This window comes from Chiloscyllium punctatum, chromosome 3, assembly GCF_047496795.1.
Source record: "Chiloscyllium punctatum isolate Juve2018m chromosome 3, sChiPun1.3, whole genome shotgun sequence".
NCBI classification, from domain to species: Eukaryota; Metazoa; Chordata; class Chondrichthyes; order Orectolobiformes; family Hemiscylliidae; genus Chiloscyllium; species Chiloscyllium punctatum.
In genome coordinates this window covers 60,848,484-60,992,662 of record NC_092741.1, presented here as the reverse complement: position 1 = coordinate 60,992,662, position 144,179 = coordinate 60,848,484, and the positions used below count along the sequence as shown (strand labels likewise).

At 41.1% G+C, this 144,179-nt stretch overlaps 1 protein-coding gene across 8 annotated transcripts; it reads left to right on the top strand.

Annotated features, from left to right (window-relative positions):
• Nucleotides 1–31,596: 31,596 nt before the first annotated feature.
• sgk1 (serum/glucocorticoid regulated kinase 1) lies at nt 31,597–128,368 on the top strand. 8 transcript variants are annotated; one of them, XM_072553928.1, is made up of 16 exons: nt 31,597–32,043; nt 39,975–40,178; nt 71,490–71,690; nt 99,222–99,294; nt 123,397–123,475; nt 123,832–123,904; nt 123,997–124,046; nt 124,166–124,223; nt 124,331–124,414; nt 124,608–124,739; nt 125,030–125,142; nt 125,312–125,435; nt 126,190–126,285; nt 126,406–126,561; nt 126,927–127,016; nt 127,182–128,368. In XM_072553928.1, the coding sequence occupies exons 1-16, from the start codon at nt 31,975–31,977 to the stop codon at nt 127,347–127,349; spliced, it is 1,770 nt and encodes a 589-aa protein (XP_072410029.1). In that variant the 5' UTR covers nt 31,597–31,974; the 3' UTR covers nt 127,350–128,368. The 8 variants fall into 8 exon arrangements, with proteins under 8 accessions (XP_072410029.1, XP_072410046.1, XP_072410038.1 ...); XM_072553945.1 differs by lacking the exon at nt 39,975–40,178 and having other exon boundaries at nt 31,604–32,043; XM_072553937.1 differs by lacking the exon at nt 71,490–71,690 and having other exon boundaries at nt 31,604–32,043.
• Nucleotides 128,369–144,179: the final 15,811 nt, after the last annotated feature.

Here is a 144,179-nt window from a genome sequence, read left to right as displayed (position 1 = left end):
CTCAAGTCCCCTTGTGTTGCAGCTTTCTGCAGTTTTTCACTATTTAAATAATAAACTGTGTTTTTGTTCTCCCCTCCAAAATGAACAATTTCACATTTTCCCAAATCATATTCCAGTTGCCAACTTGTTGCGCATTTACTTAACCTATCAATGTCTCTCTGTAAACTGTTTGTATCCCTCTCACAACCTGCTTTACTTCTTATTTTGGTGTCACCTACTAAATTAACCATTCAGAGGCCAGCATCCTGTCACCAATTACATTTTATTTACAATTGCAAAGCCTTGGACAATATCACTGCCTCTCACTGAGTCAGGCATTCAGGGGAGCCAATCTCCCTGACATTCACCCTTCTTCTTTTTTTTGGTGGAAGTCCTGGGGAGGGCCCCCAAGGCAAGCCCCAGGCAGCAGCAGGGAGGCAGGCCCCAAGCAGCAACAGGAACAGTCCTCGCACAGTCACAGAAATGATCCAGTCTCCAAAGGGAAGGAAACACTCAAGTGGCCAGTCACAACTCCAGGGTGTCGGTGGACACCCACGTGCTCCTTCTCCAAGGACACCCGGGCCGACATTCACCCTTATATGTCAGTCAGATCTCCCTGATTGGACCAGATTAACAGCCCAATAAGGAAATGCATATTCTCCAAGGTCCAACTGGCTGACCTTGTTACAATCGCTCCATCTGCAAATTTGGCTCCAGTACATTCAGTTGCCTCCTCCAAGTCATTCATACATATTGTAAATAGTTGCAGTCCCAGTACTGATCCATGTGGAACCCCCACTGGTCACAGGTCACCATCTGAAATAGAACCCTTTAACCCCACTTGCTGTTTCCTGTTCATGAGTTAATTCGCTATCCATCACAATGTACAATCTCTAATACATTGGGCTACTATCTTACGAATTAATGTTTTGTGAGGTACCTACTGGTTCTTCTCTACTCACTCTAGTTAAGACTTCCTCAAAAACTCTAATAAATTAGTCAGACATAATTTCCATTTCATGAAGCCATGCTGACTCTGCTTGATTAGATATAGATTACTTACAATGTGGAAGCAGACCCTTCGGCCCAACAAGTCCACACCGACACGCAACCCACCCAGACCCATTCCCCTACATTTACCCCTGCTCCTAACACTACGGGCAATTTAGCATGGCCAATTCACCTGACCTGCACATTTTTGGACTGTGGGAGGAAACCGGAGCACCCGGAGGAAACCCACGCAGACACGGGGAGAATGTGCAGACTCCACACAGTCAGTCGCCTGAGGTGGGAATTGAACCCGGGTCTCTGGCGCTGTGAGGCAGCCGTGCTAACCACTGGGTTATTAATTTCCAAATATTCTGTTATTACTTCTTTAATGATTGATTCAAATGCTTAACCAAGAGCAAATGTTAGGCTATTTGGCCTACAACTATCCACTTCCTGTGTGTCTCACTTTTTGAATAGGAATGACACATTAGTAGTTTTCAAATCCTCTGATACTTTTCCAGAACCAAGGAGTTTTGGAAAATTACAACCAATGCATCCACTGTCTCTGTAGGTACTTCTTTTAGGGTCCTGGGATGTAAGTCATGAGGGCCAGGGGACTTTGCTGCCTTTAGCCCCATCAGTTTGTCTAATGTTACTTGTTTAGTGATGGTGATGGTATTTAATTCCTGCACCATTCCCCCATCATATTCTTTACTATTAATGGAATGTTCAAAGTATCTTCCACTGTAAAGACTGATGCAAAATATCATTTTAACTCCTCTGCCCTTTCCTTGTTCCCCAAAACTGCCAGCCAGATTCATTTTCAATGGGGCCTATATTCATCCTGACCTCTGTCTTCCTTTATATAAATTTAAAGCAGCTCTTATTGTCAGTATTTATATCCCTCACTAGTTAACCCTTGTAGTTTATTTTCTCTGTCTTAATTGTCTCTTTCATCCTTCTTTGCTGGATTCTGAAGTTATCCCAGTCTTTGGGACTATCACTGACCTTGGCCTCCTTATATGCCTTTTCTTTCAACTTAATACTTTCCTTATCTTACGAACCATGGATGTCTTATCCCTCTCTCAGAACCTGAGCTTCTCACTCGGAGGTATTTTTACTGAGAGACATAAATTACCTCCTTAAATCTCTACCACTGCTTGCTTGCTGTCATTTCTGTTAATCTATCCACCCAGTTCATTTTAGCTAACTCAATCCTCATTTCATTGTAATTCCCTTCATTTAAATTAAAAACTGCTGTTTCAACCCAAACTTTACACTCACAAACCGAATATTCAATTCTTTGTTATGATCACGACTTCCTATTGGATCTTTTACTCTGAGGTCATTTATTACCCGCCTCAGTGCCTATTACCAGATCCATGATAACCCACTCCCTGGATGGCTCCAAGACACATTCCCTTTGGAAGCAATCCCTAATACATTCTGAGAATTTGCTGCCGAGCTATTCTTTCTAATTTGATTAAATCAATCAACATGAAGATTAAATTCTTCCATAATTATTGACCTACACTTTTTACATACTTATTTGTTGAATTATTACATTTTAAACAGAGTGGCTACTGTTCAGGGACCCATACAATATTGCTACCAATATTTTCTTTCCCTTGCTGTGTTTTTTCTCTGTTAAATGGACTCTGCATCATCACAGCCCAGATCATCTTTCACAACTGTCTTAATTCTATCACTTATTAAGAATGCAATCCCACCACCTTTTCCAACACACCTCTGTCTCCAAAAGACCAATACCCCTGAATGTTATGTTCCCAATTTTGATCTCTTGTAACCATTTGTCCAAATTTTCTGTCCGATCGTATTCATTTATCTCAATTTGAACTGTAGTTCATCCACCTTATTTCAAATGCTCCATGCATTAAGATACAAAGCCTTTAAGTTTGTTCTATTATCAAATTTCCCCACACTTTCTTTGTTCCATTATGACATTCACACATTCTGTCCCTTCCTTTTATTTTCTGGTGTCAGTCAGCTTGTCTACATCTGCAATGTTATTTCCTCCTTTACATTGATTTTATAATTTTCCATGAAACGGAATCACCCCACTATTGATTTCAAATCCCTATCTACAGCCCTCGTTATCTGATTCACCAGGACACTGGTCCCAGCATGATGGACCCTGTCCTACGTGTTCTGTGGATACAACATCAGAAGATGCATGTTGAATTCCACAAATTAAGTGCCCAATATTCATGGCATGGTGAACAGAATACATTCACTGGACCCATCTGGTCCTGTGAATCCTCTTGTGACACTGTGTAGCTGCACTATTGATCCTGGCTATGAAGGACCGAAAGGATTCTTTTTTAAACAATTTATCCTCAACCTACATCTTACTGGGCATGTGACATTCTTGTCTTGAGTTTGTGTGATCACTATTAATATTTTTTCCCTTGTTTGCAAACAAATGCTTTTAATAAAGTTAAAAATCACAAACAATGCCAGGTTATAGTCTAACAAGTTTAATTGGAAGCACACTAGCTTTCAGAGCGACGCTCCTTCATCAGATGGTTGAATAAAACACTTGCCATTTTTATTAAAAGCCATGATTTGGAGATGCCGGTGTTGGACTGGGGTGTACAAAGTTAAAAATCACACAACACCAGGTTATAGTCCAACAGGTTTAATTGGAGGCACCCTAGTGCTTCTGAAAGCTAGTGTGCCTCCAATTAAACCTGTTGGACTATAACCTGGTGTTGTGTGATTTTTAATTTTGCACATCCCATTCCACACCGGCATCTCCAAATCATGGCTTTTAATAAAAATGCCAAGTGTTTTATTTTGCAAGAAGGGTTTGCCTCTTGTTCATTTGAAAGATATGCAAAGAAAGTCATTAGGAAGAAGTCAATTGAATAATTTTGCTCTTGAACTCTTTCATGTCCTTGTTCCAAACTTATTATTTGGACTTTCTTCAGCAGCTCTCTTTTATTGCCAGTTGCTGTGAATGACTTTATCTATGACTCAACTTATTTAAGTCTACTTCAAAAAAATTAGTGTCTGACACAGCTGAAATCAATCATCCCCCAAAACAATGGAACAAAGTTAAAATTTTAAGAAGAAATTGAAAGGAAATACAGGCAGTTCCCAAGTTGCAAATAGGTTCCTTTCTAGAGTCTGTTCACAAATTGATTTAAATGCACCTCAGAACACAATGCAGGACAATTTAAAGCAGCTTTCCATAAATAGAGGAAATGTTTGTATGTCTGGTCTTGAAATTTACATTGCTTTCGGGGATCGCATTCATATATATGAGCGTTCACACATTAGACATTGGTAAGTCTGAGACCCTCTGTAAATGGGTAAATGGGTGGTGGCATGGTGGCACAGTGGTTAGCACTACTACCTCACAGTGCCAGGTTCAATTCCCGCCTCAGGCAACTGTCTCACATTCTCCCCGTGTCTGCATGGGTTTCCTCCCACAGTCCAAAGATGTGCAGATTAGGTGAATTGGCCATGCTAAATTGCCCGTAGTGTTAGGTGAAGGGGTAAATGTAGGGGAATGGGTCTAAGTGGGTTGCTCTTCGGAGGGCGAATGTGGACTTGTTGGGCCGAAGGGCCTGTTTCCACACTGTAAGTAATCTAATCTAATGCTAGGCTTGCTATCCCAGGTTCATCTATGCATGAAGATTTCACTTCCATTCATAAGGAATGTAGCTTGCTAATAATGTTTATGTCAGGCACACAAACAAAAATCTGGAGAAGTTCAAATAGTACAAGAACACTGTACAAGTCGTTCTGCTATAACATGTGTTTCATTAACATGAATTCAGTGTAATGTGATTCATGAATTGTTTCTAAAGCACAAACTTATAAAATGCCTGTTGGCTGTAACACAATTACATCACCAACACTGCAAATGCACTAATGCCACAAAAGCGCAACCATCGTGTTATAGAAGAACTACTGTATGCTCGGATTTTGAAATGCAATGTTTATTTCAAAGGGATTAATGTCTCCTTTAAATAGTGGACAACCTGTGAAGGTGCAAAGTATTTTTCAATGAATATTGCCTTTGTTAATGTTTGTCTTTAGATATGTTGATATGTCTGCAGTTCATCATGACTACATGTCCCCATCAAATGAACATGACTCCGCAAGCTAGATGTAGGTTCGAAGAAAGAAAAAAAGAAAGGATCTTTCAGCTTGATTTGGTACTCCGAAGATAGATCACTCAGCAACACATTAACCATCCATCAGCCCAGTTTACATTGCATCAGCTACCCCGCTCTGTTAACGGCTTAGCTGAAAACACAGAATGAACATAAAGCTCTTGTTAGGCCATGCTAGCTATGTAAAATTATAGTTTGGACATATTCGGAATATCGTGTGCATTTCTGGTCACCACCATTGGAAGGGTGTGGAGGCTTTGGAGAAAGTCCAGAATGTTGTCTGGATTGGATATTAGTTATAATGAGAGGTTGCACAAACTTGGATTGTTTTCACTAGCGTGTCAGAGGCTGAGGGGTGACTGAATAGAAGTGTACAAAATTATTAGAGGAATGCGCAGGGTGTATAGTCATAATCTTTTTCCCAGGGTGGAAATGTTAAATACTAAGGGGCATAAGTCAAAATGATTGGACAAAAGCTTGAAAACATGTGTGAGGCAAGTTTTCTTTATGTAGAGGGTGGTAGGTACCTGGAACGCAGTGTCAGGGGAGGTAGAGATGCAGATATGCTAGCAAGGTTTAAGAGGTATTTACCACAATCTGTAATCTCATGACCAGACATATTCCCTATTCTACCATTACCATCCAGCCACAGTTAATTAAGCGTGCAGGAGGGCATAACACCAGGCAACCTAAAAATGAGATGTTGACCTGGTGAAGTTACAGTACACAATGGTAAAAGCGCCAAATAGTAGAAGCAACACGTAATAGACAGATCTAAGCAATCCCACAACAGGCTAATCAGGTTCAAGCTCTGAGGTTCTGCCACATCCAGTCATGAATTGTGATGGACACTTAAATAGTTAACTGGTTCAGGGGGTTCCTTAAATATCTCCATCTTCAATGATGTGGCAGTACAGCAGATCAGCGTAAAAGACAAGACTGAAGCATTTGCACCAATCTTCAACCAGGAGTGTTAAATCACTGACCTATTTTGGCTTCCCAAAGAGGTTCCCAACATTACAGATGCTAGTCCTCAAACAATTCACTTCACAAGGTATTAAGCAAAGACTGGATATTGAAAAGGCCGTAGGTCCTGGTAAGATGACTGATGCCTATTGTTCCAAAACTGGTCATGTCCTTAGCCAGAATGTTTCACTACAGTTACCACACTTTCATTTATCAAGAAATGTGGAAAACTGTTTTGTTTTGAACTGCCATGTTGATTCCAGGTATGTCCTATCCACAAATACAAGACAAATCCAACCAGGTGAATTCCCACCCTGTCAGTCTACTCTCAATTATCTGCAAAGTGATGGAAAATGTCCTCAGCAGTCTAGTCAAATGGAACTTAGACAACAATAGACTGCTTATTGACACCCAAATTCAGTTCTGCAAGGACCACACTGCTCCTCACCTCTATATAGCCTTGGTCCAAACATTATCAAAAGAGTTGAACTCAAAATGTTCATGTCAAGATTGAACTTGTCACATTTCAACCCAAATCAGATACTGTCCAGGTCTTGCAGCATTTAGAAATGACTGTTTCAGTATCTGAGGAGTGTCAATTGATGCTGAACTTTGTGATTAGTAAGGAGATCAAGGGTACAGGAAGAAGGTTGGGAAACATCTCAGCCATGATCAAACAGTGGAGCAGACTCAAAGGACTGAATGGCCTAATTATGCTCTTATACTAAACGGTCATTCCAAGCATTAGCTTAGTAACCTTCCCTGAACTGTCTCCAACCCATTTACATCCTTCCTTAAAAATATGACCAATACTATACAGAGTACTTCAGATGCAGTCTCATCAATGACCTGCATAAGTGAAGCTTAACTTCCCTCCTTTTGCATTTAATTTTCCTTCAGATAAATTAAAACATTCTGTTAGGTTTTCTAATTACTTGCTATACGTGCCTACTAACCTTTTGTGAGTCATGCACAAGGACACCAGATCTTTCTGCATCTTACATGGAAAACCTAGTCATACATGGAAATGAACAGACCCATTCTTACTGGAGTTCTGGTTTGAAGTGTATGAGCCAGATCAATGAGTGTCATTTGCAAATCTCACTGCATTTTTCTTCTGAATCACTATTTCAATAACACACTTCTTTTATTTATTCTTCCTGCCACAATGGGTAACTTCACACTTTCCTTTGTAGTTCCAGATTTCTCTGAATTCAAATTTCACCATCTGCTGAGAACATCAGCCTGGGGTCCTGATTACTGTTTCATCGCCAGTATGCCAGCACTACCCCTTGATTTCTGCTTAAAGGAGGAGAACAAAACTGGCTCATGAGCATCCTTCAGCAGTGGATGGCTAATGCAGTAAGGGAATGGGAACCGGAATTGTAGTTTCAGTGTACAGGAGGTTGAGGGTAGTAAAGTCAGGGATAGGTTTACAAGGTCATGAGAGGGCACCGGCAATCAGGATGTTGGTTTGAAATGTGTGTACTTCAATGCCAGGAGCATCCGGAATAAGGTGGGTGAACTTGCAGCATGGGTTGGTACCTGGGATTTTGATGTTGTGGCCATTTCAGAGGCATGGCTAGAGGACGGACAGGAATGGTTGTTGCAGATTCCAGGATTTAGATGTTTCAACAATAGCAAGAGGTAGACCAGCTAGTGGGAAGGAATTTCCTGGCAAGGAACCAAGGTATTAGTTAAAGTGTGTTTGCTTTAATGCAAGGAGTATCAGGAATAAAAGTGATGAACTTAGAGCATGGATCAGTACCTGGTGCTATGATGTTGTGGCCATAACAGAGACATGGGTTTCTCAGGGGCAGGAATGGTTGCTGGATGTTCCAGGGTTTAGAGCATTTAAAAAGAATAGGGAGGGGGGAAAAAGAGGAGGGGGTGTAGCACTACTAATCAGAGAGGGTATCACAGCTACAGAAGCTTCCATTGTCGAGGAAGATCTGCCTACCGAGTCAGTATGGGTGGAAATTAGGAACAGCAAGGGAGCAGTCACCTCGTTAGGGGTTTACTACAGGCCCCCCAATAGCAGCAGGGAGATTGAAGAAAGCATAGGTCGGCAGATTTTGGAAAAGTGTGGACATAGTAGGGTTGTTGTAATGGGTGACTTTAACTTTCCCAATATTGATTGGAACCTCCTTTGAGCAGAAGATTTGAATGGAGCTGTTTTTGTAAGGTGTGTTCAGGAGGGTTTCCTAACTCAGTACGTTGACAGGCCGACCAGGGGAGAGGCCATTCTAGACTTAGTGCTCGGAAACGAGCTGGGGCAGGTATCAGATCTTGTGGTGGGAGAATATTTTGGTGATAGTGACCACAACTGCCTCACATTCTACATAGCTATGGAGAAGGAGAGGATTAAGTGAAATGGGAGGATATTAATTGGGGAAGAGGAAACTATGATGCGATTAGACATGAGTTAGGGAGCATGGATTAGGAGCAATTGTTCCATGGTAAAGGCATTATAGACATGTGGAGACTGTTTAAGGAACAGTTGTTGCAAGTGATGAATAAATATGTCCCTCTGAGACAGGCAAGAATGGGTAAGATAAAGGAACCTTGAATGACGAGAACAGTGGAGCTTCTCGTCAAAAGGAAGAAGGTAGCTTACATAAGGTGGAGGAAGCTAGGGTCAAGCTCAGCTCTAGAGGATTACAGGCAGGCAAGGAAGGAGCTTAAAAATGGTCTGAGGAGAGCCAGGAGGGGGCACGAGAAAGGCTTGGCAGAACGGATTAGGGAGAACACAAAGGCATTTTACACTTATGTGAGGAATAAGAGAATAGTCAAAGAAAGAGTAGGGCCAATCAGGGAAAGCATAGGGAATTTGTGTGTGGAGTCTGAGGAGGTAGGGGAAGCCCTAAATGAGTTTTTTGCTTCTGTCTTTACAAAAGAAACAAACTTTGTAGTGAATGAAACCTTTGAAGAGCAGGTGTGTATGCTGAAATGGATAGAGATAGAGGAAGCTGATGTGCTGAAAATTTTGTCAAACATTAAGATTGACAAGTTGCCAGGCCTGGACCAGATTTGTCCTCGGCTGCTTTGGGAAACGAGAAATGCGATTGCTTGGCCACATGCGAAGATCTTTTCATTCTCGCTCTCCACTGGAGTCGTACCTGAGGACTGGAGAGAGGCAAATGTAATTCCTCTCTTCAAGAAAGGAAATAGGGAAATCCCTGGAAATTACAGACCAGTAAGTCTCACGTCTGTCGTCTGCAAGGTGTTAGAAAGGATTCTGAGGGATAGGATTTATGACCATCCAGAAGAGCATGGCTTGATTAAATGCAGTCAACACGGCTTTGTGAGGGGCAGGTCATGCCTCACAAACCTTATCGAGTTCTTTGAGGAGGTGACTAGAAAAGTTGATGAGGGTCGAGCTGTGGATGTGGTGTATATGGACTTCAGCAAGGCATTTGTTAAGGTTCCCCATGGTAGGCTCATTCAGAAGGTCAGGAGGAATGGGATTCAGAGGAACATAGCTGTCTGGATGCAGAATTGGCTGGCCAACAGAAGACAGTGAGTGGTAGTAGAAGGAAAATATTCTGCCTGGAAGTCTGTGGTGTGTGGTGTTCCACAGGGCTCTGTCCTCGAGCCTCTATTGTTTGTAATTTTTACTAATGACTTGGATGAGGGGATTGAAGGATGGGTCAGCAAGTTTGCAGATAACACAAAGGTTGGAGGTGTCGTACACAGTATAGAGGGCTGTTGTAGGCTGCAGTGGGACATTGACAGGATGCAGAGATGGGCTGGGAGGTGGCAGCTAGAGTTCAATCTGGATAAATGCGAGGTGATGCATGTTGGAAGGTTGAATTTGAAAACTGAGTACAGGATTAAGGATAGGATTCTTGGCAGTGTGGAGGAACAGAGGGATCTTGGTGTGCAGGTACATAGATCCCTTAAAATGGCCACCCAAGTGGACAGGGTTGTTAAGAAAGCATATGGTGTTTTGGCTTTCATTAACAGGGGGATTGAGTTTAAGATCTTGTTGCAGTTCTATAAAACTTTGGTTAGACCGCATTTGGAATACTGCGTCCAGATCTGGTCACCCTATTATAGGAAAGATGTGGATGCTTTGGAAAGGGTTCAGAGGAAGTTTACCAGGATGCTGCCTGGACTGGAGGGCTTATCTTATGAAGAGAGGTTGACTGAGCTCGGGCTTTTTTCATTGGAGAATAGGAGGAGGAGAGGGGACCTAATTGAGGTGTACAAGATAATGAGAGGCATAGATAGAGTTGATAGCCAGAGACTATTTCCCAGGGCAGAAATGACTGACACGAGGGATCATAGTTTTAAGCTGGTTGGAGGAAAGTATAGAGGGGATGTCAGAGGCGAGTTCTTTACACAGAGAGTTGTGAGAGCATGGAATGTGTTGCCAGCAGCAGTTGTGGAAGCGAGGTCATTGGGGACATTTAAGAGACTACTGGACATTCATATGGTCCCAGAAATTTGAGGGTGCGTACATGAGGATCAATGGTCGGCACAACATCATGGGCTGAAGGGCCTGTTCTGTGCTGTACTGTTCTATGTTCTATGTTCTAACAGAGATGATGGGAAAGAGGGGGTAGTGTGGCATTGCTCATCAAGGGTAGTATTACAGCAGCTGAGATAACGTTTGAGGACTCATCCACTGAGGTAATTTGGACTGAGGTTAGAAACAGGAAAGGAGAGGTCACCCTGTTGGGAGTTTTCTATAGGCCTTCGAATTGTTCCAGGAATGTAGAACAAAGGATAGCAAAGATGATTCTCGATAGGAGTGAGAGTAACAGGGTAGTTGTTATGGGGGACTTTAACTTCCCCAATATTGATAGGGAATGCTATAATTCAAGTAATTAGATGGGTCAGTTTTTGTTCACTGTGTGCAGGAGGGTTTTCTGACACAGTATGTAGACAGGCCAACAAGGGGCAATGTCATACTGGATTTGGTACTGGGTAATGGAAGCAGCCAGGTAATAGATTTGGAGGTAGGTCAGCACTCTGGTGATAGTGACCACAATTTGTTTATGTTTACAATAGTAATGGGCAGAGATAGGCATATACCACAGGGAAAGAGGTATAACTGGGGGAAAGGCAATTCTGATGCGATTAGGCAGGATTTAGGATGCATAGGATGGGTAAGGAAACTGCACGGGATGGACAAAATCGAAATGTGGAGCTTATTCAAGGAACAGCTACTGAGGGTCCTTGATAAGTATATACCTATCAGGGAGGGAAGTAGTTGTTGAGAGATGGAGCCATGGTTTACTAAAGAAGTTGAAGCTCTTGTCAAGAGAAAGAAGAAGGCTTATGTGAGGATGAGGCATGAAGGCTCAGTTAGGGAGCTTGAGAGTTATAAGTTAGCCAGAAAAGATCTAAAGGGAGGGCTAAGAAGACCCAGGAGGGGACATGAGAAGTTGTTGGGCGGATAGAATCAAAGAAACACTAAGGTTTTCTATAGGTATATCAGGAATAAAAGAATGACTCGAGTAAGATTAGGGCCAATCAAAGATAGTAGTGGGAAGTTGTGTGTGGAATCTGAGGACACAGAGGAAGTGCTTAATGAATACTTTTCGTCAGTATTCACATTGGGAAAGGGCAATATTAGTGAGAATACGGAGATATAGGCCACTAGATTAGATGGGATTGTTGTTAACAAAGAGGAGGTTTTAGCAATTTTGGAAAATCTGAAAATAGATAAGACCACTGAGCCGGATGGGATTTAACCTTGAATACTCTGGGAAGCCAGGGAGGAGATTGCTGAGCCTTTGGCTTTGATCTTCATGTCATCATTGTCGACAGAAGTAGTGCTAGAAGACTGGAGGATTGCAAATGTTATTCCCTTGTTTAAGAAGGGGAGTCGGGACAACTCTGGTAATTATAGGCCAGTGAGCCTTACTTCGGCTCTGGGTAAGGTATTGGAAAAGGTTACGAGAGAGGATTTATAATCATCTGGAACGGAATAATTTGATTAGGAATAATCAACACAATTTTGTGAAGTGTAGGTCATGCCTAACTTAGGAGAAAATGAGGACTGCAGATGCTGGAGATCAGAGCTTAAAAATGTGTTGCTGGAAAAGCGCAGCAGGTCAGGCAGCATCAGAGAAACAGGAGAATCGATGTTTCGGGCATAAGCCCTTCTTCAGGAATGAGGAGGGTGTGCCAAGCAGGCTAAGATAAAAGATAGGGAGGAGGGACTTGGGGGAAGGGTGTTGGGAATACGATAGGTGGAAGGAGGTTAAGGTGAGGGTGATAGGCCGGAGAGGGGGTGGGGTGAAGAGGTCAGGAAGAAGATTGCAGGTCAAGAAGGCAGTGCTGAGTCTGAGGGTTGGGACTGAGAAAAGGTGGGGGGAGGGGAAATGAGAAAGCTGGAGAAATCTGCATTCATCCCTTGTGGTTGGAGGGTTCCTAGGTGGAAGATGAGGCGCTCTTCCTCCAGGTGTCATGTTGCCATGGTCTGGCGATGGAGGAGGCCAAGGCCCTGCATGTCCTTGGCGGAGTGGAAGGGGGAGTTAAAGTGTTCAGCCACGGGGTGGTTGGGTTGATTGGTGCGGGTGTCCCAGAGATGTTCTCTGAAATGTTCCGCAAGTAGGCGGCCTGTCTCCCCAATGTATAGGAGGCCACATTGGGTGCAGCGGAAGCAGTAAATAATGTGTGCGGAGATGCAGGTGAATTTGTGCTGGATATGGAAGGATCCCTTGGGGCCTTGGAGGAAAGTGAGGGGAGAGGTGTGGGCGCAAATTTTGCATTTCTTGCAGGGGAAGGTGCCGGGAGTGGAAGTTGGGTTGGTGCGGGGTGTGGACCTGACGAGGGAGTCGTTGAGGGAGTGGTCTTTCCGGAACGCTGGTTGGGGGTGGGGAGGGAAATATATCCTTGGTGGTAGGGTCTGTTTGGAGGTGGCGGAAATGACGAAGGATGATATGATGTATCTGGAGGTTGGTGGGGTGGTAGGTGAGGACCAGTGGGGTTCTGTCCTGGTGGCGATTGGAGAGGCGGGGTTCAAGGGCGGAGGAGCGGGAAGTGGAGGAGATGCGGTGGAGAGCATCATCAACTATGTCTGAGGGGAAATTGCGATCTTTGAAGAAGGAGGCCATCTGGGCTGTTCGAATTTGGAATTGGTCCTCCTGGGAGCAGATGCGGCGAAGGCGAAGGAATTGGGGATATGGGATGGCGTTTTTACAGGGGGCAGGGTGGGAGGAGGTGTAATCTAGGTAGCTGTGGGAGGTGGTCGGTTTATAGTAAATGTCCGTGTTGAGTTGGTCATCTGAGATAAAAATGGAGAGGTCTAGGAAGGGGAGGGAGGAGTCTGAGATGGTCCAGGTAAATTTGAGGTCGGGGTGGAAGGTGTTAGTAAATTGGATGAACTGTTCAACCTCCTCGTGGGAGCACGAGGCAACGCCGATACAGTCATCAATGTAGCGGAGGAAAAGGTGGGGGGGGGGGGTGCCAGTGTAGCTGCGGAAGATGGACTGTCCCACATATCCTACGAAGAGGCAGGCATAGCTGGGGCCCATGCGGGTGCCCATGGCTACTCCTTTGGTTTGGAGGAAGTGGGAGGATTGGAAAGAGAAGTTGTTCAGAGTGAGGACCAGTTCAGTCAGTTGAAGCACGGTGTCAGTGGAAGGGTACTGGTTGGTATGGCGGGAAAGGAAGAAGCGGAGGGCTTTGAGGCCTTCGTGATGGGGGATGGAGGTGTATAGGGACTGGATGTCCATGGTGAAGATAAGGCGTTGGGGGTCGGGGAAGCGAAAATCATGGAGGACGTGAAGGGCGTGGGTGGTGTCCCGAACGTAGGTGGGGAGTTCTTGGACTAAGAGGGACAGGACCGTGTCAAGGTATGCAGAGATGAGTTCGGTGGGGCGGGAGCAGGCTGAGACAATGGGTCGGCCGGGGCAGTCAGGTTTGTGGATTTTGGGCAGGAGGTAGAAACGGGCGGTGCGGGGTTGTGGGACTATGAGGTTGGAGGCGGTGGATGGGAGATCCCCTGAGGTGATGAGGTTATGGATGGTCTGGGAGATGATGGTTTGGTGGTGGGAGGTGGGGTCATGGTCAAGGGGGCAAGTAGGAGGAGGTGTCCGCGAGCTGGCGTTTAGCGTCAGCAATATAAAGATTGGTGCGCCAAAATACCACTGCGCCTCCTTTGTCTGCCAGTTTGATGGTGAGGTTGGGGTTGGAGCGGAGGGAGTGCCGAACTTACCTTCTTGAGTTCTTTGAGAAGGTGACAAAAGAGGTGGATGAAGGTAAAGCAGCCAATATGGTGTGTATGGATTTCAGTAAGGCATTTGATAAGATTCCACATGGTAGGCTATTGCACAAAATACGGAGTTTCAGGATTGAAGGTAATTTAGCGGTTTGGATCAGAAATTGGCTAGCTGAAAGACAGTGGGCGGTGGTTGATGGGAAATGTTCATTCTGGAGCTCAGTTACCAATGGTGTGCTGCGAGGATCTGTTTTGGGACCATTGCAGTTTGTCATTTTTATAAATCATCTGGGGGTGAGCATAGAAGGATGGGTTAGTAAATTTGTGGATGACACTTAAGGTAGGCAGAGTTGTGGATAGTGCCGAAGGATGTTGTGGGTTACAGAGGGAGCTGGATAACATGCAGAGCTGGGCTGAGAAGTGGCAAATGGAGTTTAATGTGGAAAAGTGTGAGGTAGTTCACTTCAGAAGAAGTAACAAGAATGCAGAGTATTGAGCTAATGGTACAATTCTTGGCAGTGTGGATGAGATCTCGGTGTCCAGGTGCATAAATTCCTGAAAGTTGCCACTCCGGTTGATAGGGTTGTTAAGAAGGTATATGGTGTGTTGGCGTTTATTGGTAGGGGGATTGAGTTTCAGAGCCACGAGGTCATGCTTCAGCTCTACAAGACGCTGGTAAGGCCGCACTTGGAGTATTGTGTGCAGTTCTGGTCACCGCATTATAGGAAGGGAGTGGAAGCTTTGGAAAGGGTTTAGAGGACATTTACTAGGATGTTGCCTGGTATGGAAGGGAGGTCTTACAAGGAAAGGCCGAGGGAACTGAGGCTGTTTTCATTGGAGAGAAGAAGGTTGAGATGTGACTTAATTGTGGTGTATAAGATAATCAGAGGGTTAGAGAGGGTGGACAGTGAGAGCCTTGTCACTCTGATGGTGAAGGCTAACATGAGGGAACATAGCTTTAAATTGAGGGGTGATGGATTTAGTTCAGGTATCAGGGATAGTTTCTTTACTCAGAGAGTAATAGGGGCTAGAACGGCTTGCCTGCAACAATAGTAGACTCGCTGACATGAAGGACGTTTAAATGGGCATTGGACATACATATAGATAACAATAGAAGATGGGCATCAGATTAATTTCAAGGGCCAAAGGGCCTATACTGTGCTGTAACATTCTATGTTCTATGTTCTTTGTAATCCCATAGTTGGTTCAGACTAAAAATGAGCACTGAGTGAAAATTCTCCATTCATGTTGGCTGATGGTGTGCTTTCATTGGAAAAGACTAGAAAATGGCTCCCTGAGCAAATATAGCATTTTCACTAAGTGCGGTCTACCTGATGTATCAGGTGCATCTTGGGGTGGCTTGGAAGGATGCGATTGTTTAAAAGCTTAATGGCTTTGTAATTGTGGGCAGAAGAACTAAAACGTGATCCAGATGTCATCAGGTTGGCGATGATACAGCTTTCAGGCAATTTATAGTTTTTAAAAAGGCAGGTTGCAAATGACATATACACATCCCATCACCCCACCCCACAAAAAATCCCAGCCCCCACCCACCCCATCACATGGTGCATGAGAAACGGTCTATAAAACATGCTGTGGTATATTATCGACAATGAACAAAGTGTCTTCCAGGATTTGAGGTTGTACCTAATGTCCCACCACAAAACCAACCCCCTCATTTAAATTTAGCAAAACATTCCAAATAATTGATGGCAAATGGATATCCGCAATTTCTTGAATGATATAGTTTGAACTCTAGCAACCAGTAAAAACAGTGATATATAAACTGGGAAATTAACTCAAAATAATCAAGAATACGAGAACACACTGAAAATCCAACTAGCAATTGGATCACAATCAAAATGACCTCAAGCAGAACTTTCAGATCACTTTAAGGATCCTACAAATGTTGGAGAGCAGACACAATGGGCTGAATGGCTGACTTTTGCTCCTGTGTTTTATGGCCTTAAGATAGTCCTGGGATTCCCAAAGAGTTTTTTTCTTGTTGAGAGGTGAAAATAGGATATTGCGAGCAAATATAAATTATACAGTGGATTATAAATGAAATCATTTAATAATACAATGAGACTGCATATTGTTGGTACCATGGGAGACTGGTGAGCAAGGTATGGTTTCATTGAATACAGGGAGAACTCGCCATTTGGTTACAGAACTGGCTGAAAGGTAGAAGACAGAGGGTGGTGGTGGAGTGTTGTTTTTCGGACTGGAGACCTGTGACCAGTGGAGTGCCACAAGGATCAGTACTGGGTTCACTGCTTTTCATATATATAAATTATTTGGATGCGAGCATAAGAGTTAGAGTTAGTAAGTTTGCAGATGACACCAAAATTGGAGGTGTAGTGGACAGCGAAGAAGATTATCTCAGATTACAATGGGATCTTGATCAGATGGGCCAATGGGCTTAGAAGTGGCAGATGGAGTTTCATTTAGATAAATGTGAGGCACTGCAATTTGGGAAAGCAAATCTTAGCAGGATGTATACACTTAATGGTAAGGTTCACGGGAGTGTTGCTGAATAAAGAGACCTTGGAGTGCAGGTTCATAGCTCCTTGAAAGTGGAGGTAGATAGGATAGTGAAGAAGGCGTTTGGTATGCTTTCCTTTATTTGTCAGAGTACTGAGTACAGGAGTTGGGAAGTCATGTTACAGCTGTACAGGACATTGGTTAGGCCGCTGTTGGAATATTGTATCCAATTCTGGTCTCCTTCCTATTGGAAAGATGGTGTGAAACTTGAAAGGGTTCAGAAAAGATTTACAAGGATGTTGCCAGAGTTGGAGGATTTGAGCTATTGGGAGATGTTGAAAAGGCTAGGGCTGTTTTCCCCGGAGCGTCGGAGGCTAAGGGGTGACCTTATAGAGGTTTATAAAATCATGAGGGGCATGGATAGGATAAATAGACAAAGTCTTTTCTCTGGGTTGGGGGAGTCTACAACTAGAGGGCATAGGTTTAGGGTGAGAGGGGAAAGATATAAGAGATTTAAGAGGCAACCTTTTCACACAGAGGGTGGTGCGTGTATGGAATGAGCTGCCAGAGGAAGTGGTGGAGGCTGGTACAATTGCAACATTTAAGAAGCATTTGGATGGGTACATGAATAGGAAGGGTTTGGAGGGATATGGACCAGGTGCTGGCAGGTGGGACTAGACTCGGTTGGGATATCTGGTCGGCATGGACGAGTTGGACTGAAGGGTCTGTTTCTGTGCTGTACACCTCTATGATTCTCAAACAAGTTGTCAGATTATGCCCAAAATATTTTAATGGAAAATTGAGCAACTCTTCACTCGCGAAAGGCCAGCCACTTGCTCTACAACAGTTTGGCCGAAAATATTACTTACCTGCTCACTTTGCCTGGTGCAAGTTCACAAGGTGTCAGCAGGGTGCAGTTTTTAAATTGCATGGCACAGTCTTATTTTTGTTCCAATTCCAGTAACCAGACTTACACTTACAGTCCCAGGGGCTTTCCTCAAGTGTTTGAAATAAATGGGTCTACTCCCTTGGGGTGTAAACTGTTTTCATCATTGTTCAAATCTACACTATTTCTTTATAATTTGGAGGTGCCAGTGGTGGACAAAGTTAAAAATCATGCAACACCAGGTTATAGTCCAACAGATTTATTTGGAAGCACTGGCTTTCTTCATCTGCTGCACAATCTGTTGGACTATAACCTGGTGTTGTATTATTTTTGATGGCTGTCCAACTCCATGTTTTACTACGGCAGACTTCAGCAGGGGTGAAATACTTGCATCACAAGGCACCCAAACTTCCCAATGTTTATTCCTCAGAGTATTTTTCAATATTACTGGTGTTTGGTGTTCCTTCTTTTTGTGATGCTGAGGCACTTTCACCCTTGCCCATCCCTGAATCACAAACTGTGTGTACTTCAAACAATGGAATCACTTGCTTAAGGTGACAAATATTTTCTCCAAGTGTTGATTTGCATTGCCAGCTGTGCTTCATTATGTGCAATCTCACCTAGGGACAGCAAAAAGGTGTTGCAACCATACCTCAAACCATTCTATATTTGGATTTGTAGCCTTAAGTTCCATATTGTTATGTCTGAAAACATATTTTCATTGCAGTAACATCACAAGTCAACAAATTCGGACAAAATAAAAGGAAACAGAAACTGCAGATTGCCCAAGTAGAAGCCTTCAAATCAACAACTTCCAATCATCTTGCAGATTCTTGGAATCTTGTCATTGATTCTGACTGGGACTGAAGACTTTAATTTGAAAATAGATAGCATGGGTCTGTAAATAATCATTTAGCTCATAAAACCTGCTCCTACAATCCCCTGGTGTATTTTATGGGATCTCCTCACTTACTTAACCTCCTAAAGGAAAATCCTGTATAAATTCTACCAAAAACTAACAAAGCAGAGCTCTAGGATAGCATTTATTCTCAACATCCTCCACTTCTGAGGAAGGGTCACTGGACACTGTTCATTCTGATTTGTCTCCACAGATGCTGCCAGACCTGTTGAGCTTTTCCAGCAATTACTGTTTTTGTTTCTGATTTACTACATCCACAGTTCTTTCAGTTTTTATTTCAGATTCCTCCTCCACTATCCAACACTGACTAACTACCTTCCCAATTAATATTTCCTTCCTGTTTTCTGACAGCATAGTAATCATCACATCATATGATCATTTCAAAGCCTGCCAATATTAATAGCATCCAAACCTGTATTTCTGAAGGTTTTGCAGATTTATAACAGATTAAAGCCCAGATGAAGCCTCGCCAAATTTTATTTTACTTTTCTTTAGTTTCACATGATCCTCAAGGAATCTCCTAATCACTGTTATCGCATTCAAGGATCCTCAGTACTGGATAGCTAGTAAATGCAAATAATTCACAGGACAAGCCAGGTGATGTTTTGGTACTTAGTGCTGCTGGCACCACATGTAATGACATTATTATTACTGGCTTATTATTGCAGAAACACGGGATGACAGCAATAAATAAAAATAATGCTGGCTAGCAACATCTGTAACAGTGCCTGGACTTCAGGAGAGATGATACAAATTCAGCCAGTTTTCTCTATAATTTAGAAGGTTATGGGGTGATCTGATTGAAATCTTCAAGTTGATAACAGATAAAAACAGGTTAGATAAAGATAAACTATTTCCACTGCTAGGGAATTCTAGAACCAGGAGGCATAGTCTAAGAATAAAGGCCATACTGTTCAGGAGAGATAGAAAATTAGTTAGTTAGAAAGCACATAAAGATAGTAGATATCTGGAAATGTCTTGAACACTGTATCAGTTGGTACCTTTAAATCTGAAATAGATGATTTTTTTGTTAAGCAAACATATTAAGGAATATGGGCTAAAGGCAGGTATTATGGCTTTAGGCAACAGATAAATCATGATCTTATTGAATGCTGGAACAGTCTCAAGGTCTGCATACCCTACTCCTGTTCCTATGTTCCTATCTCCTGACTGTCTGAAGTGTCTCTTGTTACATCTCAGTAGAAATGTATTTGTCACTTCATAAAATTAATTGGACAGTTCTGAACACAATTCCATAAAATTCGACAAAATAGAATATGAGCACCTTCACCATTAATAATAGCGTTGTGACAATTAAGAATGACAATCAGATTCAAGACATTTGACAGATATCAATATTCAGATAAAACTACAAATTAACTGTTTAGTGAGTCAGATATCTGGATTGTACATCTTCTGAGCAGGATACCCTCATCTTCTATAACCCCCTGAGTTCTCACTTAAAATTGACTAACAAGCATAGCAATAAGAACAAAATCTTTCCATGCCCATTGGAGGGATTGTGTGTCTGGGCCTGCTCCAATTCTGAAGGCATGCCCTTGATGTGATTGGCTAGAATTTGGAAGGGAATGGGTTTTTCTCACATAATTGATTCAGATTTATCTCCATTTAATCACCTGAATTCATCCGATAAAAATAGCTGACTATTCGTTGGCTTGGCTATAGTCATTGCATTTCTGCTATTAACAGTGAACAATTTTTAAAAATGTGTGAAGAACATAGGAATTAGGAGCAGGAGAAGACCACTCACTTATTCTAAGTCTACCCCACCATTTAAAAAGATTATGGCTGATCTGATTGTAACTTTAACAAATGAACATTCTTCCGGGTGAAAAGGGATGAACTGGCTCTCCCTCTTCTTTAACTCAATTGGTTGCATCAAGGTTAATTGGAAAAGGATGGGTTCCCTCATGGATATCTTCTAGGTAAAAACAATGACTGCAGATGCTGGAAACCAGATTCTGGATTAGTGGTGCTGGAAGAGCACAGCAGTTCAGGCAGCATCCAAGTAGCTTCAAAATCGACGTTTCAGGCAAAAGCCCTTCATCAGGAATAATGAAGGGCTTTTGCCCGAAACGTCGATTTCGAAGCTACTTGGATGCTACCTGAACCACTACCAGCACCACTAATCCAGAATCATGGATATCTTCTCCCAATCCAAATGTGTTTATGCTTTAACAGGACTCTAATTAACCAGTCTTTCTTCACTTAAAGAAAGGGTGAATCTATCAGCTATGAAATACATTAAAAGATAATAAAATATTATACAACTATGTACAGATCAGAAAGGAATGAAAATGATAGCAACTAAAAAGATATAAAAATCAATCTCTTGTTGCCATGAAGAGTAGATGGTGGTACATTATATCTGTTCACTTGGGTGAGATTGACAGTGCTGAAATTGATAATTAAACAGTTGATATGGAGGTTCTTGTCTCAGCAAGCTAACCAAAAGCTTTTACCTTGCTTTCCTTTCAATGGAGATTTCATTGGATTTCCTGACCTTTAGTACTCAGAGGAGAAAAGAGTCTCTCTTTACCTGTAGTGTAGAAGTATCGAATGGCTGTTGTTAAACTCAGACCTTCACAGCTATGTAGCACAAGAGCCCACTATCACACTGAGATCCATCTATCTAACTGTTAACTCACTGAACAAAGTGCATCCACAAGCTTTTCACCTTTCTTTATAATTAATTCACAAATTTATTATCCATCCTTATGCTAGAGAAAGTGATGCGGAGCTCTCTTCTTGAACCAGTGCAGTCCTTTAGGCTGTAGGGAAACACAGTGCTTTGAGGAAGGGACTTTCTGAATTATGACCCTGACAATGAAGGAGTGTTATGTTTACAATTCAGAATGGGTGTGTGGCATAGAGGATAACTTGCAGGTATTAGTGTACCCACACATCTGCTACCACAGTCCTTCCAGTTAGTCGAGGCAATGATTTGGAAGGTGCTATCGAAGGATCTCTGTCAGTTACTGCAATGCATCTTGTAGGTGGTACACCTAGTGCTGTTACTGAGCTTCAGTGGTGAAGGGAGTTCATGTTGAAAATGAGGTGCCACTCAAATCGGTTGCTTTGTCCTGGGTGGTATCGAGCTTCTTGAGTGTTGTTGGAGATGCACCCAATAGGCAAATGGGGAGTATTCCATCACACTCCTGCCCTTGCGCCTTGCACTTGGTGTACAGGCACTAAGTAGATTGGAGGTGGGTTATTCACCACAGAATTCCTAAACTCTGATCTGCTATTGTAACCACAGTATTTATATGACTGTGCCAGTTCAGCTTCTGGTCAAACATATATCAGCTTTTTTCACTTTTTGTAAATGAGGACAGTTCAAAACGGAAGTGAGAGGGAGTGAACTGGATGTAAACCATCAAAATAAACCACAAAGCTGTCAGTTTGGAATTTGCCATCCTAGTTAAGGGTGGCAGATTTTCAAACTCTCAAGAGCATTAGCTAACCAGATATAAATTTACAGCAATTAATGCTAGCTTTGTAGTCAGTATTATGGGGCTGGTTTTGAATTTCAGAGTGTTTAACTGCACTTAAATTCTACCAGCTGCAGATTTAAGGGCTCACATTTGAACCTGTGCTCCAAGAGCAATAAGTCTCTGGATTACTCATCCAGTGACATGACCGTTAATGGTGCAGCCACCGTATACAGTCACACTGTGGTGGATCCAGTTTAGGAACTGGTTGGAATTTCATCAAAAATGTTTCACAAAAGAGACATTGGAGGCAGGGACAGTTGTGGAGAGTTCATGTCAGAGGGTGCAATCCTCATGCCAGGCTGCTCAACTGCACATATACTGAGCACCCGGGGGAATTGTAGGTCAACAGAATGATAGGCCTACATGAGCAACTTAGTCAAGCGCTAACAGAATGCCATGGACAATCTCCACTGTAATGGACATGATGGAGCAATCCAACTTGAATAGAAGTAGAGTGGACATACGAAGAAGGTGAATGTAACTACTCTTCACATCAAGGCTATGTGTGACTGTGTTTGGCATCAAGCATCCCTATCAACACTGGAGCCAATGGGAAGCAGGAGAAAAGACTCCACTGACTGTAGTCACATCTAGCACAAAGGAAGACAATGTAGTTGTTGGAGATCAGTCATTTCAGATCCAGGACATTTCTGCAGAAACTGCTCAGTGGCCCAGCCATCTTCAGCTGCTTCAACAATGGCCTTCCTTCCGTCATAAGGTCAGAAGTAGGGTGTACGCTGAATAACGTTTAGTACCATTTGCAACTCCATAATACTTCCTGGGTTGAAAAGTGTGGTGCTGGAAAAGCGCAACAGACGAGGAGCAGGAGAATCGGCGTTTCGGGCATAATCCCTTCTTCAGTAATGAGGCTGGTGTGCCAAGCGCACTGGGATGAAAGGTGGGGGTGGGGGGGATTTTGGGGGAGGGGCGCTGGGTTCCGATAGGTGGAAGGAGGTGAGGGTGAGGGTGATAGGCCGGAGAGGGGGTGGGGGCGGAGAGGTCGGGAAGAAGATTGCAGGTCAAAAGGGCGGTGCTGAATCCAGGGGTTGGGACTGAGATAAGGTGGGGGGAGGGGAAATGAGGAAGCTGGAGAAATCTACATTCATCCCGTGTGGTTGGAGGGTTCCTAGGCGGAAGCTGAGGCGCTCTTCCTCCAGGCGTTGTGTGGCCAGGGCCTGGCGATGGAGGAGGCCAAGGACTTTCCTGGGTTACCTGGTTGAATGCAACTCTAACAACACGTGAGAAACTTGATACTGTGCGGAACAAAGCAACCGGCTTAATTGACACACAGCTACAAACGTCCGATTTCCCCAACACTGACATTGAATAGGAGCAGTATACTATACAAGCTCCACCTGCCGAAATTCACCAAGCATCCTGAGGCAGCACCTTCCAAACGCGTGACCATTGCCACCTGAACAAGGGCTGCAGATATAGCACCACCCGCAAGTTCCCATTCAATCCAATCATCATCCAGGAAATATATCCCTGTTCCATAAGTGTCACTGGGTCAAAATCCTGGAAGTCCCTTTCTAACGGCCTTTGGGTTTACCTATATTAAATGGACTATAGAAGGCAGCTCCCCACCACCTTCTAAAGGGCAACTACAAACAATAAATGCAGGCCCAGCCAGAGACACCCATTTTCTGGAAGGAGACTGCAGGTATCTGGGATCTTCTGCTGAGACAACCTGAGCCAATGGAAACTCTGCACTGTGTCAAAGAAGCTGAGCCTTTGCCACAGATCCTGGAGCTAAATAATACTATCAGTGACCTTGGCTCTTATTTGCTTACCTCTCAGTTATTCCTCACTACGCTCTCCTCTCATCAGTACTCGAGGAAAATAGAAACATTGAAAAAAGTAACAGGAATAGGCAAGTCAGCCCATAAAGTCTGCTCTACCATTCAACATGATCCTGGCTGATCTCGTTGTCATTCCCCCACTTACTTTCATATCTTTTGCCTCTAGAAATCTATTTATTTCATAAAAAATATTCAGTGATTTGGCCTCCATGGCCTTCTGTGGTAAGGAATTTCATAGGTTCTATGAAAATTGCATCATGCCGTTGTGCAGACTGCATGAATCACAAAGAGTTGCTTTGCAGGCATAGCAGGTAGCTACGACGGTAAATGGAATAATGTCCACCATTGCTAGAGGGATGCAGTTTAAAAATAGAAAGGAAATATTGCAACTGCATAGGATGGTGGTGAGATCACACCTTGAGTATTGTGTACAGTTTGGGTATCCTTACTTGAGAAAGGACGTACTGGGAGAAAGTGAGGACTGCAGATGCTGGAGATCAGAGCTTAAAAATGTGTTGCTGGAAAAGCGCAGCAGGTCAGGCAGCATCAAAGGAACAGGAGAATCGACGTTTTGGGCATAAGCCCTTCTTCAGGAATGAGGAGGGTGTGCCAAGCAGGCTAAGATAAAAGGGAGGAGGGACTTGGGGGAGGGGTGTTGGGATACGATAGGTGGAAGGAGGTTAAGGTGAGGGTGATAGGCTGGAGAGGGGGTGGGGATGGAGAGGTCAGAAAGAAGATTGCAGGTCAAGAAGGCAGTGCTGAGTCTGAGGGTTGGAACTGAGAAAAGGTGGGGGGGAGGGGAAATGAGAAAGCTGGAGAAATCTGCATTCATCCCTTGTGGTTGGAGGGTTCCTAGGCGGAAGATGAGGCGCTCTTCCTCCAGGCGTCGTGTTGCCATGGTCTGGCGATGGAGGAGGCCAAGGACCTGCATGTCCTTGGCGGAGTGGGAGGGGGAGTTAAAGAGTTCAGACATGGAGCGGTTGGATTGGTTGGTGTGGGAGTCCCAGAGGTGTTCTCTGAAACGTTCTGCAAGTAGGCGGCCTGTCTCCCCAATGTATAGGAGGCCACATCGGGTACAGCGGAGGCAGTAAATGATGTGTGTGGAGGTGCAAGTGAATTTCTAACGGATATGGAAGGATCCCTTGGGGCCTTGGAGGGAAGTGAGAGGGGAGGTGTGGGCGCAAGTTTTGCATTTCTTGCGGTCGTAGGGGAAGGTGCTGGGAGTGGAGGTTGGGTTGGTGGGGGGTGTGGATCTGACGAGGGAGTCGCGGAGGGAGTGGTCTTTCTGGAACGCTGATAGGGGTGGGGAGGGAAATATATCCTTGGTGGTGGGGTCTGTTTGGAGGTGGCGAAAATAACGAAGGATGATATAATGTATCTGGAGGTTGGTGGGGTGGTAGGTGAGGACCAGTGGGGTTCTGTCCTGGTGGCAATTGGAGGGGCGGGGTTCAAGGGCGGAGGAGCGGGAGTCTGAGATCGACAGGCCAGATAGCCTACTCCTGCTCCTTTTTTTTATGTTCTTATATTCCCTACCATATGAGTGAAGAAATTTCAACTCATCTCACTGAAATGGCCAACCACAAATCCTGAGAGTTTGACCCCTTGTTCTAGATATCTTGGCCTCGAAAAACATCATCCCTGTATTGGGTCTATCCAGCCACGTCTGTATTTTATATGTTTCAATCAAATTCCCTCTCATTCTTCTAATGAGTGCAGATAGGTTCATTCAACCTGTATATCTCTGACATTGGACAAATTTGCCTTCCTATGAATTAGTTTAGTGAACCTTCACTGCACTCCCTCCATGGCACGTATATCTTTCTCTTAGGTAAGGATAGAAACTGCACACAATACTCCAGCACTCTGTACACCTGTAGTACGATTTGCTTGTTCCTTTACTCCGACACTCTTTCAATGAAAGCCAACACATCATTTGCTTTCCTGACCACTTGCTACACCTGCTACACCTGAAAGGTACCTTAGTACATCAACCTTTCCCAATGTATCACATAGACTCATGTGTGCTTTGCACCACTCTTGAGAATCCATTGATTCCATGATCCAGGGTTGGGGGTCAGTTGGCTAGAAGGTCAATTTGTGTTGCAGAGTGATGCCAACAATGACAGTTCAATTCCTGCTGTTGCTGAGGCTACCACAAAGGACTCTCCTTCTCAACCTCTCTCCTTGTTTGAAGTGTGGTGGTCCTCAGGTTAAATCCCCACCAGTTGTCTCTCTTTAATGGGAGAGCAGACCTATTGTCTGGTGAGACTATGCCGACTTTATCTTTACTAACTCCATTACAGTATTCCTGATGAAGGGCTTATGCCCGAAACATCAATTCTCCTGCTCCTTGGATGCTGCCTGACTGCTGTGCTTTCCCAGCATCACACTCTCGACCCCCATTACAGTATTTGTCCATTTTGGTTTCATCTGAGTACTCTGACAGTAGCTTTATTAGCAAAAAGCATCAGTAACATTAATGATGAGGCAAAATCAATAAATGGTTGAAATAGGCTGTACCCATTGAGCATTCTGGTTTCTATTGGGTTTCCAAAAGCCTGCTCTGTGCTTACAATGGACCTTCTGCGTTATATAAATCCTATTAAATCCTTCTGCATTATTACCATTGAAACCCACCTTGCTATTGCATATATAATCACGTTGAATGTTACTGGGAAGCAATGTATTCTGTTGGTGCAGTCTGTTTCAGTATACAGTAAAATCTATTTACTGTTATAAGTTGGGTGAGGAAGGGGGTAAGGGGTGAGGGTGGAGAACAGGGTGTAGTGGTGATATTGCCTGTTTCCATGAGCATGTATCAGTTTATGGAAGACTGCATCAACTCAGAATCTGAAACAGTGTTAAACTGTATTAAACTGCCTTTTACTACCTGTTGTTCGCTGATTATAAGAGATTAGTTGTGAAGTGATGTATTACAGATATATAACAAATTATATGTAGGATATCCGAGGTTGACTAAGCCCCCCTAAGTCCTGATACCCTTCAGCCAATAGTGCAAATGAAAGTTCAAAATTTTGTTTGCTCCTCACAACAGATGGAACACAGACTAGACTACTTTAAAGATTTTTAGTTATTATTGATGTGTGTGTTGATAAGCTGTGTTTCAGGAATTGCTTTAAGCTACTAAGAGACAACACAGTCTTTCAGCTCCAAGTCTGGATTTCACTGGGTATCAGGTTTAACCTATGTCTTCAAATAAATTACAAACAAAAATTCTTAGGGAAGGAGATTTTGTGTTTGCAATTAAAATCTCTAGCACCTTTCTCCCCTACCCTGAGAAACACTCATAAGCCCAGGATTTAAAAGATAGTAGGATTGAAAACATTAACTGCATGTCTTCAGAAACTACATCACAAAAAACAAATTAATGGAACAGTAAGGTATTTGAATATGATATATTCATGACTGCTTATAGAAGATGATTTTAGGAAATTAAAATATAGACTTGGTGCTTGTCTGAAAAAAAGGTTATGTTTCGTTTCTGTTTTCCTCTTGCATTTCACTCCCCTGATTTTCAGGAGACTATACGGGAACTATTATAATTACACTGATCTGCCTAATGTTCTGTTCAACTTATAAGACCATAAGACATAGGAGTGGAAGTAAGGCCATTCGGCCCATCGAGTCCACTCCGCCATTCAATCATGGCTGATGTGCATTTCAGCTCCACTTGCCAGCGTTCTCCCCGTAGCCCTTAATTCCTCTAGACAACAAGAACCTATCAATCTCGGCCTTGAAGACATTTAGCGTCCCGGCTTCCACTGCACTCCGTGGCAATGAATTCCACAGGCCCACCACTCTCTGGCTGAAGAAATGTCTCCGCATTTCCGTTCTGAAATGACCCCCTCTAATTCTAAGGCTGTGTCCACGGGTCCTAGTCTCCTCGCCTAACAGAAACAATTTTCTAGCATCCACCTTTTCAAAGCCATGTATTATTTTGTACGTCTCTATTAGATCTCCCCTTAATCTTCTAAACTCCAACGAATACAATCCCAGTATCCTCAGCCGTTCCTCATATGCTAGACCTGTCATTCCAGGGATCATCCGTGTGAATCTCCGCTGGACACGTTCCAGTGCCAGTATGTCCTTCCTGAGGTGTGGGGACCAAAACTGGACACAGTACTCCAAATGGGGCCTAACCAGAGCTTTATAAAGTCTTAGTAGTACATCTCTGCTTTTATATTCCAACCCTCTTGAGATAAGAGACAACATTGCATTCGCTTTCTTAATCACAGACTCAACTTCATGATAGGAAATTTGCTAATGGAGCTGCGTGAAATAATCAACATCCACCTACTGCACAGTGAAGAAAAATATGCACAGAAGTGAATGCTAATTCTTTATGGAGCAGAAGTTTCTTCCATAGGACTGGCAAATATGTCTTGTTCCCCTGCCCTACACCGTACTCCCCTCTCACACCTCCCAAGTCTATGACATTTTGAATCCTGCACACCCATGGCAAATGGTGTGACTGTAGAAGAGGATTTCAAGACACTGCCTTATTTTAGTGATCATCACTATGCATAGATCATAAACATAAGACATTAGGACTCAGTACACTAGTTCTGATGAGTTCAAGACAAAAGACTTTGTGTGTTTCTTTTTAGCAATGTGAAAGAAAGAAATTATGGTTGCATTTAGACCTGCAAGAGTCTGACCTTTGAGATGATGGTCATTGGAAACACTCCAGCATTCATCACAATGAACAATAAGAAGGTAGCTTGCGATGAAGCTCAGAAGTGGTGAAGAATCAAATCAGATATAATTGTTTCCTGTGTAGGATAATAATTATTTGGAGCAGTCTTGCAGAAGAGATGGTCAAGGTTGATAACATCAGTAATTTCAAAGAGTTAAACAGTTATTTTGTTTGGGGTGGGGAGGAGGGAGGTGAGGGTGAGTCCAGAGCCACGAGGCACTGTTTTTAAATTAGAGGTCACCCTTTTATAACAATGTTGAAAAGAACTTTCTTTTCTCTTGAGGACTGAGAAATTTTGGAACTCTCTGCTTTAGATGGTAGTGGAAATAAGGTCGTTGATTCCACTGCCTAGTAGGAATTGAAGGTTAAATTGTGAGTAGATAATGATGTGGAATTTGAAACACAAACAGATTAGAAGGGTCGAACAGCCTATTCCTGCACCTAATTCATATAAATGTATGAAGAGAAGCAAGAGGAACTCTGTTCATGCAGTGAATCTATGCTACTTTCTTAGGCACGATGGAAAGATATCACAGTATGACTGACCTTGTCTTCAGTTGAAAGCTAAGATAGGACCAAACGATTCTCAAAGTATCTGACAAGGAATGTACAGAATGCCAATTTTGACACTTTTGCATTCTGGAGAATCTTTTACAGTCCAACAAATACCATTTGCATGGTCATGTGTCCTCACATTCATCCACTTCACCTATCCATGAATTGTGATGGACAATTAAACCAACCGACAGGATGAGGCCACTGCACAAACTACTGCATTCTTATTGATGAAGGAGCCCAGCACATCAGTGCAAAAGACAAGCATGAACTGTTCACAGCCAACTACAGCCAGTGGTGCTGAGTTGATGATCCATCTTGGCATCCACCATCCCAGCTGTCAAATATCAGCCAACTCAATTCACTCCATACTATACATCAAAAAAAGCTGATACAGCAAATGTGTACAAGTGCTGAGGACATGTGATTCATAAATAGCTGTGTTCCTGAACATACCGTTACTGTATTGTGACCACACTGTCAATGTGGAATATTGCCCACCAATGCAATCTCCATGCAAAAGCAGGACATAGTCAATCGATTAATTATGGCTATCTACCCGCAGTGCTCTTACTCAGCAATAACCTTTTTCACTGATACTTATTTATCCATACACAGCTGAGTTCTAGTCCTCACAATAGCTTCATGGACAAAAAGAGCTAAATTCTACAGGTAAGCTGAGAGTGACTGCCCCTGACATGAAGGCAGCATTTGACCAAAGGTGAAGTCAAAAGGCCTTAGAAAATTGCAGTCAACAAGAATTGGGGGAAAACCTTTTCACTTTTTGCAGTCATACCTAACACAAAGGAAAATGGTTGTGGTTGTTGGAGGCCATTCATTTTATTTCCAGGACATCATTGCAGGAGCTCCTCAGAGTGGTGTTTCAGTCTCAACCATCTTCAGTTGCTTCAATTACATCCCTCCATCATAAGGTCAGAAGTGGGCATGTTCACAAACCATTGCACAATGTTCAGCACCATTCACAACTCCTCAGATATGAACCACTCCTTGACTAAATGCAGCAACACCTGGACAATATGTAGGCTTCAGCTGAAACATAACAACTGACAGTTGTGCCACACAAATGCTACTACTCACCATATGTAAACAAAAGTGTCTAAGCATCTCACCGTGACATTTAATGTCATTACCATCAGTGAATTCCCTCACAATCAATATCCTGTGTTACCACTAATCTGAAAATTAACTGGACCAGCCACAGATACAAGAGCAGTTCTGAAGCAGGAAATTTTGCAGAGAGCAACCTGTCTTCTAATTTCCAAAATCTGTCTACCATCTGCAAAGGTACAAATCAATAGTTTGATGGAATACTTTCCATTCGCCTGGATAACTGCAGCTCCACAATGGTCAAGACGTTCAACACTGTTCAGGAATAAACAGCCTGCTTAATTGACATCCCATCCATCTATATGTAAATCCACAGTCTTCCAGACCAATGAACAATGGCAATAGTGTATGCCATCTACAAGATGAAGAAACTCCCCCTTGTTCCTTCAGGAGTACCTTCCAAGTGGACAATTTCTACCATCTAGGAAGATGAGCAGAGGGAAAAACCATCCCTGTAAATTTCTTCCAAATAATACATTGTTGTGAGTTGGGAACAATATTACTGTCCTCTTGTTACTGGATCAGATTTCTGGGTACCTCAAGGTAGTTGGGGATGGACGATTAATTTTGGCCTTGTAACTGATATCCACTTCCCATGGAGGACAAAGATGCACTGGCTCAAGAATCTCAGGAACCAATTAAATCATGCTCTAACTAATGATTTTCAGCTAATCCTGGATTACATTTTATGCTACAATATACTTTGCTTCCAATAAAAATGCACACTATTCCAAAAAGATTGTATATGCTTAATTTTAAATCTCCAGTTGATAATTATTGTGCACATCTTTTCAAAATAACTAATTTCATTGAGGCAGTGCTAACAGCCACTGCAGTATTATAATAATTGTCTAATAATCATTTCTGAAATGTAAGATTGGGTGCTGTGAACGCACAAGCATACAATATATGAAATAGAGCTGTGGTTTTAATAAAGACAAAATATACTTGGTCATCATGTGTTTGTAATAAAAAGAGGCAGACTATTTATGATAGTCACATTTTAGACACACAGGATATCTCCAGCTAAAACTATCCCCCTACTCAAAGAAATGGGCAAGCATATGCCGGCACTACAGTTCTCAGAGGAACAATAGGGAGACAGCTCAATGAAAGGGCCATTTAGAATACATCCCTGACACATTACAAACACTGTTTGAGCGAATCTGATACCATTTCCCAGAATTTTCCACTAATGATGTTCTTGTTATGCTGCTTCTTTGCCAGCTCATTGTTGTTTTTGCTTCCATTCACCTCTGAGTCTCACAGGATGCCTCTGAGGGAGACTGAGGAGCTGTATCATCAGTACGAGCACAGCACGGTGAGATAAGCAATGTTGTACTGCTGTCAAGAAAGCCTGAACTGCCATCATTTGCACAGCCTGCTAAAACTGAGGCGATAAAATCACTTTTCTGGCACATACCCAAATGCATAGTGATTTTTTTATTTCATAAATGAACTCTGCTCTGCGACTTAACAGGCTGTCACATTGGGGCTGAAGAGTGGAGCGAGAGACTGATGCAATACAGCTGTGAAGAGACAAAAACATCACCTGGGCTTCAGGGAGTCCCACCGTTATCAACTGCTGAGCACTTTCTCTTCATTTCAGAAATCACTGTTAGTGTGGCGAATGGAGAAAAGCAGATGTACTGACTAAGCAGATTTCGCAAGCTGCTGGACCTGGAGTGCTGCTTCATTGCAGGATTCTGAAGATGAAAAACAGGACAATAGCTGGCTTTTCTGTCACCAAATGCTCTGCGTTTCAGTTTTTGAAAAAACGGGTAAGATTTATGGTTGTTTCAATTCATGTTTATTGTACTGCATTTTCTCTGAAAGAGCAATTATCTCAATGTCACAGCTTTAATCTGACAGCGAAGACACTGGATCAGAATAACTGGTTCAATATAAATGCCAAGGGATAGAGTTACAAAATCTATTAGTCTCAGGTGTCAGTTAAAATTAAGAATTCTTTTTTAAATGACCCTGCACAACAGTATACAATAATATTTTGAAATATTTTTGATTCAACTTGATTTGTCAAAATGACCTTCTATATTGCAAGGTCTGATTATTAGAAATACCATTCTGCATAATCTATTTATGATGATTTTAAGGTTACAATTCAGTTGAAGCTGTAGTGATAAGTTCAAACCTCAATGTCACTGTTCATTACACCAAGAATGACAAATAACTATTTTAATTTCATTGATTGACCTTTGTAATGTAACTTACTTTAGTACATAATTCAAATCAAAATAGAGCATTACCTAATTGATGACTTGTGCAAAAGAATCTCAGCTTAAATACTATTTGCATTCAGTATAGTCTATTTCCGATCACCCTTCTTTATGGTTACACATATTCGATAAGCTTTCAGATTCATGTGATTAAGTTTCAGGTGAATGCAAGAATTGAATTTGTAATTGTTTTAAAAGCCAAAGCATGAGTGTGTATTGGATGTCTTGCAACATCTCTTCATTTTTATAATGAATGAATTAGTTGCACTCAAACCTATGAATTAAACATTCCACTGGTTTGTCCTAAAGGCAAATCTTACATATCATTGCTAGTGTCCTGACTTATATTTCAGGTGAAAGCACTTGCAAACGTTTCTATGAATGAATGTTGTAAAGACTTATCAATATAATGTCCAAAGCAATTATAGTTGGTCACTATAGGTCTTTCTTGTTGTCTTTGACCTAAACCCTCAATCCTGCATCAAATAACACTAGTTCTTTGAAGATAAGTCAATCCTGTGTATAATCAATAAATCAAACAGTATTGTGCTGCACCAGTAATACTAGACTGCTGCATATTAACAGATGTGATTTTTTAAAAATATTGGTATGAGCAGGTAAAAGCAAAAAGGACTCTTTTACTTAACATTGTATTTTAGTTGGCATTGCAACATTTGTAAACTCCCATAACAATTGAATCAAATTGAAATAGCGTTATTTTCACATGTACCAGTTGAGTACAGTGAAACCTAATAATCTAAGTTATATCCCATTCTTTTCATTATAGCATGTTATTACATCAATTTAATAAAGAATTCCATAATATAAAGTTATTTTTCAACTTATGCTATGGCAGTTTGTTATGGAAATATTGCACATAATATCTACTATGTGTCACCCTGACTTGGCTCCCAAGGGACTAAGGCATGCTTTCTATATTCCAACCTTATTTTCCAAAAAGCCTAAACTGATGGACAGCAGCTACGAAAAACACCTCCTATGACCTCAGCATGTATTCATTGATTACAAATAAGAAGTAAATAAGAAGTAAAATTCAAGAATCATGAGGCTTGGCTAGAGTCCAAAGATGTTCAGGTTAGATGGATTGGCCATGCTAAATTGCCACGTAGTGCTCTGGGTTGTGCAGGCTAGGTAGGTCAGTCATGGCAAATGCGGGGTTACAGCGATAAGATGAGGGGAGATAGGATTCTCTTTGGGAGATGATGTAGACTCAATGGTTCAAATGCATTGTAGGGTTCTATGATTCTAAGTATTCTTCCATTACTTAAACTCTCAAGAGCAGTGATTATTAGATTAGATTACTTACAGTGTGGAAACAGGCCCTTCGGCCCAACAAATCCACACCGACCCACCGAAGCGTAACCCACCCAGACCCATTCTCCTACATTTGCCCCTTCACCTAACATTATGGGCAATTTAGCATGGGCAATTCACCTAACCGGCACATTTTTGGATTGTGGGAGGAAACCGGAGCACCCGGAGGAAACCCACACAGACACAGGGAGAATGTGCAAACTCTACACAGAGAGTCACCTGAGGTGGGAATTGAACCCCAGTCTCTGGTGTTGTGAGGCAGCAGTGCTAACCACTGTGCCACCCACGATTATGTTCTTATATTAAGAACTCAACTGCATATTAAACCTTGGAAAGAAAAATATGAATAACCTCTAATGGACCTATCACTTGCAGTTAAGATTAGAATCTATGAGATATTAGGAAGATAGGAAAATAGGAGTAGATGCTGTTGATTAGTTCCTTGTTTCTCTTCCAGTATTCAGTAAGATTATAGTTCATCTGCAAAATAGTACACATACTGCTTTTGCTCCATATCCTTTTATAACCTTTCATTAACAAAAGTCTATCAATTATGGTTTAAAAACTACAGTTGAACTGACATCAATTTGGCAATTGCAAAAGCATTCCAAGCACCTACCACACTTCCTAAATTTAATCTTTAAAAGGGGGGTATAATTTTTGGACCATACTTTCTAGCTCCACATTCCCCAATCAGCAGTAATAGCTTCTCTTTATCTATCCATTGTTCCCTTTCACCTCATGAAAACTTCAATCAAACCTCAAGCTTATGAAGTTTAGGAAATACAACCCCAATCTACACAATATCATCTCAGACTTGAATCTTGAAGTTCACATATTATGGCAATTCTGCAATCCCACAAAAGTGAGCACACCATTGTAGTGGGATAGAGTTCAGAACTATCATAGTACTCCAGGTGCTTCCTAACCGGGGTTTTGGATAGCTGTAGTATAATTTTATAACATCATCTATCTTGTTCTGTAGATTCAATGGCCACAGTTCCATCAGCCTTTTTATTATTTTCTGTCACTGTTTGTGATATTTAATAGTCCATTTACCTAAATGGGTGGCATGGTGGCACAGTGGTTAGCACTGCTGCCTCACAGCGCTGGAGACCTGGGTTCAATTCCCGCCTCAGGCGACTGACTGTGTGGAGTTTGCATGTTCTCCCCGTGTCTGCGTGGGTTTCCTCCAGGTGCTCCAGTTTCCTCCCACAGTCGAAAGATGTACAGGTCAGGTGAATTGGCCATGCTAAATTGCCTGTAGTGTTAGGTAGGGGGTAAATGTAGGGGTATGGGTAGGTTGCGCTTCAGCTGGTCGGTGTGGACTTGTTGGGCTGAAGGGCCTGTTTCCACACTGTAATCTAATCTAAAATCCCATGTCTCGCATGAACTCTACAATTTCTACATATTCACCATTTAGAAAATATTCTGTTCAATTCTTTTTAGATCCAAAGGGGCTTAGACATTGGAGCAGATTAGGTCATTCAGCCCATCAAGTCTGGTCCACCATTCAATGAGATCATGATTGATTTAATAATCCTCAACTGCAATTTTTCTGCCTTTTCCCCCTTTACCCTCAATTGCCTTTTTGAATAAAAATTTGCCTTATCTCACCAAAGATGCACTTAATGACTCAATCTGAACAACCCTCTGCAGTAAAGAATTCCATAGATTCACCACCCTCCATGAGAAGAGATTCCTCTTCATCTTGTCTTATATGGTGGCACCTTATACTGAGAATATGCTCGCTGGTCTGAGACTCTCCCATAAGGGGAAAATAATCTTCCCATATCACATTTGTCCTCATTGAAGTTCATCTCTCACATTTTTACTGTTTCATTATCTCTTTTAAAATGATGGAAATATACTATTGCTACGTCTTTAGACACATGAGCCTTCATTCTTGACTCTATTAATTTTCCGACAATAATTCTTGTGTCAAGAGATCTATAGTGCGCTGGTTGTCCTTTCTCATCTGTCTTAAAAGCTAAACAACATGCAAAAAAGTTTCCAATCTAAATCAAGAGTTCTCAAATTGAGAAAAGTTTAGAAGAGTATAGTTCTGAAATTTGCAATATTTTGACCTTTTTTCTATAAAATTGTAAACCATCTGGTTCTAAGAATTTGTTTCTCTCTATTGCCATTATTCCCTCATTATTGTTGTTTTGTTTACATTAATTTTGGGGAATCTCTGCTGATTTAATATTTGTTTCCTTGGATTGTCTAGCGTACTAACCTCTTCCTCCACTATAAATATCATTACAAAGTAATCAAATCAACATCTCTGCCACTTTCTTTTTTTCATTGAAAACTGAATGTTGGTATTGTCAAGGGATTCATATTACTCTTGATTGCAGTAGCTCTGATGTTGCCTGATCTGCAGACCACTTCCAGAAATTCCTGCTTTAAATTCAGACTTACAGTATCTGCAATATTTTGCTTTTGTTCCTGGTCCCTGCATTATTCCTAATGTCATTATGAACATTTTTATGTTTATTTTGATGACATTCAATTTTCTTTCATAGTCTTTTTTTTAGTTTTTATAATCAATTTTGTCAGCCTTTGTGGTTCTTTGAATCTCTCCCATTCACCACGACTTTTGCATTTTTGTACTTTTCATTTTATGCTGCCTCTTACATTATTAGTCATTCCTGGCATTTATTTTCATGCAGAGCTCTTGTCCCTTAGAAGTTTAAATTGGTTCTGCATCACATGAAATTGATCTTTTTTTTATCCCATTCACAGTTTTCCCAGTTTACTACAAACAATCACTATCATGCTGCAGTAAAGTTAGCTTTATACAAATGTCTCTTTATACATATGCTGAAATTAATCATGTTATGCTCACTATAAAGTAAACAATCACTCACCATTAGGTTTTTAACTAAATCTGGCTCATTTACTCATACCTGAATCTAAAGTGGCATGTCCCTTGTTAGTTTGTGTAATTTGATTGAATATTATGTAATTAGAGATTATGTCATCTGTAATAGCACAATGCTGTCAGAACGAGATGGAATCAAAATCAACTGTAGAGTCTCAGTGTAGTTCTCTCCTACCCTCTCTTACGTAGATAATTCCATACTGAATAAAGCCTGGTAGTGTTACTTATCTGAGTGCCAATCTGATCTTACCATAGTTTGAGGACATTTGTTTATTATTCTTCATAGGATATGGATATTGTTGACCAGACCAGCATTTAATGCCCATCCTTATATGCTATTGAAGGAATAGTAGCTGCCATTTGTTGAACAGACTATGGTAGTTTGTGGTTGAGTCTGGATGCTGTGACCAATCTTCACTTCTATATGAGGCCTTAGAGCCTGCTTGGTTAACAGTGGTAGTGATGAATCACATGGGAGTCTTCACAAGAGTAATTATTTGTCTTAATAGCTCTATGTAGTTTATTGCATGACAGCAATAGGTGCAAGTTACAATGGCTAGTTTGACATAATTACAGATATGATCAGGAGTCAGGGGTGTCATCTTCAATCAGGACTTAGAGCTAGACTCCTTGATTCTCTACTCAGGATTCTGTGACATCAGGTTGGTGGACCACAATACAATCACTAACATTATAGGAAATAGGGCAGCCATTTAGCCCTTCAAGACTGTTCCATCATTCAATAGGTCATGGTTGATCATCCATTTCAGTACCTTGTTCCCATTTTCTTCCCACAACCTTTGACCCCTTTCGCCCCAATAACTATATTCAGCTCCTTCTTGAAAACATTCAATGTTTTGGCTTCAACCATTTTCAAAGGCAGAGGATTTCACCAGGCTCACCACTCCTTGGGTAAAGAAATTTCTTCTCACCTCAATCCTAAATGTCTTATCCTTGTATACTGAAACTGTGACCCCTGGATCTGGACTCCCCAGACTTTGGGAGCATCCTTCCTGCATTTATCCTGTTCTATGTAAACAACCTATAACTTCACAGCTGATATCAGGTGATCTGTGTACAACTTCCATCTAAAGTGTTAACTCCTTTTATATTTATGAATTCTACCCACATTGCCTCCACTGTTTAAAAGCAAAATTCCAAAAATATGGAACAAGCACGGATTCACCACTGCTTATTTTTCAATATTATCCTCTCTTATCATTTCAATGATTTTGTCCTTAAACTATTGAGACTACTTCTGTTCTTCCATTTTCCTCATCTTTCTTGTAGATATTATAACTGGACATATATACTGCCCACATTGCCAATTATCTTTCAGCAATGCTTCAGTAATATCTATATGTCAGAACCACCAATTTCGATTTGAGCCTCCAATCCATTCTATTTGTTCCTTCTGTTCTGTGTATTTATGTGTAAGAAGCGACACGCAATGCTGCAGTGCACAAAGCCATGTAATGTGAGAATCTCAGGGGGCACCTTTGATGTTCCTACATAACAAGTTCCTGTTTTCAGTTGTACAGGCAGGTTTGGGAAACCCCAGGTGCAGGCCAGGCACTTCCCCACAGCGATGAAGGAAAATAATTCAGTTTTGTTTAAGTCCACATGGACACAAAAGAGCCATTGGCAGTGTTTTGATGAATAGCAGTTTAATGGAATATAGTTTTCTCCTGAAATCAGATTTCAAGATTATCTCATATTTGGCTCACTGTTGTTGCTGGGGTCTTGCTGGGTGTAAATTGGTTTCAATGCTTTCTAGGTGACAATGGCAACTTGACTTCTAAAGTATCTTGTAGGCAGTACAGTGTTTCTAGATTTGGTGAGTCTGTGAAAGGCATTATATAAAAGCAGGACTTTTCTTTCTTATGGGTCATCCCATGCATCTCCTAATTATATTACTGAGAGCAACAATCTAAAAGGTATGATTCCACGTCATCAATTTTTCCTTTTCATTGAGGAAGCTAAAAATTGTGAAGGGAGAAATGAAACATGAAAATGTGTAATAGGCAGTGAATGTGCTATGTTAGGACTGAGGCTGAAGCAGTGCACTGTTGCCACTATTCCACAGGGCACACTGTGAAAACAGTGTTCCCAGTTACTGGGATGGCCAATAAATGACATTCCTATATCAAGTTTTAAGTAAAGAGGACTTTATCATCCAGGCTTTTTAAAATAAATTCAAAACTACTCATTTCTTAAAACTTATTAAATAAAATGCACTAATTAGTCTATATACACTTGGTATTATGGAAGTATAAATGTTTATCCCCTCAAACAGATGCATATTCCTCAGGAAGAGATTAAAAAATGGTTTTCCATTTTGGTAGATTCCACTTTTTTTTGAAGAAAAAAAAATTTTCTGGCAATTAGTTTTTCTTGAAGGCAAAAAGATGAGGCACAGAAAGCTCCAATGTCTGTTGACCCCACATGTCAGAAGATCACAGCAGATACCTAATCATGTATGGTTGTCACTGGAGTATTTGCAGATACAGCTTGCTCAGCAATACAAAATAGAGAATTTCCTTCAAATCACTCTTTAGAAGAACAATGAGGTTTCACCTGGAACTCAACAACAGGATTCATCACAGGAGATTACTCAGACAGCCTTTCCATATAAGCTTTTTACTCCCCAGATAATTCCAGATGCCAAAGTCTATTCTCCTTCTAGTCCTTGTTCAAACAGCCATAGCAGGAACCTAGAAAAATAAAACAGTTATCACAAGTCATATGACGTTTAGAAAGCCTTGTGAAAATTAACTTCAATATCTACAATGGCCTCATTTAAAGAAATCACTCCAAAAGTTTGAAATAAATAAATTTTCCATGATCCTTCAAAACTTAAATCCTCCAAGAAATATTGAATGTGAAGCATCTTTGTCATGGATAGCATTGCTTGAATAGAATTGTCCAAAGTCAAAGTGACTGCCCTCAATTACAAATGACATTTTATGGTTTAGTAAGAGATGTGCACTTGTCACTAAAGAATTAAAACAAACAGAAAAAAAAGTCTGAACATAATAAAGCACAGCATAAATGGAAGCTAAATGGATTGCTTGGTAATTTCTCCTTATCATTTTGTTGGTGCTAGTATCCTGCAATTGGAGAATAATAATGTGCCAACTAAATCGGCAGTGTAACATTGTGATTTGTCTCGTAAACCCTGCAGCTTTATGGTATCATTTCTGTAACTGTCTTAAATCTACATGATATCTGAGACTGTGATTGCCATATACAGGTGAGGAAGTGGATCAGGAGCGCAAAGGTCAATGTGGACAAGTATCAGCACACACATTTGAACAATTCTGATGCCTTTGTGAGGGCTACAACGCAAAAAGATGCAGACCCACAGTTAAGATGTCAGTCTACATGTCAAGAATGCCATGTTTCTCAAGTAATGGCTATCAAGGTTGGAACTCGGGCAAATAGCAGAAGCTTCAAAGTAAGCCAGTCAATCAGAATCATTTGACGTTTTACTAACACAATTATCACAAAAGTTTAACCTTTGGAGAGAAAGCAGAATTAACGCTTCCGATCCAGGGACATTTCTTCAAAACTAGACTCGAAACACTAATTCTGCTTTCTCTCCGCAGATGCTGCCAGACCTGCTGAGTTTCTCCAGCAATTTCTGGTTTTAATTTTGGATTTCCAGCATTGCAGTTCTTTGTTTTGCAACAATTTTAACTTTAATATCCTCCAGCATTAATTATTCCAGGTTTATCTCCCAACAACCAAACCTGACAACAGGCCTTCAATAATCTGGCCGTCTCTACTGCTGCTTAAAATTTGTATTCCAATGAAATATAGTCAGAACTGAAAACCAATTTATTGAACCATTTAAACCTGAAGAGGTGAGTGTCTTTGGCCAAAGTGAGCCATTCTCAATTATTGAAGACCTTATTACTAAAATGTATCTCTGTGCTACTGATGGATTACGCACATTATAAAGTCATAGGGTTTTACAGCATGGAGAGGGGACCTTTGACCCATTGTGTCTGTGCCAGTCATCAAAAACCTATCTACTCTTATCTCATTTACTAGCACTTGGCTTGTATCCTTGTATGCCACAGTGATCTAAGAGATTAACTAAATATTCTAAAACATTATGTTGGTTCATAGTACTGCCACTGTTTCAGGCAGTGAGTTCCTGACCTCATCAGTAACTCTAAGATGAGAGGTCATGGGTTTCAGCTAGAGACTTGCAGATTTAAAACAGCAATGAGGAGGAATTACATCTTTCAGAAAGGTTGTGTTTCTGTGGAATTCATTATCCCAGAGTCAGGTGCATGCTGGGACATTGAGTCAATCTAAGGAAGAGATAGCCAGAAAGATTTTTAATTGGTAAGGGATGAAGAAGTTATAGGGAGCAGGTAGGAAAATGCAGTTGAGACCAAGATGAGACCAGCCATGATTGTCTTGAATGGTAGAGCTGAATAACCGACCCTGTTCCTGATTTTTATGTTTCAGTTTCAAAAAGAACTGCAGAACTTTGGAGAATACTTCTTACATGAGGTTCTAAAGTTGAAGCTGTTTGGTGTTGCAATTTATTCTCCATAATTTTGGAACCAAGCCTGATATGCATTTTAAACCATATTGTGATTTTGTTTTCAAAGACATTGGGTGGAATTTGAGGTGAGAGGGATGTCGCACATCAGTTTGGAAAGCTGTTGGGGACAGGTTGCTTTTTCAATGGAAGCCCAACACAATTTCAATGAAGAACCTTGTTGAGGGGCCTCCTATTAAATCAAATTGTCAGTCAGTCAGACTCAAAACTACCCTCCAGAGGTTCCAGCCTGAGGCTGGCAGTACGTAATTACATTGCAGTGCCTGAGATCAGCTGGATCCCTGGAAACAGTGGACTGGAGTGGAGTGGGGTCACATGGGGAAAGCTTCCTGCAGGGAAAAGCAGGTTGTCAGATGCAAGGGCAGAGACAAAGTGGCTTTCAGTACACCTTTCTGCCCCACTCCACGACTCTCGTTCATTCAATTGGGCCCTGAGTGCCTATGAATGATGACTCCCTCGCTAAGGCTGCCTGTAGATCCCAGCTGAAGTTGCTGATTGACTATTGGGTGCCACAGGAGACTTGTGCAAGTCCCATTAAATCTATGATCCACTATCAAATCCCATATGCTCAGAGATAATTACTTTCAAATATTTATTGAACCTAATCAACAACCCAATACCAGCAGGTAGGGTTTCTGCAATAGCCCATTACAACTAGCACCTCACCTGCTTCCCCTCTCCCCAATTAAATGTTTCCCCGCCATCAGGAATTGTCATGGGGGTCTCCTGCCCATTTCTCCCACTCATCCTCATCATCTTGCCCACTCTACCAGCTTCCATTGAATTCTAACTATCCATTGGAGGAAGAGAATAACTAAGAGACATTTATCAGATCATAGTAAAACTACAACCAGACTCCAGGAGATATTCCCCAATTTATCACAATTCTAGACCAGATACTTCCAAACTGCTAAATTCCTAGATGCGGAGGAATGAACTAGCTGGCTTCCTGTATTTGCCCATTCCCTGGGTTGTTTGCAACAAGGTTAATTTAGAAAGAATCACTACATTTGTAGATACATTTCTCCCAGACCCAAATGAAATTATGTTTTAGAAAAGAAACACTTTAACCAGGCTTTCTTGTATTAACAAGAGTGAGTTCATCAATTACGACATATGGGAAGAAATACAAAAATAGCTACATAAGCATGGATTAGAAATTAGATGGGAATTCAAAAAAAGGTGGAAGTTAAAACAGAAATATGGGTTAGTCTCGAAATTGTTAGTGAAGAGTGGGCAGTTGAACATTACAGGTTCATTCCTGATGAAGGGTCTTTGCCCTAAACATTGATTTTCCTGCTCCTGACCTGCTGTGCTTTTCCAGCACCACTCTAATCCTGAGTTGAACATTACAATCATTTAGTAAAGGTTACTGGTGGTGTTAACATTGGTATAGTTGAACAGTCAGCTTCATGAACCTTAATTTTGCAGATTGGTTGAGATTCTATCGTTCTGATGCTTTTTGACTGTAATGGGATTCCTACATTCGGGGTAAGAGAACCTTTAATTGTCCTGTTTCCTGTATTCTGTTTCCAATTTTCAGCATTCAGAGACAAAGGCACACTTCCTTATCCAGCAACACAGGAGTGGCGGACGATATTTCTTTCACTATGACCTTCACAGCAGAGAAACATTCAAACCCACTAGCATATACCTGTAGAGATCGAAGTGACTTTATAAATTATTGTCCTTGCTCTTTCTTCAAAGGGAAAAACACAGCATGTGTCTGCAGTTTGTATTACCCAGGAGGGTGATTTGTTGAGGAGTTCGGAGTCATCAAACCCTCGTTGTTTTTGTTGTCAGAAAAGATCACATTCCAGTCCATTTGAAATAGCCTTGATACTGCTACATTCCATCAGGTCCTCTTTACAGGCGGCCACTTACTGTACATCCACAGTCATCTTTGACTGTACCAGCCCTCTTTTAAAATACATGTTTTGAAATTATAAGTTAAAAATGCCCACAGCATTTTGGGTTCCAAAACAAATATTTGCGCATTGCTTTCCGTAATTATATCATAGATAGTGGGGAAAATTAACTTGCTGTAATCCAAGGACAGTAGAACTCATTAACAACCTTTATTTAATGTCACTGGCATTGCCATCCTCCATACCATTGTAAACTCAGTGAAGACAGCATATTAGCAGATGACACTACAATAGAGGTAGCTGAAAAGTTTTAAAAAAACTCAGAGTAAAGTGCTAATATTTTATCACAAAGTATATATTATAATTGTCAGGAAGTCAATTTATACATATGCTCCAACTTTCAGATAAGAACAAAGCGGAAAAGTTGTTTAAACTTTGCTGTTTCGATGCAGTTCGGCAATCCCTTGTTTCTATATATTACCACAACTGCACTGACTTGTGTAGTGCATTTATCATGGAAACTTGTGAGTATATTAAGGATATTATCAATAAATGTTGATATTGAAACACACAGGGAGATATTAGAATAATTTTAAGGCATTTCTTTTTAGACATAAGTGAGGTAGAAAGCTGAAGAGATTTAAAGAAGGATTTCTAGATCTTAGGATCGAGTAACTGAGGCACCAATACCAATGTAATGATTTGGAGATGCCGGTGTTGGACTGGGGTGTACAAAGTTAAAAATCACACAACACCAGGTTTTAGTCCAACAGGTTTAATTGGAAGCACACTAGCTTTCATACCGCTACTCCTTCATCAGGTGGTTGTGGATACCAACATGGCACAACTAAAACTGGGAAAATACCAGGGTCCAGAATTGAAAGAATGCAGAGATCTAAGGGGAGCTGGAACAAGTAAATCTACATCATTTGCAAACAAAAACATAAAATGTTAGATGAAGGTAGTTGTTTAATTAAATGTAGCCATAGATATTCCAAGACATTATCATTCAAGTCACTGTCCAACGCTTATCCTATATTCACCAAGTTTGATTTACTTTGTTATCTATTGGCTTAAGCAAAAAACAGATGATGTACACATTTATCTATAAAGTTGTGCATGTAATTTATTCTTTGAACTGATCAGACGGAGTGGAAGGGGTTTGGCTACTGGAAATGGTAGTAGATACTATGCTATACTCAAGGGTGAACAGCCACTTCTTCACATGGACAGAGAAGCTATAATGTCCTCTTAAACATGCCCCAATATGAAATTGTGGAACTGGGTACCACAATTGTATTTTTATGAATGGAAGTGCTTAAGAAAAAAAAAGGCATTGCCTTTCTGTCAAGTCCTCGTGTTTGATTTGCCTCAAATATTTTCTCAATGATATAAAATAGAATGAATATTGTATTTCCAGAGTTTAATGTTATTCCTGCTTTATGTCAGAGTAGATCTTGCTTTCTCTTAAATTAGTGCACTGTTTGGAGCTTGCTTATGCAGCCAGTTTTATGTCCTGCCTGCTATTCAGTTTTCAGTTCCATTGGCTTCATTATAGCAGCTGTTTTGCATTATGTCCCAAGGCAAGTTTCTGTCCAATGCTCTCAGTCAACTTATAAGCAATAGTTAAAAATATTTTATTCCTTTAACTTAAGTGAAAATGAGTAATAAAAGCACAATAACAGTATTTTGACTCATATGGTAGCAAATGTTTCTGAAACTGAAGGGCATATGGAATATATTTCACAGGGTATGATTTTCTTGACCTATTCCTATTGCTGAAAGTTTATTGGAACTAAATCAGAACTCAGTTCTGTTCCAGCTGGGAATCGATTCAAAGGCCAGTGCTGGGACATAGCTGAAAAATCTGGCCCCTTATGAAAGAATTGAAGACTGTCTGACACACTATAATGGGAAACAGCTTTTCATGCTTTCCCTTCTTCCACTTTCCCTATTTGACACAGCAACTCAGCAACCTTTTAAAATACCTCCTTCTTTCTTATCCTTCTGTGTCCTATACCATATAATATTAATCAGTTAGGAATCAGTTCCTGAGTAGATTGACAAGTGTGATCTGAGCAAAATTTCTTTTTAATCTACTTCTCTGTGAGAGAGGGTCTGTCTCTATTTAGCACCGTTTACTGTGTTCCGCCAGCTCACTAAGAGGCATGCTTTAAAACATGACCACAGCTAATAACTTCATGGCACGATACATTAACTCTCCAACATTTTATGATCATGCCACTATCTTATGTCTTTCTTTACTTTCATTATCAAAAATTAGGAGCTATGTACAGGAGCAAAGAATTGTTCACATGTTAATACTGACATTTACTATAATCATTTGTGGAACAAAGTTATCAGAACCAAATAGGTAGCAGAGATTTTAACTTTCAACTTCAAAAGAAAGGAAAATAGGACAACATATACATGGGTAAGGTGTATACATGTATGTATTTGCAGTGTGTCATTGACTGAATAGTGATCATTGAAAGGGTGGGTGAACAACATGTAATTGTACAGTGGCCAAGGGTTTAACATAAGCAGGATGTGTATCAGACGGTGCCTTCAATAGACAGCCAATCCAGTAACTGTCCTTGATATCACCACTAATTACTGATAATATTCTTTAACAATACACCCAACTGGGGTACTCCTTACTGTGCATTCACAAAATAATATTTAAATAAATATTATTATTGCCTTACTTTCATTGGCAGTCTAATGATGAATGCTGCACAATAATGTGAAACTTTGATGTGTGAATTTTGGAACGGGTGTCCAACATGAAGTCATACATGTCCAAGGAGAGCTCTTAACCCATTAAAATTTCTAAGTAATTTTACTCCATATTGCTCCTTGACTTTTTCTTTTGCTGATCCAAACTTTATTAGTTTCCTCCTGCTACAGACAAAAACATGAAGTAGAGACATGCTACATTGGCTTGTTTGAGAATGTATGGAGTGTCATAACTGGAGCAGGCTTGGGATTTTACATCTAAATCAGGAACAAGGTTAGATTAGTGATGATAATTAAGTTAAGAAGGTGCACACATCCCTTCTAGCTCATTTTCCTCTAGAAGGAGCACATGTTAAGCATCACTTCAAGCAACTGCTACTTGACCTCTGCTTGGTATCCTCTCAGGGAAGCCTGAGAAAAGAAGCTCTTATTTTCTATTAGTCTCCCCATGGATGGATCTTCTGGCTGCTGGCTCTTGGGCTGCTGTTTCCCAGCTGCGGTAAGATGGCACCAAGATAAGAAGCTGCTCCAAAAGCTGCTCGTGCTCATGTCCAATTATAATTTTTTTGAACCAAGACTTGGATGGGGGTACAACCAAATGGTTTATATCAACCGGAAGATAAAGGTGCATCACACTTCAGGGACTCACCAGGTCTGGCCACATCTGGGAAGAAAGAAACTGAGTCTATGCTTGGAGTGCAAGATGACTGATTTGTTGAGTTTTTCCAGCACTTTGGTTTTACTTTCAATCACCAGCAGCCACTCTTGTTTTAGCATGTGAGGTGTATTCGCACATGTAGTCCTTTGTGCGTGTGTGCCACTATTTTCTTTAAAGGTGGGCTGAGGAAACAGACAGGAAAGCAAGGCCATAGATGAATCTCTTTTATTTTACAGTAAGTGAATATACAGGTCATACTCCAAGGAATGCAGGAATTCAAAATAATAAAGTTTCAACATTTCCTCACATTAGTGACCCATCTTGCTTTTGTAAAACAAATTACTCAACTATGAATCTACATTCTTTTCCTGTATCTGGTAAAAAAAAAACCTGTATAATTCACAGCTCCTGTTTGTAAAGCAGATGGCCTTCATGGTCAATGCAGGACTTTATAGCCAACAGTTGTATATGGGCCTGAAAGGAGTCATAAAATCAGGAGAGAGTGTGATTCACATCACCTATTGATGTGATGTTATACAGAGACAGGTAGTCAGTGAAGAGACATGGGAGGCTTAATTGAAAGAGTGAGTAGCAGCACTGATAGAAGTAATATAGCCGGGATATAGTTTGTAGCAGTACAATAAATGTTTATTCTTTCTGTACTTAACTTTTGAGGTCACTCCTAATTAGACCAAAGACATCATCCATAACATGAACCTGGCTCTTTCTCCCCACCTTCTATATTCTCTGTGTTCACAGTCTGATAGTCCATCCCACCTGAGCTTTAAAAATCAAGTACCTCCCAATAAAACATATAAGGTCATTATTCATTGCAACAATGAGCAGCTCAAACTGTTTCAGCTTTCAAAGTCATGTGACCTCCATTCTAAGCAGCCAATGGGACATACCCAAGCCAACATTCTCATATTGTTGCAGGGCAATGCAATCAAAGCAATGGCTGACAGAGTGACCTCGTGTCCTAGCTGTCAATTTTTCCGAATGATATCCTTGCAAGTAACACGGGGTATTTGCTCGCAATTTCCAGCTGTAGCTTCATGGATTTAGTCAGGTTTGTTTTAACCTGAGAACTGCTCAGTTACAATTCCTTCTTTCTAATCCGAGAGTCAAACTGCTGAAATTAGGCAGCAACTGGGTGTTCAAGAAGTAGCAACACTATGTTGGGTTCTTTCTGATCACATTCAGCTCCAGAGCACAGTAGCTGACAGTAAGTAAGCTTCAAAAGCTTGTTTCCAATGAGTAGGTTGGCCGACAACTGAAGTATGCACCTCAGCAGATGTTTTACATGTGGTAGGGTGGACTCAGCAGCATAACCTGTTACTGTTTCCAAAGTCTAATGTAATTGCCAGCTCAGTACTACAACAATGTTGGATAAAGTTACAAACGTGTTAGGGCAGAAAGAGACTTATGTGGCCACTGCAAAATAGTAGACAAAAGAAAGCTTCAGTCCAGACATGCCAGAAGCAGCACTATTTGTTTCTGTACTTAACATTTGAAGAAACAAAAAGACATGATAAGACGTTTCGAGAAAATACCACTCCATGAACTCCAGTCTTGTCAGCCTTGAACAAGTCATCTTCGAAAGTGAAAAAGTTGACAGAAATGCCAGCCTAATAGTTATTCTGGCTCACAGTGTCCCAATAGAATAACTGTTGCAATCTTATCAGAAAATTATGTTTAGTATGCACACCATTTCTCCCTTCCCCTGGTGAACAGAAATAATAGTCCATTTAAAATGAGCAGACTTACAGCTGCATTCAAAGAGTCAATGAAGTAATGGATTAAACTAGCATCCATTAATGTCACCAAGAATATCTCAACTCATGTATTCCATATGTGCTTGTCCAAATCTTTAAAGGAATTGCTTGAAACTGTCAACAACATAGCAATTAAAATATTTGACATATCCAAGTGAGAAGCCAGGAGAAACAGGGGTCAATAACTATGAACTGTCTGACGTAACCTATCCAAATTATATTCATATTTCTGAAAGACAACCACAATTAGAACACAGTAGATTTGGCTCCTGTCTGTTGGAGTTATCTCAGATGAGGGTGGATGAAACCATGCATTTATTAACACTAGTTTTGATTAATATAATTATCAGCATGGCATGATTAGAGCCCATATCTATTCCTCTATAGTAGAAAAATGAAGTATACATCCATCTTATTAGGTCGGCTGATGTAATATTGAGTTTTTCTGTCTTCCTCTATAATGCTCATTTTCCTCCACAATATTATGGCAAACCACTGTTCAGGGTCATTGGCTGCTTCTTTCAATTATCTTCTCCCTGTCTAAGGTTGATTGACCTTGCATACAGCTTATCCTCTCTTTTTATTCCTATTTAGAAATGCTATTATATACTTCTGGACATTTTTTTTAACCAACACCAAATCATCCGCATTATTAATTTATGCTCAACTCATCTATTAGATGCTTTGACTTTAACAGCTGTGATACACGTTACACAATGATTCCTATGCAATCAGCACTTAAGGGGTTGAGATTCAGTGGGGTTTCACCCTAGCCCCAGAGCTTCCCTGACCCCCTATCACCAACTACCCCCATTAAATAAGTGCATATTAAAAAATACATAACTTCATCCAACATCATCTGTGATAACTCTAGCCCTGTCAAACCTACAAACTCCTCCTCGTTAACATCTGCTAAAACTTGGAGAGCTAACGCACAGATAACTCAGGTAACAGCCTGATGTAGTTATTTTCTATGAATCATCACTTACAGTAAATGTTCCAGACATCCAGGCTTGGGCTGATCATTGGCAAATAAACATTTGTGCCATGTGTGTGTCAGATAATGACAATCTCCAACAAGAATGAACCATAACTGAATTTCCCACTGTCAACATTCTGGGTTTTTACCATTAACCAGAAATTGAACTGGACCATTCATATTTCCAGAAGACTAGGAACAGAGGCTAGGTATCCTGCTATGAGTATCTCACCTCCTGTCTCCCCAGTCACTCCCCAAGCCAGGAGAACAATGGAATTCTTTTCACTTGTCTCGATGACTGCAGCTCCAACAACACCATTCAGAATAAAGCAGGCCACTTCATTAGCATACATTTTAGTCATTCTCTCTTCATCACCAATGTACAGTGGCAGCAATGTGTATCACCTTCATGATGCACTTCAGTAACTCACTTCAGCAGCATCTTCCAAACTCGTGACCTCTACCACCCAGAAGAACAAGGGTAGCAAATACATAAGAACATTATCACCTGCATCTTTGAATTTAAGCCATATACTATTGAGAATTGGAACTATATTTCTATACCTTCACTACCATTGGGTCACCATCCTGGAATTTCCTCTGTAACAGTATTGTGGATGTCCCTACACCACATGGACTGGAAGGGTTCAAGAAGGTGGCTCATAGTCACCTTTTTCAGAACAATTAGGGATGGTTAACAAATTCTGGCCTTGCAAATGATTCATACATCCCATTACAGAACAAAAAAAAATCTGCAGGAAGTTTTTGTCTGTGTTTGGGTAGTTACAGGTAAGTGAATAGTAAATGGAGTCATTGAAGAATAGAATTGTTAAAGCTCAGAAGGAGGCCATTTAGCCCATCTTGTCCATGCTGGTCCTCTGACATAGCAATCACTGAGACTGAATCCACTGCCCTGAAATTTATGTGATGTGCCACATTTTCATCCTTGCAGAATTTTACCTTCTTATCCATATAATGGAGCAAAGTGAGTAGCATGAGGGCCTTGGGATATAACTTCCTCGTACTTATTGTAGGAAACAACAGAATGCCAAGAGAAGCAGGACATCATCTCCAACCAGTCCTACTTCTCAATTCCAACAACCTCAGAATCTCCATCCTACCATATTTCAGGCCCAGGTCACCTGAACCAAAAACTCTAAATTCCAGCTTTTAACTGCTTGCACCCAGCAAGAATGAGGAATGAAAGGGGCATAAGTGGAGTAGAGTGCTTAACTCTCTTTGTTGTATCCCAACTGTTGGAAATAAAATGGGATTTTAGGAGAGGTGTGATCGTACAATGGGCAGTGGAGTACTGAGGATTGATAAGGTCAAATGTGCTCTTCAGATGCCTGTATGCAACTTTGGGAGTTGGTTTTCCTAGGCTTCTCTCCTCTTTCCCATGTCCAGTGTAGTGTACTGTCGAACCACCCTCTCTGTCAACCTTTCTGTTCTGTTGAGGAATTGCAAACAGTTCGATCAGTAATGGCTGAGTGAATCCACAAAGTGAGTTTCTCACTTCAGTACACATCAGAAGGCAATGATGAGTTTAGAATGAAATTTTCTTTTACATTTCACTTCTGACAAGCGTTGTGACATTTGGGAACATCCAACGCTGATTTTGGGCAATTTGAAAGACTGCTTTGTGTGTGCACATCAGAAGTACCCATTCAAAAAAAAAGGCACTGAAGATAATCTTGTAGAGATTCCCTCTTTCCTGTCCTTTGTGTTTTGTGGATTTCACTGGAAAGGCATTTATAGCGCACCCACTATTTACATGCCATTACATAGACAAAGGATAGAGTTCTCCTTCCCCAAATGTCATTGGTGAACCGGACATCTTTTCATAATAATCTGATGGTTTCATGGCCATATTACTGGTGCTAACATTTTATTCCAGATTTGGTTTAATTCATTATTTTTAAATTCCTCCATTCTCAAGGAGAAATTTAAACACACACCTTTGGATCATTAAGCCAGGCTCTTGATTAATAATAATTAAGTTGCATGTTCAGTATACGACTGAAATCCTACAAAACATTACACTAGACAACACTAAACTACACAAGACTAAACTACACAATACTACACTACACAACACTACACTACACAACACTACACTACCAACAAGTTTGATAGGGATACTAGGAAAGCATAGTTAACTCCACAAGCACCAACACTGAGAAGATTACGTTCTGTGAAGATTTTAGGAGTTTGAATGATGCAGATCTTGGTAAGGCTGTTCTTTTTACTTGGCAAAAGTGAGGACTGCAGATGCTGGAAACCAGAGTCTAGATCAGAGTGGTGCTGGAAATACACAGCAGGTCAGGCAGCATCTATAGGCTGGAGAAACAGAGTTCAGTATTCAGGTCAAAGATCTTTCATCACAATTGGCAAAAGTTAGAAATATACAGTAATGGGGTTTGCGCATGGGGTAAGTGGGACAAGGAAAAAAAGAAATAGAGTGGAAGACAGGAGAGGAAAAAGTGAGGGCTGCAGATGCTGGAAACCAGAGTCTAGATTAGAGTGGTGCTGGAAAAGCACAGCAGGTCAGGCTGCATCCGAGGAGCAGGAAAATCGATGTTTTGGGCAAAACCCCCATTCCTGATAAAGGGCTTTTGCCTGAAACATTGATTTTCCTGCTCCTCGGATGCTGCCTGATCCACTCTGTTCTTTTTACTTTCCAAATTATCTGATTTCTGCTTCATTAGTGCCAGGTTCAAAAATTAAGTACAGTAAAAAGATAATGTATGATATGCCATAACATTTGTCCGTTACATTATCACATTCTGTTGGAAGAAGCTCTGATTATTGATTTTGATTTGATTTGATTTATTTATTGCCATGTGTAGTTTGTTATAAAATACAGTGCAGTCTTTTATAGTGTCTCCACTCTTCGGCACCTTCTTAAGACACAGAAAAATAAACCAAAACAAAGAATATAAAGGTTAAAGAAGAAGTTACTTTGGTTCACTTCTTAGTTGCATATCTTAGTTATGGTGGCTAATTAATGTGCTTAATACACATCCTGGGTGACAAACCTTAAGTGATGAAATGTTGGAGCTATTGGTTATTTAACTGAGCTAAGAGTGCAGTTTTCTTTCATTCATAGGATGTGAGTGTTGCTGGCTAGGTCAAACACATGTAGTCTAAGTGGGATAAGGATGGCAGATTTCCTTCCCTAAGGAGCATTTTTACAACAATGACGCAGTGTTTCAAAGTTCCAGATTTTTATTTGAACTCAGATGTCACATCTGCCATGACCTGGTGTTGTGGATTACTAGGTCAGTGACTTTACGACTGCATCACCATCTCCCAGCCATACAGCACCTTCCCTCTCAATCAAGGCCTTTCAAGCTACTCACATTTTTATGAAGTTAAAAATCACACAACACCAGGTTATAGTCCAACAGGTTTAATGAGAAGCACACTAGCTTTCAGAGCGACACTCCTTCATCAGGTGGTCGTGGAGGGCTCAATCCTAACACAGAATTTATAGCAAAAATTTACAGTGTGACGTAACTAAAATTCTACATTGAAAAATTGATTGTCTGTTAAGCCTTTCATCTGTTAGAATACAGTGATAGTTTCACTTCTTTCATGTGTAAATCACAAAACTGATTTTTAAAAAACTTGCATTCTTGGGTTAGCTGTAACAATGGGTGATAGCTAGACAATATGTTGAAGGTGTTGGCTCCCTGTGTTCTCTGTCTATGACCTGATGTTTAGATTGATTCTAATCTAAAAAGTGAGATAACGGAGTTTTACATAAATTCATGCAGTTTTTGATCTCAGAGTTCTATATGAATGCATGCAGTTTTTGAGCAAAGTACAGTGTAAACCTGCTAGTACAAATTCACCCCACAAAATATATGTGTGCATGTGGGTCTTTGTCTGTCTGTGTGTATGTGTGTCTATCTGGGTTGGAGTTTGTGAGTGTGAGAAAGTGTATGTGTGTGTGTGTAGTGAGTGCAGAGTGTCTTAAGTCTGTGAGGAGGTGCATTTGTGAGTGTGGGAGTGTGTGTCTGTAAGGATGTGTGTGGGTGTCTGTGTGCATGTCTGTGTGTATGTGTGTCCATGTGTATGTGCGTATAGGAGTGCCTGTGTGTATGTGAGAGTGTGTGTGTAGGAGTATCTGTGTGTGTATATAGTGCAATGGTGGTCACCTGTAATGTGACATGAACCCAAGGTCCCGGTTGAGGCCCTCCCTATGGGTATGGAACTTAGCTATCAGCCTCTGCTTGGCCACTTTTCTCTGCTGGACTAGTGGTGCTGGAAGAGCACAGCAGTTCAGGCAGCATCCAACTAGCTTCGAAATCAACGTTTCGGGCAAAAGGGTATTCCTGATGAAGGGCTTTTGCCCGAAACGTCAATTTCGAAGCTATTTGGATGCTGCCTGAACTACTGTGCTCTTCCAGCACCACTAATCCAGAATCTGGTTTCCAGCATCTGCAGTCATTGTTTTTACCACTTTTCTCTGCTGCCTATCCCGAAGTCCACCTTGGAGGATAGTCACCTGAAGGTCCGAGGCTGAATGTCCTGGACCACTGAAGTGTTCCCCAACTGGGAGGGAACCCTCCTGTCTGTGGAGAGAACCCTCCTCACACACACAGATACTCCTACACACACACACTCTCACAAACACAGGCACTCCTATACACACATACACATGGACACACATACACACAGACGTGCACACAGACACCCACACACACCCTTACAGACACACACACTCCCACACTCACACATGCACCTCCTCACAGACTTAAGACACTCTGCACTCACTACACACACACACATACACTTTCTCACACTCACAACCCCCAACCCAGACAGACACACACACACACAAAGACCCACATGCACATATAAACATATATTTTGTGGGGTGAATTTGTACTTTCAGGGTTACATTGTACTTTGCTCAAAAACTGCATGAATTCATGTAAAACTCCGTTATCTCACATTTTCGATTAGAATCAATCTAAACATCATGGCATAGACAGAGAACACAGGGGGCCAACACCTTCAAATATTGTCTAGCTATCACCATTGTTAACAGCTAACCAGAGAATACAACTTTTTTAAAAATCAGTTTTGTGATTTACACATGAAAGAAGTGAAACTATCACTGTATTCTAACAGATGAAAGGCTTAACAGACAATTAATTTTTCAATGTAGAATTTTAGTTACATCACACTGTAAATTTTTGCGATAAATTCTGTGTCACGATCGAGCCCTCCACTACCACCTGATGAAGGAGTGTCGCTCTGAAAGCTAGTGTGCTTCTCATTAAACCTGTTGGACTATAACCTGGTACACCCCAGTCCAACACCGGCATCTCCAAATCATCACATTTTTATATGTATGTTTTCACATCTTGTCTTATCCAGTGATAAATTTGTGCGACCGCAGATTTGGAAAGGATTTTCTTTTGCACTACTGCCTCATGAGGGAAATTTTAACTGAAAGCTTCAAGATTTTTAAGGAGGCTACAAGGGAGGGTGGGGTGATTGTCAATTTCCTTCCCTGATGACAACAATTTAAGGACTATTCTGGTGTAACATCTGGACCATATTTCCCATGATTCTGCTGGCCAACTGTCCACCATACTCAGGCAAGTGTCTTAACCCAGAAAGTAGATCTACCATAAAACCTTCTACCCCAGAAGGAAGAAACAGATTTACTGGATCAGTAGAAACAGTCGCCAAACAGCTTTGAGACCAGTGTGGAATGATATATCCCAATTAGCCTCTAGTAATCCTTTTCCCAGTGAGTAGGGGTTGTTAATGGTAGCACACTGATTGCTGTTTTCTATTGGAAATGGTTTCCACCAGCAGCAGGCCAGTAAAACCATTTAGTACCAACTCATATAGGCACTTCCAGGTTGGCCTATCTGATTGTGGTGTGCACCTTAACATGATCCCTTTTCCAATATGAAGATTATAAGCAGGTTCACCTTTCATCATGTGAGAATGTGAACATTAAGCCAGATTAGTGAAACAAGCTCAACGAAAATAAAGGAATCGCGATTGGAAACTGATGGAGTGCACACCAGGTAAAGAACAGCTCGATTTTTGTACTTTTGTGAACAAACCCAAAAAAGTTAAAAATCACAGGACACCAGGTTATAGTCCAACAGGTTTAATTGGAAGCACTAGCTCAGCCCAGTCCAACACTGGCATCTCCAAACCCAAAAAAAACCCTCCAAAATATGCAATTAATTTTATGTACAGAAAGTATCAGCACACAACTGCATCAACTATTTAAAAGAAGTACACTCATTCCAACAATTATTAAGTGTATAGTTGAAATGAATAGCACAAATGCATTTAGGAGTAAGTTAGATGAAGGAAAAAAGTAAAAATATTGATGGGGTTGTTTGGGGTTGATGGGATTGTCTGGGGTTGAATAAAGCAGGGGTGGTGGGGTGGCTGGAGGAGGGAGAGGGTGTTGTTCATGTGGACCATCAGAAGCCTCAATCTGTTGAGCCGAATTGCCTGCTCCCATGCAGTAAGCTATCTGAACCGAGACAAAGACAATTGATCCTTAATTAGATTTCAAGGGTATTGTTCATTCTTTTTATCTTGTCTTTTGCAAAAGATTATAGTGCATCAGCATTATAAAGATAAAAGTGCTCAGTATGGATTTCATATGGTGTTGACTCAGCTCCATAAGTTTTTATTACTTGGTGAACCTTGTTTTAAGGTCATAAAATTGCAATATACTTACCAAAGTAGCAGGTAACATGTTTTATTAGGTGTGGATATTGACTTAATATTTCCATGTTTTCAGAATCTCCTTTCTTAGCAAAGGCAGAAAATGATAATACCCAATGACATACACACAGTTTAACTTTAGATGTGTACTCACTTAAAATTGGAAGGAATTTTGTATCTTTTTTGACTGTCGCAAACATGCAGAGACATACAAGGCTGGCAAAATCCATTTTAATTTGCAGTACTGCAGGAAAATGGCATGTGGGTATATAGGTTGTGAAAGTGATAGGAAAATAACTGCCAGACATGGTTCTGGATTTTTGCTCCCAAAGCAAATGCCGAAACCCAACCCGAATGTCCAAATGGTTGGATTTTCACTCTGGAAGAGGGGCATTGGGGCAGGTTGGGTTGGAATTGGGCTCACCAAAGCCAGAAGTAGTGGAGATGTGGAGGCAACTCCAATGAAGATTAGGCGATTCAGTTTGGATTTGGACTGGATGGAGATGTCTCTGCTCCTGATGAACAATCAGGTGAGAACCAGTAGTTATAGTTATTAACCTGTTTGGTGAAACTGCAAGTGATGCCCCATCATTGAACTTCCATTGCAAAACATAGTTCAAATGTTATATGTTCAAATCAAGACCAGATAGCCCACATCGTGTCTGTATTTAAACTGGTTGCAAGATAGATACGCTCCATCTATGCACCACTTATGGTAGAGGTCATTTAATTGTGGCAAGCCAGAAATGCACTGGAACATTATTTCGTTTAAATTCTGAATATCTCCCTTTCCATACACCGTTTATAGTTTGAGTTAACCAAGCTACCTGCTACACATACAGTTGTTCCCTTGCATCAGCAGTTTGTTATTCTCGTCAGTCTTTGTACATTCATTGCAAACACAGGACAATTGCATTACACGCCCTGAACAACATATGTTGTATATCCAGAGCCACAGACATGGGCATCCGACAACATCTTGATCTGAAAAAAAAACACTTTTCTCTAAGCTTGATTGTTTTTCCTGGATTGATGACTTGAGTGTTAAATTGCTGCTTCTTTGTTGGATTTGGAAGAATTTACACACTGTCATGACATCTTTTTCTTAACTCATAGTGTGTGCTACTCACCAGAGTATGTCAATGATGCACATCTGCTTGTCATGTCCAAATAACATCCTTTGTAGACACTTTGGAGATGATAACTTGTGGAAAATGCACGCAATGGCTAATGGTCACTTTGTCTCTTCGAAATGAATATTGACAAAAATGTTTAAAGAACAATGACCAGGAACATCTTTTGATCTAAGCATAACATTATTGTGTTTGTGTTAAAGTTCTGGATGCAATGCAACCGGCTGTGTTAACTGTTGTTTGGGTTGTTACAAGTCCTATCTCGCTGATGTGATACTGCAGGGTAACTTCATCATCTTATGACAGCATTTCAGATTTGGCATTGTGATCATTAGTTGCTTAACTTCTGTAAACGCTGCTTCTTGTCCCATGTCCCAATATCAATATACACCCTTGACAGTGAATTGGTGTAATTATTCACCCTCTGATGACAAATTGGGAAAGACATTTGCTAGGTGTTTAAAAAAAAACAATAAAGCATTATATTGTTTTTCCATCAGTTGGTCATGACACAGCCGCGACATCTCTCACACTAGCAGGATCAAGGCAACAGCTTTTGTTGTCCAAACATGACCAATGTACTTGATTTTTGTCATCTTTAATTGCAATTTCTTCTTGTTCAGCTTCAGGGTCATCTGGTGAGCTCTGTCTAACAGTCACACTAGTCATTCGATCATGGTCAGGAATGGTTTCTTTCATTGTGTCTCTACATTCACAAGCTAGCAGATTGTCCACTACAGCCTCCATTCTGGGCAAATAATTAACTAGCTTACTTTGTCTGTATTGATATTTCTCTGGAGCTATGGAAATGTCAACAACATGTGCAACTATCTGTATGCTGAAAATGTGTTGCTGGAAAAGCGCAGCAGGTCAGGCAGCATCCAAGGAGCAGGAGAATTGACGTTTCGGGCATGAGCCCTTCTTCAGGCTCATGCCCGAAACATCGATTCTCCTGCTCCTTGGATGCTGCCTGACCTACTGCACTTTTCCAGCAATACATTTTCAGCTCTGATCTCCAGCATCTGCAGTCCTCACTTTCTCCTCGAACTATCTGTATGCCCCAAACATAATCCAAAATGTAATTTGAAGGTTGGTGTTTTCAGTAAACTTCACTTGCCAGTAATTATCCTTTACATCAAGGGTTGTAAAGAATTTTCCTTTGCATTTTGAAGAAAATTTACTTTGAGATGATAAGTCTCCAGGAAGGTAATCTAATCTTGTAAAACATTGTTGTGTTGTTCTAGGATCTGTATTGAGATCAATGGCTGAATGCTCTGTGATGTGTTAATCTCATTTGGCACATTGAGGGCTATGAGTCTGAGATTTAGACCTGCTCCAGCTGGGATGAGTGGCTTTTGCTTTCTGTCTGTGATCTGGAACTCCAGATATTCGTTGTTGCCATTGCATTAGGTTTCAGAGTAATGTGTCCTCACAGCATGTGTATGGTGTTATTATAGAGACTCAACATAACATTTGAGAGTTTTATTTTTGGATCACCATGTTGAGTCACTTCACATAGGTCTGTGAAGGTCACAACATTGTAGCATATACTGGTGTTCATTTGACACTTCATGTTGACTTGATGTCACCTTCTGCAGTTATCATCTTAACTGACATAAGCCATTTATCACCCATTGACCTGACTAAACCAAATTGTTTTTTGGCATGGAGTGATTCGACAGAACATTCAGCTGATATCCCTCCAATGGGCATCCGACGCCAATTCTATTATTATCCTTGACTTTCTATGCTAATGATTCAATATGTGCAAGATAATCACTGGTGACCAGCTGATGTAATTGGGGATATTTTAAGAGCCTAAGGGAATCAACTCTCAATTAACAGGTTTTTGTGATGACTCTACCTGTGAAGAATCTGTCATGGCTTCATGCATCCCCTGTCACTGCTGGTGTCTCCTGGGCTGCTCTTTCTTCTCCACTCTGCCAGAATATGAAGATGGAGAAGATTCTCCTTCTCCTATTCTTCATCTTTCTTGTTCCCCTTCTCCTCAGATGTTACAGCTTTAGGCCTGGTCTCTTCTTCGATGCTAAAAGCAGATAACCACCAAATCCAGACTGAAATCAACTGAGTCATCTACCTACTGACTGTAAACTTTTCTACTTTTTATAGACTCTAACTTGGTTACTATGTTCATCCCAACTCTATAATCTGCATTTGTGTCATATGTGATCTTGGTTTGCGTGTACAAAAGTCCATGCATACTCCACTATTTTCTTAAATTTATTCAAGTATAACAACCCAACATCTTTAATTGTTTAACTCAAGAAATCCTGTTTGGACCTCTTTAGGCTCACAGTGTATAAATGTTTAAGACTGAGAAGTAACAAGTAACGTTGGTGCCACACAAATGTCAGGCAATGACCATCTCCAGTAAAAGAGAATCTAAACATTGCCCCATGACATTCAATGATATTATGACCAATTGATCAACAGCATGGGGGTTATCACTCACCTAAAACTGAACTGGATTAGCCTTTCAGATGCTCTTACTGAAGACGAGATCAGAGGCTAGGAATCCTGCAGCAGGTAACTCACTTCCTTATTCCCCAAAGCCTATTCACCATCTCCAAGGCATAAGTCAGGAATATGGTGGAATACCTGTCTGGATGGGTATAGCTCCAACAACACTCAGGAAGCTTGACACCATCCAGAACAATGCAGTGCACTTGATTGGTACTACATCCACAAACATTCACTCCCTCCACCACCAATGCTCATTAGCAACAATGTTAGAGAGCACCTTCCAAAGCCACAACCACTGGTAATAAGAAGGACAAGGGCAGCACATACATGGGAAAACCACCACCTGTAAGTTCCCCTCCAAGTCATTCTCCATCCTTCACTGCCAGATGAGGACTGGGCACTGCCAGACTGGGACTGGGGCACTGCCAGTCATTCCATCATTGTTGCTGGGTCAAAACCCTGAAACGCCCTTCTAATGGTGTTGCGGGTATATTACAACCAAATGGACATTTGTGGAACAAGAAGGCAGCTTACTATCACCTCCTCAAGGGGTCCAGATAGAGGCCTCAGATACTCTCATCCCATGAATGAATTAAAATGAGCAATCTGTTTCAGTCAAACAAGGAAAGGGCTTAAATCTACGAACAGTAACTTGTGAGGGTGGGTGAGCTCAATGAGGACATCTGAGAATACTTTCCTGATCACAAGCCAATCAGATTCATAAGAGCTGGATATCTAGCTTCTCAGCTAACTGCCAGCCTCAAAAATGTGGGAGAGTGCCGACCTGTCAGAGTCCAGCAGCTTATAAAGACTGTTGGTTCAGGTCCAGTCAATGGCTCTTTCCTGGGGTCATTGGGAGAGAGGGGTAAGGGGAAATGGAGGCAAGTCTAAGATTGGGTTACGTTGGCATATCTTTGCCCTCTAACCCCCCTTTATCAGGAAACCTGCCAAAAATATTTGCCTTTTCAGGACCCCATCCTCTAATTCTCCAGGTTGTCAGGAATGCAACTGTGTTCCAGTAAGGATAACTGCACTTTTCTGCTTTGTGGGAGGATAGGGTACTGGGGAAGTGATTAGTGCAGCCCTTGAGTGGTTGACCACTGATATTTGAAGACCTGAATTGTTGATGAGTTGGGAAAGTCTCCAATTGATTTTTCTCACGCAGCATTTAATTGTTCATGTGGCAAGGAGAAGGCAATCATTTCAACAGGACCAGAACTCGCAATATTTCCTCTTTCTTCACACCTTCTTTACCATCTTGATAGGAGGTAAAAGATGCTTGTAGAGAGTGCAGGGAAGTCAGTTGACCTCATCTCACTTGATCACACCTATACCAAGGTGGATATCACCAATAGTCTCCCATGGTGAGGGGAGGTTACTAATTTAGCTACTTTAGCAAAGCTCCTGCTCCCTAAATCCCTGAAATGTAAGACATTTACATGATCTCCCCACTCGATCAAAGAGTCTGTCTGGGATTGCCTTGATGCACTGGTGTGTTGCTGTTTGTGAAATGCCGCAGATGTCTACAACTGAGCCCTGAAAAGAGATAATAACATAAAAACTTCGAGACTGCATTCACAGATATATATATGGAATCACTTCCCCATATGGAAATATGTGTACATGTTTTGGTGGTATATAGCTGTCACTGACAAAGCCAGAATTTGTTTCACAACCTTAATTGCTCTTGATCTAAGAGGCTTGATGGCCTTTTCAGATAACTGTTAAGAGTTAATCACAATGCTATGATTTTGGAGTCACATGTAGAATCATAGAATCCCTACAGTGAGGAAGCAGGTAATTCAGCCCATCAAGCCCACACTGACTCTCTGAAAAGCATCTCATCCAGACCTAGTCCCAACTCCCCACCCTATCCCAAGGCCAATCTACCAAGCTTACATAACCCTGGGCATTATGGGGCAATTTAGCATGGCCAATCCACCTAATCTGTACATGCTTGGACTGTGGGAGGAAACTGGAGCACCCAGAGGAAACCCATGAAGACATGGGGAGAACATGCAAACTCCACACAGGTGAAATCAAACCTGGGTCCATGGTGCGGTGAGGCAGCAGTGCTAACTGCTGAGATGCCATAGCCAGCTCTGATAAATATGGAAGATTTCCTTCACCTGAGCACTGTAGTGCCTTTAGAATGGCAGTGTCTGCTGTTCAAACTGCAACTACATAATCATTCAGAAACTTGCAAGCACACCATTCCAGATTCTCTATGTCGTTGCGTCATGTGCAAAGTCCCCACTGTACACGTGCATAGAATAGGTGCCACTTTGAAATGGGAATCAGACGGGGCTGGGAATGAACACGGCTCAGGGTAGAGCATAGACAGGGCTGGGTGGGGGTGAGTGAGAGAGAATAGACAGGGGTGGGTGGAGGGAGTAAGAGAGAATAGATGGGGTTGGGGAGGTGGGAGAGAGAACAGATGGGGTGAGGGAGAGAAAGGATAAGGCAGAGAAGGGGAGAGAGAAGGAATGAACAGGGCTGGTGGAAGGAGAAGTGATAGCAGATGGGGTGGGGGAAGATAGAGGAAATGAACAGGGCTCCCTCTCATACTGATCTCTTCCCCAACCTCCCTGGATCCTGATCCACTCCGCCCCTCCAACCGCCACCACCCCCCCCCAATAAATCCCCAGTTTCTGATCTCTCTCTCTGCACTCTCCTAGGTCGTGCTCTGTCAAGGCATTTGTATGTGCGCGCAGCATTTAAAGTGACATAGAATGTATATGCTTTCATGTCGGCAAATACAACCTTTTCAAATAATTGGTAACCATCATGGTCACTACATTAGAGATTTCATTTGTCAGATTTATTAATTGAAAGTAAATTCAATTAGCTGTCTTGATATTCCCAGAGCATTTGCCTGCTCCTATAGATTGCTAGCCTGGTGAGTTATTGTACCAGGGCATATATGATTAGATTAGATTCCCTACAGTGTGGAACAGGCCCTTAGGCCTAACCAGTCCACACTGACCCTCCAAAGGGTAACCCACCCAGACCCATTTCCCTCTGACTAACGCACCTAACACTATGGGGAATTTAGCATGGCCAATTCACCTGACCTGCATATCTTTGGACTGTGGGAGGAAACCGGAGCACCCGGAGAAAACCCGCACAGACAGGGGGAGAATGTGCAAACTCCGAGGCTGGAATTGAACTTAGGACCCTGGTGCTGTGAGGCAGCAGTGCTAACCACTGAGCCACCGTGCCACCCCACAGTGAACAATTCCCATGTTAACTTGTGCCTCCTTCTGTAATGGATTTCTGCCATATCCATATAGGACATCCATATGGTCAACTTAGCTCAAAGTTAAATTTTGTTGTTCTTCTCCTGGCCATGTTGCCTCCCTTTGGCCTCACAATATTCCCTCTGAAAACATTTTCTCATCCACTTTTCCACGACGCAAACTCTTCTCCTTGAGTTTGTATCAATTTTCCTTCCTGCCGGCTAGGTGCTCAAATCAGAATGGGCAAAACTAGTGGCCCCATTCTCCAAACTCCACCAGGTCATGCACAGTTGGAACAATTTTTAAAACTCTCAAAAGGATGCCTGAGCTTGCCAAAAGGGTACCTAGCCTGTCCAAAGAACTCCAGTAAGTTTAGACTTTTCACCAATGCGTCAAGCCCAGAAGTCATGTTTGAGAAACGTGGGTGACAGAAATCAAGACTAATTGGCGGCAGCTGGACTCTTATTGACCTTTCCCCCTCCTCCTCCTCCTCCACCATCCCTTGGTTAAAAATAGTGAGTGCTGGGTACACTAGTGGAATTTCTGGATTTGACTTCTGGCACCGTTTTGGCTAATACGTGCAGTTCACATGTCTTTGTGAAAATCTGAGCTGCAGGCTGAGATTTTACAGGAACACATGGAATAGGCTAGGGTTTCTGAGGGCAGGGGTATGGTAGCCATTGCCATTTAAGGAGGTTGCCAGATATATCCTGGCACCCTACACTCTTTCAGGTTTTGTGGAGCTGTCTCCATTGAGCATTCTGTGGTCCACAGAGGATCCCTGCAGTGGCCAAGGACATCCCCAGCAGCATTACCTCCACTTCCTCATTGCGCAGTATCACTTGCCTGTCCCTATCTATCACAGACTCTAGATTAGTGTGGTGCTGGGAAAGCACAGCAGGTCAGGCAGCATTTGAGGAACAGGAAAATCAATGTTTCGGGCAAAAGCCCTTCATCAGGAATGGAGGCAGGGAGCCTCTCCACCCTGTAGGCTCCCTGCCTCCATTCCTGATGAAGGGCTTTTGCCCGAAACATCGATTTTCCTGCTCCTCGGATGCTGCCTGACCTGCTGTGCTTTTCCTGCACCACTCTAATCTAGACACTGGTTTCCAACATCCGCGGTCCTCACTTTTGCCTATCTATCAGCAGGTTACTTTACCAGTATGCAATCCTCCCAGTCTGTTTCTGCTCTATCCTGCAGTCAAGCAATCTAAAAGCCCTGGTATAATTAGGAATAGGAAAATCTATACATTTTTATAGCTGTTTCTGCACCTCATGTTTGCCATTCTGGAAAAATGTCAGAACTTGCCAATCCACTGTTCAAATTTACCTTTCGGTCAATACTTATGTATTAAGGTTAACGTGTTAAGTACATTTAGGTGTGACAGTAAAGTACGTTGGGTTCTCTTGACAAAAGGAGAAATCACCCAGGGTTGTTGTCTTGCTTATTACTCAATGAGTACTGTTGTTGAGTTGTCTATATGTGGATATCAGATGAGGGTAGGACTGAGCTCAGCAATTGTTCAATGGACTGTGATCATTCACTCACTAGGCAGGTGTTTGAGGAATGGGAACTTGGGCCGATATGCTGTGCACAGCCACACCTTAACACGAGTCAGGCTTTCTAAAGAGTAAAGTGCAAAAGTGGATAAACAAAGCACATCACGAGTCTCTGGTGATCCCCAGGAAGATGTCTAAATCAAAACAACCAATAACATTCAAATGAGGAAATTAGTAGAGAAGATTTCACTTTTTGAAAGTTTAATACAAGTCAGAATTAAGGCAAATTTAGCATGGGTTAACAGGCAATTCACAGTCAGTGCAAACAATATATTACATGTGGAATTGTAGATAATCCAAAGATGGTCTAGTGGACATTGTAGACAGTCTATTTCCCCTATATGATCCTAGTTTCAGCCTTACAACTCCTCCAACCAGAATTTCAGTCCCTTTGCTTAAAAGTCTTGGTCAATTCTCTGTCAGCAGCAGCATCTGTGTAAACAGGGGTTGTCCATATGAACTTCTACACAATAACTCACTTCTGTCAGGAACTTTTCCAACTTTCAGTTCCTCTTTTCTCTTTGGTCTTTCTGTTCATGTCTGTGTCATGGCCCCTGTATTTCAATTTCACTTTTGTTAGTAATGCTTCCAAATAGGGGCCATCATATCATTGTATAAAGTGACAATTCAGGAGTTAATATTCATATTGCATCGAGCTTTTAGGTGGAGACAGTTAAGCTCTGCACAAGTACCTAAAGCAAGTAGATATATTCTGTACAGCTCCAGAAGTCCCTTAGTAATTATGTCTAACAAGTTGGTGTAAAATGTACCTATTGTGATGATGCAATAAACTATCTTGTTATCGAATACAAGTGCCCCTATCCTTTAGAGACACCAGTGGTCTTTCCACTAGCATAATAATTAAATAGACTTCGACTCAGCACAGAGGAAGGAGAAATGCAAGCTATTCAAACCAGGATACCATATGCTGGTACTGGTGATGTCTGAAATTGTGACATGTTCAATTATCCAAAATTTGTAAATGATTCCTTTACAATTGATACAAACTCTTTCAAAAGCTATTAGAGATTCCCCAGTGGAAAGTACATAAAAAATTTACTTACTGTTTTTGGGTCAAAGGCCATCACATTGAATTGTCAGTACTTGCATTTTCTGTGTATGACCAAGAATTCTGTCTCCTTATAATTTACCTATTCCTTTTTGAGATATTCCCAAATTCAATCAATATTCAAGAGATGCTCCATGTTTAATAAGGTTGTAGGTTACGCAACTTATACATTTTTTCTTTCTTTCCCATGTGTGCTTGATAATGCTTTGGTTTCAAAAGATATGACATATTTGAGAACCAGTAAATAAGATTGTTTCAACTCGTACTGTACAATTGATTTCAAAGCAATTTTTTGCATGTTATTAATACTGGAATCAGACAAAGAGGACAGATCCGTCACGGCGCAATATGCTTAGTGTCCAGACAGAAATAACTTATATTTAGATCAAAATGAAGTACCAGTCATCTAAGCAACATAGAAAAAGTGAAGACACAGAGCAAGAGGCTACTCAGCCCATTACTTCCATACCAGTGCCTTATGCTGACACTCACAAGAACAGAAGTTCTCATCTGGAGCATGTAATGTATGGAATCATTGCAAATAACAACAGAACTTCAATATGGGAGGTATTGAAGGGTGAGGGAGGAAGGGTACATTGAAATACAGGAGATAAGGAAAAGCTTTGTGAACCACAGAAATCAGAGCATACACCAGTCCAATTTCATTTTTCTCTCGTCCAGCTTTCTTCTTAACAATGCTTGGAGCTGACTGTTCCAGAAGTGTGAAGGGACACTGAAACAAAATCCAAAGCACTTTCAGCCAACTCAGAGCAAATAAAACATCCGCTTGTGCAGAAAAAAATCTGAACTTCAAGCCAACAGCCAGAATCCAAAGCCTTGATTTGAAGTTTTATTTGCCAGTGGAAATGGACAGGCAATTGAGCAAAATGACATGAAATAGCTTGTGGTTCCGTGCCCAACAGAATGTGCTGAGCAGTACTATATCTGTAGAACTGATTTAGGTCAGAGTCAACTGGGTAGAAACAGGCAGCTGCCTCATGAATAAATTTAAGTGAGGGGTGGGGACAGCAAGGAGGTGATGGGAGAATGTGTGTTTTTGTTGGATTTCTCTTGCAAAATTAACTGGGTGGGTCAGAACTCCCCTCTGGAAACAAAGCCAGAAAACTCATTCACATGAATGGATACTGCATTCAGTGGCATTACTATCAATGAATCTCCCTCTGTCAACATCATGATGGCTACTGAACTGGTCTACCCCTATATATACTATGCTTACAACAGCAATCAGAGGCCAGGTATTCTTAAGTGAATAACTCATCTTTTGACTCTCCAAAGCCTGTCCACCATCAACAAGGCTTATGTCAGGAGTATGATGGGACATACACCATTTGTTTGGATGTGTGCAGCCCCAAAATCGCTCAAGAAGCTTGACACCATTAAGAACAGAGCAGCCTTGTTGATTGGCACCACATCCACAAGTGTCCACTCTCTCCACCACCAATACTCAGTAGCAACAGTGTGTCCTATGTACAAGATGCACCACAGAAATTCACCAAGACTGCAGACACCACATATTCCCACCTCGTGACCACACTTTCATCAAGAAAAACAGGGCAACGGACACATAGGAACACCATGCCCCACCTACAGCTTCCTCTCCAAGACTCTCACAATCCTAAGTATTGCTGGATCAGAATCCTGGAACTACCAGCCCCCTCCAGACCCTTCCCATCATACCCAACCTAACAGCATTGTGGGTATATCTACACCAAATGTACATTTAAGAAGACAGCTCACATCACATCCTATCAATGAATAAAACAAATATTTTAGGTATACTAGTTTGCAGTGACTTTGGCCATTGTATTTGTGCATTTTGAGTTTGAAGTTTACTTCATTCTGATTTCTCTCCCCTCTTCGCTATTCACATAAGCACTCACTGCTTTTGAAAACAGAGTATTTTACCCTTGAACAGTTATAGTTGGAGGAAGAAGAACAATAGCAAGAGGAGACTCAAAAACCTAGACAAGCAGCAGTTTAAAAGTTGTTTTTTCTCAAATGTGTAACCCTTAAACTGCTTGTAGCCACTGACATCTGGACTGACCGGAACCTCAGAGATCCTGAAAGTGGAAAGTCTGGTTTTACCAAGAACTGGTAAGAAAACAGATATACTGACCCCCTGAAAGTGAGTGAGCAAGTGAGAGAGACGAGAGAGGGAGATAGGGAGAAGGACAATTCCTGAGTACAGATCCTCTGAGGCTGTGACTCAGCATTTGCACAAATCTGTTCCACCTGTGTCTTCAAGGAGAAGTGTGTCATTCCAAGAAGCACAGGTTTAATCTTCATGGCAGAAATGTAAACAATCACTGAATGTAGTGTAAAGGGTTCATCTTAAATATGTGAGTAAACAATGTAAATCATCAGTAATGGAGGATCATATGATACAAGTCTCTATTGGGAAGTATTTCTGTGTGAAGCCTTGTACTAAGCTTTATCCTGTCTCTTGTCAGAAGACAATATTATATAAAAAGTAAGGTTTACCAATAGTTACCTCCTGCAGTCTCTGTCAATCACAAGCACGGACAACCTAAACTAAGTCCCAAAATAATGATGGAAGTTTATCATCAAAGCCTGTTGTGATCCTCTAGCTGCAGCATTCCTACAGATGGCTATAGCTTCCAGAGTAGAACCCAAACAGTTGATGTAATTCAAATCTGACTATATTGGCTGGAAGTGCCCTTCGCCTCACATTCAGTGATTGCCCTGAAATTCCCAGACAGGCCTGTCAATATCTCACATAATCACTTCTCACATGCAAACAATTTTCTTGTTAGGGTCCTAAAGCCAATAACATTGTCTATTTCAGCATCTTACTTTCCGATTAATTGTGTCATGGACTGTCCCATGAGGCCTCATTCCCGATGAAGGGCTTTTGCCCAAAATGTCAAGTCTCCTGCTCCTCGGATGCTGCCTGACCAGCTGTGCTTTTCCAGCACCACATTCCCAGCTTTTTAAAGCTGTCAAGCATAATTTGAATTCCACTCCCCTCCTGAGGATGGCAATTTCAAACCTTTTGAAACTCAGCAGCGCATTCATAATTGGCTCAGCTGTAATAACAACTCTTTCTATAATAAAATGTGTTGAGGGAGTGGGAATTAATGGTAATGATCTTTTTCTCACCTGGATGCCCTATCAACAATGTACTTCAACAGTGAATTTACTCTAATTAACTGCTACAGTCTACATTTTCAGTTATAAAGTACTGGAAATTTAAATAACTTTAGACCATGACACATGAACAGACCTTAGCTGCCCCTCAAGAGTATTTACATCTCCTCCATAAACCTGTGACTCTCATACTGCTGGAACCACAAAAAGGAAATGTCTTTAAATTCAGTATTTACTTTCAGTGCTCCTGCTGATCTGTGTTTCACATCTGATTAATTCATGTCCTGCTCCCTTTCCACTATAGGGAAAAATTGTATCGGCTAGAAATGGGGGTGACATTTTCACAGCAAGGCCCTCTTTGTCTTTTTTAAAGATCTCTGGTGAAATATCAGGTCTAGGAGTTCTTTTGTAGCTCCCTCCATAATCTCTTTTCTTCCTCACTGACTCCTGGTTGTTCTACCACTTCAAGATTCTCAGGACCCTTCTCCACAATGGTCCTGGGTACCAGATGTGTGTCAATGCCATCTAACCTGAAAACGTCTCTCCACTTACATAAAAGTCATGTTGCAACTGTGTAAGACTTTGGTCAGGCCACATTTGGAGTGCTGTTCTGGCCACCGCACTATCAGAAGGGTTTAGAGAGGGTGCAGAAGAGACTTACCAGGATGTTGCCTGGATTGGAGTATATTAGCTATAAGGAGAGGCTGAACAAAATTGGATTGTTTTTGCTAGAGCGTTGGAAACTGAGGGGCTGACCTGATAGAATTATATAAAAGTATGAGAGGCAGGAATAGGATGGATAGTCAGAGTCTCTTTCCCAGGGTGGAAATGTCAAATACTAGGGGACATACATTTAAGGTGAGAGGAGTTAAGTTGAAAGGAGATTTGCAAAGGATGTTGTTTTACACACAAGGCATTAGGTGTCTGGAACGAGCTGCCAGGGGAAGTGGTAGAAGAAAATATGATCGCAAAGTTTAAGAGGTGTTTAGACAGACACATGATCAGACAGGGAATAGTGGGATATGGACCTTGTGCAGGCAAATGGGGTTGGTTTAGAGTAGCATCATGGTCAGCATGGATACGGTGAGCTGAAGGACTTGTCTTATGCAGTACTGTTATAGAGTCATAGAGATGTACAGCACAGAAACAGATTCTTCGGTCCAACTTGTCCATGCCAACCAGATATCCCAACCCAATCTAATCCCACCTGCCAGCACCCGGCCCATATCCCTCCAAACCCTTCCTATTCATATACCCATCCAGATGGCTTTTAAATGTTGCAATTGTACCAGCTTCGACCACTTCCTCTAGCAGTTCATTTCATACACGTACCACCCTCTGCATGAAAATGTTACCCCTTAGGTCTCTTTTATATCTTATCCATTTCACCCTAAACCTATGCCCTCTAGTTCTGGACTCCCCGACCTCAGGGAAAAGACTTTGTCTATTTATCCTATCCATGCTCCTCATGATTTTATAAATCTCTATAAGGTCACCCCTCAGCCTCTAATGCTCCAGGGAACGAGCCCCAGCCTGTTCAACCTCTCCCTATAGCTCAAATCCTCCAACCCTGGCAATATCCTTTTAAATCTTTTCTGAACCCTTTCAAGTTTCACAACATCTTTCCGATAAGAAGGAGACCAGAATTGCACGCAATATTCCAATAGTGGCCTAACTAATGTCCTGTACAGCTGCAATATGACCTCCCAACTCCTGTACTCAATACTCTGACCAACGAAGGAAAGTATACCAAATGCCTTCTTCATTATCCTATCTACCTGCGACTCCACTTTCAAGGAACTATGAACCTGCACTCCAAGGTGTTCTATGTTTATGCTCTTCAAGGTCTCAGGGCCAAATCCTGATAAATGCTGATAAATCAGGGTGCCTGATAATAACTTGAATAATATACTTGTGCTTAAAATACAAGAGAGTGTGAATTAGTGTGACTTAAAATATACAATGAGAATTAAGTGGTCATAGAGTCATAGTCATAATTCACAGAAACAGGCCCTTCCGGCCAACTCGTCCATGCCAACCAGGTTTCCTCAACTGAACCTCACTCATTTGCCTTTGTTTGATCTACACTCTTCTAAACCTTTCCTACTCAGGTACCTGTCCAATTGTCCCTTAAATTTTGCAATTGTAACTCCCTCTACTATTTCCTCTGGCAGCTCGTTCCATATACACACCACTCTCTGTGAGAAAACTTTGTCCTTCAGGTGCTTTTCAAATCTTTCCCCTCTCACCCTTAACCCTTGCCCTCCTAGTTTTGGGACTCCATGACAATGGGGAAAAAGCCTTGACTATTCACATTATCAATACCCCTCATGATTTTATAAACCTCTATAGGCTCACCCCCTTAGCCACCTATGCTGCAGCCAAAAATGCCCCAGCCTATCCCTCCAACTCAAATCCTCCAGTCTTGATAACATCCTTGCAAATCTTTTCTGCATCCTTTCCAGTTTAATGACATCCTTCCTTTGGTAGTCAAATACATGTGACTTGCATGTGTTCATTGATTTGTAATGCTGTGTTTGTGTGCATTCAATTATCCATGGGTAACAATTCTGCTTCTTTTCCAAAGATTTTGACTTATGCTCATGGCGAAAGGATATCTTTATGTTGTGCATGAGATAGCTTGTCCAGAATCATGAATTAACTTTGATTTGCAAAAATGAGTTTACATAGTGCAAGTGGGAAACTCATTGTGTTCTCTTCCTGCACTTCCTGAATCTGACACAGTTTTATTCTTGTTTCCTCTTTAAGCTGAAGTGAAGAGAGACTAAGTTGGTTGGCCTTGCAAATGGACATTAAATTGTTGCTGTTTTTTGGACAGGTCAGAAGATGGAAGAAGAGTGACAGATTCAAACCAGATGAATTGCTGCCAATAAAGACAGACAAATCAGATTCCTGTGCATCTCAGATGGGCAAAGTCCCTAAATTAGCAGCTCAATCATCCATAATCGAATGCCACTGTTGCCAAACGAATATAACTCATAAATCTGATGGATCATGGCAAACCCGAAAGAACTCCAAGGTATAGCAGTTACAGTTGTAGAAATCTAATTTAAAGAGCAACTGTCTTTATCAAAATTATAAGATTTTCTTTTGTCTGTAAAGAAGGACTTTGTAACATTTTCATCCTGATGCTACTTTCAACTGATACCATGATGGCGAATTTCTACAGTGAATCTTGCAGATATTACATACTGCTGCTACTGAGCATTGGTGGTGGAGGGAGTAGATGCTTGTGGATGTGGTCATTTGTCCTGGGTGGTGTCAAGCTTCTTGAATATTGTTGGAGTTGCATCCATCCAGGGAAGTGGGGAGTATTCGATCACACTCTTGACTTCTGCCTTGGATAGATTTCAGGGTGTCAGGAGATGAGTTCTCACTGCATTATTCCTAGCCTCTGATCTGCTCTTGTAGCCACTGTGTTTATATGGTGAGTCCAGTGGCATTTCTACACAATGGTAATCCCAGGATATTGTTAGTGAGGGACACAGTAATGGAATGTGAAGGGGTGATGGTTCGATTGCCTCTTATTGGTGATGGTCATAACCTGGCATTTGTATGGCATGAATGTTACTTGCCACTTCTCAGTTCAAGCTTATATATTGACCAGAGAGTGTTGCATCTAGATATGGACTGCTTCAGTATCTGAAGAGTCATGAATGATTCGGAACATTGTGCAATCATCGGTGAACATCCCCACTTTTGAATTCATGATGAAGTGAATGTCATTGATGAAGCAACTGAAGATGGTTGGGCCTAGGACATGACCCTGGGGAACTCCTGGAGAAATGTCCTGGAGCTGAGATGACTGTCCTCCAACAACCACAATATCTTCCGAAGTGCCAGGCATGACTCCAACTGGCAGAGAATTTGACCCATGATGACCATTGCTTCCAGTTTTGCAAGGGCTCTTTGATGCCACACTTAGTCAAATGCGGCCTTGATGTCAAAGGCTGTCACTCTCACCTCACCTGTGGAATTCAGCTCTTTTGTTCATGTTTGTGCCAAGGCAGTAATGAGATCAGGAGCTGAATGGCCCTGATGGAACCCAAACTGGGTGTCTCCGAGCAGGCTATTGCTGAGCAGGTACTGTTTGATAGCACTGTTAGTGACACCTTCCATCACTTTACTGATGATCGAGAAGAATTTGATTGGGTGGTAATTGGCCGTGTTAGAGTTGTTCTGTTTTTTATGTTCAGGATATACCTGGGCAAGTTTCCACATTGTAGAGTAGATGCCAGAATTGTACTTGTACTAGACCAGCTTGGCTAAGGGAACGGCAAGTTCTGGAGTAGAAGCCTTCTATGCTATTGCTGGAATGTTGTCAGGGTCCATAGCCCTCACTGTATCCAGTGTGTCCAACTGTTTCTTGATATCATGTGAATTAAATAGAATTGGCTGAAGACTGGTATCTGTAATGCTAGGGAGCACTAGAAGAGGCCACTTGGCACTTCTGGCTGAAGATGCTGTGAATGCTTTAACCTTATCTTCTGCACTGATGTGTTGAGCTCTTCCACCTTTGAAGATGGGGATATCTGTGGATCGTCCTCCTCCAGTGAGTTGTTTAATTATTCACTCCTGTTCACGACTGGATGTGTCCAGGACTGCAGAGTTTAGATCTGATCTGTTGAATGTGGGATTGCTTAGCTCTGCCTATCACTTGCTGCTTACGCTGTTTGGTCTGGAAGTGGTCCTGCTTTGTTGCTTCACCAAGTTGACATTCCATTGTTGTTGCTCCTGGCATGCTCTCCTGCACTCTCCATTGAACCAAATGAGATGTGATTGGTTTTGATCATCAAATCATCTCTTTTCGTGGTGTTGGTTGAGGATGAATGCCACAGGATGCTGTAAAGCAGTTGTGTTTCAGGGTAATTTTGTTGTCTGTAATATATCTCTTCCAAAAATCAGGAGAAATATATAAATTGAAGCTGATCAGATAATCACTGTCACTTCGAGTCAAAAGCCTCGACCTCTTCAAACAGGACTTGCTGTTCTGTAAGTTCACAACATAGAGAATGTCAATTAAATGTTGCACTTTAAAGATGGCATCCCGAAAGTGATGCACTGCTCTAATAAAGGAAAAGACTTGCATTCATAATATGCCTTACACAACCATCAGCTGTCTCTAAGCAAATTACAATTAATGACCTAGGTCACCATTATAGTGTAGGAAATGCAGCAGTTAGATCTCATGTAACAAGTTTCCAAAGACAGCTATGTGATGATGAAGACCGTCTGTTTTTATGATGTTGATTAAAGGCTAAATACTGGGCAGGATTTGGATTAAAGTTTTCCTGCTCATCTTCAAAATAGTCCTTTGGGATCTACTGCATATGGGTCCATAGTTTAATATTGGAAAGAGAGCACTTCCGACAGTGTCGTGCTACCCCATACTGCGCTGCACTGGACTATCAACCTTGATTTATGTGCCAGAGTATTAGAATCAGGGGAACTACCAACAGAAATATGGCTGATATTTATGGAATTATATTTTAGTAACAAATCAGATTTCAGGGATGAATTTCTATTACCGCCATTTTCCAAGATCTTACACTTCAAGTGAAAGAGTCCTTATGAAAATTTAGCCCTTACCTCATCACATCTCAGAAAGATGCTAGAAGCTATAACCTTCAGATTGAGAGGTGAGAATGTTATCCTCCAATATTAATCCAATCTTAAACAAACAAAGAAATGTCATCCAAGCACTTTTGCGTTCAGATGTTTTCCTCTGTTTCCAATATTTGTGGTTTTGTGTCAGCTGTTTCTGGCATAGTTACATCAGGTCATGAGTGCAGAGGTATTGATGTTATACTGCTTTTTAAGAGTCGCTATGTGCACATAATACAGCCATGAATGTTATATAGTTTCTCTGTTAATGATAGACTTACAAATGCTGCTTTCAGGTTCTTGAAGTGTTACAGTTGAGCAGACCACTTACTTTGTGTAAATTGTATCAAAAGTATTTAAGCAAATTAATATAATATTCAAGGTAAATTGTGGACATTTTAATCAACTGTTCTAACACATGTGAAAAGCAGATGGGACTGGAACCTGGACTTACTGACCCAGACGTAAGGACATTACCACTGTGCCACAGAACTCTCTACACAGAGCAAAACTCAAAAATAGATATAGGTAGACTCGGATTCCAAAGTGTTGGCCTGAGAGAGGTTGTTAGCTCCAGGCCAGACCTTTATTTACGTTTGGTTAATGTAATTTCAAGACAGTCGATATAAACCAACTAGGTAGCCCTATGAGGCAACACTTAGCAGATTGCTATGGACTATTAACAGAATGAACTGTCACCTGAATATATGACCTTACAGTAATTTATATATTTATTTCAATAATGAAAATATTATTATTCACCCTGTACCAATGAGCATAACTGCATTGGTCCATCGTCAGGAGATTTATTACTTACAACAGGGATTGTTTTGTGAAAAATGGAGGAAGTCCTAGATGGGTTATGTTCTTTCATTAGTGTTAAGCTGATATTCTAGTTAGTCCCGCAAAAGCACATCATTCGGACCAGCGTAATAGGTCCCAGACTATTACATAAAATTATGTTTTGCTGTTCAGGAACAATAACATTTGTTTTTTAAAAATTTCAATGGTTTCAAATATTGAGGTTAGTCTGGGTATCTCATAAATTATTTGATTTACATCCAATCAACTTTGTCAATAAATTAGTGTATTCTTTGGAAAGAAGGGGAAAGGTTATTTATGAATTTATTATGCAGAGGATCTTAGAGTGGACCTTGCTTGAGATTTGCTAATGTCAGGAGCAAATACTTCCATGTACTTCCAACATCTGGACAAAAGTTTCAACAAAGATAAACTGCTCACTTCTTGAACAAACAGTACTGTGGAAAGCTATGTTAAAAAAAAAGAACTGAAACAAATAAATGTGGGAAAAACATGAATTTTCTGAAGCTTTTGATTCTCATTCACTGTTGATTACATCTACCAGTGTTACATAAATAGTTTGAAAACATTGTAATCAACACCTATTATTGCAGCTGTAGACACAATTAAAAATTATCAACCTTTACCATGAGATTTTTTTAGACAGTGATATTTATGCTTCTCTTCATTTAACTGACTGGACAATAAATTTAGGCCCAATTTACTTAGCTTATGTTTTTGTGCCTTGTTTTTCAGATTGGGTGGATAGCAAGACAGTGTTTATTGCCCTTTCCTTCTTGTTCTAACCTCAGGCCAGAGTAGGTGCTGACATTCTTCAATAAGTTCAATATTTACAACATTCAATTGATTTTATGATTACTCATTAAAAAATCAGCAGAGTTTAATGCAGTTGCTTAATGCAGACACATATCTTATCCCACTAAATATGAGTTCCACCAGTTGAAATATGAAGCCAGTTGAAAGGGTGACCCTTCAAGAGCAGCTGCTTGTACCTCTGCTGCCCAGTTTTAATAAATGCTAAACCATGGATGTAATAACACATTGGCCCAGAGTTTTGCTCATAGGGCAGATACACAGAGATGGGTGAATTGCCCGCTCTGCAAACCTGACCTTGGAGAAATTGCTACCGACTGTCCATTCTTTATTTGGTTTGAGGCATCAGCATTGGCCGGGACAAATTCCCTGATTTTCTTCTCAGCAGTACCATGTGCCTTTTTAACATTAAAATGGGATCACGTTTGGTATCGCACCTGAAAGTCAGTGCCTTTAAAAGTGCAGCACTCATTTAACTCTGAAGTGTCAGCTTTGCTCTTTATGTTCAAATGTTGGAATAGGACTTGAATCAAGGACTTTGTGAGGAGAGGGAGTTTTATGAACTGAGCAGCAGAGAGTGGTACAAGTATGGAACTTGCTAACAAAGTGAGTGGCTGAAGTGGATAATATACAGTAGATGCATTTAATGGGACCTTGAACCTGTTAAAGATGGAGGAGGGAATACAGGAAATAAGCTGATAAAGTTACTCAAGGAAAGATAGGAGGTACCTCAAGTACAACGTAAATACCAGCATGGCCTGGTGAGGTCATGGTTGGTTAACTCATTCCTGTATTACTATCATACGTCATTTTTTGCCATGCTTATGTCATTTAGAAAATCCATTCTTTATTACAGCACATTTTCTTTGCAATAAGCATATATCTATTCTTAGCAAGATCACAGGATGAAAGGCTCCAAAAAACAAGCATGTTTCCAGGGTTGGAAGGTTTGAGCTATCGGGAGAGGTTGAATAGGCTGGGGCTATTTTCCCTGGGGTGTTGGAGGCTGAGGGGTGACTTTATAGAGGTTTATAAAATCATGAGAGAAATGGATAGGTAAATAGACAAAGTCTTTTCCCCTGCCTGGCAGGGTTGAAAACAGGAGGGCATTAGTTTAAGGTGAGAAGAGAATGATTTAAAAGTGACCTAAGAGGCAACGTTTTCACGCAAAGGATGTTGCATGTATGGAATGAGCTGCCAAAGGAAGCGTTGAAGGCTGGTATAATTACAACATTTAAGGGGCATCCGGATGCATATATGAATTGGAAGGGTTTACAAGGATATGGGCTAAATCCTGCTAAATGGTACTAGGTTAATTTAGGATATTTGTTTGGCATGGATGGGTTGGATTGTTTCCATCTTGTACATCTCTATGACTCTATGTCCAAAGATTCAGCTCTGCCATTCAATGAGGTTATGACAGATCTGATAATGCTCAACTCTACTTTCCTGCCTTTCCCTGTAAGCCTCAATTATTTTGTTGACTTAAAATATACTTATACCTTCAGTAAACTTGTAAGACCATAAGACAAGGGAGCAGAAGTAAGCCATTCCAAGAAAACCCTTTTTGATTTTTGAATAAGACACCAGTAATACTCCACATCCTGCTATCCTTCCACCCTGAAATGCTTTATTCATGATTCAATAAGAGTGCCACCCATTTTATTTCTTCCATAACAGGAGGCGATGTTGCCTTGTACTCTCAAATGATGTTTACTGCAGCTGGTATTATCACGTGTCTCTGCAATGTGTATCTTTAATCCATGAATTTAATTGGAATATATTTAATTAAATCAGATTTCACAGAAGTCTGAACATCCTGTAAGGCATGAAAATGTTGACAAAGTAGAGTGGAAGAATATCATATTAGATTGAGGACTCACTGAGGCATTCTTATTTCATCTGTCTCCATTTGTTTTGTTATCCAGATGTTCTTCACAAACAGTGCACTCAATCCCTCCAAAGGGTTTTGCTGCATCATATTGTTCTTTTGTAAGTGGATATTTAGAAAACAAAAACATCTGGAAATGAGGGACATGGTACATGAAATCAGCATTATTGGAGGAATTTTCAATCTGGCCTCATCCATCCAGTGAAAAGTTTTAGAGAGAATTAAATTCAAGCTTGCCCATTTTCCCTCCATTCTTGCTGCACGTGTGTTTCAGTGCAACTACTTTTCTGTAGAATAGGAAGTCTGCCTAATTCCTACAGACACAGCACAGATTCGAACCTCTTATGTTTGATACTGAAATCTAAGACCAAGTTTTGCACGCACCCTGCAGCAGTCCCGTTCAGGTTTTAGAGATTTACCTCAAGTCACTGCACAGTGCTACTCCTATTTTTAGGCAATTGCCTGTTAAAAGGAGTTGCATGATTAGGATGCAGCAAATCAGTTCTTTTGGAACTGGCTCATACATTGTTGCTAATTGATGTATCATCATTGAACTAAACTACGCAGCCTATCTCTTTAAGTTCTTTCTGAAAGCCATAACTGAGTCTTCCTTCAACTTCTTCTCAGGTAATACAACCTAGATCCTCAATCCTCACTGCATAAATTGTTTTTTTCCTTCTTTTACCAATTACTCTAAATCAATGTTCTCAGGTTCGTAACTCTTGTCTCCATGAGAATAGTTTCTCCTTGACTACTCCATCTGAATCTTTCATGATTTGAACACTTCTATCAAATCTCACTGTTCACGAAAGCAATCAACCGCAGCTTCTCCATCTGTCTATGTAACTGAAACCCCTCATCTCTGGAACAATTCTTGTTGTCAACTTGGATGGGCAATAAATGCTGCCACAGCTAGCGATTCCCACACTCCATGACTTAATAGAAAATAAATATTTTCTGCACCACTTAAATCTACAGTGCTGTAATTCTTCCTACAGTGCTGTCTCCAGAATTGGGCTTCAGTAGAGACTGAGCCAGTGTTTTATAAACGTTATTTATAACCTCCTTGATTTTGCAGTCTATGTTTCTTTTTATAAAATCCAGGATCCAGCATGCCTCTTGAACTGTACTTTCAGCCTGGTTTGCTACCTTTAGTACCACACATATACCACTGGTCTCTGTGTCCTTGCTCCCTTAGGAGACAGTGAGGCCTGCAGATGCTGGAGATCAGAGTTGAAAGTGTATTGCTGGAAAAGCACAGCAGGTCAGGCAGATCGATCTTCCTTCCCACTTATCTGCTCCCCCCTCCCCCCGACCTTTCACCTTTACGCCATCTCCTACACCTATCACACTCTCAGCGACCTACTCCCCAGCCCCACCCCCCTCCCATTTATCTCTCCACCCCCGAGGCTCCCAGCCTCATTCCTGATGAAGGGCTCTGGCCCAAAACGTCGATTGTCCTTGCTTTCCCTCTTTCAATGTAATTAATATTGTCTCCCCTCATTCTTTGTACCCCAATGTATGACGTTGCACCTCTCTGCAATAAATTGCATCTGCCCCTAGGCTGCCCATTCACCTAACCTCTGTATTCAGTTCCTTAGCTTCATATTGGATCAGAGTCAAAATAGGACAAACACTTGGAGCTCAGCCATGATTAAAGTTGAATTCGGCTGTAATAAAAACTAAATTTACAACACGGCCTGAGTTTTCAGGTCTTGGGTCGATTTAGTTACTTATGCTGTCAGTCCTGGAACACTTTGTTCAGCTCTGAGTTTAATAGACTGGGGTTAGTGGAGATGCAAACAAAGACAAAAACTGAGCCAACATTAGAAAATGAAATATCGTAAAGTTTCCCAGCTCAGTTTGTGGGTTTTCCTTTTCTGAACTAACCAATAAAAACTGTATTAATATAAGAGAAAAGGACACTCCTGAATTGTGAACGTGCATTCAAATCAAATAAGGCACACTCTTGACTCTGAGGAAGAACAGCATGGAATTAATAAATATAAAACTCTGTCTTAAAGTGCGAATGAAACATTCACTATTCAAAAATAATGTTGACCCTAGTATCGTTGAACTGAACATTACAATCCATTAAGGATTTTAAATTCCCTATGCACACTCCCCATTGTTTGATGGAGGGACATTAAAAATCAAAACTTACATTCATTTAATATCATCATATAAAAACTCAAAGGATTAATCTTAAATACCTTCAACAATTGTTTTAACTGAGGCAATAACTTATTTATTTTAAACAGGATAAAAACTCCACTAAAATGGCAGGAAAAGGAATTTTAAATGTGTCATCAAACATATTCTACTCAGTGATAACTTGCTCACTGATGTTCAGTTCAGAAGCTGGTTCCAGACTTAATCACAGCCTTGATCCAGAAGTGGGTACCGGAGCCGAATGCCGCAGGAGAGATAATAGTTTTAATATCAAAGCAATATTGAAGTAAGTACAGCATTGGTAGAAATCTTAGCAAAATTAACATTGATGGGTGTCAAATAGGTGTCCATTGTCCAGCTCGCTTTGGGAGAAGACCAGGATTGTTGCACATAGACAGTCATTGTTGCATGGATTCTACAAGATCTTCAGTCGTTTCACCAATGCCCATCTTTTCACAATGGAGTCATTCCCCAATAATTCCACAGTGCCAACCCTATAAAATCAATGGGGACAGATGCAAATGGTGATGGCAGATCAAACCAAGGCTGAATTTTGTTGTCCATAACCTAGAACCACTTCGTTCAACAATATTCTTCCAGTTGTTTGAGATTAGTTAGGTCAGCTCAGGACCAGGGACTAAAGGTCAAAATTCGTTCTCTGTGAACAAGGAGAACACAACGTTTGTGTCATTACCCAATGTGTTTGTAGAGTTTCTGAATTAACAATATTCTATATGTATGAAAGATGTACAGTCAAGCCTACCATTTCAAATTCAAATTGTGTAACTAACTTGTGGAGTTATTTGGAGTGTATACTTAATTAAATCAGATTGTGAAATGGATAAGACCACAATAGTTCCCTGGGACAGTAAACTTCTTCGACAGACCAGTCAAAAAAGTGCCTATATTGGGACTAATAGACAGGGAAAAGGTATTATTAGAGGAACTAGTATCTACAGTCATTTGAGAATCTCTAAACAATTCCAAAAATAATGAATATTTAAATATCTGTTCGTATTTTACGCCTGTAACACCTTTAAAAAAACATCTTCACATTCATTCTTAGCTGTCACTGAAGCATTAAAACATTGACCTGATTTAATTTTTCACTTTTCTATGACATCAATTTTGCAGAAATTGTATTAGTTTAACAAAAATCCCACCGTGTAGCAACTGAACATTTATTGTTACAGAGAAAGTGACTTCAAACAAACCAGTTGAAAGGAAGCTTCACCCTGAACTGATGAAAAAGAGCTTCCTTTCTGTTTGAAGTTCATTAGCCAGTTTCAGAAGAGAGCCATAAGATTAAAAGAAATGTTAAGTAGCTTTATTTCTAAAATGATTGATGTTGCATGCTTAATTAGGATTAAGAAGTATCAAGTGGTTTTAAAGTCACAATGCTGTTAGCTCCAGATTTTTATTGAATGCAAAAACTGCATGTGCAGCATCTTGGAGGCTATGCTTCTTGTAACAAGACACATTCTAATTTTTCGCAGGAACAAAATTTTGATAACAATCATTGTGAACAGCACATGGAAGAGGTAATTAAATCACAAACCAAAACTGATTCAGCTAGTAAACACTATGCTACAAAGACCAGAACAGTTTCAAGTTCAAATCTAAGCTACCTGGTCACAAACTATTTTTAAAAATTTATTTGCTGCAAATGAATGTTTCTATATAGCAAGGCCAAAATTTATTATCCATCTGATTTGACTGTGATGGTAATCAATGAATGCATTTTTATTCCTCTTAGAGGGGAATAGATAAGAAAACAAGTACTAAAAGTAGAGAATTAGGAGGGTAGATGAAAATCCGTAAGTACAAGTAAGCAATAGATAAGTTTTGAAGAGGATACAACGAGTCTATAAAAGGTTATAAATCGGTTAAGTGAGTTGGAAAATACATAGCAAATAGTGTACAGAGCATTAACATGTGAAATTATCCATTTTGAGAGGAAAAAAAGTCATATTATCTATCTGGTGAGAGGTTGTAGCGCTCTGAGATGCAGAGGGATCTGGGTGTCCAAGTGCATGAATTACAAAAGAATGCAAGTACTGCATGTAATTATAAAAGCTAATAGGATGTTGTTTTGTTAGTCATACAGGGTCTTGGTGACACTGAATCTGCTGTACTGTATTTAGCTTCTCTGTTGAAGGAAGCATCTCGATATATTACTGGCAGTTCAGAAAAGTTTCACAGATTAATACCTGGAATGGGCAGGTTGTCTTGTGAGGAAAGGTTGGTTTCTATCTGCTTATGGTTAGAAGAATAAGAGGCGATTTGATTAAAATACTAGTTCATCAGGTGGTTAACAGAGTGGATATGGAAAAGTGAGACAATCTAGAACAAGGAGTCATTGTTTAAAAATAAGAGTTTATTTAAGGTAAGGAGAAATTATTTCTCTCAGCGAATTTTTGTGTCTTTGGAATTCTCTTCCTCAAGAGGTAGTGGAGATGTTGAATATTTTTAAGACAGAGGTTGATAGATCTTTGATAAGCAAAGGGATGAAAGGTTACAAGAGATAGACAGAAATGTGCAATCCAGAGTAAAATTGTATTGGCCATGATCTTATTTAACGACAATGTAGGTTCCAAGAACCAAGTAGCCTATTCCTGCACCTAATTTGTATCTTTATATTTGAGCAAAAATAATTTACTCTCTATCTAAACCCCATTATAACTATTTGCTTTGCTTTAAATTACTTCAAACAAACAACTATGAAAAACCTCCCATTCAATTTTTAAGTTCAGAAATTTTAGTTATATATAAAACTACTTCCAAAAATTCTAATTGATAATTTAGACTCATATGTCTGAGAGGTTATAGTATGTGTATCATGGTTAATATCCTGACTCAATGCCAGGAACTGGGAGGGGAAGGAGTTGGTGGTAAAATGTAGGGAAACATAAACTCAGAGATCCATCCCAGTGATGCTGCTACTGGTATGGCAGATTAGAAGCTCAGTAGGGAGGGAGGTCAGAGGTCAGAGACCTGCTTGTACAGGGATGGGAGTGAACCAGAAATCTGAGAAGGTGACCGGAGGCCTGGACTTGGAAAAGTGATTGTAGGCTGTAGTAAGCTGTGATCTAATGCTTGTGAGTGAACAGCAACAGGATTTATTGAACGTAACTGTTTACAGAGAATGAGAAGAAAGGGCATCTGATCTGAAGTCATACAACCCGCTTCTCCAGTTCTATGTAATCTAATACCAATTTGCGTACACAGTCAGTTACAATTCCATCCACTCTGTAAGTGTCCCCTTGTGTTCTTTCAGAGGACCCCTATTTAGCATGAGTAGTTAACCATGAACACTTCAACACTTTCAGTCCTCCCCTTCTCCCTCTTAATAAATTTCCAATAGCATTCCCTGTCTCTCAGAAGATGTGTGGGATGTATGTGTTCTCCTCTGGTTTTCTGGGAAGGCTAACACTTTAATGAAGTGGAATAGCAGCTTCTGGGGATGTCTGGTCTTTGGCCCATGACCACATGAAGCCTTGAATGTAGCAACTGAAGACTGATCTAGAGGAGAAGACACCAGGAATTATGTGATTAGATTCAATTCCCTACAGCGTGGAAACAGAACCTTTGGCCCAACAAGTCCACACCGACTCTCCGAAGAGTAACCCACCCAGACCCATTTCCCTCTGACTAATGCACCTAACACTATTGGCAATTTAGCATGGCCAATTCACCTGATCTGCACCATCTTCGGACTGTGGGAGGAAACCCATGCAGACATGAGGAGAATGTGCAAACTCCACACAGACAGTCGCCCGAAGCTGGAATCGAATGTGGGACCCTGGCGCTGTGACACAGCAGTGCTAACCACTGAGCCGCCATGCCACCCATATGATCATAGCCTCTTGAAAAGGCAGATAAGGAAGTGAAGTTCTCACTATCCTCTCTATCTGCTTTGCTCTCTGATCTAGGGACAAGTCTAATATCTGAGAAGAACAATGGGTCCTGTGATGATTATGCTGCAGGCAGGAGCCAAGGAGTTCTCCATTACTTCTAGGATAAGAATTTGTCTTCCTGTTGGCATTGGTATCACCTTGCCATGGTATGAGACTATTAAGGTGTGGGCAAAAACAATTCAGAGTCTCCATGAGAGGTAGAACTTCATCATTACCAATAACAGAACAAACTGCTAAAGCAGCACCAATGGGAAATTCGTGCAAGAGACTCTGATTATCAGTTAACCTCAAAGGGCAACTTCCTTCCCCAGGGATCTCTGTCTGCAAAAAAAAATGAAGACACTTATTCTGTTCCCTCCCTCCAGTGTTTGTTTTTGAAAGTCTGGATGATTGCTGCTCGCTAACTGTAGCAGACAGTTTTCTTTACTTTTTCATTCTCAGCAAGCTTTAATTCTGAACATTAGTAATAACAAAGAGGCATTTTTCCTCCATTATAAACTCTCTCTGTTGTGCCACTTGAGTGAAAATACCACTACAAGGTTATGAGATTTCTACAAATCTTATACAAGCTTCTAGTTTTTAAGGCTTAATTGTGCTGTCTGACTGCAGTCAGCTGGACTGTTAGGTTAGAAGTTGAATTTGAATTTATTGTCATGTGTACTCAAATACAGGAACACGTGGTACAGTAAAAAGTGTATAAAGTCGCCATTCTCCCTGGTGCCACCTTGGCTACAAAAGCAGAATTTTAAAAAAGCAATAGGAGAAATAAAAGAAATAGAACCAAAAGGAAAAAAAAAGTCCAGATCTTAAAGAAAAACATCCAGATCTTTGTAAAGTCCCATTTCAAAAAAGATGCCTGTATCAGCCAGCCAGCAAGCCTCACATTGATTGCCAGGAGGAGCCATGCCCTGGCTGTCACTGATGTTGCCAACTCAGGGCCCACTGCTGCCACCACCTCCGATCACTGGGAGAAGCTTTGCTGTCTCTAGCCCACCGACCCCGATCGCCAGCCGGAATCACTATCTTGCTGCTGTAGTACTCTCACTAAGGTGGGTCAAGTATGATACTGAGGAAGTTTCCCTGTAAAGTGCACAACCACATGTCCACACGGCTGCACTGAGTCCACATCAGTCAGGGTTAACCAGCAAGCTCGGACCTTGGTGGTCCACACTGCGTGAAAAGAAATTAGAGGGAACGTCGGCTCTGAGGTGGTCAAGGATAGTACACTTGAGGACATTGACACTGTTCTCTGCAGCAAACAGTGTGAATCCAGGTAGCTGGGTTGTCCACCAGGACATCTGCTCAGGACATCTGCTCAGGATTGGAGAAGAACTTGTCATGGAAGGGGGACGATTCAATTGTTGTGGTCAATATAGGGACCAATGACAAGCGTAGAACTAGGAAAGGGGTTCTGCAAAGGGAATATGAGTTGCTAGGCATGAAGTTACATAGCAGAACTTCAAAGATTATAATCTCTGGATTATTATCTAAAAAATGTGCAAATTAGAGTACGTAAATTTAAAGAGAGTACGTGGTTCATAAAACTGGTACAGGAGAAGTGGGTTCTAATTCATGGGCACTGATACTGGGGAAAGTGGGAGCTGTACCATTGGGACAGTTTACACCTGAACTACACTGGGACTGGTGTCCTTGCAAACCTTAGAACTTCGGAAATACTTAAAGTACTAAGTATTAGTTTTAAACTAAATAGTGGGAGAAAGGGATCAAATATGGAAAGGTGTGGTATATCAAATATGAGAAACAAGATAAAGGAATATTGTAATATGGAAAATGAGGGTCAGAGAAATATTGAAAGCCGCAGAGAGAAAATCCTGAGGAATGCTTTAATAATCAAGATTACAAAGGCAACACAAAAGGTTCTGTATGTGACCATAGCATTCATAATAAAGTAAACAAATTAATAGATCACATTTAAGTAAATAAGTACAATCTGTTAACCATTACAGACACATTGCTGCAGGATGATAACAATAGGGTCCTGAGTATTGAAGGGTATGTAACATTCAAGAAGCATAGGAAGCTGGGTAAAGGTGGAGGTATAGCACTGTTAATCAAGAATACCATTTATGCAATCATTAGAGCTGACCTTGATTCAGGAGATCAGAATGTAGAAGCAGTTTGGGTGAAGATGAGGAATTGCAGATGAGGATAAAAGCCAGTAATAGGAGTGACATATAAACCCCCTAACACTAACCATAATGTGGAACAAAGTATATAAAAGGAAATACTGGGTGTTTATGGTAAATGAAAAATTAGTTTTGCAATAATAGCATGGATGAGGAATACTATTTGAGGTGGTATCTTAGACCAGCACATTTTGTAACAGGTCAGAAGGCAGGTTATAGACTTGGTATTACGTAAAGTGACAAGATTAATTCATGTTGTCACAGTTAAGGCACCCCAGACAACCAGGACTACGATAAGGTTAAATTTTACATCTGGTACAAAAGTGAGAATGTTCAGGCTAGGATTGATTTGGAGGAGCTGGTGTTGGAATGGGGTGGACAAAGTTAAAAATCACACAGCACCAGTTATAGTCCAACAGGTTTACTTGGTCGCGAAGCAGGACCATAAGACACAGAACTTATAGTAAAAGATTACAGTGTCATGCAGCTGAAATGATAAACCTAGATTAACTCTTTCATATTTTAGAATGGGTTTGCTTATTTCAGTTCTTTAATATGTGAATCCCAGAACTTCTTTTAAGTCACATTCTCAAGATAACTTCAGGTTTTCTAACAAAAGGTGCCATCTCAGCTCAGACAATGCATTAAAGGTATGAGGGTAAATCTGTCTCTATCCCAATCTTGAGTCTGACTGGTTCTCATTCTAAAGTGGGATTTATCGAATATTATATGGATTGACTGTAAGTTATGCATTTTTTGAGCAAAATAGAATAATTCTGCAGATACAAGTCCACTCATAAACTTATACGTGTGTGTGTGTATGTGTGCAGGAGAGACAGAGTGAGTGTGTGCATGTGGGTGTGAGTGCATGTGAGAGAGTGTGTGTTTGTGTGTGTGTAAGCTTGGTAAAATATGTGTGTGACTGTGTTGGGGTATTCGCCTTAAGAGGGTGCATGCATGGGTGTGAGTATGGTGTGTGTATGAGAAAGGTTAAGACTTGTATTTTAAATTTAAATAAGGGCAACTATATGTGCATGAAAGCTGAGCTGGCTGGAGTGAACTGGCATCCTAGGCTCAGAAAAAGACTAATAGAGACACACAGACATTTAGGGGAATATGTCAAAATACTCAAGCTAAATATATTCCTACCATGATGTAAACTTCTAAAGAGAAGGCCACCATCAATTGTTAACCAAAGAGGTTCGTGAAAGCAGTAAAGTTAAGGAAAAAACATATCTGCATAAAGATGAATAGTAGATTATTGCGAATATAAAGAATAGCTAATGTCTAAGGGGTTAATCAGGAAAAATATATTTGAATATGAGAGGAAGATAACTTGGATTAAAAATGAAACAGCAACAATAGTTTGTATAGGTATTTAAATAAAAAGGGCAAGTGAAGCAATGTTGATCCTCTAAAGAGTGAGAAAATGAGTTAATAGTAGATAATAAGAACATAGTGGAGGAAATGAACAAACATCTTTCTTCTGTCTTCACAACAGAGGATAGAAAAAAACATTCCAGTAGTAGTAGTAAATTAAGATGTGGGGAGAGGAACTTAGTGAAATTACACTCATGAGGGAAGCAATACTAAACAAATGAAGCTGTAAGTGACAACTTTCTGGGTCCAGATAGACTTTACCCAATGGTTTTAAAAGAGGTTATAAATAAGGTATTAGATATTTTGATAATTTTTCCAAATTCTATAGATTCAGGAAAGGTCTGTTGGACTGGAAAGTAGCAAATAGAACATGCTCATTCAATTGGTAGCAGAAAACAATAAAGTAAAGACCAGTTAGCTTTCTGTCACTGAGAAGTTGTTTGAATCAATTAAGGAGGTTATAACTACACACTTAGAAAAACTGAAGACAATTGGATAGACAATTGTTTAAAGGAGTAACACAAGCTGTAAATAAAGGGGAGCCGATAGATGTACTATATTTAGATTTCAAAACATTATTTTATAAAGTACCACATCAGGGGTTTTTACAAAAATTAAAAGTGCAAAGTATCATGAGTAACATACTAGCCTGGACAATTGATGGTTAACAATTAATGGTGGCCTTCTCTTTAGAAGTTTACATCGTGGTAGGAATATATTTAGCTTGAGTATTTTGACATATTCCCCTAAATGTTTGTGTGTCTCTATTAGTCTTTTTCTGAGCCTAGGATGCCAGTTCACTCCAGCCAGCTCAGCTTTCATGCCCATAACCTTGTCAAAGGTTAATCAATTTATTGGAGCTGTTTAAAGGAGTAACACAAGCTGTAAATAAAGGGGAGCCAATAGATGTACTATATTTAGATTTCAAAACATTATTTTATAAAGTACCACATCAGGGGTTTTTACAAAAATTAAAAGTGCAAAGTATCATGAGTAACATACTAGCCTGGACAGAAGGATGGCTATCTGACAGAAAACAGAGAGTATACATAAATGAGTCTTCATCTGATTGGCTGGGTGTGATGTTAGAGTCTTGCAGGTGAGCTGGCCTGGGGCCTCAATCTTTTACAATTCACATCAATTACTTCCACAAGGGGAGTAAAGTTATGGTTAACTAAATTCACAGACAACATCAACATACAGAGGAAAGTGTGTTGTTATGAAGACATAAGAAAGTTAAAGATGGAATTAGATGGGTTGAATGCGTGGGCTAAAATCTGGCAGATGGAGTATAATGTGAAAAAATATGAAGTCGTTCAGTTTGGCAAGAAAAATAAAAAGAAAACAGTATTACTTAAACAGAGAATAATTGTGACAGTTTAAGATACAAGTGGGATTTGGATGTTCTAGTGAGTGAGTTGGTATGAAACTAGTATGCAGGTACAACATGTAATCAGAAGGCTAAAGTCATGTTGTCCTTTATTCTGAAAGGAATTGAACATAAAAGTGAAGCTACTATGCTTGGTGAGTGCACATCTCGAATGCTGTGTCCTACTTTGGTCTCCTTTTTTAACACGGGATGTAAATGCATTGGAGGCAGTTCAAAGGTGGTTTATTAGATTGATAACTGGAATGAATGGCTTGTCTTACATCTGTTACCTAGACTGCTTATTTTACTGTCATGTTCATAGTTTGAGATACACCCTTTTCAGTTGGTATTGAATTTTCTCTCTTTGAAACTTCATTGACTCCTTGCCAGGTGTGACATTCCAGAGTATCTCTCGCTTACATCTGCTGCCAACTTTTGACTATATGTCCTTTTATTTAAAATATCCAATATGCCCATAAGTGATCTTGGTTTGTGATGCATGGTCATGACAATCTAAGGGAGAATTTACATCTAACATTTAATCTGGTATTGAAATTGAAACTACCTTCTCAGTAATTTATCCCATTGATCTGTGCCATCAAGGAAGTTGAATTCTTGCTGTGGGCCCATCTCAGTCCCCTGGAAGAGTTCATCCTGCCTAATACTGGGACAGCTGAAAATTGCAGTGGTCTGTGTTGAATAGTTTATGCTCTCATTGCAGCCTTACCTTGGCTTCTCTCTTTGCATTCATGATTCTCTATTAAACTGCCTGAGTTGGGTTCCAATTGGTGGAGTTCTTTCTTGTCTTGGACCATTCTCTGTCTGGCAATATACCAGCTCAAATTCCTCTTCATCATCACAACTCAGTGATCCACGGTAGAAAGTGGGGACAGTAACTAAGTCTTGGGTATGAAGGCAGTACGGTCAAATAATCTGCTGTCTACCCTGACATGTTACAAATATCCACCTAGTGGTGTGCATGAAATCATGAACCTACAGGATAGGAAGGCAGAAACTTGCAATGTGGGGGAAGAAACATACTTTAAGTTGTGTATTGTGTTTATTATTTAGGAATTAATATGCATAAACCAGCTAGTTCAATTAGATAATTATACTGGCGAGAGCATGTGTTTGGCTATGATGTGAAATATTGAAATAAAGGAATGGTTTGTAGTTCGGAACACATTTCGAACATCATGCTTGGTAATATAACTCAATGGGCTGGACCTTACAGTCCAGTACCAGCAGGTTTGGAGGGCTGGCTTTCCCATTGAAAACCTGTCAGGCCCCAGCCCCCGCCTCCCTGAAATTTTATGAAGACAGGCTAGATTTCTATGAAGCACTTCCTTTGAACATCTCTTGTGCTCCCAAGATCACACTCCTTCCTTTACGTTATTGTCTACCTTTCAAACCTCAATCCCAACCCGTCTCAAACCTCAGACAGCACGATCTGAGGGAAATCCCCGCTCACTTAAGGTGATGTTTGTCTCCGGTAAAAATCTCCATTAGGGAACCACCGTTAGGCCAAGCAGTGGCCTTGCGGACAATTGGCATTACTGGGCATATCCAATTGGACGGCAGATCTCTGAGCCTGGCTTTTCTATCCCTGAGGGGCAAAAATCCCACCTCTATCTCTTTCATGACTAATTTGCTCTTACATAACACATAGCCAGCTTTCTTCCCCTGGGTTATCTTTCTTGTCAACTTTTCAGTTGGGGGCTGCTGGTAGAAGGTGGGATATCCATTGTTTGAAAAAACGGTTTCAGAAAAAGACCAGACATTTGCCTTTGTGGAGAGCAGATGCAAGCTTATTCTGAATTCAGACAGAAATATTCACATTGGAATTTGGCAATAACAGAGTTATTAATAAAGTCTTCTCTAAAACACAGCCAATATTCCATGTTGTTGTAAAACACTGGTAAAACGTTTAACATTGTACGTGCACTTGACAGATGTTCAATTTTGGCTTTTACCACTACAGTCATTAATCTGCCTTGTCTGCCATTAAGCTATAATGTTGTCCCTTGTCAATGACGATGGTTCTTATTATCAAGCATTTGTGAATGGATGAGAAGTGTGGCATTAGTGGATAGACTAGTTGGCAAGAGAGTTAGGAGATTGCAGGTTTTGAGATTTCATCTTAAACACATACATTAATAATGAAGCTTATATAAACTACCCTATATGTTATATAAGCGCTTGGCAGTGACCATGAACATTTCAAATATGTTTTTTGAATGCCAAGCCTTTCTCTTCACGAGCAAAAACGTGATTTTATAAAGTGATTCCAGATGAACTGGTCTCAGCTGATTTTGGATTTCACTTATAAATTAGTTTCCAGTGGAGCAATTTGCTTCACCTTTGTGTTTCCCATTCCCAGTGATTTTATTTTGTCACTCCATGTGATGCTGATTGTAAGATTCTTGTCAAGGGTGCAACATCATATTGTTCGTTTCCTTTGTTTGAGTGTTATTGGTGCAGTGTGGTGCCCAAAGTGGCATCACAGATGCAAATGCACATTTTTGGGATTGTTTACATTGAACACTGATAGGCAAGAATTTTGATACAGCAACTGATGGATCACTACAGCAATCTTCCAGTCTGTAACTCTGGTTTGACAGAAGCAGTGCCATTTTGAAGCTCAGTAGTCCAATTAATGCAGCAACAGCAGCTGAAAAACACCCCCCACTAGTGTGATTGAGAATGAGCATTAACCAGATACAAGTCATTTACTTGTTAAATTCTTCTGGGTGCTGTTTTAATCCAACAACCATTTGGTGCCTCTGACAATTTAAAGTTGCTTAAGGCCAGTGGGAGATGTTAAAGGGGTTTTGCCACTTCAATACTTCTGCAAAGAGCAATTACTTCCAGTCCAATGGGTAGACTATTGGTAATCAGTATTCCTCTCTGAATGCAGGAAGAGGTCGAATTTGAAGAGATGGGTACATGGGATAGGTCACACTGTTGGAATTGAGAAAAGGAGGAGTGAGAGGGAGGGGATGGTTCTTGGCAGGGGGCCATCTCTGCCCAGCGTGTTCAAGGAGCAAATCTCACCCCAGACATCGATGAGAAGCATTGTCTGCATATTCTACACTTCAGGAAAAACATCCTCACTGAAATCTGTCCCCCAGTGTAGCCATTACTGCACCTCGGAGCAGGGCAATGACCACTTTACCAGTGGCTGTGAAGGTTACCTTACACAGTTGGCATTTCACCAACCACTCTCCCAGCAGGGTAGTCACAGATCCTCTCAATTCAGTGAGAACCAACAATATTTCATTCTTTCTTTCCAGAAAGAAGCAGGCAGAGTGAGCATGGAGCTGTGTGAGGATCACACTGTGTCCCAGGCTGCATGGGTCTATTGAATGCACGAGCATGGCTTTGCAAGCTCTGCATTCCATCACTCTGGACCATGACTGGTTTCCACTCCCTCAACTGCCAAGTCATAAGTAAACAGACAGAGACTTGTTCAGGGCAATGTACGAGACATTCATTCAGTGGATGTTTGCTGTGCCAGCTGCACTCAAATCACCTCAGAAAATCACTGCCGTGACCCCTGGATGATCACGGCTCTCTGCTGACCAGGTGTCTCCTGACTCTACCCATGTGACCACATGTCGTGGGCCAATAACAAAAGCCCTGAAAGATGTGCTATTGGCAAGATGAAATAATACCTCTGTTATCTGCATCACTCTGGACAAGTTCTCAAGCATGAAGCAAAATGGCTGACATCTTAGTTCTCCCCCTGCCTTGTGAACATATGGCGGAATAGCTTCTCCTCTCCATCTCCTCCACCAAGGCTTCTAGTGTAGCATTTCAAAGAATTAAAGTTCACCCTCTCCTTTTCTGTTTATGAAGTGAGTATTACTTATACACTGACTGCCAGGTCTTACTACCAACCACAGTGCACTTCCCCTTTAAGTTTGAAGGGTAGCTTTAATAAGGGAAGACTAGATTGAACACTCATCATATTGACCACTTTCTGAAGCTTCTAGCTATTTAGTAATAAAGGGAGACAAGCAGGAGGCTGGAAGAACACAGCAAGCCAGGCAGCATCAGCAAGTGGAGAAGAAGGGTTAAACCCAAAACGTTGACTTCTCCACCTTTTTTGATGCCTGGCTTGCTGTGTTCTTCCAGCTTCCTGTCTGTCTTCTTTGGATTCCAGCATCTGCAGGTTTTTTTTCTCTCTAATAATGAAGATGGCATTAGCTGAGTTTTGCAATTGTACCAAGTATTTGGCTTGTTGCCTATACTGAACTGAACTGAATGAGCATAGTACAGCTACACATTGTGATTTCTGAGTCCGTTGATAGTAGCTATCTATTTAATTTCCATGCAATTTTATAATGAAAGGGCCTGTGTCTTAATTATTTTGAATTAAAAGTAGCGTGCCCTGTCATGAGCAGCTTTGGAAGCGTAATGAGTGATGCAGGATTCCAGCCAGTTGTTTCCTACACACGGAGGAATTTATTCAGACGATCATTTCAATCTTTCTCACTTCAGCCTATAAACTGGACAGATGGTCCTCACATCCTTTTGTCCCAGCAGTATTCTTTGTTTCAACCTTAAAGATTAACATTATTGATATGAGTTCCAGCCCAGCCTGAGCTTGAATGGTGAACCTTTGCAGTGTGCTGGTTTTGCTGATGGAAGGACTAGAAGATGTATTACTGAACGTTATTATAATTGCTATTGGTGACAGTTTCCAATCTTTCCCGTGCAAAATGCTAAATGACCTTTGTGACATCACACTGCCCAGTCTCCTGCTTGAGATAAACTGCTGAGGATTCTGAGAAATGATCTAATTTGGTTGGAAGCTCTTGCACAGATCAGGGGCTGGGTCATGAGAGTATGGGACTAATGGTCATTCTAGATGGGAAGTTGTATCAGACAGCAGTAGAATCACTGTGGGAAATTCTAACCTAGCCCGCCCTTCAGGATAATGCCAAGAAAACTACCTCCCTGATTTAAAACCCAGCCTTGTTTAACTCTCCAGTGTAGTTAGTGAGGGGGTTAACAATGCACAGGATTTAAAGAGTGTATCACCCACCCTCAGAGTCTCAGACTCAGCAGGTCAGGTTAAACCATGTACCCCACCCACCAGCACACACTCAAGGTCCTCCCCAAGCCCCCTCCAGTATTGCACAGTGAGACAACAGAATGCCTGTATGCTCCCAAATGCAAATAACTGTCAACCAGTTGCATTTTTATCCAGGGTCCATTCACAACACACATTTATTGCTACCACTTAGCAAATTTTCAGTGAAGCAAAAGTTTAAAAGAATCATTTTCTCTTCCCATTCCCTGCACGGTAGTGTGATCAACAATGCAAGACACTGGCCAGTTTGTTTATCAAACACTTTCAAGATTTAGGTAAAATCATTTCAATCCTTTTCAGTCGGGCTGGCACTTGACTGTTGTTCTGGATGCACCTGAAGGCAGGGACAGGACGTGCTCTTTGAGGGCGATTGCCTCAAGCACCTTGGGTTTGACACCACACTGGACGCATGCTCTGGCTTTGTAAGAAGGACAGTTCAATTCGTAGTCTGAGTAGTTATAACTTTTGAGCAGAATATGTCTATGTATGAGGAATTGCGGTCTTTCTGGGAAAGTCTGTTTGATATAGAGTATTATATTGTCTTTCAAAAGAGACATGTGAAGACATAATAATGGGGAGAATGTGGAAGATTTTCAGGCCGTGTTAGGAAAGAAGTTACCCTGCCAGCAGATTTTGTCTGGAAAATTACAATACATAGAAGCAATTAAGACTGATGATAGCATTATCTCATGGACCTTGACAGTTAGAATTACACTGTGATAAAAGAAACACTGAGTAACATGCAAACCTGTAAATGCAATTTTTAATGACCTGAAAGAAGATTAGCTCAGTCTAAAAATAACTACATTTTCTGAACGTTTTAAGTCTCATTAAAAATTGAAAGGATTGAAATTAGGCAAACTGCTTAGTTTCACACTGTCATGGTGCTCAAAGAACTATAGAGTGGGGAACTTTTGAGAAGATATGCTCAAAGTGTATTGCCCTAAGAGCTCAGTTTATTTACCATATAGTGTATAGAGACTTGGGACTGAGGCTAAGCTGACCTTGAAATCACTGCAAAAATTACTGCGAGAATAGAGGTTACAAACCAGACATGGCCAAGATGGTTACAAGGAAACTAAAAGGATGAACACCTCCGGTGGGAATCTGGAGGTAAACATACATTAGCTGACAAGTTCAAGGTTAAATATTTTTGGTTACACATGGTATGTGAAAGCTAGAATAAATCTGCCTTCTAAGAATCTTTTTTGTCTTGTCTTGCTGGTGATCAACTGAAGTCAAGAAAACAATATTGAGTTTCAACTTAGCCACCGTCTGATAATCAAGCAAGTTTCAAATGAAGACTTCAAATAAAAACAGAAACTCAGCAGGTCTGGCAGAATCGTGGAGAGAGAAACAAAATGAACATTTCGAGACCGTTTTGACTCTTTTTCAGAACGGAATGAAGGTCTGCTGGTATATATAAAAGCAAATTTTCCCAGGGCCACTGATGATGTAGAGGTGGTCCTGGATCATATTTGATCACTGATCTGTTTTGAGAGCACCACCACTGAATTGTGGGAAGGTTACAGTTCTGCTTGCACTGTCTGTTCCTGATAATGAGCTGCTCATTGTGATGGTGATAGTTCTTGAGGCTGCTTCATGACTCATTTTATATGCTTGCTTGTTTCTAGGAAAAAGCAAACTAGAAAATGCACTGCTTCTGGTTATCCTTGTCTGTAACATATTGTGACTTCCAATCATAAAGGCGATTTGGCCAAGCTAAACATTTATTCAAAGTGTTGGTTTAGAAGTCAAACCTTTAAAAGGAGGTGATATTAAGTTTTCTAATCCAGGTTAGAAGCATCTTATGGCATCACATGAACATTGTATTACAGTGACACACAGTTTCTGCCTTCCTGTCAGTTTGTACAATTCAACAAGATGACACACTAGGGAAAACTTACAATCGGCAGCACTTCCTTAAGTACCTCCATATGAATTCTGAGCTGAAACATTTCATAATAGCCACTGGGAATTAGCATGTGTCAAGAATAATTCTGTACTCAAGCCACCCACCATTACTCACAAATTCTGGTTTCGTCATTGATCAGAATTTACTTTTATCCCTCATTCTGGCAGTGTCCAGAAACAGAAGTATTGTGTTTAAAGCTTAATGTAATGTTCCTGAAAAATAGTGCATTTTGTCAAAGTTTTTTAACTTGAACTCATCAGGGCAATTCACAAGAATAACAATGAATAACAATTCAAAGGGAAAGCCAGCATTTAAACTACATGACCCCTGGAAAGTGCTGATCGGTAGAAGTGTTGCCAAGAGATCCGGGTTCGATTGCAGCCTCGGGTGACTGTCTGTGTGGAGCTTACACATTCTCCCCGTGTCTGCACGGACTTTCTCCGGGTGCTCTGGTTTCCTCCCACAATCCAAAGATGTGCAGGTAAGGTAAATTGACCACGCTAAATTGTTCATAGTGTTCAGGGATGTATAGATTAGGTGCATTAGTCAGAGGTAAATGTAGAGGAATGGGTCTGGATGGATTACTCTTCGGATGGTCGGTGTGGACTTGTTGGGCCGAAGGGGCTGTTTCCACACTGTAGGGATTCCAAGATTCTGTGATTCTATGACCCATGAATACCAATTAATGCACCAATTAATGGTAACTTATAGTTAATTGTCTGCGTTACCTTGCCTGGTTTAAAGTGTAAACAAAGCTTGACAGTTAATTATCAATCATAACTAATTTGTGTATTATTAATGGAAATGGCCCCACCAATCAGACTGTATTTTCCAATCAAACAGTACTCCACCTTATGCAACATTAATTTATATTTTGTGCTTGAATTGTGGTTCTTGCAAATTGTCCTGATGAATGCAAGACCAACAGCTTCAAGAAAATTGATCTTTTTTCAGCAATACTCAAGTTCTTTACAACTAATTAACAGTATTAGTGGCATTAGTGTTGCATATAGGCTTTATTTAAGTGGAACAACAGCTATTGCAGTTGTGCAATTAAGGCAGGGCAGCATAAAGTAATTTATTTACAAATCTCAGCTCCTGTATTATCTCTCTGTTGTTTTGTTTCAAAAATATGTATGCACATACATAAGTATTTATCTAATCCTCAATGCTATCTAAATTCCTAGGCCAGAACATTTTCATCATAAGACAAATAATATGAGGTTGTATATTAAGGTGTTGAAAACTGATAAGTTCCTAGCCATAATTGCAGGTAAAGGAGGTTATTATTTATTGTATCCACTGAGGGAAGAGTCTGCAGAATGTAACCAGCTATCTCTTGTCTACCAGAGAACACACAATCTATTTGTTGCAAGTATGGGAATGATTTATTTTGAACAGTTTGATAAGATTTTGTGATATTATATACACAGAATGTCAGCTAGCTCGAACCCAGGGACTAACCTGGGTCAAATCAGTGCAGGAAGCACTACAAGTGCACCTGCTGAAAGAGATCCATTTAACTTCACAGTTCTTGGAAATAATATGTTGTGTTTCTTTTCTAAGTGTGCGCACCTGACTGTGCACAAAGTGATGTAAGAAGCACATAGCATTTCACATATAGGGACAATACTTACCAACAAGTGCACAATAATTTGTATATTTTTCAAATAATCAGTATATTGGAATGTATGAATATTTAACAGACATGAGAATATGTCCACGGGCAGTTTTTAATGTTGGCAACAATGAGGCACTTAACTTCACAATGCTGGCCTTCCCATCCCCAGATCCCCTGAAAACTGACAGTCAATCAGAGGGATTGGCAGCAAGTGCAAGGGTGCGGTTCTCAGTAGGACACCTCTTGCTGATGGCAGATACTCTGATGAGGTACTGAGTGCTTGAATGAGCCCTCCAGACCCCACCCCACCTCGTCTCTGCTGCATCTCCATCGGGTCTACTAACCATCATGGTTTACCTTTTTTTTGGACATCATGCTTGGCAAGTCCCATCCCGGACACTGGCTCATTATCAATGGTGACAGTGCAGGCATGAAGGGACTTTATTGGGCGGGCTATGAGGTCTAGGAGCTTTAAACAATGTTGAGGAGCTGTGCTGCTCTGTTGGTTAAATGAGATGGTACTTCAATTGAGGCACTCTGTACCCACACTCTTCTTACACAAGTGCTGGGCAAATTGAAGTTGGCTGTGCATTTTGTAAGATGCGTGGGCCAGATTTTCTTGATTCCTCATAGAAATCTGTGGCCAGGTTGCAACACTCCATCGGCCTGAATTTTTACCCTGAAGGCAGATAGCAGCGAACTATTATAAATTTCTGCATTCCTCTCCAAGTGAGAGAAAATGTCTATGAGAACCAAATATGTGAAGGTATTTTCAATCACTAATTTTCTTCTCTCCTTTCTTCTCATGAAACTGTTTACTATAAGCTGAGGTACCATTGTACAGATACTGGTCATTGTCCAGTAATTCACCTCAATGGGTGATAATGTCTGATTTGGGAGAACTTCACCCTGATTTAAAGTGAATTGGCGAACTGGATTATTTCTAATGTCTTTATGACTCTACAAATTCTTTGTTACAATTTCAAAATGGCACAGACACTTATCATTCCTCAGCCTTTTCAAACAGAAGTTTGAAATAGATTAGATTTAGATTAGATTACTTACAGTGTGGAAACAGGCCCTTCGGCCCAACAAGTCCACACCGCCCCGCCGAAGCGTACCCACCCATACCCCTACATCTACCTCTTACCTAACACTACGGGCAATTTAGCATGGCCAATTCACCTGACCTGCACATCTTTGGACTGTGGGAGGAAACCGGAGCACCCGGAGGAAACCCACGCAGACACGGGGAGAACGTGCAAACTCCACACAGTCAGTCGCCTGAGTCGGGAATTGAACCCGGGTCTCTGGTGCTGTGAGGCAGCACGGTGGCACAGTGGTTAGCACTGCTGCCTCACAGCGCCTGAGACCCGGGTTCAATTCCCGACTCAGGCGACTGACTGTGTGGAGTTTGCACGTTCTCCCCGTGTCTGCGTGGGTTTCCTCCGGGTACTCCGGTTTCCTCCCACAGTCCAAAGATGTGCAGGTCAGGTGAATTGGCCATGCTAAATTGCCCGTAGTGTTAGGTAAGGGGTAAATGTAGGGGTATGGGTGGGTTGCGCTTCGGCGGGGCGGTGTGGACTTGTTGGGCCGAAGGGCCTGTTTCCACACTGTAAGTAATCTAATCTAATCTAAAATAATTGACTGGAACATGTGCTCTGAGCATGGTACTAACAAACTTTAAGGAAGTGCTTTTGACAGGTTGCATGATAACTTACAATGTCATATCATGCAATGAACTGGAAGGATAAATGGCAGAAAATGATAACTAATGATATTAATTTTAATATTATAACAGGCAAAGAAGCAGTGTCCAGATGAACCTCCGAAACATCCCTCAGAGAAACTCTTCACAAGCAGCTGTAATCCAGGTACTATTTGACTGAAAATATACAGGCCTCCTCTCAAACCTGAAACCAATAAGTAATTTAAACAAAAAATAATTTTCAGTGTCACTGAAGGATTGTTTTACTTTAACACTTGGTTTATTCCCTCCGGCTAGGCAATTAGTTATCATTGTCATTGTTATTATTTTAACAAGAAGGGGGTGGCAAAAAAAAAAGAAATAACTCAAGTAAACAAAGTAGGAATATTAAAAAGGCAGATTCAATATTCAGACTGAGCAACAATTGTGAAGGAAGCCAAAAACAGTTTTGGAAATGAACCCAGATTTTTATCGAAAGCCATATTGGTTTGAGGAGGGTCGAAGAGAAATGCAGAGTTCAACAGAGATTGTCAAACATCCATTTGCATTAATTAAAGGTTTTCATAAAGGGAGGAACGTGAAGCCTTGCTGGATGTAAGCGAGCAACAGAGAATTAGCGCTACGCTATTGTAAATGCATCTCATACGTTCTGACAGAACAACACCATGCCATCTCCATCCCTACACTTTAGTTCCAGTAAATTATATTCTTAAATGTAAAGAAAAAAATAAATTTCCTTTTGAACAATGTGGCTTTTGAAGAACTAGTGCAAAAGATATTCATGTATTAGTGGAAACTACAAGGGCCGACATGTCTACCTCCAGGCTATAGAAATAGGTTTAATGTCACAAATAGTGGGAACTGGCTCCTGGAGTATGAAGTATGGAGTTAGATGTAAATAAAATTCCAGATCTTTGTGCATACACAGACTTATGTTAATAGCTCCAGTCAGATAAACTTTAACAGTCATGTCACCTTGGCCTGGATGACTTGAGATCTGCTTTTTGTTCTTTGTATGCCAGTCCAGCTATAAGCAACTCTGACAGTGCGCACTCCAACAGATAGAGCACTAGATGCTTGAAATGGTTCTTCCTGAGATTAGTCTTATGTCCCTGATTTGCTGATGTGAACAGAGCTTCAGATGTGAGGGATCCATTCTGAAAAAGAAAGTACTTTCTATACAGCAACCTTCACTGGATGTGTTGGGCTGCCAGGAATTTACTCCAATGCGGCAGAGATGGTGGAGCAGACACTACCAATTTTGAGACTTGTGTCCTAAAGAAATGTAGCTTCCGTTTGCACTGCTCCTCATAGGGTTCTTGAGATTTGGTTATAGATGGTAACGATTCTAGTGGGCTGGGCTCTTTTTAGTTGCTCACCCTGAAGCTAAAACTCCATCGACCTCTCTTATTCCTTTGCCTAATTTGAAAAGAATGGAACTTTTAAAAGAATGCCCATTTTCAAAACAAGTGTACAACTTCCTTAGATTGTTTGCCCAGCCATTACAAACAAGTTAGCATTGCGTAAGTTATCAAACCAATGTTCTACCAACTTTTGTTGTGTTTGACATGAGATTGTAAACTACGTTCTTTCTGAAGAGCTACACACACTGAAACTTTCCTACCTTATTGCTGATCTTGTCAGGCCTTTGGCTACTCATTAATCTTTTCTGTTCTTTTTGTCCACTCCTGCACCCCTTTCCTCTCACCACCATCCCTCAACAGTTTTTTTTTAATTTGAGTCAGACCAAAGCAAATTGGTTCTAGTCAGATACAAACCTGCAAAAAAATCCAAAAACCTAAGGCATGGTTAAACAATACAAGGATACATAGAGCCAATATTATGATTAATATTTTGGTGAAAGGGTTTCCATGAATCATCTGAACTGGCAAATATATTACCCATTACTCTTTTCTTAAGTTCTACTTGAATATCGGTATAATTTGAAATCAGAAATGTTTCTTTTAGTGGACAAATTTTCATCCATCTGTCTTACTCCTACTGAACATTGTTCCATAAAAGATATCCCATTCAGGTGAGTGCCAGGAGCTTACTTGTTCAGAGGTGATAACTTCCAATTGATCCCGGTAATGTCTTCACCTACGATCTGCACATGAATTTTTTACCAGAGGCCAATCTCCTGGCAGCACCTGGCTGCTGTCACAATGCCTTTATTCCATTGTGGACTGTGCAATTGGCAATTGAGCCAACCATGGCAAACCTAAGGGTGACTGGATGATACAGGCTACAAGTCAATTGCATGATTCTAGTTCTTAGTACACATTTATCTGGTAAAATGGAAACAATGGAAACAATGCTGCCATACAAGACAATATACAGAAGACTATCAGCATGCCACAACAGTGCTTTCTCTGTCAGAACTCTATGTAGGAATCCTGTTATATTCAACTGAGAGAGTGCTAAGCTTCATAACAGTCTACTGTATGCCGCACAACCTTACCATCATAAGTTGCCACAAACTATACAGCAACTATATTAGCCCATGGATAGCTAGTATGAATGAGATACCAATGAACACAATCTTCATTTCCTAGACCTTCCCTTCTTCTGTCACTAACCATCACAAAGCCCACTTCACTACAAAGCCAACAAAAATTAGAAATTAAATTTACAAAGTTTCCTGTATTGTTAACTCACCATCCTCATACACTTCTTTAAATTCCTACCTTCTGTGTGCTTTTGCTTGTGTTAATGCTCCTCTGCTGTGTGTTCCTGTGACTGCTGCATGGATGCTGGAAGGTTACTGACTGTCAGTGGAGGAAACTGCAGATAGCCCTGGAGAACTAAACCTTGTCCTCCATCATCTCAGCATGGCTGGCTGGTTGGCAGCCAACAACAGTGATACTTCCAGATGACCAGCCTTAGTTACTTGTGGTATTTGCCACCTCTACCAATACGTGGTACTGTGTAACAGTTGTTTCAGTAGTTCATTGCTAGCAATCCTCCTTTGTCTTTATTTTTGACCCCTCCGTCTATTGATTAGCAATAGATTTTAGACCACCATTGAGTACCTACCAACCAGCCACATTTTTTGTGAGTAAAAAGGTTAATTGCACGATGATGATGTTTGGTTGGGCATTATTAATAGGACTTTAGGGAGCTGGTACAGATACATTTGTTCCCATCAAATGCTACAGTAGTACTATTTGTCTCCCACCACTGATTATGTGAAATGTGAACATTAACCATTACCTTTACCAATGGTTGCAAGGTCACTGGCAAATGGTAGATGTGGGAGGACAAGTTCTGTCATCCTGAGGGTGAACATCAGGCTAATGTTCCACAACTGCACTGCTAACCACCTAAGACAGCACCTCAGGATCCTAGGAATCTGACAGATGAAAGATCCCTATGAAGTTTTGGGTCTGTAACCATGATGGTGTTAGTTTGAGGTTGCCTGGCAGCAAGTGGACCTTTTATGGCTGTCATTGAAGCTGAAACGCTGGATTCTGGCTCATGTTGAGACCAACAATTTGGTCGTTGGGTTGCAACTCATGTGAGGTCATTGAACCTTCTGCAGCACTGCATCAAAGTTTGAATACCTTGATCGCCATGGTTACCTAGCTTTACTGCCTTCAAGTGCTTTATTGGCCTCCTACAGAGGGGGGCACGTCTTTTCTTGACTTAATCTCCTGAATCAAGATCTTCAGTACAGCATTGAAAACCTTGGAGTCTGTTGTTTCAAGACTATGCCTTGAGCCAAGCTGTACACACTTTTAGAAGCCTTTATTTGAAGTTATGTATAACTGCAAGCCACCTGCTAACTTCAAAACAAAAGTTTAAACCAGTGCCTATCGATAGGCGTAAGTGATTCCCCATTCATATTGCGGCTGTACAGGACACTGGTTAGGCCATTGTTGGAATATTGCGTGCAATTCTGGTCGCTTTCCTATCAGAAAGCTGTTGTGAAACTTGAAGGGGTTCAGGAAAGATTTACAAGGATGTTGCCAGGGTTGTAGGATTTGAGCTATAGGGAGAGGCTGAACACACTGGGCTGTTTCCTGAAGCGTCGGAGGCTGAGGGGTAACCTTATAGATGTTTACAAAATTATGAGGGGCATGGATAGGATAAATAGACAAAGTCTTTTCCCTGGGGTCGGGGAATCCAGAACTAGAGGGCATAGGTTTAGGGTGAGAGGGGAAAGATATAAAAGAGACCTCAGGGGCAACTTTTTCACACAGAGGGTGGTACGTGTATAGAAAGAGCTGCCAAAGGAAGTGGTGGAGGCTAGTACAATTGCAACATGAATAGGAAGGGTTTGGAGGGATATGTGCCGGGTGCTGGCAGGTGGGACTAGATTGGGTTGGGATATCTGGTTGGCATGGACGGGTTGGACTGAAGGGTCTGTTTGCATGCTGTACATCTCTATGACTCTATGTCTCTATGACTTAGTACCCACCAACCTTTATAACTAAACACAATTAATATAAGGGACAATTATTATCAGTATTGCAGTTTTTCCACATTATAATGAGCTCTGCAATGGTCTCTACTATAGCCACAGTGCACCTTCCCTTTAAGAGGTGCAATCTAGCTTTAATACTGCAGGTCAGCTTCAACTGGTTATTCATAATTTTGCAAAAATAACCCCTTTCCACCCCTTCGTAAGGCTACAGCCAAATAACATTGCTGCACTGCCACTATCGGGTACAACAGTGTAAACTAAATTATATCACAATCCCTGTGCTCATTTTTGATTTTAACCATGCAATTAGCATTTAATTTTTGCAGCACTTTTCTGTCCCATGATTCTTCATAACTAATGGATTTGTGATGGAGTCACTGACATACCAGCCAATTTCTGTACAGCAATGTCCAAAAATAATTTGTTTTGCTGATATTGTTTGTATAATCTGTTAATAAGGCATGGACCACAGTGAGACCTTTGTAAATGAACGCTCACCACACTTACTGACTTGGTGAACAACCTTCACTTATTAGATCCTGTGCTTTGGTGACGAATTGGTTAGTGACAGATTAGCCTCCTAATCATACAATGACGCATTCTACCTGTTTCCATTCTTCTTGAGAGTCCAAAGGTTAAAAGCTGTTGCAGAGCTTTGCGCAGCTTGAGGAGGCTCAAAGGTTATGCCAATGCAACAAATTATATTGCTGTTGAATAAAACATGATGAATGTGATCCAAGTTAAACTAAATTTTTAAAGGAATAGAATGCATGCATATTTTGATATACATGATTATGTATCACAGATTTTTCAGTTCTTTTTACTTCTCTCCAGTTAACTCCTCCTCCTTCCTTCCTCACAACAGTACACGGTTTTGATGGTTTCAGCTCCTCATTGGTACCTCACACCAGAACCAAGGCACTGTTTCCGTGCAAACTGTCTGACTGCAGGTTTCCAAATGGGGCTAAACCTGACAACCATACATGTGCACTGTCCAATAAAAGTCACAATAACTGACAGGGACTTTGACTGACTTTTATCCCTTCACAATTCAGGTACGTGCAGATAGTGTAATTCCAAAGACAAGACAATATTTTGGAATACTTTGCACCCAGTTTAGGCCCAAAGACTGGTGCAGTGCTGGTACAATGCACACCAATTCCTTCCTCATATACATTTACATGTTAGGATAGATTTCCCATTCTGAATCAGGTAACTCACAGAGAAGGGACTCAGAAAAATCTATCCTTTTTGACTCACATACAACTTGGTAAAAACAATGACTGCAGATGCTGGACTGCAGATGCAGAGTCTAGATTAGTGTGGTGCTGGAAAAGCACTGCAGTTCAAGCAGCATCCGAGGAGCAGTAAAATCGACATTTTGGGCAAAAGCCCTTCATCAGGTATTCCTGAAGAAGGGCTTTTGCCCGAAACATCGATTTTACTGCTCCTCGGATCCTCACATACAACTTGACTGGCAAAAACCTTTCCCCTTGTGTCATGAAATAAACTGGAACTAATGACTGAAAGATGAAGCTAGAGAAAACATTTGTGGATCGCTTTCTTGCTCAGATGCTATTGAAGACCCTTGTGTGGAATTTAATGCCTCCCTGGGCTGGGTTTGGAGGCATGGGTATTTAGTTGCTTCTCAAGGTGTGTTGTCTGTTCAGTGAAGTGAATGTCCTTCCACCCGAACCCTAATTAAAGACTTTAAACAGGCAACTAATACCCACTTAAGTGCTTCATCCCATTGGTGCTGGACAGTCTGAAGCCTGACGATCTAACCCTGTCAAGTTTGCTTCAGAATAATTCAGTCCCTGATCAAAGGGTCTGTCATCAGGAAGCTGGAGGTTTTGCTGAGTGCTACCCCTACCCTTTTCTTCTCTTTCATTGCCCTTGCCAGACCCCTGATGGTTTTGAATACTTCCATCTAACCTCTCTGTCTTCCTTTCTCCAAGAGTAACAGTGCTAACTTCTGTAATCTATCTTCATAACTGAAAATTCTCATCCCTGGAACCATTTTTATTTATCTTTTCTGCCCTCTCTTCAGTGCCTTCACATCCTTGCTGAAATGCAGCACCCAGAATGAGATGTAATACTCCAATTGAGACAAGACTGGTGTCCTAGACAAGTTTAACATAATCTTGCTCTTGAACTCTGTTGCCCTATTAGTAAAGCCTAGGATACCATATGGATTATTAACTGTTTCCTCAACACTTCTTGTGATCTTCAATGTGCACATATACACCTAGGTCACACAGCTCCTGCACCCTGCTTTATTTTATATTATCTTCCTGCTCTTCTTGCCAAAATGAATTATTTCACATGTTTGATGTTACAGGCATGAACTGAAAGCAGTGGAAAATTATAACTCTCCTTCAAAAATCCTTCATTAACTATGAAGTGACTTAAAATATCCTGATGTTGTGCAAGGCACTGTACGAATGTGTCTTCACCCTGTTTTGGTTCAACAATCATGACTTTTGAAATGACCTGTTTTCACTGATTGAATCATAAATTTTTTCCACGTGTGACCATTAACAAGTTTCCAGACAGTTTGAAACATATCTAGTTATTTATGGATGTAGTGTAGAAAAAGAAAACCCACAGGTGAACACAATTAATATTTAAAAATCTGCTGTTTTGATGCAGCGTGTTTGGTATATTCTGCCAACATTTATGAAATTGGATCTATTTTATAATTCATTGATTGCATTATATAATGATATGGACATGATTTTCAGCAAGCTTGTTTACAAGTTTGTCGGTTGCTATGGTAGCGCAGTTATCCGGCTTACAATTACATAATTTTATCTGAAAGATCACATGTATTTGCGATCAAAAACATCAGATTGGAGATAGCAAAGAAGAACAATCTGCCTTGAAGATCTCCGTAGTTTGCACAGCTGGATTTAATATTTGTCATGCTAAAACGAGGTACATTTCTTCTTTTATTGGTAAATTAGTGGGTGTGATTTTAATAACAGGCTCTTAGTAAATGATCATGACTGTTACTCATGCCTGTCACATACTGAGATGATTTTGTTTTGAGCACTGAAGCAATACAGAAAAAAATAACCCACTGAAAAGATATGAGTAATCCCATTTATCTCTGCTAATTCCAATTTTCTCTGACTTGAGTTGAAATGCATTTCCAGGGAAAGGGACAGCCTTTGGAACCTTGCCCAAACTGCCACAGATGCCTATTTAATCCAGGAATAGTGTTTGTTTACTTTTTTTTACTCATTCATAGGATGTGGGCATTGCTGGCAAGGCCAGCCTGTGTTGCTCATCCCTAACTGCGCTTGAGTAGGTGGAAGTGAGTCCTAAGCCACATCAGTGCCTGTGGTGAAATTCAGCTGGAAAGTGAGCTTCAGGATTTTGACCTGGCACTAATTGAGGAATTTTAGAATATAGCCACATGCTACAAGACCTGAATGATATTCAGGCTCGGACTTCAGGTAGCAAGTAACATTTGTACCACGCAAGTTTTTTTTTACTTCATGGGATATGGATGTTACTAGCCAGACAACATTTATCATTTATCCCTAACTGCCCTTAAGATGTTGGTAATGAGTTATCTTTTTGAATTGCTGCTCTCCACATGGTGCTGATTGGAAGAGAATTCAAGGACTTTGACCCAGTGACAGTGAGCGAATGGTACGTTTTCAACTTAGGATGGCGTATGACTTGCTGGAGAACTTGCAGGTCATGGTGTTCCCTTGCATCTACTAGTCTTGTCTTTCTAGGTGGTAGAGGTCATGGATTTGGAAGGAGCTGTCAAAAGAAATTAACAAGTTGCTGGAGAGGAAAGCAGTCATTGCCACAGTGACTCTTCCTTACACCCCAAGGCTTTTTCACCACCTACGCCATCATCCTGTGGGTAGATAAATGTCTAATTTTTGAATCCTTAGGATGAAGCTCCCTCTGTGGTTCCAGTGTCTGCTGACATGTATGTTTTTACTTTCTCCACCATCCTTGTCCCTATCAGCTCTGTGATCTTGCTGCTGTTACTTGACCCCATTAGTCCATTGATCAACACCCCATCTACCACTTTTAACATCACTTCCTCCATCACTGATGTACTGTGCCTGTAATGTGAATCATTTACAAAATATACTGCAGGTTCTTGCTTCTCCAACAGCATCTTCACCAGCAAAGCTGGGACTTCAACCACTTGAAAGGACAAGGGCCCTAGATGCCAGAAAACACCACCATCTGCAAATGTCCCCTTTAAGTTTTCCTGACCTAGATTATGTTGTCATTCCTTCATTGTGATCCTGTGACCTCTCTAAGTGAGACTTCCAAATTATGTCTAATTAGACATGTTGTGTCACGGTGCACAACAGGAACTTTGATTAGATTAGATTAGATTACTTACAGTGTGGAAACAGGCCCTTCGGCCCAACAAGTCCACACCGCCCCGCCGAAGCGCAACCCACCCATACCCCTACATCTACCCCTTACCTAACACTACGGGCAATTTAGCATGGCCAATTCACCTGACCTGCACATCTTTGGACTGTGGGAGGAAACCGGAGCACCCGGAGGAAACCCACGCAGACACGGGGAGAATGTGCAAACTCCACACAGTCAGTCGCCTGAGGCGGGAATTGAACCCGGGTCTCTGGCGCTGTGAGGCAGCAGTGCTAACCACTGTGCCACCGTGCCGCCCACTGTGCCATCCCATTTAGCCACACCAGTTTACACAGAAAACTTTCATTCTTCCCATTTCAGTTTAATTTGAGCCACCTTTGTTTAAGTCATTGCACTACCTACATCTCTGGTCAGGTGCAGCGTCTGAGGTGTGGGAACCACTAAAATGGCGGAGAAGGAAGTTTATATACAACTGACATTTTAAGGGATGTCACAATAGGATAATGAATGCATTTAAAGACTTGGAAGAACCTGGAAAGAATTATATTATCAATCATTGCTGAGGTTGAAGGGGAAGGTGATGATAAAAAGGCAAAAATAAGGAGAAATCTAATGCACAGGACAAATCTGCAAGCAAGCTATGATGTTGTTTAATACTTGGCATCCTGTCTTGTTAGCTGCTGATGTTTAGGTGATGCTTCATACGATAGCTTTGAATAGTTCCTACAGCTCTACATTGGAGCCAATTTTAAAGGTTAGCAGGCAGCTTGTGTGGAAGAAAGTGGAGGCAAGCATGGAGCTGCAGATAACTCCTTCTGTTGGATGCACCAACTCTTATGCTAGATGGTAGCTACAGGGGACTTTACAGCAGATGGCATGGATCTGCAGCTCCTGTCAAATAGATGTGCAATACCCGCTGGCTGCTGGCACTCTGGTAGGTGTGGCTAATCAGGCTGTGCAAGTCCATCAATACCCTGGCATCCCTGTTTCAAAACAGTGTCTGTAAAACAGTGTTTTGGTGTTTGTCAGCAAGTCTCTAATGTTGTGGCTAGCTTGATATCACATGTCTTAGTGATGTCATTATACTGGTGAGCCAGGGATTTGAGCAAACAAGCCTCTGCCTGCACTCAGTGGCTGGTAAAGTGAGGTGTGCTCAGCTCTCTTGGCAGATGCAGGCATGTGGGTGCCAGCAGGGAGAGGGTATCTGTTGTGCAGCCTGACATGTCTGGCATTAATCCATACTCCTCTTCTTCCAAGCCCTGGGAAATCCATTGGTGCGAGAAACAGTGCTGCAGGGGAAAATAAATAATGTGTAACAGCTAGCATAAAAGTTCACATGTTATGAAGGTGACAAAAAATGTTCAGGAATGACTAAACTAACATGAAGTTACTGTGGGGCTATTTCTGTGATTTCCATTGTACGTTTTTCAGCATAGAAACCTTGGACACTCATCTCAAATGGAAAAGCTTTAACTTAGATTCCCACTGTGTTCAGGACCCACCAGCTGCCCCTAATCCTGAACCCCTGCCCAGACACCACCCACATTAATATTTATTGGAAACACCCACTGGCTTTGAATTGAGCTGCTCCCCCTGCCAATGGACCTTCAAGAAGAAAACACAGCTTCTGTAGCAAATCTGCCAGTTGCTGGGACTGATGAACCTGATGGCATGTGTTCAGAATCCACCAATATAGTTTGCAATCAGTTTACAAGGAAATTCTGGTATCAATAGAAATGTGCTGTAAAACAGGAGCGTTGTAACGAATCGCCTTGGTCACTTGTGCCCTTTAACAAAGGAGAGCTGCTGGCCTTACCCAGGGCACAATGTTCTCACAAGTATTCACTTGCACAGAATATTGTGCCACCAGTTGGAGGCACAATCCTTTCCCACAGCCTTTCTCCGATGATTCACAAGTCATATGATATGCATGTCTGATTTCCGTTGCTAAATGGACATCAGTGAAACACAACAGTTGTGAAGGTAGTCCTGTAATTTCATGGCCACCTATTGCCACACTTTTATTCCAGGGTTTATTTTAATTGAGCTGAAAATGTGTTGCTGGTAAAGTGCAGCAGGTCAGGCAGCATCCAAAGAGCAGGAGAATCGACGTTTCGGGCATGAGCCCTTCTTCAGGAATGGCTCATGAAGAAGGGCTCATGCCCGAAACGTCGATTCTCCTGCTCCTTGGATGCTGCCTGACCTGCTGCGCTTTACCATCAACACATTTTCAGCTCTGATCTCCAGCATCTGCAGTCCTCACTTTCTCCTAGTTTATTTTAATTGACCCATTTGATCCATTTCCATTATCATAATTTGGACACTTGCATTACCAGTCCAATAACATGACCAATCTGCAACTGCACTGTATGCAAGAAGGCCCACTACTAGGATGTAGCCTTGCAAACAATAACCCCCATCAAGGGAATGATTTTTTAAATTAGAGTCCGTGAAATAAAATGCAAGATCATTGTAACAGGAAAATTGGATAACGTATACTTTTGTTTGCTGCCAAGGAGAAAGACATTGTTTTCCTTTTTGCTGTGGTTTTTAAACATCAAGGCACTTTAATTGGTTTGTTTATTTTCCATTCTTGCGTCTTTCTGCTGGCATTGTCACTCTTTGTGTATGTACCTATCGCCCTATTTATTATGCATTCTTTACTTCATGCTTTGTCTAGATCTGCCATATGCTGTGGGTGCTCTCCCTTCCACATATCTTATCATCCCTAATTGCAGCTGCTTAACTATCTCTTGCCTTTCTTTTGAAACCTCAGCAATTGGCACCAGACAGAGGTCAACATTTACCTGTATGAAAAGGGGATATTTGGTTCAGTGATGGTGTCTTTATCTGCAGGCCAAAACATTTGCATCTTGCCTGCCCTTGCAGATCTGTTATAGTAGCATGTCTGAGCAAGTTGATTAAAAACATTGGCAGCTCTTTGGAATATTATGTGGGGAATGGGATTTTGGCACCAGGGAGGTTAGGCTGAGCAATAAAGTGAGGACAGAGTTGAGGTTGTGATGGGCAAGGGGATGGGGGTGGGTGCTGCTACTTGAAAGTCAGGAAGCTAAGATATAGGATGACACTTAGGGTGGTTCTGGTGCAAGCTCTGTGCAGATTTGGGAATTTGACAGACTCATGGAAGAGGTGGATTCAGGAAGAATGGGGAACTGACATTTGGAAGCACATGACAAAATGCAGCCTTCAGCACTGGGATGGGTGGAGAGACCAGGTATGAGATATTGGGCAGGGAGAACATTTTTTCCCCTTTATTATTTTCTGAGTTGTAATTAGTGCTCATTCCTGATTGCCCTTGAACTGAGTGCCTTGCTAGGGCCATTCAGGGGAAATTAAGGGTCAACCACATCTCTGTGGATCTACAGTTACATGCAGGTCAGACAAAGCAACGACAGTGGATTTCCTTTCCTGAAAGGAATTAGTGAACCAGATGGGTGTTTACAGCAATCGATGAGTCTTGTCACGGTCGCTGGTACTGAGACTAGCTTTATATTGCAGATTAATAAACCTGAATTTAAATTCTACTGGCTGCTGTGCTGGGATTCGAACCCCATTTGCCCAAAATCACTAGTCTGTGTCTTTGGAATGTGAAATTACTAACTATTGAGGGGAAGGATTGGGAATGTTGATGTTAGGTATGAAAATTCAGTAGCTGCTACAGTTCAGGAACTGTCCAGATCTGTCCCATTAACAACAGCATAACAACCATCACTTTTCAAGCCCCTCTGGCTCCTAAGAAACATTATACTGGACTCAAAACATTAACTCTGTTTCTCCCTCCACAGTGCTGCCAGACCTAGAGTTTCTCTAGCACATTTTGTCTATATTTGTGATTTGGCAGACGAGGGAGATGGCTGGGGTTATTTTGCATGACCAAGGTCAGAGTCTGTCTTATGCAGGTAATTGCAGTTTACAAGTGTTTGGGGGTGACTGGAATTTATAAAGATCTGGTGCATTGGGTCACCTAAGGGAACTAGAGTTTGGAAACAGAGATTATTGAAGAGCATGAGCATTGGTGTTGGGAAAGAGTGCATTTTGTCAGATCGAGCAATATGGAAACAGACTGGCCAGAAGTCAACATTTTACATGTATATCATTGCTCTTTTATAATTAGCATCTTTTCAGGGCAAAGAATTATATAGCTACAGTGACAGTAGAGAAGGCTATTAAACCAATAGGAGAATAAGCCACTCTACAGGCTGATAGTAGCCATTCTGTTAATGGAGAGAATGATCACAGAAATCCTGATAGGGTGTCTGGTAGAACTCTAAACATTTGAACAAATCTGACACTGAGATTGGGGACACAAAGAATATTAGGTACTAAATCCCAGCTCCAAAGTCAGTGCTGTTGATAAACCTGACCCATTCAGATAAGGCTGGCATTTCTTAGTGAAAAGGCACAGGATGTATTAAAAAAAGAACCAAGTAATTTAGAGATTCATTTCGTAAAAGTTTTAAATGACTACATTTATTTGCTGAATATTTTACATATTAAATATATTGATATTGTTTCAAACTGTAGTTTGTTGGATGAGAAAACAATGTTCTAGCTCAATGGAAGTTGAATTTCTTTTTAGACATCTGATTAGTGGTCTTAATGACGGGCCTTTGGTCAAATTGGTTGAGCAAATTCGGATATGATAGTTTTTTTGTTTCCAGCTGGTGAGCTTGGTTAGTTGTTTTATTGAGAACGTGAAATTTGAATCAGCCAGCATGCTTTGTGCTCGACACACACGTCACACAGTCACTTTCCCACACCTCCTGGTTTTGTTGGACAGTTTCTCATACTTTGCCACGACGTCACTTTCCCACACGTCCTGGACAGGTCAGGAACTTTCTCACATCTGATTAACACTCTCCCATGTCAAATGGAAATGTGCCAGATGAAATTGTTCTCACTATATCACAAATTCATTTGAGGTTGCTGAAGAAAATAGATCGTGTTGAGAAATGATTGGAAACGTTAGCATTTCAGACTTGTTGGTCACTTAAGTAGTTTGCGGTGGAAATTTGGCAGCTCCTTTATTAAGGGGTTGAAGTGAAGCATTAGGCAGGACTTCCAGCTGTAGCTTTGACTGCAGCTGATCATCCCAAATCCTAGGGATAGGGGCATCAGAATATTAGATTTAAATCCCTGTCACTGTAACCATGTAACAGGGCTGTTTACTCTTACATAGGAGGTGGATAGTTTAGCAGCTCCTGTACCTCCTGAAAGTAATTGGGCATCAAGATTGTGTTGAAGAAAAAGAGGCCCTAGATGCTTGTGGTATCCCTTCAAGTAAATAAAGGAGTTTATTAGAGGATCAAAGACCAATTTTCTAGTGCTTTGGACCTATAGTAGACTAATAGCAGAGCTCACAGAAGTTGGGGTTTCAGCAATCCCAAGTCCCAAGCAAGGTATTCAGGCTTCTGAGAATTGCTAAATGGACCCAATAATGCTCCGGCCCAACGTTGGCTTTCAAAGTTCCAGAGGCATGTATGAGATATATTCATCCCCAGACCTTAATGTTTGGGGCAAATTATAAAAGCAGAACCAAAATGGATTGGGGTGTCACCCTAAGTAACATCCCCCACTGGAAGAAAATCCCAGTTTGCCTGCCTCTAACCGTTCTCCACATTGTATATTTCCTCGCCATTTACTTAGCCAAAACAATGGAATTTCCCTTGGAACCAAGGATAAACCTGGTTGTATATCTGAGCTTAAAAATATTGACAAATTTCCAGTCAATATAACAAATTTCCAGTCTCCCTCCTGCAAAATTGTCCCAATGTCTTCCTCTTTTTATTGAGTTGGAGAAAATAATTATTTTCATTTACAGAGACTTTTTGTAATCTCAGCACATGTCCAAGCTCTTTGCAGATAATGAAGCATTTTTTGAAGAGGTTCTGTAATTTAGGAAACTAATTTCCTAACTGAACTGTAACTTGAGAAACATGGTAGCCTAAATTCTGCGCAGCAAGCTCTCAGAAACAACAATGAAGTTAAATAACCCAAAATCTCTTTTAATTGCTCTTTTTCAGTATTTGTTAAGGGATAAATGTTGTCCTGGTCACCAAGGAGAACTCCTTGATGCTTTTTTTTGATCAGACCCTGGGATTTATATCATCTGAGGGGAGGACAGGGCCTCAATTTAAATCTCATTCAAAAGTCATCGCCTTCAACAATGCAGCACTCTCCTCGTACTACACTGAAAGGTCAATGCAGGTTACGTGCTAAATAAGATATCCCAAAGAAGGGACCTTATTCCACATAAAACAATGTAAGTGCATTAACCAAATAATTAGTACTTGTGGCCAAGTCACATCTTCCTGGATACAAGTGTAGCAATTCCAAATTACAACTGGAGTCGAAAGCTGATGCAGCAAGGGGTTGGTTTGTAGTTTTGAGTTTTTGTGTTTAATTTCCTGCCAGTAAAGGTTAGCGAAAATTGTCGGGAATTATGGTCGCTGATCATAAGATACAGAAGTAAACTGAAAGATGAATTTCTACTTCTAAAAAGAAATCAAACTTTTCAATTTAGAAATTCACCCAGATAATGTCCCTTCCTGGATCATACTCTAAGCCTCCACATTGGTGTATTAGCCAGATCGATCATCCATCAACTTTAAGAAAACTGGTACCTAGTGCCCATGCCCAAAATAGGTGATACACTCTATACTATCACAAGTATTAGTTCACCTTGAGTTGAGCCATACCAGTTGCATGCAGAAAAACTGGTTAATAGGGGTCCCGAAAAGGACTGTTGCAGGATGCAACCTACTAAGCAAGTACTTAAAATGAGTTTAAGCTGAAAGTAGAGCTGCGAGTAGCAGACTGCTGCTGGCCACAGCTACTTCCACGTTGGATACCAACACTAGCCTTAAGGTGATCACTACTGATATCCCTTCAAGGCTATTCAAGAAATATTTTCTGATGGTACAACATATTGAATTGCAACTTTTAAAAATTATAACCCTGCAGTGCTCCAGGATTTTTCTGTGCAAAACATGCATATTGTTGTTGTAGTGCAGAGAGTTAAGTCTGCAGCTCCTCCTGGGCTTAGTTCAATTTTTTGTAATTCTATTTATTCTAAATTATTAATAAAACACAGCAAGCACCCCAGAGTCATTTTGCTGCATCCTTACTAAGGTCATCTGGCATGTAGAGTAAGAAGCGACGTAAATACTGCAGATCCTGTGTTAAATGAAGGATACTTCACAGAAAACTGTTGAATGCAGAACTGCAACTAGGCAGGTGAGCATTGTATTGCAAATACAGATGAGTTTGGATTCCACTCACTGGTGACGGACAACAGCATTCAATAGTTAAAGATTAAGTTTGCTGTTGTGGTGCCAGTATATGCTACATAATTTGATAATTCTCAGAGAAGGGTATTTTAATTCATTACAGTATCAGTTCTACTCCAGATCGGACTGTTACAGATAAAATGAAAGTTGTAGGTGTGTCGGGTATGGGGAAAACTGAGAAATGTGTTGGAGGCAGTTTGTTTTGTTTTTAATGAATTTTTAATACCTATCGTGTGACTTTTTAAAAAAGGGATCCGTTTTTGGGATGTGAATTTATTGTCAAACCTTAACAGAAGGGACTTTAATGGAAACATATTGGAACAGGTGAAGAATTATCACAGAGACTTGTCAATGGTCATCCAAAGAAATTTCTATTCTTGGAATCTGATGTGAGAAAATTGAAATTGAAGCAAAAGATTTTACACAGTGCAATTGGTGAAAAGCTAAAGTCAACATGAAGACAAAACAAACTTGAAACAAAAACCCAGTGGTTGGAATCTTAATGATTAGATTACTTACAGTGTGGAAACAGGCCCAACAAGTCCACACCAACCCACCCAGACCCATTCCCCTACATTTACCCCTTCACCTAACACTACAGGCAATTTAGCATGGCAAATTCACCTAACCTGCGCATCTTTGGATTGTGGGAGAAAACCGGAGCACCCGGAGGAAACCCACATAGACACAGGGAGAATGTGCAAACTCCACAACAGACAGTTGCTAGAGGTAGGAATTGAACCCAGGTCCCTGGCATTGTGAGGCAGCAGTGCTAACCACTGATGATAATGAAAAATCCAAAAAAAGTTATTAGGAAGGTTAATGCTGAGTTATTTTCTGGAAATTAATCTTGACTTACTGGCAGATAAATGTCTCCATCATGTAAAGAAATTCAAGAGTTTGTTGAAAAAAGTAGCATTTTATATAAAAGTGTCTGCTCTATATTTTCTTTGGGTGCTTCATAATTTAGTGAAGAGTAGACAGTGAACCTTAAGAGGATAGTCATTGTCACTACTTGCAACAGAATAACAGTCTGTGTCCATGGCACCAAATGTTAATATAAAATAAATCATAAACTCTACAGCATACCTTGTAAAAAGATTAATTGCTACATGAGATGTTACAGAGTTGTAATTTCATTTTAGGTTTTGGAGATTATCTTTCTTCTCTTCAAATTTCTCTGTATATTTTCTCCTCTTGCTTTTTCTCATGAACTTGATAATTCATCTTGGGGTAAAATTCTTCGTAAAGCAAAACCCAACCAAGAGCTTTATCAAATGACTCTTCTTTTTGTAAGTATGGAAAATGAACATTGTGGGTTGTCAAAAATAGGCTTGGTGTTGTGCCCAATTTAAATTTACATGTCTTTAGTTCCAACACCAAGCTGCAGGATATTGATCAAGAACAAAGATATAAAGACATCTTCTATAAAGATATAGAAACAGAAATAGGCTATTTGACCCTTAAAGCTTGCTTGCCATTCAATACGATCATATCAGATCATCTAATTCAGTTTCCTGTTGCTGCTCTCTCCCCACATCTTTTGATCCTTTAATGTCCTAAGAATGTCTTGAAAGTCTTCAATGTTTTGGCCTCACTAGTTTTCTATGGCAGAGAATTCCACAGGCTCACCACTCGCTGGGTAAAGACATTTCTCCTCATCTCTGTTCTAAAAGGCCTATCCCTTTTCCTTAGACCGTGACCATTGGTTCTGGACTCCTCAGTCATCAAGAATATCATTCTTACATCTACCTGTCTAGTCATTCTACAATTTTACAGGGTTTCTAAGAGATCGCCCCTCAGTCTTCAAAATTATAGTGATTGAGTCCCTCCCCGTACACCACTCCTGCCATGCCAGAAATCAGTTAGTAAAACCTACTTCGCACTCACTCAATGGCCAGAAAATCCTTCCTCAGATAAGAAGACCAGGACTGCACACTACACTCGAGGTGAGGTCTTACCAATGCCCTGCACAGTTACAGCAAGACATCCCTACTTCTGTACTTGAAACCTCTCGCTATGAAGGCCAACAAATCTTTTGCCTTTCTCATTGCTTGCTGAACCTGTGTGCTTGCTTTCAGTGACTGGTGCACGATGATACCCTAGTCCTGTTGCACCACCTTTTTCCCCAGTTTATCGCCATTCAGATAATAGTCTACCTACCTGTATTTGCTACCAAAGTAGATAATCTCACATTTATGAGAAAGTGAGGACTGCAGATGCTGGAGATCAGAGCTGAAAATGTGTTGCTGGAAAAGTGCAGCAGGTCAGGCAGCATCCAAGGAGCAGGAGAATCGACGTTTCGGGCATGAGCCCTTCCTGAAGAAGGGCTCATGCCCAATCTCACATTTATCCACATTATGCTGCATCTGCCACATATTTGCCCACTTACTTGTCCAAATCACAGAGAAGCTTCTCTGCATCCTTCTTGCAGCATCACCCTACCCAGCTTTGCTTCTTCTGCAACTTTGGAGATACGACACTTGATTTCCTCATCTAAATCATTATTATATATTGAAAATAGCCAGGGTTCAAGCACTAATCCTTGCAGTACCAATCATGGCCTGCCACTTGGAAAAAGACCCATTTATTCCTAATCTTTGCTTCCTGTCTGTCAACCATTTCAGTACATGTCCTTCAATCCCATGCACTTTAATTTTACACGCTAATCTCTTATGTGGGGCCTTATCAAATGCCTCTGAAAACCCAATTAAACTACATCCACTGGCTCCTCCTTATCTACCATATTAGTTATATCCTCAAAAAACTCTAGCAGATTTATTAAGTATCACTTCCCTTTTATAAATCCATGCTGATTCTAGAACATAGAACATAGAAGAATACAGCGCAGTACAGGCCCTTCAGCCCTCGATGTTGCGCCGATCAAAGCCCACCTAACCTACACTAACCCACTATCCTCCATATACCTATCCAATGCCCGCTTAAATACCCATATAGAGGGACAGTCCACTACTGCTACTGGCAGGGCATTCCATGAACTTACGACTCGCTGAGTGAAGAACCTACCCCTAACATCAGTCCTATATCTACCCCCCCTTAATTTAAAGCTATGCCCCCTTGTAATAGCTGACTCCATACGTGGAAAAAGGTTCTCACTGTCAACCCTATCTAACCCCCTAATCATCTTGTACACCTCTATCAAATCACCCCTAAACCTTCTTTTCTCCAATGAAAACAACCCCAAGTGCCTCAGCCTTTCCTCATAGGATTTTCCTACCATACCAGGCAACATCCTGGTAAACTTCCTCTGCACCCGTTCCAGTGCCTCCACATCCTTCCTATAGTATGGCGACCAAAACTGCACACAATATTCCAGATGCGGCCGCACCAGAGTCTTATACAACTGCAGCATGACCTCAGGACTCCGGAACTCAATTCCTCTACCAATAAAAGCCAGTACGCCATATGCCTTCTTCACTGCACTATTTACCTGGGTGGCAACTTATTTTCCAAGTGCTCTGCTACTGCATCTTCTATAATGAACTTGAACATTTTTCCCAACTACAAATATCTGCGCTATTTTCCCTGCTCATGTTTAGGATTGCTCCATCCAGTCATAGTGCCCACTCTACAGGTCTAGCTGAGGTTAGCTAATTCAGCACAAACAGACCCATTTCAACCTAAATGGATTAAATCATAAAGCCCTAGCTTAACTCAGTTAGCAACAGTTTGCTTCTGACCTAGAGGTATTGGTTTAAATGCATTAAGAACTAAACTACATGATCCAGTTTGACACTCCCATGGCATTGCAGAGTTTGTCACCTTTCAGATCAAAAACCTGAAACTAAAATCTGTTCTGCCAACTCAACTAAAAGATCCCATTAGCACTATTGAAGGAGAACAAAAACAAGTTCTCCCTGGTGGAAAACAGCATTTTCCTCTCACTCAACACCATTAAAAACAGATTATCTGATTGTTCATCTCATGTTTTGCAAGTGCTACCTTTATTTTCTTTACCACACCAGATGGTGCAATTCCCTACTAAAACCAGTAGGGGAGCTTTCACTTAGTAGCCTCAGTAGCCAAAAGCAACAACTTTTTGTACGAAGACGAAACTGTGCATGTATTTAGCTACTGAACACTGTCAAAAATATCCTGTATGCAAAAACACATTCTATTAAGGAGATTTCTGTGGTGTAACTAAATCGAACATTTAGACAACCTTCCAGAATACAGTAAAATAGAGTGAAAGGCTAAAAAAGTCTGTAGAAGTTTAAAGACAATTGAAGAACCACTTACTTAGATTATTAAAATTTCATGAACAGGAACAAAAATTCATCAAAAAGATTCATGGAACACTGGTCTTTGTATTTAAGGGATTAAAGTAAAGGTCAATAGAAGTCATATTTCGGCTCCGCAACACCCTAGTTAGAGAATACCTGGAATAATGTGAGCAGTTCTGAGTTTCACTGCCTGCGAATGATGAATTGGTCTTGGAGGCACAGGAGCACAGAGTTACTGGAATGATACTGGGTCTCCAGGAGTTGAATTACATGGAGAGATTGGGGAAATAAGAACTGGATTCATTGGAATTTAGAAATTCAAGGGATGATTTGATTGAAGCTTTCAACAGATTCACAGAATAATTAGGATAGATAGTAACAATTTACAGTAGTTGGGAAATGTAGGGACTGTAAGGCATTGTCTAAAATTTGGTATCACACCTTTCAGGCATGAAGTCAGGAAACAATTTGACACACTTTTTGGTAGTTGTCTTTTCCCTAGGATGGGGGACTTGAAGACTAGGGGATGCATTTCCAAGATGAAAGGAGAGAGATTTAAAAAAGACATGAGGGGCAATTTTTACACAGAGGATGGTTCATGTGTTGAATAAACTTCCTGAGGCAGTGGTGGATGTGGGTAAAATTACAAAATTTAAAAGACATTTGGATCGGTACATGAATAGTAAATGTTTAGAGGGATATGGGTCAGGGGCAGGCAGGTGGGACTAGTTTAGTTTGGAATTACATTTGGCATGGACTGGTTGGACCAAAAGGTCTGTATCGATGCTGTATGACTCTATGACTAGGACTCCATGGTAGAAATTTGAAAGCTTCTCTTTCAGGCAGCAACTGATGCTGAATCAATTGTCAACCTTAAAACTGACATTGATTGGTTTTTGTTAACCAAATAAGTTAAGGGAAATGAGACGAAAGTAGGTATATGGATTTGGGTCAAATTGGCTAGCAACTCTGACTTTGTTTAATAGTGGAACAATTTCCACAGGTTAAATGGCCTATTCCCAAGTTCCCACATGGTCATCCTCAAATGATTGATTCTACATGAGTACTGAATAAAAACTTTAGGGCATTACAATCTCTCAGTCAGGTGTTACTGTTCATTTTGATATTTAACTACTTGAATCAAATATTATTGGGGCAATGTGTTAATCAAGATATTCTATAAACGTGCAGAAACCCAGGAGTGATTACAAGGTAATTGCCCTATGGATTGATGTGAATTAACAAATCCTGAACTTTGAACCCAGATAATTCATACATTAATTTTGTTTGTTTGCTGGAGGTCAGATTGTTATCTCTGAATTGTTTGTTGTCATCTCTTTATTCTATAAGTATGTTTCATTATATGTGAAGATTTTAATTCACGTTAGGGGTATGTGCTGTTTATAGGAGACTTGACCTCCTTATTGCAGAGTAGTCAAGAAAATATTTCCACTTCGTTACTGAGGAACTGGTTGACTAGTACATTTTATACTGCCACGCAGGGTTCAAGTATTTCCTGTGATTAACTGCTGTGGCACAATGAGGAGCCTGTGTGAATATTCAAGTGTTGTTGCAATGAACAATTAATCATAGAAAATGCTGCAATCGTTCAAAACAAAATGAAGGGGCACCACAGACAAGATCGTTGCAAATCACAAAAAAGGTCGCTCTGAATTTAGCGCCGTTTCTGTCCCACCATCTTCCTTGAAGGAAACCCCAGGGTGGATGCCAGGAATTAGCAGGGGGCGCCTCCTCCACCCTAAAGGTATCCGGTCCCTAGGAAGCAGTCTCAACAAGTCCCTTCCACGCAACTGCCTCGGTGCCCGATGTCCTGGAAGTGGAGGGAATATTGGCGCCACGGCAGCCTCTGTCTCTATGGACTGCTGCCGACACCCAAGTGGCGCGAACACACCTCAATCAGAATCAGCTCATTTCTCCTCCCACTTCAATGTAAAACCGAACCGGACTGAAAACACGGCCTGCGGGCAACTCTGAAGCTATCCAAATGAAATGTTCCAAAAGCAGCCAAAGGTCCAGCGCATGTCATGTTTAATCATTAGTAATGTAATCAAGCCCTCACGTTGTGGAATTTATAAGCCACGCACCGTGATAAGTTATCTATGTAAATTAAAATTTAATTGTAGGCACCTCGCCTCTATATTAAACCACCCTCTGCCAGCGAGCTTTCTGTCAGTTGCCATTGGATTGTGTGGGGAGCCTTAAGCAGCCAGGACCACCATGAAAACTTTAACTGAGAAGATCTCTCTCACAGGTTAGATTTTTTTCTTTCCCAGCTGTAGTAACTGTACCTAGTGTTTGTGTCCAAGGGCAGGGGAGAACGCCTGGAGTTGGAAAAGATTGTTGGATGCGGTCCTAGCTTCCCCAGCCCTTGACCTGGTGTTAAAGAGCTGCTTGTAGCGGTTCTACGGAAGGGGGGAATAGGCTGAGAGTGAGTGACGGATAACGAAGCTTCCAGATTTGCCACGTCGAAAGTCAGCAGGGCTAATAAACTGAACGTTGTGGGAGGAAATACTTGCTCGGGAGTGTGTGATTTGCAACTATTTCAGTTGCCGAATTGACCTTTCTTTTGGATTTGATCTGAACTATAAACATGATTCGTCCCGATGTGTTTTACACTACAATTAGAGTCCGTGCAAAACTTCTTTGTGTTTCTGAAGTGAGCACTCAGTCCTGGTCTAATCTGTGATTCTGCCTGTTTTACGAATGAAGTTTTGGTACCAGGGATTTTGTATGAGCCGCTCAGTCCCAAACTGTAATTCCAGTTTGTGAAGGGTCCCTCACAGATTCTGGGAGGACCTGAATCAGTCATCAATTGTAACTTTACAAATTGTTTTAAGGAACAGAAAGTTAGCACCAGCTGGTATTTACAATGGCAATTTTTTCTCCCCCTGAACATTCCTCTATCATTACTAGCCATGTGACGACACCTCCTTACCCCACCCACCCCCCTTCCGTCCAGTTCTGCTTCATTCTGTCGACATTGAGAAGATTGAACTACAGTAATATCTGAAAATGCAAAGAAAAAAACCCAGCTAAGTTTGATGCTGCGGCTAATATCGTTGAACATATCGCGTGTGTGTACGCACACAGTCGGCACATTTCACAAAAGTGCCCAGGAGCTGTTCTGCCGTTATTTGGGCACTGAGGGGTGAGCTGATAGAGAGCGGGTGGTATTGTAGCACTGGGGGGATGTTCCCAGCCATTCGCGACAGTTCTGGAAAAAAATAGCGAAGTTTGTGCTGGCTGGTGTTTGCATTCGTGTGACGCTGGCGTTCCGGGAGGAAGCCCGGGGTGAGTGAGTGAGTGATAGTGACAGGCTGACTCAGAGAGAGAGAGAGGTCAGGACCGCCCGGCTCCGCTACATTGCTCACATACCACCGCCCCCAGACCAGTCTCCTGTGTGCATACTGTATATATATATCCAGCCCAGAACGCACTCGCTGCTTCTCACAATCTGCAAACTCTTCCTGGGCACGGATCGTACCGGGACTATCAGGCGCAAACCTCCCCCATAAAGCGATCAGCTTGTAAACCATGACTGTTAAATCCAGTTCCTCGGGATCTACTCTTACTTATTCCAAAATGAGAGGGGTGGTCGCAATACTTACTGGTAATTTTGTTTTCCTATCACAGGATTTTAATTTGTTAATATTTCAAATGATTGCAAGTTGCAATTGTGCATATTTGGATTTTAATATTCCCAAATTTTAAATTTTAGCAATGCACTTTATTCTGGAGGTCCATTTAAATGCTGATCGTAAATGGATTTTTAAACTTGCAAAGAAAGCAGCAACAAAAGAAAACGAAACGACTGAAATGATTCGATTGTTCCGGTCTTGCTCCATTTTTTGAGCTTCCCATTCTTAGCCGTTGTATTGTTTTATTTACAGCTTTTATGAAACAAAGGCGAATGGGACTGAACGATCTCATCCAGAAAATAGCAGCTTCTCAGTCCTACGCCTGTAAACAGTAAGTATCCCGTGCCTTCCTCTATCACTGAATACTTGTTGCATGGGCCCCGGACCCCACTATAGACGAGGCTGTCAGGAACGTCAGCTGGATGTGAGACTTTTAAGGGGATGTTGGGGAGGTGGGAGTAATTTGCCCAGGAGCCTGCTGCTTTGGCTTAACTTGTGTACAATAGTGCCCCTGTGTGTACCGAGATGTCGCTGGCTGGTTTTCACCCGTTCAAACGAAGCTTTGTGTTCCTGAAAATCACACTCTCTGATTCAGACGGGAGTGCCCGCTCGTGGACAGGCTCTGAAATCCTGCGGGAGGTCCTGAACCGGGCTCTAATGGGGTTTGTAAATTTTGTCTTTAAACAGCACAGAAGTGCCAGCCATGTTACACGTCACTCCTAAAGAAACCGAAGCGAATGGGGACAGCGCGTCTCCTCCGGTGAGTATGAAGATCATCAAAGGATCTGATTGTTCTTTCTATGAACTCCTCGCCAGCGAGTTAACTTGTTTTCTCTGTGACTTCTCTTGCAGCCCAGCCCAATGTCAGCCCAGATCAACCTTGGTCCTTCCTCTAACCCCCAGTAAGTATCAATGAACCTGGTCTTGTTGCAGTTTTAAACAATCATTTCTGGTCTTCAGTGGATTGGATTTTACTGTTCATTGCAACGTTTCATGATGTTTTGCATTCTCTCTCCTGTAGGGCAAAGCCAAGTGACTTCAACTTTCTAAAGGTGATTGGAAAAGGAAGTTTTGGAAAGGTTTGTAACACTTTTTTTTCTAAAATGAAAGAAGTGCAAACGATAAAAATCATCTTTCTTTTCATACTCAGTTTCTCCAAATAAATAAATGGCTTTTATTTTAACAGGTTCTCCTAGCGAAACACAAGTCTGATGACCAGTTTTATGCTGTGAAAGTCTTGCAGAAAAAGGCAATTTTGAAGAAGAAAGAGGTACAAATAATTGACACTATTTAGCCATTCTGAGACTTCTTACTGAATTGGGGATGTTGCAAGGGATTTTCTTCTCCTGTAGGGGGAGTTTTCAGCTACAAACTAACTCGATCAAGCTTGCCATTTTAAAAACAAAAAAATATATATATTCACTTGAGTTTATGACTAATTTCTCTTATTTTTCCATTTTAAGGAGAAGCACATTATGTCGGAGCGCAATGTTCTGCTAAAGAACGTGAAGCACCCTTTCTTGGTGGGGCTGTACTATTCATTCCAGACAGCTGATAAACTCTACTTTGTCCTGGATTACATAAACGGAGGCGAGGTAAATCACAGGGGACTAACTGCAGCATCAGATTTCCTGTCCCAAATGGCAACCATGTGAAAGACATTTATTTTAAAGGGAAAATCTAGCAGCGGATGTAAAAGGCAGTCCTTAGGACTGTAATTAGCTGCTGAGTGGGAACTATACATAGTTGTGGGAATGGGGGGAGGTGAGCTGGTTTGATGATGGGCTGTAACAGGACACTTCCTCCTACTGTTGCTGTCAAAAGGGTGCCCTACCGGATTATTTTCCCAATTTTAATTTTTATGTTGGTTTGCTTTCTTCTGTAGTTGTTTTACCACCTCCAGCGTGAGCGATGTTTCCTGGAACCAAGAGCAAGGTTTTATGCTGCTGAGATTGCCAGTGCTCTGGGTTACCTCCATTCTCTTAACATTGTTTACAGGTTAGTGGATATGAGTGAAGAAACCAAACTTCTGATTAAGTTGTAAAATATTATGTTAATATCCTGAAGGAATAAAACTGATTAACAGATTTGTTAATTGTCCCACACACTTTATTCAAGTCACCAAAACAACTGAATTGTAAGTAGCACTCTTCTTTTTATTTTGCAGAGATTTAAAGCCTGAGAATATTTTACTTGATCGCCAAGGACACATTGTTCTGACTGATTTTGGTCTATGCAAAGAGAACATTGAATCAAATGGCACAACATGCACTTTCTGTGGCACACCTGAGGTAAGTAAAACACATAGTCTGTGGATCCCAGAGGCCATTGTGTGAACTCTACTTATATCCCATCACTAGTCCAATCTTTATCTCCTTTAGAAAAGATTTTAAACTAATAATGCTTGCAATGTGCATGTACTGTAAGATAAACCAGAAAATGTTGATGCCCTTGGAGATACAAAGATATATTAAGGAAGAACTAATTTTTCATCAGTGCTTCTTGAAGCAGCAGGAAACGTTTAACCAGTCTTGATTAAGTTAGCAATGTGTTTTTCTTATTACTGCTATGTATGGTAGTAGTATTCTGAATAAGCCACTGCTTTTGAAACCAAATATCTTCAGTGTTGCCAGTACCAGCCAATAGCTGAAAATGTGTTGCTGGAAAAGCGCAGCAGGTCAGGTAGCATCCAAGGAACAGGAGAATCGACGTTTCGGGCATAAGCCCTTCTTCAGGAAAGTACCAGCCAATAGTAAAGATCTGATAAACACTCAACAGCTGCACTCATGCAATCCTGACCATTGACAATTGTTAGTTTGGTTCCTGCTTGTGCTGTAGAATATGCCCAGCAGTATACCCGGGTATAAAGTCTTTAGAATCAACTCTAGCTATATATGTGCAACATAAAGCTGCACTTTTTAATGGACTGTAACGTTATTAATAACAGACTTTTGTAATGGAGCTTGTCTGTCCTATGTGTATTGTATCAGAGTTTTGTGAAAAAACACATTGGCTTAAATATTCCTTTGATTTATTCTGTTACAGTACTTGGCCCCTGAGGTTTTACACAAGCAACCCTATGACCGAACAGTTGACTGGTGGTGCCTGGGTGCAGTTCTCTATGAGATGTTGTACGGCTTGGTAAGCATCATCTATGCATCTCATCTATGCATTGCTAAGCATACAGTCAAGATGTTTCCTTGCTTTATAACGTTAGAGTTTATTGTGAATTAATAATCTTTTTTCTGTGTTTTGATTTAGCCGCCATTCTATAGCAGAAACACAGCTGAGATGTATGATAATATTCTGAACAAGCCACTACTTTTGAAACCGAATATTTCCAATGCTGCTAGGGACCTGCTGGAGGGCTTGCTGCAAAAAGACCGAACAAAACGTCTGGGTGCGAAGGCAGACTTTGTAAGTGTGTGTTTATTTTCTTTTGATTAAACTATTTTCCTCCTTTTGGCTATACAAAGAAGCTACCTGTTGAGAGTAAATGTTTGCACCTTGCATTTCTGAAGTGCTGATTCTGAGATGGAATGCTTTGAAAAAGGGCTTTCTATTTGGAGTTAACCGGTCTCTTTCATTCTTGTCACCATCTGAGTAAACGTAGTGAGCCATTTGAGTAAAGCATGTACTTTTAAAACTGGATGGGATTCATGAACCTGGTCGACTGCTGTGCTCCTTTGTTTTGAAGCCAAATAAGTTACTTCACAAAATCAGTCTATTCTCTATTAAAGTCCTTTTTTAGTCATTTTGACTGTTACATCCTCTCTCTACAGCTGGATATCAAGGCCCACATCTTCTTTTCTCCGATAAACTGGGTTGATTTAAATGCCAAGAAGCTTACGCCTCCATTTAATCCTAATGTGGTAAGTAATTAATTGTTCACAGAATTGCTCCACTGTAGTAGATATGATTAATGCAAAGAAAGCAACCCAAGTTTGATTATTCACGTAAATTAGTGAATCACATCTAAAATTACAGCAAGAATATAAACTGAATAATAATTCTCTATACCTTTTTGGCTATTGTAGAGTGGACCTTCTGACCTGCAACACTTTGATCCAGAGTTCACAGAGGAACCAGTTCCAAACTCCATTGGTAGATCACCTGATAATGCTCTGATTACTGCCAGTGTTAAGGAAGCATCAGAAGCTTTCCTGGGATTTTCATATGCTCCACCGCTCGACTCCTTCCTGTAGTGAATCAAAACATTGAATCGCCTGATGGGGTTCACCTTAACTGAGCTCTAAGCTCAGTTACCAAGAAATGGAACTTAGCTTGGAAGGAAAGTTACACATCTCATTGGCAGCTGCCTGGCCTTCTATTCCATTTCTGAGATGATTCTGAAATGTTCAAGGAGCATTTGTTGCCGTGTGGATCTTGGAAGGTGGCTTCAACGTGCCGTGTGGCTACACACCAGAAAAAAAATCCATTAATCAAAGGGATAGAGAGAGAATTTTTGTCACCCATCCATCATTTCAAGATCTTTTTATTTAAACCTGACTTGAAAACAATGATTGCCTGAAGTCTGTTTCAGTACACGTGCCTTTAGCAGTCAGCAAGTCCGAAGGCATTGGAGTGGTCATGTTCAAGGGTTGTGACACAGTATATAGAAATGTGAACAATGGTGCAAGTATGGTTCAGTCTGGGCCATGGGCCTAATGATTTCTGTGGTTTAAACATTGACTTGAGAGATTCTTATCGACACAGCAGATCCTGCACAATGGGGTATATTCATCACATCCGCACAAGGAAGACAAAATGTTGTGTCGCAATGCTGTCTCTATTTAACTTAACATCTCCACCCATACAAATATACACAATTAATCTCTAAAATAGTTTACTACAATATGCTTGAGGCATTGCTGCTATAGGTAGAACTATAAATTGTTTCTAGGACCAAAATGCCCCATTGTGCTGTCTGTCTTAACTTCCAACTGGCTTCTATGTGCTAGTAACCTTGTATGTATAAAGTAACTTCATTATTGTCTCTAACATTCCAGATTTTAATGGTTATCCCATTTCAGCTGTGCATATGTAAGGAAATCTGTACGTTGTGATCTGTTGCTGCACTAGTTTTAATGTGTATATTTAAGACATTACCAGTAATGTAAATGATTTTTCTGTAAAATAGATTGTAATTTTAATTTGTTTTGAAATGTACACATTCCTGAACTAAGGTTGAGTTTGCAATAAATGTGAAACTATTTTAAAAATATATTTACACTCAACCTTTGTACTAAGTTAAACTGATCCACCACTTTCAAATTTCATTGAGGAAGCAATCATGCATTAAACACATTCTCAATAGCGCATTCACTGTGCATACTCCTAAACAGTAAATTTACATTTCCTCCTGGGTCAGCAAAAGAGACTGGTAAACACCCAAACCTTTTGAAGGTACATCTCCATTTTCCTTGAGTTGCAAGAAAGTAGAGACGAGACGCACGTTTTCTGAGCGCGACTCTTTTTTAAATCTCTCTCAATGTGTTACTATTGTTTGTAGGTTCTGTGGCTTCCAGTGGGAATTAAAAGCAAATTTTCTCTCCCTGTTCTTGATATCCAATATTTCATAGGAAATCACCCTGAAGCCGATACCACCTGCATTGTCCACATCCATTGTGAAGACCAACACAAAATTATTCATTGAGGATTGTGCTCATTTCTTGTGTCCACACACAGAATGATCCCGAATGGGCCTTACTCTTTCCCTAGTTATTCTCTTGCTCTTCATTTTTTTTTAACTCTTTGGCTTTTCATTTATTCTACCAGAAAATGTTTGCTTTCTTAATTTCTTTTAAAAATTTCTCCTGCACTTCTTATATTCTTCTAGAGACTCTGCTCTTGATGTCTGTTATAAGTTTCTCTTGATCTTAATCCGAACATGTTTATCACTTAACATTCAAGGTTCTTTGGTCTTGTCCCATCATTTATCTTTACTGGGCAATATGGTGACACAGTGGCTCAGTGGTTAGCACTGCTAACTCACAGTGCCAGGGACTTGGGTTTGATTCCCGCCTCAGGCAACTGTCTGTGTGGAGTTTACACATTATTCCTGTGTGTGTGTGTGTTTCCTCCCACAATCCAAAGATGTGCAGGTCAAGTGAATTGGCCATGCTACGTTGCCCATAGTGTTAGGGGAATGGGTCTGGGTGGGTTACTCTTTAGACAGCCAGGTTGGGCTGAAGGGCCTGTGTCCATACTGTAGGGAATCCATTTGTTTTTATTTGCACAACCCCATTTCAATGCCTCCTATTGCTCTGACAGAAGAAATAGCTGCTCCCAACTCACTTGGGCCAAATCATGTCTTAATAAAATTAGTCATTCCCCAGTTTACACCTTTTTGTTTCCAGACCATCCTTATCCTTTTCCATACAAATCCTAAATCGAATTGGGTATGGTCATTATCTCCAAACAATGCCCTACAAATGTCTTCTAGCTGTCCAGTTTCATTTCCAAATGTTAGGTGTAAAGCTGTTCCCTCCGTCATTGGGCTTTCTACTGACAGGCTGGAAAGAAGTTCCCTTGGATGCAATTTAAAAGTTTTACTGATTTTGCACACTGAAATTATCTCAGTTGCTATTTAAAATTAGTTAAAATTCTGTACAATTACTGCCTTATTATTTTAACATTTCTCTAAAATTTGATTCACCATCTTTCCCTGACTCTTTAGGAACCTATAATATACACTGAACAGTGTGTTTGCCCATTTTCCCTTTTTACTTCTACCATTATGGCGTCATTTACATTATTGAACAGGCTTATGTGAAATCTCATAGTACCTATTGCAGATTCTCTACTCATATATCCTTTCTGGTGTTTTTTATTCATTTTGTGATTTGTGAGCAGTGCTGGCTGGCCAGCATTTATTGCCCATATACTATCCAGTTCATTGGACCCTCTGTCTTATACTCATAAATATCTGTAGAATGATCGGTACCCAACTATTTAAAGAAAAAATAAAATATCAGCATATACTGCCATGTAATTAAACATTCAGTTCTGCAACACATGCATGTTCAGTGCATGTATGCACACACTGAAAGCCACATTTATGTGCAACATATGTATCAATGTCCATTAGGCAGCTTGATGCAAACAGAGTAGTTAAATTTAAGGGGAATCTAGTAAAAGTGTATGAGCGAGAAAGAAATATGCTAACAGGGTGAGAGAAAGTAAGGTGAAAGGAGGCTCATGTGGGGCATAAACATTGTTTCCTGAATGGACTGTTTTGTAATGTAATTCTGGGAACATGCATATGGATGCATTTAAAATATGCATTTGATTATATTAGTTTTTATATAGACATTTGGTATAGTGATTTGTTTGTACATTTCAAAAAATTCTAACAAACACATTAAAAAAATTATCAACCAAAAATATAAGTAACATGTGAACTCATATGAGAGAGAGAAAGAAAAATACAACTGCTGTTGGTTTAACCTGAGTTACCATGCCTCAGGTGAGGGAAAGTTTGAGGAGACCATGCCAGGGCAGGAATTGACCTATGCTGGTGTCACTCTGCATTACAAACCAACCAACCAGCCAAAGTAAGCTAACTCACAACAGGAAAGGTGCTCCAACCATTGCTGACAAAAGGCAGAGAGAGGATGTGTGATTCAGACATAGACCAGATTCGAGGAAACGTACCTTCCACAGCAGTTGAGTTGCCACCACTCCAGGATAGTCCCAGAGACCTCAGAAATAAAAAAAAATGCTTTAGACACAAGTCTGAAAAAAAATTATGAAGGTATTAATAATACATTAGAAATAGGAATGAATACTAGACTGGTAGTCAATCAGCAACAAAGAGTATCTTCCCTTTGCACTTAGTGTGGAGAGGTAAGAACGTAAGGATGGACTGATGAACTAACCAATGACGTTACAACTTAATAGCAGAGGAAATGGAGGCAGGAGTAGTTTATCACTGAATCTGCTCCTTCCTTCACAAAGGCTGCTCTGCCACTTCTAACAAACACATTAAAAAAATTATCAACCAAAAATATAAGTAACATGTGAACTCATATGAGAGAGAGAAAGAAAAATACAACTGCTGTTGGTTTAACCTGAGTTACCATGCCTCAGGTGAGGGAAAGTTTGAGGAGACCATGCCAGGGCAGGAATTGACCTATGCTGGTGTCACTCTGCATTACAAACCAACCAACCAGCTAACTCACAACAGTTGCACTTTCTCATCCAACCCAATAGCCCTTGATTTCCATATTGTCTGCAAATATTATCGATCTCAGACTTGAAAAAACTCAGTATCTGAGCAACTAAGCTCTTTAGAGAATTACAAAAATTCACATATCTGAGTAAAGACATTATTTCCCATTTCAGTCCTAATTGGCTGACCTGTTATTCTTGGCCAATGTCTGATTCTGTCTAGTTCTCTGATTCAGAAGCATTAACTTACACTATTAGGGACTTGAGGGTTGTCTTTTGGTTAGAGTTTATGAACTCCACTGTAAATATCATCATTATGTTCTTATTATAACTTTAAACTAACTATAAAGTCCTGGATGTAATTCTTAAAATTAAAAGTGTACAAATGTTCATTAAGCATTTTCCTTTTGTAATTATAAACTGGGTGGAGGTGGATTTGCTGTAGTATTGGTGCCACCCTGTGGCTAATAGTTTTTAAACCATGAAGCATCAATCAAAGTAAGTAAGGCAAAGTCCCCATAATCCCACACTCTTATTAGAGAGAGATCACACCTCAGTAAAGAGAGAGATTAGGAAAGAGAGCTTATCATTGTAACCTCAGTTTAGATCAGAGTGGTGCTGAAAAACACAACAGGTCAGGCAGCATCCGAGGAGCAGGAAAATCAACGTTTCAGGCAAAAGCCTTTCATCAGGACTGGAGGCAGGAAACTTCCAGGGTGGAGAGATAAATGGGGACTGGGGGCAGGGGGGGGTAGGGTTGGGGAGAAGGTAGCAAACAGTACAATAGGTGAATGGTGGTGGGGATGGAGGTGATAGGTCAGAGAGGAGGGTGGAGCGGATAGGTGGGAAGGGAGATTGGCAGGTGGGACAGGTGATGGGGACGGTGCTAAGCTGGAAGGTTGGAACTGAGATAAGGTGGGGGGAGGGGAAATGAGGAAACTGGCGAAGTCCACATTGATGCCCTGGTGTTGAAGTGTTCTGAGGCGGAAGATGAGGTGTTCTTCCTTCAGGCGTCAGGTGGTGAGGGACTGGCAGTAAAGGAGGCCCAGGGCTTGCATGTCCTTGGCAGAGTGGGAGGGGGAGTTGAAATGTTGGGCCATGGGGCAGTGGGGTTGATTGGTGCGGGTGTCTCGGAGATGTTCCCTGAAGTGCTCTGCGAGGAGGCATCCAATCTCCCAATGTAGAGGAGACCGCATTGGGAACAACAGATATACTAAATGATATTGGTGGATGTGCAGGTAAAGGTTTGGTGGGTGTGGAAGGCTCCTTTGGGGCCTTGGATGGAAGTGAAGGAGGAGGTGTGGGCACAGGTTTTGCAATTCCTGCGGTGGCAGGGGAGGATGCCAGGACGGGAGTGTGGTTTGTTGGGGGGTGTGGACCTGACCAGGTAGTTACAAAGTGAACGGTCTTTGTGGAAAGCAGAAAGGGGTGGGGAGGGAAATATATCCCTGGTGGTGGGATCCGTTTGGAGGTGGTGGAAATGTCAGCGGATGATATGGTTAATGCAAAGGTTGGTAGGGTGGAATGTGAGGACCAGGGGGGTTCTGTCCTTGTTATGGTTGGAGGGGTGGGGTTTGAGGGCGGAGGTGCAGGATGTGGATGAGATGCATTGGAGGGCATCTACAACCATGTGAGAAGAGAAATTGTGATCTCTAAAGAAGGAGGTCACCTGGTGTGTTCTGTGGTGGGTCTGGTCCTCCTGGGAGCAGACACGGTGGAGGTGGAGGAATTGGGAATACGGGGTGGCATTTTTGCAGGAGGTAGGGTGGGAAGAGGTGTAATCCAGGTAGCTGTGGGAGTTGGTGGGTTTGTAAAAAATGTCAGTGTCAAGTCGGTCATCATTAATGGAGATGGAGAGGTCCAGGAAGGGGAGGGAGGTGTCAGAGATGGTCCAGGTGAATTTAAGGTTGGGGTGGAATGTGTTGGTGAAGTTGATGAACTGCTCAACCTCCTCGCGGGAGCATGAAGTGGCGCCAATGCAGTCATCAATGTAGCAGGGGAAGGGGTGGGGAGTGGTGCCGGTGTAATTATGGAAGATCAACTGTTCTACATAGCCGACAAAGAGGCAGGCATAGCTGGGGCCCATACAGGTGCTCATGGCTACCCCTTTGGTCTGGAGGAAGTGGGAGGATTCAAAGGAGAAATTGTTAAGGGTGAGGACCAGTTCAGCCAAACGAATGAGAGTGTCAGTGGAAGGGTACTGTTGTGGACGTCGGGATAGGAAGAAACGGAGGGCTTGGAGTCGCTGGTCATGGCGGATGGAGGTGTAGAGTGATTGAATGTTCATGGTGAGGATGAGGCGTTGGGGGCCAGGGAAATGGAAGTCTTGGAGGAGGTGGAGGGCATGGGTGATGTCTCAAATGCATGTGGGGAGTCCCTGGGCCAGGGGGGATAGGACAGTATTGAGGTAGGTGGAGATGAGTTCGGTGGGACAGGAGCAGGCTGAGACAATGGGTCCGGCCAGGTGGTCAGGCTTGTGGATCTTGGGGAGGAGGTAGAATCGGGTGGCGCTTGGTCCCCGGACGATGAAATTGGAAGCTGTGGGTGGGGGATCTCCTGAGGAGATGAGGTTCTGTATGGTCTGGGCGATGATGATTTGGTGATGGGGGGGCCCACATTGTAACCTCAGCCTAGTTGAGAATTGAACCTGTACTATGGTATTACTCTACATTTCAAACAGCTATCCAGCCAAGTGAGTTAACCAAAAGTAGACCTATGCAATGTGCAGTGGACTTGAGACACGGATCTTGAGTTTTACTGAGGTGATTAAGCTGAACAGCATGGGTAAGGGTGTGACAATGACCAACAATGTCAGTTACCTGATGGAAATGGTTAAAGTTTACCATGCTGCACAAAATCTTCAGCAGCCCTGGTCATGGCAAGGTGTGTCTATCCATTCAAGGATAGACTTCCTGTTGCATTCCAAACATTGTCAGCCAGAACCACCAACATCAAGCCGGTGTTCTACTCTGATCACTCCCCCCTGCTGGCCAACTGCCACAAGCAGGGAGAGCAATGGGCTAGAAAGGAGAGCTCACAGGGATTACACAGTTTGGAGATCTGTGAAGCTCTTGCTCGAATCTCCAGCAGACTGGTGGGAAATAGTTTTGAGTGTTAATGTGTGCAATAAAATAATTAATTGGCATATGAGATATTTAAGAATCTTCTGTCCTATATTCCTGGAATGAAGTGTAATGCAATTATTTCTCTTAGCTGCACTTTAATAGAGAGATTGAAGTGAGAAATGCAGTGTTTTCAGTTAAATGTGAGTTGCTACAAATTTTCTTGCCGCATCTCATATTTTTTGTGTACTTGCTGACTTACTAGCTCCAAGAACAGCAGATCAGGAAAGAGCTGATGTTTCAATAGGTTACATTGTCAAATCCCGAAGCCCACTACAGATCAAATCTACTGTGAAGGCACAGGTACCTGGGTGATGCCTATGGAGAGGCATGCCATCTTCCTCAGGAAGGTCCTAAATTACACATGGGATTTACAGCAAATGCTAGCCCTCAACCTGTGGAAGAATAAAAATATCTCTAAAGGACTGGCATCAAAGTCAATGATCCTCAATATTTTTTGTATCAGGTTCCTAGTACATTGGCATTGAGGGATGTTATCAACAAGTTTATCAAGGAGGTCATGGACGCATTATTTAGTCAAGCCACTTATCAATAACAATTACAAGAGAAGGTGACAGAACTCTATTAAATTGATGGCTGTCTCCGAGTCCAGAACTTCACTTCAGTGCTTTAAATAATTTGGATACGATCATATGTTTACCTCAATGTGGATAGTGTAGAATGATTAACACAACTGCAAAATCGTGGTGTACTTGTTTCAAACAAAACCAACTTGGCCCATCCTTACAGGCTCAATTATTGAAGTATCATTGAGTTCCATCTTATGCTTGGTCCCTCCTGTATTGTTGACACAATAAGCACAGCATTCAAGTGAAGTGCTATGTATTTGTTGTCTCTAGTGTGTGGTATTTCAATGTTAGCAGCTGTCCTTCTAGCTGAGCTCACTTATAGATGGAGTATGTTGTCTGAATGAAGGGTTTCACCTACAAATGTTGGGGTTGGCTCAGTGTGTTAATTTGTGAGATGCATGCAGTCTAACAAAATGGTAGCTCTTGATGATGCCTAATATCCATTATCTCCTCTGGCAAACCATGAGCCTCTGAGGCCTTTCGCTCTTTGAGTTGAGCTTCTGGATCTCTCCGCGAGGAGATGCAATGAATGATTTGTAAAACCAGACTCCAATCTTTTCTCGATTACTCTCAGTTGTACAACAGTTTTGATCATGCCTTTTCTATTAATAAAGCAGTTGGACTACAGAATTGAACTCACAGCTGATTGAGATTTATTTATTTTTAATCTTATCCTTAAGAGGATTAACCCTTTAATTGGATATCCCGCAAAATGGATGTAGTTCAATGAACACAAAATATTATGTTAAACCAGCAGACTGTTTTACTCTGGAATAATCACTAATATCTTATCCACAATCTGAGTTTCCTAATTGACTAAGAAGGTGAGACTGTCTTTTTGCCTGGTCCAGGGCAACCTCTGCAAAGAGACAAGGATCGGCTAGCTGAACCTCTAATCCAAACCTTCACATCGAATGGGAAACTCTTTCCCTAGGAGTGCAAACATTGGTTGTAACGTCAGCAGATCCCTCTGTTGATTGAAAATTATTTCAGCAGTAAACGCATGAACATGCTCCGAATATGCTCATACCCTGCACTATTTTAAGACTGATGTGATATGCTGAGCAAATTGGTAAATATCTAAAAATGCATATATGCATAAATTTAACAAGGTTGTTGAGTTTAGACAGTGAACAGTGAGGGGACTGGATAGGACAGATATTTGGAGGATGGGGAAGACTGTACAAAAATTGGAAATGTTACTGAAAGGCAATCGCGCTTGACAAATCTACTTGAATTCTTCAAGGATGTAATTAGTACTGTTGATTGGTGAAGCCAATGGATGTGGTCTATTTGGATATTCAGAAAGTTTACAGCAAGGCCCCATATAAGTGAATAAAATGTAAAATTGAGGTACATGGGATTGGGGATAATGCATTGAGATGGATAGAAAATTGGTCCACAGAAAGGAAACAAATAGTAGGAGAACATGGGTCTTTTTCTGAATGGCAGGCAACGACTAATGGGATACCACAGGGATTGCTACCAGAATCCCAACTAGTCAAAGTTTACGTTAATGACTTAAGTGAGGGAACCAAATGTAATCTCTCCAAATTTACAAATGATACAAAGCTGGGTGAAAGGGTGAGCTGTGAGGAGGATGCAGGATGTCACAGTGTGATTTGGACAAGCTGAGTGAGTAGACAAATGCATAGCAGATGCAGTATAATATGGATAAATGTGAGGATATTGACTTTGGTTGCAAAAACAGGAAAGGAGATTATTATTTGAATTGCTGTAAATTGAGACGAGAAATGTTGAATGAGACCTGGGTGACCTCATGCACCAGTCGCTGAAAGTAATTGTACATATTCATCAAGCAATAAAGAAGGTAAGCCATATGTTGGCCTTCATAGTGAGAGGAATAGAGTATAGGAACAAAGATGTCTCACTGCAATTATACAGGACAGGGGTGAGGCTACATCTGGAATATTTTGTGCAGTTTTGGTGTCAGAATCTGAGGAAAACTGTTCTTGCTGTATAAGGAATACAGCGAAGATTTATCAGATTGATTCTTGGGATAGCAGGACAGATGCATGAGGAGAGATTGAGTTGGTTAGAATTTTATTCACTGGGAGTTTAGAAGAATTGGGGAAGAAATCGCACAGAAACCTGTAAAATTCTAATAGGACTGGACAGGTCTGGTGCAGGAAGGATGTTCCTGTTGTCTACAACCAGTGCTCATAGTTTAGGAGAAGGAATAAACCTTTGAGGACTGAAATGAGGAGACATTTCTTCACCCAAGAGTGGTGATCCTCTGGAATTCACTACCACAGAAAGTGGCAGAGACCAAAACAGTCTGTGTTTTCAAGAAGGAGGCAGATATAGCTCTTGCAGCTAAAGGGATCAAAGGACATGGAGGGAGGGTGGGATTAGGATATGGATCTCGATGGCCTGCCATGATCATAATGAATTCAGGAGCTGGCTCGAGGTGTTGAATGGCCTACCCCTATTCTCTATGTTTTGATGGAGCAGAAGTAAGCCATTTGTCTGCTTGAGTTTGTTCATTGTTTAATAATATTGTGGCTAATCTAGTTGTAACCTTCAATCCACACACCTGTTAACCTATCAACCCCTTGCTTAAGAAGAATCTGTCCACCTCTACCTCTCATATTCAAAAACTCTACTTCCATAACTTACTCTGAAAGACAGTTTCAAAGACTCATGAACCTCTGTTAGAAAACATTTTCGGTTTATTGTAAGTGGGCAACTTATTATTTTGAAATAGTGACCCTCTGTTCTAGATTCTGCCATTGAGAGGAAACAGGATCATATAGGTTTCAATCAACTTTCCACTCTTCAGAACTCCAGCGAATACAAGCCCAGCCTATCCAAACATTCCTCATAAAAAATCCTCCCATTCCAGGTATTAGTCTGGTAAACCATCTTTGAAATGCCTCCCATGCACTTATATCTTTTCTGAAATAATGGCGACCAAAAACACACCCAGAATTCCAGATGCAGTCTCACCAGTCTGCTGTAAAACTGAAACATAGCCTCCATATTCTTATATTCAATTGGTCTTGTGATAAATTAAATATTCCATTAGCTTTCCCAATTACTTGCTGCAGTCTGTCCTTCTGTGACTCATGCACAATGACACAGCGATCCCTCCATATCTCAGAGCTCTGAAATCTCTCACGATTTAGATATATGGAGCTTCTTGTTCAATTAATTTAAGTCTTGTATAAACAATGATAGTTATAGGTATACTGGTTCAGAACAAAATCCCATGATGCCCCACATTTTACCCAAACATATTGTGGAGATTGGAACCAGGTTGAACTCATCGACTACAAGGTTGTTGAATGGGGTTGTTAACCTGGGCCAATCAGGAAAGACCTTGCTGACTAATGTAACCAAGACATTGGAGTGCATCATTTCTCCCTCCAACTTTATTTTGATTTAGTCCCTACCCTCCCCTTCACTGTTTTGCTCACACAGCATTGCCCTGTGGTTTGAAGGGCAGTGCTCGTCACTGGCCACTCGGGTGTTTTTTCCTATCTTCCTGGTGGTGGAAATTGAATAAAGATTTGTGCACTTTGTGTCTTTCACTGTGTCTCACACCTGCACACACACACACCGTGGGTGCTGGGGAAAGTATAAGCACTACCGCACAAGAAAAAAAAAACAAAAAAAAAAAACAAAAAAACAGGAATGTCGGGCCCTGGTGTCCTTGGAGAAGGAGCACGCGGGTGTCCACTGACACCCTGGAGTTGTGACTGGCCACTTGAGTGTTTCCTTCCCTTTGGAGACTGGATCATTTTGTGACTGTGACTGTGACCGTGCAAGGACTGTTCCTGTTGCTGCTTGGGGCCTGCCTCCCTGCTGCTGCCTGGGACTTTGGAGAGGCCTGCCTCTGCTGCTGCTGCCTGAGGCCTGTCTCTACCATCGCTGCCTGGTACTTGCCTTGGGGCCCCTCCCCAGGACCTCCACCACTGCTGCTGCTGTTGTCTGAGGCCTGCCTTCCACCACCGCTAAAAAAAGAAAAAAGAAAAGAAAAAAATGTAACCAAGACATTGGAGTGCATCATTTCTCCCTCCAACTCTATTTTGATTTAGTCCCTACCCTCCCCTTCACTGTTTTGCTCACACAGCATTGCCCTGTGGTTTGAAGGGCAGTGCTCGTCACTGGCCACTCGGGTGTTTTTTCCTATCTTCCTGGTGGTGGAAATTGAATAAAGATTTGTGCACTTTGTGTCTTTCACTGTGTCTCACACCTGCACACACACACCATGGGTGCTGGGGAAAAAAATAAGCACTACCGCACTTAGGCGGTAGTGTGGGGATAGAAAAAAAAAGAAAAAAGGAAAAAAAAATAAATAAAATAAGCAGGAGTGCCCAGGGTTATGTTAGAGCCCGGGTGTTCTTGGAGAAGGAGCACGCGGGTGTCCACCAACACCCTGGAGTTGTGACTGGCCACTTGTGTGTTTCCTTCCCTTCTGGAGGGATTGGAAGAAAAAAAAATGTAACCAAGACATTGGAGTGCATCATTTCTCCCTCCAACTCTATTTTGATTTAGTCCCTACCCTCCCCTTCACTGTTTTGATCACACAGCATTGCCCTGTGGTTTGAAGGGCAGTGCTTGTCACTGGCCAAAAAAAGAAAAAAAAAAGTAACCAAGACATTGGAGTGCATTATTTCTCCCTCCAACTCTATTTTGATTTAGTCCCTACCCTCCCCTTCACTGTTTTGATCACACAGCATTGCCCTGTGGTTTGAAGGGCAGTGCTTGTCACTGGCCACTTGGGTGTTTTTCCTATCTTCCTGGTGGTGGAAATTGAATAAAGATTCGTGCACTTTGTGTCTTTCACTGTGTCTCACATCTACACACACACGCACCATGGGTGCTAACGAAAAAAAAAAATGTAACCAAGACATTGGAGTGCATTATTTCTCCCTCCAACTCTATTTTGATTTAGTCCCTACCCTCCCCTTCACTGTTTTGATCACACAGCATTGCCCTGTGGTTTGAAGGGCAGTGCTTGTCACTGGCCACTTGGGTGTTTTTCATATCTTCCTGGTGGTGGAAATTGAATAAAGATTCGTGCACTTTGTGTCTTTCACTGTGTCTCACACCTGCACACACACACCATGGGTGCAGGGGAAAAAAATAAGCACTACCGCAGTTAGGCGGTAGTGTGGGGGTTAAATAAGTAAAAAAAAGTAACCAAGACATTTACACCTATTGTTTTTCACTGTGTCTCAAACCTGCACACACGCAACATGGGTGCTTGGGGAAAAAAAAAGAAAAAGAAAATATAGGCAAGACGGGGGTGGGTGGGTGAATATAACCAGGAGTCTCAGTTCAGGGGACTGGCTCTGAGCTGGCTGGTGCCACAGTAAAAAAAATGTAACCAGGAGATTACATTTTTCCAACATATTTGTGGTTTTTAACCCACCGTTTGCTGAGGAGTGATTGTGACACAGTCTGAAGTGGTCAGTTCTGCAAAATGGGCCAGGTGCTGTCCAGCAGTATTCTGTAGTTCAGTCTGTGTTCTGTTTAAATTGCAAATGTATAGTCCATTTCAAATTCTGAATGGGGTGGAGTATTGAGACAAAATGTTGAAGACTACTTTTGCTGTCACTTATAAATGGTGAGATTTATTTCTTGTGGCCTTGTGCAAAACAGCAACTGAAAACACCTGTGTTGAACTGTGACTATGATAAAGAACCATCTGATACATTTGCATTCAGGTTCTGTTGCTTCCAGTCATCAAATCTGTAATGGATGATTTATGCAAAACTCAGTTCCCCTCAATTTGTGCACGCAAGTTGCACCTTTGTATGTTATATGTTTCTTGTAGATGTGATGGAGCAACTTGTTGAGAAAGATTCACCGAGATTGGTTCAACATTTTTCAATTAGAAAATGGCTGCCTCTGTGAAATTCTAGTGAAATACCCAGAAGTCTTTCATGACGGGACGATCAAAGGGGCTAAAGCCACTGTACATGTTGATCAGGAAGCAATTCCAAGATTTTGCAAGGCCCACCTGGTGCCATTTATTTAGTGGGCAAAAATAGAGGTGGAGATCAGGAGGCTGGAAAGCGAAGGAATCACCAGACCAGTGCAGTTTACAGAATGGGCAGCACCGGTCATAGCGATTGTGAAGCCTGATGGCTCGGTTCACCTTTGTGGGGATTTTAAGCAAATAGCAAACCACTTCTCACACCTGGATAAATACCCAATCCTTCACATAGAGGACTTGTATGCAAAATTGGTAAGGGGGCTGTCTTTTACAAAGCTAGACATGAGCCATGCCTACCTACAATTGCGACCAGATGAGGAATTCCAGAATTACACTACAATAAATACCTATTAGAGATTATATCAAATATATGAGACTGTCATTCGCGGTATCATCAGCCTGCACCCTTTTCCAGTGGACCATGGAGAACATTTTACAAGGGCTACCCCAGGTTGCCATTTATCTGAATAATGTACTAATATCAATAAAGAGTGCTTGCAGAACTTGAATATATTTCAAATAAACATATATAAACATTTCTCCTAGGTGAGTGTAAGCCCTAGAAAGGAACAATGGGTGTCTCAGTTACCCCAAGTGACCTACTTGGGTTACAGAGTCAACATAACCAGGTTACACTTGTTGGAAGACAAAGTGAGAGTGATCAAGAGAGCCCCAGCTCACACATCTGTTCTGGAGCTTAGTTCTTTCCTTGTGTTAAAGAATTATTCATACATAGCCTCCATCTTAGCACCTTCACTCCTGCTATTGAAAAAGGGTCAGCATTGGAAATGGTCGCTTAGCCAAGGCGTAGACTTTAGGGAAGTGAAAAAGCAGCAGATGTTGGCCTACTACGATCTGAAGTGAGAGGTAGTGCTGGCATGTGATACCTCCCCATATAGTATTGGGGTAATGTTGGCTCACTGGTGGCCCAATGGAGAGAAACACTGGATAGTGAATGCTTCCCAGACTTTGGCTGATGCCAAAAGCAAAAATGGCCAAATAGAGAAGGAAGGTTTGGCAGTTATTTGGTGTAAGGAATTTCCACCAGTATCTGTACAGCTGGGAGTTTGTCATAGTAACAGCACAAAATCCCATGATGCCCCATAGTTTTGTTACAACATGGTGGTGAACTCCTCTGCTAATTAAGTCAAACACCTAGAAAAGCTCACCTCACCTCTTACTCTGTTAAAGCATGAGTGACAGAGAACTCTGAACTTCCACTATTTAAAGGAAAAATATCAATTCATCCTTTAACTCTAAAAGTGAATATTAACCAACAACTATTTACAACGCTAAGCCTCCTTTCTCTTCAGGGTTTGTTATCTACCTCCAACTCTATCACAATATACTGTTCCAATATCAACCTGAATTAAAATTATGTCAACTTAATTTTCAAAACCAGACAGTGGCTACCATCTCTGGTGTCCTCCTTCCTCTGGCTATAGATCTCCCTGGGTCGTCTTCAGTCTTTTGCTGCAGAGAGGCTTAATATGAAAAAGTTACCTTTGATAGAGAGTGTTTTGCTCACAGTTACTCTGATAAAGGTAGTTGGTTGCTCTCTCTGGCTAACTCTCAAAATGCTGGCTTCTTTATACCCTAAACATTGGATTGTCTCATTAGTTCAAAAACAATAAATTCAAATTTGATTGGGTTTTAGTATCCTGGGGCATAATTTAAACCCATTGGTTATAATCAAACTGTGGTGAAAATAACTGATGTATCTATTTCACAGCCAAGTGTTACATATTTTCAAGTTTCCTCTGAGACTGCTAGTCAGTCATATGACAGGTGCTTGCAAGCAAGTGCTCATTGCAAAACAACTTTCCCTCTCTCTTAAAAGTACAGTACACTCACAGAATCATAGAAATGTAGAGCATGGAAACAGACCCTTTGGTCCAACTCATCCATGCTGACCAGTTATCCCAACTCAATCTAGTCCCATCTGCCAGCACCCTACCCATATCCCTCCAAACCCTTCCTATTCATATACCCGTCCATTTGCCTTTTAAATGTTGCAATTGTACTAGCCTCCACCACTTCCTCTGGCACCTCATTCCATATATGTACCACCCTCTGCGTGAAAAAGTTGCCCTTTAGGTCTCTTTTATATCTTTCTCCTCTCCCCTTAAACCTATGCCCTCTAGTTCTGGATTCCCCCACCCCAGGGAAAAGACTTTGTCTATTTATCCCCTCTTGATTTTGTAAACCTTTATAAGGTCACCCCTCGGCCACTGATCCTCCAGGGAAAACAGCCCCAGACTATTCAATCTCGCCCAATAGCTCAAATCTGCCAACCCTGGCAGCATCCTTATAAATCTTTTCTAAACCTTTTCAAGTTTCACAACATCCTTCTGATAGGAAGGAGACCTGAATTGCACACAATATTCCAACAGTGGCCTAACCAATTTCGTGTACCTCACAACTCCTATATTCAATACTCTGACCAATAAAAGAAAGCATAGTAAACGCCTTCTTCACTATCCTATCTACCTGCGACTCCATTTTCAAGGAGCAATGAACCTACACTCCCAGGTCTCTTTGTTCAGCAACACTCCCTAGGACCTTACCATTAAATATATAAATCCTGCTAAGATTTGCTTTCCCAAAATGCAACACCTCGCATTTATCTAAATTAAACTCCATCTGCCACTCCTCAGCCTATTGGCTGATTGAGATCCCATTGTAATTTGAGGTAACCTTCTTCACTGTCCACTACACCTCCAATTTTAGTATCATCTGCAAACTTACTAACTGTACTTCTTATGCTAACATCAAAATCATTTATATAAATGATGAAAAGTAGTGGACCTAGCACCGATCCTTGTGGCACTCCACTGGTCACAGGCCTCCAGTCTGAAAAACAACCCTTCACCACTACCCGCTGTCTTTGACCTTTGAGCCAGTTCTGTATCCAAATGGCTAGTTCTCCCTGTATTCCATGAGATCTAACCTTGCTAACCAGTCTCCCATGGGGAACCTTGTCAAACACCTTACTAAGGTCCATATAGATCACATGCACCACCCTGCCCTCATCTATCCTCTTTGTTACTTCTTAAAAAAAAACTCAATCAAGTTTGTGAGACATGATTTCCCATGCACAAAGCCATGTTGACTATCCCTAATCAGTCCTTGCCTTTCCAAATACATGTACATCCTATTCCCCAGGATTCCCTCCAACAACTT

What these genes read in the sequence shown, in the direction of transcription:
- sgk1 (XM_072553928.1), top strand. Translation starts at nt 31,975, where the DNA reads ATGAAAAACAGGACAATAGCTGGCTTTTCTGTCACCAAATGCTCTGCG. An exon ending in GGGACAGCGCGTCTCCTCCG is followed by an intron (nt 123,905 to 123,996) that starts GTGAGTATGAAG and finishes CTTCTCTTGCAG; the next exon opens with CCCAGCCCAATGTCAGCCCA. An exon ending in ATGAGATGTTGTACGGCTTG is followed by an intron (nt 126,286 to 126,405) that starts GTAAGCATCATC and finishes GTTTTGATTTAG; the next exon opens with CCGCCATTCTATAGCAGAAA.